We start from the raw sequence: 144,179 nt of genomic DNA on the forward strand, positions 1-144,179 counted from the left end.
AACTGCACATTTTTTGTTCCTTACCTCTAGCCAAATCGATTCTGTCCTCGACCCCTCTGGGACATCCTTTTTCTCCAGCACTGCAATGCTCTACTTCATCAATACCGCCACGCCTCTCCCTTTTTCCACTTTCCTATCTTTCCTGAACACCTTGTATCCAGGAATATTTAACACCCAGTCCTGCCTTTCTTTGATCCAGTTGTCTGTTATAGTCACAACATCATATTTCCACATGTCAATCTGCGCCTGTACCTCACCAGTCTTCTAATCCACACTCCGTGCATTCACATGCATGCACATTAACACTGATTCAGACTTTATTATTTTCCCCCTTATTCTGACCCCGCTTAATAACGTACTATTCTCTACTCTTGTGCTATCTATCTCCCCAGTATTCTGTGCACCTTGGTATTCCTCTCTAACTCCTGGTTCCCACACCCGTGACTAGTTACCAGTTTTGCTTCCCTCCAATCTGAGCTCCCTCTCAGGTTCCCATCCCACTGACAATTTAGTCTAAACCCTCCCCAACAGCACTAGAAAATCTCCCAGAGAGGATATTCATCCCAGTCCTGCTGAGATGCAATCCATCCATCTTGTACAAGTCCCACCCACCCCAGGTCCCAATGTCTTAGAAATCTGATGCCCTCCCTCCTACACCAGTTCTCCAGCCACATGTTCAATCACTCAATTCTCCTCTTCCTATGCTCACTTACATGTGGGACTGGGAGTAAATCTGGAGATTACTGCTTTTGAGGCCCTGCTTTTAAATCTCCTTCCAGCTCTGTAAAATCTGTTTTCAGGACCTCATCCCCCTTCTTACCTATGTCATTGGTATCAATGTGGACCACGACCTCTGGCTTATGGACTATGGAACTATTTGGAGTTGTTTACAGAGTTGTTTACACATGTCTAGATTTATTATGATCAGGAGTTTTGTTTTTGTTTTTTGGATGGTTTGGAGTTCAGCAATTGGCGTCCTGCTAAGAGAGAAGCCACCCAACTCATCCTTTGCCACCTGTGTTGAAAAATCTTCTGAGAATCCAGTGGGATATCAAAATCCACTGATGCAGCAATTCTCTCAAAGAGCCTGCAAGGCTACTCCTCGACATCTCCTGAACAGAACTGCTCCAGAAAGATCCCAGTGACAGCCATCTATGGGTACCCGGATGCCAGACTGAAAGCCATCTAGAACATTTCACATCTTATCCTTTTTTTCTTCAAGAATTAACAAGTATTTGGCCAAAGCATTTTTGTTTTTGTAAAGTTGATCTCTGCAGAGAAAGTTTCTTTATTTTTTCTTTAACCGGTGTGTGTGTGTGCGTGTGCGTTATTTAGAATATATCTATACTTTCGTATTTCAACCTGTGTATTAATAAGCTTTGCATCCTTATTGAATAGACCTTGTTTTATAATAAATTAATAATTTTGTTGTTTATAAAAGAAACCTGGTTGGTGAATTTTTATTCTGAAACTAATATAGATTAACTGTTTAATTGGCCCCATTGGTAACTGGGTAAAACATTTAATTAGATGTTGTGACCAGTGCAGTAGTAGAACTAGAGAAAGACAGTGCATTCCTCCAACCTCAGTCATAACACACCCTCTAGTTTAAAGGCAATGAGCAGCAAGACCTGGACAATATCCAAGCTTGGGCTGATAAGTGGCAAGTAACATTCGTGCCACACAAGTGCCAGGCAATGACCATCTCCAACAAGAGAGAATCTAACCATCTCCCCTTGACATTCAATGGCATTACCATCGCTGAATCCCCCACTATCAACATCATGGGGCTACCATTGACCAGAAACTGAACTGGAGTAGCCATATAAATACCGTGGCTACAAGAGCAGGTCAGAGGCTAGGAATCCTGAGGCGAGTAACTCACCTCCGGACTCCCCAAAGCCTGTCCACCATCTACAAGGCACAAGTCAGGAAAGTGATGGCATACTCTCCACTTGCCTGGATGGGTGCAGCTCCAACAACACGCAAGAAGCTCGACACCATCCAGGACAAAGCAGCCCGCTTTATTGGCACCCCATCTGCAAACATTCACTCCCTCCACCACTGACACACAGTGGCAGCCGTGTGTACCATCTACAAGATGCACTGCAGCAATGCACCAAGGCTCCTTAGACAGCACCTTCCAAACCCGCGACCTCTACCAACAAGAAGGACAAGGGCAGCAAATACATGGGAACACCACCACCTGCAATTTCACAGACCATCCTGACTTGGAACTATATCGCCGTTCCTTCACTGTCGCTGGGTCAAAATCCTGGAACTCCCTTCCTAACAGCACTGTGGGTGTACCTACCCCAAATGGACTGCAGCGGTTCAAGAAGGCAGCTCACCACCATCTCAAGGGAAATTAGGGATGGGCAATAAATGCTGGCCTGGCCAGCGATGCCCACATCTCATGAATGAATAAAAAAAAAATTACTATACCCTTATCATCACCTTGGTGATTGAGCTCTTGTACCATCCCAGTTCATACGGCTCAGTTCCATACGAGAGTGAGTATCTTTAGTCTATTCAACAATGGAGGCCATCAGAGCTGATCCTAACCCTACCCTCAGTCTCACAGCCACACCTGTCCACTTTCCTGCAGGAGTGATAATTAGCAATTGGAGGTGGAGTTTGTGACTGACTCTTTTTCCTTCCCCGGCTGCAAGTGCTCAGGCCAATTATAACATCCTAGTTGCTGATCCACTGAGATCATGCAAAGTTAGCACAGGCCAACTTGTCGAATCAGGGACCTCTCTGATCTGTATCACTCAGTTTCTCACCAGACTATGCTTATCAAGGATGAGAAAGCATCATCTTGCCATGGCATCGTAATAAATATAGCATCTTTTACAGCCTCAGGTTGTCCCAAAGCACTTTACACCAATCAATTGCTTTTGAACTGTAGTCACTGTAATAATGTAGGAAACTCAGCAGCCAATTTGCGCACAGCAAGCTCCCGCAAACAGCAATGACTAGATAATCTACTTTGTTGATGTTAATTGAGAGATAAATATAGGCTTGAACACCTATCAGCACCTGATAAAACAGCTATGTAAGAGCTTTAACTATTGCAGAAGAGATTTACTGGAACGCTACCAGGGATGAGGGACTTCAGTTATGGGGAGAGAAGTGGAGAAGCTGGAATTGTTCTTCTGAGAGCAGAAGAAGGTTAAAGGGGAGATTTAATCGAAGCGTTCAAGATTATTAGTGGTGTTGATACAGTAACTAAGGACAAATTGTTTCCTGTGACCGGGGAGTTAGTAACCAGAGGACACAAATTTAAGGGAATTGGCAAAAGAGCAAGAGGCGAGATGTTGAGCTAGGCCTTGTTGTCTCCCCCGGCATTGGGTTCCGTAGTGGGGGATAGGGGGGGTGCCTGAGGATGGGTCTGGATGAGGCCCACCACAGACCTCAATGCCGGGAGGGCCCGACCAGATCCTTCCGGCGGGAGCGAGGCTCCGTGGTGGCCCCCTCGCCGCAAGGCGACAGGACCTTGATTAAAATATTCAAATGAATAAAATGAATGAATTAACATAGACTTACCTGGAATCTTGAGGGCCCATGGCAACCGGCACTCCCGTGCCTTCGGATCCCCGTCCGGGAAAGGTGGTCCGACGCTGGTGGGGGGGTGGGGGGGAGGAGGTAAGACTTTCATTGCGGGGTGAGGGATGGGGTCAAATGCACGTAATGGGTGTAGGGAATGGTGGGAAGGGTTGAACTTTGTGTAGTTTGTGGGGGGGGAGGTCAAATGTAAAAGGTAAGTGTTTTGGGGGGAAAGGGCAAATAGTTCATGTAATCGTTATTGGGGGAGCTGGAAAGGGGCATAAGAAATTTATTCATTTAATTTTGGCGGGTATGTGTTTAAAAATTTAAATTAGGGGGCAGAGCCAGCTGCCTTTTAAAAATGGTGCCAGCGTCTGCACACAGGCAGCAGACGAACAACCCACCCTCTCCCCGGCTATTTAAATGAGTCGCCGTGCTTGAGATTGCAGTGGCTCTTTGGCGTGCAGCCCGCGTGTGTGTGGACCACCATTTTGTGAGCTCACCACTGAGATCGGGGGTGGGGGGGTGGTGGCTCTTAAAATTCAGCCGGTTATCTGGAATGCACTGCCTGAGAGGATGGAGGAAGCCGATAATAACTTTGAAAAGGGAAGTAGATTGGTATCTGAAAAGTAAAAAAGTACAGGTTATGAGGAAAGAGCAGGGGAGTGGGACTAATTGGATAGCTCTTTCAAAGAGCTGGCACAGGCATGATGGGCCGAATGGCCTCCTTCTGTGCTGTATGATCCATGATTCTATTATTCTATAATTCTACAAGATCAAAAATGTAAAATTGAATATGGTATGTAAATCCCAGCCTTAAAGCTAATGCAAAGAAAGAGTATGAACCTTTCTCTGGGATAATTTGGCGATATAAATCAGTGACTATTTGGCTGTTTCCATCTGTAACCAGGCAGGTTCCTGACATACCTACTAACCTCATGTGTTTACATTCCTAGTGCAGCAGTGAATAGAAATACAGATCCAGTGAAACTATCTGAAAAGGAGTATATAAAATGAGTTGTATAATTTGCTGCCTACAATTTATGTGGGTCTGAAGAGAGCTAACATATACATTAGTCACAGCGTTTTCCCAAAATACCCCAGTTATGTTTCTAAAAGAAATAATCACGGGAGAGTCAATGGAGAAAATCAGCGCTGAAGGCAAAGTTTTCTGCAGAGATTCAGTTTTTCTTTCATGACTTTCTGTAGAGTCTGTTGAGTCCCAAAGTTGATTATTTGTTCTCTGACTAATCACCAAATGTTCCTTGCACTTGCAAATACTTTAGCATAAGATGAACTGCCTCTCGTCAGACCAGCCTTTTTCTTCCCCCCAATAAGCATTTGATTCTTCTCTGAGAAATTCCGTTTGCACTGTGCTTGGCCTTGGCTGCCTGCATTATAATTCAAGTCCCTGAAATGTGCAGCAAGGACTGAGTCATACACGACAAAAGTCCTCTTGTGCCCGTCAAGCGCTTCCCACAGTGTCACGAGTTGACAGTGAGCAGAACTGTCATCAAGAAAGTAAGATGTCAAATAGATATTATATCTAGCAGGTTTCAGAAGTACTGGGTTCTTCAGCTGAGCAGCTTTTGTGAGTAGGAAATATCCGTACAGACAAGGACAAATACGCTTCCACCTGTGGTTACACCGAGTGCGTGCTCCGTGCGTGCATTAGGGGGCACAGTTCTGCACGCACAATCCAAGGTAAGCTCCTTTTCAACTTTAGGTAACTTTTGCTGCAAGTTCAATTTTGTTTTTGTTCTGTGAAGGCATTGTAATTATTAGAATGAAGGCTCTCCACTTGTAATGCTGCTTATTAATGGCAGCAAGCTTTCAAAATGGCACAAACCTAATTTCCAAATGCATATATTCTTTAAACTGAAGCGGGTGAAATTGCTCTCCACCGACAGTGCGAAACGGGCTCACTGCGAAGCTGCAGCTAATTTTTCACCCCGTCCGATCTTTTTTCCACTGAAGTGCACAGAATGATAATTCAAATTATTTTTTTGGAGACTCGTTTCCTAGTCCCACTGTCACATTTACCTGACTTGAAATTAAAATTCCTAGCAATAATTTCCAGTTCAATGAAACATAAAAACTGGAGGGGTGAAAAATCAGCTGCCGATTCGCTACAAGCCCCTTTTGTGCTGCTGGCATAGGTTGGTTTCAAACCTGAAAAGTTTGCTGAGTGTGTTTCAAGTAGTTATACACTTGTTGCAGCTAATTAATTGACACGAACACTTCAAATCAATAAATCTCTGTTGGAGATAATGCAGAATTGCACAAATCGTGAAAGTGGCAGGGCAGGTTGAGAAAGTGGTTAATAAGGCATACGGGATCCTGGGCTTCATAATAGAGGCATAGAGTATTAAAGCAAGGAAGGTATGGTGAACCTGTATAACACATTGGTTCAGCCAGTATTGGGTGGAATTTTATGCTGTCCCCCACAGTGGGTTTGAAGGCGGGGAGAGCATAAAATTGGTTGGGATGGTGGTGGGGCAGGGGCATTGTGGGGAGGGTTGCTGCCACCATCCTGCCTCTGCTGAAATTTAGTCCGGGACAGAAAGGCCTGTGACCAGCCTTCGCACCCTGCTACCAATTGAGGCCCTTAACTGGGCAATTAAACCCCAATTAAGGGCCAATTCGTGCCACAGTCGCAATTACCTGTGCAGTGTTCACTTAGTGCCTGAACAAGGGTCCTGGCATCAGAAGGGGTGAGGGGGAGGCCCTCTGAGGGCCACCCTCCTGCCCTTACTGCCAACACCCCCCCCCCCCGTGACACTCATCCCACGAGAACCCTCCTGCCTTGACCTTATGCCTGTTCCAGTGCCGCTCCTTGGTAAATTGCCACTGCAGTTGCAGCAACAGCCGCTGCCTCCTCGGTAGCTCTGAAGCTGCTGCCCTCTGATTGATCAGCAGCTCTCCAAGGGCGGGACTTCCGGCGAAGGGGTCCTAAATCCTACAGAAGGCCTGCTGCTGTCCACTTAAGTGCCTGATTGGCACTAAATTCGGCGGGCCTTCTGGAAAAGAGGCGACGCCGGGATCTCGGCGTTGGTTTCCCCCGATGTCAAGACCCCCGCCACCGGCATTAAACTCCACCCATTGTTTCCAGTACTGGGTGCCAGACTTTAAGAAGGATGTGAAGGCTTTAGAGAGGATGCAGAAAAGGGTGACGAGAAGGGTTTCAGGGATGAGACACTTCAGTTATGAGAATAAATTTGAGAAGCTGAAGTTGATCTCCTTTGAGAAGAGAAGGTTGAGAGGAGAGTTGATCGAGGCGTTCAAATCATGAGGGTCTAGACAGAGTTGACAGAGAGAAACTGTTCCCATTGGTGAAAGGGTCAAGAACCAGAAGACTGGCTGGGGACTTGCTGCGTCGCTCTTCCAGAGAGATGTCGGGGACATGATGGGCCAAATGGCCTCTCTCTGTGCTGTTACCATTCTTTGATTCTGTGATTTTTTAATTCTTTGCATTGATTACTGATCAGTAGTCCTTGAATAATAACACTGAGATCTGGACTCATCCACAGAAACTATTCTATTAAACTATATATAAGCTAGAAACTATAGCGGTTGTGTTTTAGCTCGGGGTGCAATCAGGAAATTGCACCAAATATACAATAGAGATTGTGCTGGTTAAGTTACAATCAAGCTTCCGCTAAAACTTATTTGCATAATCACAGACGGAAATCTCTCCATGAACCGGCAGAATCGGGCAGCATAATAAAAGATAATCATCTCTTTATTTTCTTTCCATTAAAACGTATTTCTTGATGTATTTAAGAGTGATAACCTTGGTGCAGTTTCATGAATACTGCTAAAAATGGATTTATCACCAATTTTGGAGCATTTTTAATAACAATCCTCCACGCATAAGTGATTGAAAATCACTGAAAATAATTTTAAAAAACAATACTGAACTGTTTAATAGTTTCACTGGCGTACACCAATCAGTCTCTTGGAAGATTAATTATTTCTTGATACGAAAATACTTTCAAATGATGCCTACTAGTGTCTGCTTGGCTCACAAAAATGAAAGTAATTTGAAGAGTCTTCCCTAACCATTGGAATCGAAGGAATCTCGCAATGCCCACCTGGGGCCGCGGCCAGTTTTTTGGGCGGGGTCTGATCCACGTGAATTGAATCTTGGAGCAGAGCATTAGAATCTGGAAAACATGAATGCATGGGGGTTTGGGGCCTAAATTGCTTAACGTTTAAAACTCCCCAATCTTTTGCCAATTCCACACGGATCACACTGATATAACTGGCTGGAAGGAGTGGGAACTCGAGCCCAACTTGCTTAGGGTGTCGTTCTGATGGTCATTTTGTCTAGTGTGGCCAATGGCATAGTTGTAACTTTTCTGAGTTTGTCGCTCCCCACACTGTCAAAGATCTCTCGGAATAACGACCGCATTACTCTCTGAATGGACGATCAAAATTGCATTTTGAGTTTCTGCTCTGTGCCTCATCCTCAACCCAAATACCAAATTCAAAATTTCAAAACCAAACCGAATTGTAGCTCAGACAGTTATATTTTGAGCACAACCCAGCCATTCAACACCGAGCCTCTTCATACAATGACTGAATGCAAGACAGCAGCCGGATTATGTCTTAGGATGTTTTGCCGTTACATTCACCTTAAATTAAGCCTCTTACAGAACAGCATTTTAGCACTACTAATCTGGTCACTTGAACAGGATTTCCAAAGATACAACTCAATAAACTGTTTCGAGCTGTTATGACTGAGGTTGGAGGAATGCACTGTCTTTCCCTGGTTCCACTACTCCACAGGACACAACATATATTTAAATGTTTACCCAGTTACCAATACGGCCAATTATATACTTTTTATCTATCTATTTTAGTTTCAGAATAAAAATCTGCCAACCAAGTTTCTTTAATAAACAACAAAACAAGCCCCATTCAATAAAGATGCAAAGCTTATTAACACACAGTTTGAAATATGAAAGTATAAACATCTACCCTTCTAAAATAACCTAACACACACACACACACAGATACACACACCGGTTCAAGAAAAAAAAATGAAAAAGCTGGCTCTGCAGAGATCAATTAAAAAAAGTACTTTGGCCAACTTATTACCAAGTCTTGAAGAAAAAGGATAAGATATGGAATTTTCCAGATGACCTTTGGTCTGACGTCCTGGTACACGTAGACAGGTGTGACTGGACACATGCGATTGTTACTGGGATCTTTTCAGAAGCAGCTCGTTTAGGAGATGTCAAGAGGAAGTCTTCCAGAAGCTTCTCAGGAAAAATGCTGCATCAGTTTCTCCAGCTCTAACACTGGATTCTCAGGATTTCTTAAGTGGCGGAACAGGATGAGTTGGTTGCTTCTCCCTCTCCCTCTCTCTGCAGACTTCAACCCCAACTGACCTCCAAACAATATTCGAAAACGAAACCAAAACTCCCGACAGCCATAAATCCAGACATGTGACTTCTCTAAATCCAAACAGTTCCATAGCCCATAAGGCTCTGGCTGCTTACTTAGCTTAAGACAAGTGACTCCCAGTAAGTATTTTTTTTAAACAAAGTCCCAGGTGTCCGTCCAGTGACCCTTTAAAAAAAAACAAGTTCAGGCAACTTCTTAGGTATTTTACACAGTCTTTTAAACACAAGTCCTCAAAAGAAAATTAATAATGGAAGCACCTTCATGACAGAAACTAGCTGATTATTTTTTAAGATAATACACAGCTGTCAATGCACTTGCTAATGGAAGTTTGGTGTAAAGCTTTTATTTTGACAGAGAACTGTGTTATTATAGCACTGATAGCTAAAGGAGTAACAGTGTTCACACAATCCATTTCCTATGATCACAGGGCTAAATTTTTGCACCCAAAGATGTGTGGGTTGGGGTTGGGTCAGATGTTAAAACTTTAAAAACCTGAAACCCAACTCTAACTGAACCCATCCACTTCCAGATTTAACAGAGGTGGGACATGGGGCAGGAGGCGGGCTGGCTTTGCAGTGGCCGATTGGGTTTCCCAGACCTGGGGGAACACGACAGTTGAAGGGAGGTGCGGACAAATTCAGGGAGAAGGTATGTGCCTTTACAGCACTGCTTGCGGGCCAGGAGGAGCAGGAATGCTTACTTCTGACTCCCCAAGCTCCCTCCCAGCCATGCGAAGACCCCTGAGGTTAGGAATTGGCCCCCCTTGGGATTAGATCCCCCCGCCCCGCATTTGGGGATCTGACACTACTCCTCCCCTAAGTCCTGAAGCCTGCACTGGAGTCCTCCCGGCCCAACTGGATGCCAAGCCTGTCAATTAGGCTGACTTTTGAGGGAGGAGCTTGTCATGTACAAAAGACACAAGCTGTGGAGTTTTAACTTCCAGGTTTCCCATCTAAAACTCCACTTGCCCGTCTATATAACCTAACCCTGTTAATATCCAGGCTATAGAATCATAGAGTAGCACAGTACAGAAAGAGACTATTTGGCCCATCGAGTCTATGCTAGCTCTTTCAGACAGCAATACAATTAGTCCCACTCTCACTGTTCTTTCCTCATATCCCTGCAATATATTTTTTCTCCTTCAAGTATTTATCCAATTCCCTTTTGAAGGCTACTTTTGAATCTATTTCCACTGCCCTATCAGGCAGTGCATCCCCAATCCTAACCACAATTTGCATAAAAAAGATTTTCCTTATGTCACCTCTGATTCTTTGGCCAATCACTAAAAAGGTGGGGTCCTTTTTTTAGGCTTTCTGGGCAGATGCTTCAAAGAGAAGTGAAGTCCATTGAATATCTAAATTATGTGTCATTTTGATTAGGAATGTCATTACCATCTAGCTAGATCCCACCCTCACTTATCATCTCATGCTTTTCAATGTGCATGACTGGGATTAGAATTCAGGAGCTGGTGATTTTCTTTTTACCCCTGCTCTAGCAAAGGGCCTGTTATGGGCATGTGGTGCAATGTGGGTCATTCCCACTGTTCAACTCCCCACCTGACCGCCACCAGTGTTTTATTATTAGGGTTTGACCCCTTTGTGTTTTATTTTTCAATTTAACAGTGACAAGTTTTCTTGTAGATTTAAAGAAAACCAGAAAATCAATCGTTTACTGATCAATACACTTTATCCTGAAATTGTGGCAACTGCATCCACTCACGCATTCACTTGCACACATACACACAAACATATTCAAAGAGACAGATAGGGAGGGAAAGAAAGGAAAGTGATTTTTTAATTGGGGGAAGGTCACGATAAACTTGTTGAATTCTCTTGGAAATCAAGTTCTCAATGGGTGCAGGCCTGAGATGACTGTAGATTTCTTTCATGATTGGCAGTTCAGTTGAAGACACTGGGGCGCTTTTAGTTCACTGCTGTCTAATGTAGATGTAGGATTCTACAGCAGGGCACGTGCCAACTGGCTTGCTGGAAAACAAGCTGATGGATGTTCCTTCTCTCTCTTTCTCGCTGTCTAGAGACTCTGTCTCCAGGCTGCTTTTTTAAGGTAAAACTGTGTTACTTCTCACCTCCTGGTGGGAGACGCTCTGATCTCTTCTCCATGGCCATCGCACAATGGCCCAGGACGAGGCTACTGAACACCTTCTTTGTTTCAGAAGAAGACATTCAATTCTGGAATGTTTTAGCATGAGTATGGGATGGGTTCAATTGACACCTCCTAGCTTTGAAGATTTGTTCTTTGTCCTTGTCAGACAGTTTGAATACATAAAGGCTGAGTTTTGTCTTTGGCAGTCATTTTGGATGCATTGTTCACTTTTTAAAATAAAGGTTAATTTTTTAAAAGACAAGTCAGTTTTTTTTCATAACTCTTCAGAGTTAGTCCATAATTTGTATCCTCACACTTACAGTGTGCAGGACAGGTTACTGAGAGCAATTGTATCAGCTCTACCCATCAGCTAGTCTAAGGTCAGCTATATAGACCAAAGATTGAATCTGGGACCTTTCTGGACTGTGTTGCATTTACCCAAACACTTTTCCAATTTTAGCACCCAGTCATAGCATCAAGCACCAGGCAGGTCTAGGCCGAAGAGAAGGCAATTGTTCTCTCTACTCTGAGTTAGATTTTCATCCTGTCCCTTGGGTGTGAAACTGCTGTTGGGAATTTGAGAAGCCGCCCATTTGAGAAGCCACACTACTTTAAAAGAAAGCAAACCTTGCATTTCTATAATGTTTTTCCCAACGTCAAAATGTCCAAAGCATTCTACAACAACAATTGGCATTTATATAGCACTTTAAAGTATATAGCACTTATATATTTATATAGCGCTTTAGCAGGGAGGTGGTGGTGTAGTGGTAATGGCACTGGACTAGTAATCAAATGGCCAGACTAATGCGCTGGGGACATGGGTTTGAATCCCACCACGGCAGATGGTGAAATTTGAATTCAATTGATAAATCTGGAATAAAAATTTAGTCTAATGGTGACCATGAAACCATTGTCGATTGTTGTAAAAACTCATCTGGTTCACTAATGTCCTTTAGGGAAGGAAATCTGCCATCCTTACCTGGTCTGGCCTACATGTGACTCCGGACCTACAGTAATGTTATTGACTCTTAAATGCTCTCTGAAATGGCCGAGCAAGCCACTCAGTTCAAGGGCAATTAGGGATGGGCAACAAATGCTGGCCTTGCCAGCGACACCCATATCTCTCAAAAAAAAATAATAAAACCTCCAAAGTGCTTCACAGCAGCATTAGCAAACAAAATTTGACACTGAGCCACATATTCACGCAGATGAATGAGGCAGCTTTAAAGGGAGGCCTTGAAAGACAGCTTTAGGTAGGGAATTCTAGAGCTCAGGAACTTTACAGCAAATGAAAAATTTTTTGAAGTGTAATCACTGTTGTAATGTTGAAAACACAAGGCAGAATTTTACCCCACTGCCACCCTTGGGAGTGGACTGGCAGACAAGGAGGGGGAGAGGGCGTAAAATTGGGAGGGATGGCGAGGGGCACCATGCCCAGCTCCAACCCATCTACGTTGATATGGTACCAGCAGCGGGCTAGGTGTCAGGCACCTTGGGCCAATTGAGGCCATTAAGTGGCCAAGTAATGGACAGTTAAGGACCTTGTCCCTCCGTCGCTGGTAAAATACCTTGCATGGTGAGGCTGCCAGCCAGGTATACGCTGGTGGTCTGATTGCATGCTCAGTGAGTGGGGGGTCCCTCCTGTTTGTGCACCCTGTGTCTCCCAGAGGGCACCCCCCCCCACCCCAGCTGAAATGGCTGCCCCCGTTTGATCCCCCCACCCCCAACCTCCCGATTGTTCCCCACCCTCCTCGCTGGGGCCTATCTGCTTGACAGGCCCCAGTGAGCCTGCCCCACTTACCTGAATTCTCGGCCTCCATCACTGGTCGGATCTGGGGTCGGGTGCAACCCACTGCTGGTGACGTTGCTGTGGCCCTCAGACTGGCTGGCAGTTCTTGGAGACGAGACATCCTACCTCAGGAGGTGGAAGCCACGACCTCAGGCAACCGATTACCTGAGCCACGCAAAATAGTATCCTGGATTCCCAGGTCGGCAGAGGTGGGCTCATCCCCAACTTTCCAGCCGGTGGCTGGGTCCACTCTTTCCGCATTAATTCCCGATCACGACATCCAATTTGTACACAGCAATTTCTGACAAACAAGAATGAAGTAATAATCAGGTACTCTGCTTGTTTTTAGTGATAAATATTAGCCAGGAAGGTTGGAGAGCTCCCCTGCTCTTCATCAGAATAGTGCCACGGGATCATTTACATTCACCTGAGAGGGCAGGCAGGACCTCAATTTAACCATTTATCCAAAGAACAGCATCTCTGACTGTGTGGCACTCCTTCAGTACTACATTGGAGTGTCAATCTAGATTATGTACTCAAGTCTCTGGAGCAGGGCTTGAAATCATTAACTTTGGACTCAGAAGGAAAGGTGAGCCCAGTTATTTGGAAACATATGAACTTATTAGCGAGAGACAGCATGGTTTTGTGAAGGGGAGGTCATGTCTCACTAACTCGATTGAGTTTTTTGAGGAAGTGACAAAGATGATTGATGAAGGAAGGGCAGTGGATGTTATCTATATGGACTTCAGTAAAGACTTTGACAAGGTCCCTCATGGCAGACTGGTACAAAAGGTGAAGTCACATGGGATCAGAGGGGAGCTGGCAAGATGGATACAGAACTGGCTCTGTCATAGAAGGCAGAGGGTTGCAGTGGAAGGCTGCTTTTCTGAATGGAGGGCTGTGACGAGTGGTGTTCCGCAGGGATCAGTGCTGGGACCTTTGCTGTTTGTAGTATCTATAAATGATTTGGAGGAAAATGTAGCTGGTCTGATTAGTAAGTTTGCAGACGACACAAAGGTTGGTGGAGTTGCGGATAGTGATGAGGATTGTCAGAGGATACAGCAGGATATAGATCGGTTGGAGAATGGCAGATGGAGTTTAATCTGGACAAATGTGAGGTAATGCATTTTGGAAGATCTAATACAGGTGGGAAGTATACAGTAAATGGCAGAACCCTTAGGAGTATTGACAGGCAGAGAGATCTGGGGGTGCAGGTCCACAGGTCACTGAAAGTGGCAACACATGTGGATAAGGTAGTCAAGAAGGCATATGGCATGCTTGCCTTCATCGGTTGGGGAATAGAGTATAAAAATTGGCAAGTCATGTTGCAGCTGTACAGAACTTTAGTTAGGCCACACTTGAAATATTGCGTGCAATTCTGGTCGCCACACTACCAGAAGGACGTGGAGGCTTTGGAGAGGGTACAGAAGAGGTTTACCAGGATGTTGCCTGGTCTGGAGGGCATTAGCTATGAGGAGAGGCTGGATAAACTCGGATTGTTTTCACTGGAATGACGTAAGTGGAGGGGCAACATGATAGAGGTTTACAAAGTTATGAGTGGCATGGAGAGAGTGGATAGTCAGAAGCTTTTTCTCAGGGTGGAAGAGTCAGTTACTGGGGGACATAGTTTTAAGGTGCGAGGGGCAAAGTTTAGAGGGGATGTGCGAGGCAAGTTCTTTACACAGAGGGTGGTGAGTGCCTGGAACTTGCTGCCAGGGGAGGTGGTGGAAGCAGGTACAATAGCGACGTTTAAAAGACATCTTGACAAATACATGAATAGGATGGGAATAGAGGGATACGGTCCCCGGAAGTGCAGAAGGTGTTAGTTTAGACAGGCATCAAGATCGGCACAGGCTTGGAGAGCCAAATGGCCTGTTCCTGTGCTGTACTGGTCTTTGTTCTTTGTTCTTTATTGAAAAACATCTTGTCAGAACTTTGTAGTTCAGTTATGTGTTGTGTTTAATCTGGGTTGTATGTGATTAAATTTTTATGATAGCCAAAATAGTTTATCCATATTTTTATCTGAAGCACATCTGAAGCCTTTAAAATCAAGACAAGGACATTGAGCTGCAGGAATGACAGTATTTTTACACAACTTCCATGTTGTTTTTATCTCATATACTGTGAATAATCTCTGACAAAATGCTAATAAAACATTCTCCGTACTTTGGTGTTATGATTACGGTTTCATTTTATTAGAATAAAAGCAAAATATTGCCTTTGCTGGATATCTGAAATCAAAACAGAAAGTGCTGGAAATACTCAGCAGGTCTGGCAGCATCTGTGGAGAGAGAAGCAGAGTTAATGTTTCAGGTCACTGACCTTTCACCCATGAACAAATCAAAAAAAAATCATTAATTGAATGTGGGCGTCGCTGGCCAGGCCAGCATATGTTGCCCATCCCTAATTGCCCTTGAGAAGATGGTGGTGAGTCGCCTTCTTGAACCGCTGCAGTCCATGTGGGGTAGGTGCACCCACAGTGCTGTTAGGAAGGGAGTTCCAGGTATTTGACCCAGCGACAGTGAAGGAATGATGATATAGTTCCAAGTGAGGATGGTGGCTTGGAGGGGAACTGGCAGGTGGTGGTGTTCCCGTGCATCTGCTGCCCTTGTCCTTCTAGGTGGTAGAGGTTGCAGGTTTGGAAGGTGCTGTTGAAGGAGCCTTGGTGCGTTGCTGCAGGTAGTGCACGCTGCAGTCACAGTGGGCCAGTAATGGAAGGAGTGAATGTTGAAGGTGGTGGATCGGGTCCCAGTCAAGCGGGTTGCTTTGTTCTGGATGGTGTCGAGCTTCTTGAATATTGTTGGAGCAACACTCAAACAGGCAATTGGACAGTATTCCATCACACTCCTGTCTTGTGCCTTGTAGATGATGGACAAGCTATAGGGAGTCAGGAGGTGAGTTACCCTGACTTGCTCTTGTAGCCATAGTATTTATGTGGCTGGTCCAATTCAGGTTCTGGTCAATGACCACCCTGGATGTTGATACTGGGTGATTCAGCGATGGTAATGCCGTTGAATGTCAAGGGGAGATGGTTAGATTTTCTCTTGTTGGAGATGGTCATTACCTGGCACTTGTGTGGCGCAAATGCTACTTTCCACTTATCAGCCCAAGCCTTAATGTTGTCCAGGTCTTGCTGCATGCGGGCACATACAACCATATGAATTAGGAGCAGAAGTAGGCCATTCAGCCACTCGAACCTGCTCTGCCGTTCAACAAGATCATGGCTGATATGTTTCTGACTCGAATTCCACCCTCCCACCTACCCCCGATAATCTTTGATTCCCTTGCCTAACAAGAATCTATCTACTGCTGCCTTAAAAATGTTCAATGACCCCTGCCTCCACCACTTCTGAGGCAGAGAATTCCAAAGTCACACAACCCTCTGAGGGAGAAAGATTCTCCTCATCTCTGTCCTAAAAGGATGACCCCTAATTTTAAAACAGTGTCCCCTAATTCTGGACTCACCCACATGAGAAAACATCCTTTCCACATCCACATTGTAAAGACAGTTCAGGATCTTATAAACTTCAATCAAGTCTCCCCTCACTCTTCTGAACTCCAGTGAATACAAGCCCAGTCTGTCCAACCTTTCCTCATAAGACAACATGCCCATTCCAGCTATCAATCTAGTAAACCTCCTCTGAACCGCCTCCAATGCAGTAAAGTCCTTCCTTAAATAAGGAGACCAGAACTGCACACATTATTGGAGATGTGGCCTCACCAATGCCCTGTATAACTGAAGCATAACATCCTTACTTTTATTTTCTATTTCTCGCATAATAAAGGATAGCATTCCATTAGCCTTCTTTATTACTTGCTGTTCCTGCATGCCAACTTTTTGTGACCCATGCATTAGAACATTTAGATCCCTCTGCACCTCGCAACTCTGCAGTCGTTCTCCATTTAAGTAATACTCTGCTTTTTTATTCTTCCTGCCAATGTGAACAACTTCACACTTTCCAACATTACACTCCATCTGCCAGATTTTTGCTCACTCACTCAATCTATCTATATAGGTCTGCAACCTCCTTATGTCCTCTTTACAACATATTTCCTTACCTATCTTTGTGTCACCTGCAAATTTAGCTCCCATGCCATTGCTCCCCTCATCTAAGTCATTGATATAAATTGTAAAAAGTTGAAGCCCCAGCACAGAGCCCTGTGGAACTCCACTTGTCACATCCTGCCAATCAGAAAAGGACCCATTTATGCATACTCTCTGTTTTCTGCCAGCCATCCATCCATGTTAATATGTTATCCCCTACACCATAAGCTCCTACTTTGCACAATAACCTTTTATGTGGCACCTTGTCAAATGCCTTCTGGAAATCCAAATGCAGTACATCAATGGGCTCCCCTTTATCCACAGCGCATGTGACTCCTTCAAAGAACTTCAACAAATTCCATGCTGACTATTCCCTTGAGTTTTTCTAAGTGCCCAGCCCTTAATGATCGATTCTAACACCTTCCCCATGGCAGACATCAAGATAACTGGCCTATCGTTACCTGTTTTCTGCCTCTCCCCCTTCTTGAATAGAGGGATTATATTTGCTACTTTCCAGTCTGATGGAACCTTTCCAGAATCTAGCACATTTTGAAAAATTAACACCAACGCATCTACTACCTCATTAGCCACCTCTTTTAAGACCCTAGGATGAGGTCCATCAGGACCCGAGGACCTGTCAGCCTGCAACTTCATCAGTTTGATCAGTACCGTTTCCCTGGTGATTGTAATTTCATCAAGTCCGTCTCTTCCTTCCACTTCCTGATTTATAGCTATTACTGGAATGTTTTTTGTATCATCTATAGTGAAGACAGAAGCAAAATATTTGCTCATTTCATCTGCCACTTCCTTATTATCTACTATTAACTCCCCATTGTCGCTCTCTAGAGGACCAACACTCACTTTACTTACTCTTTCTACCTGTAGAAACTCTTGCTTTCCGCATAGATTGCTCCAGTATCTGAGGAGTCACCGACAGCACTGAACACTGTGCAATCATCAGGGAGCAACCCCACTTCTGACCTTATGATGGACAGAAGGTCATTGATGAAGCAGCTGAAGATATTTAGACCTTGAACACTGCCTGGAGAAAGTATTGCAGCAATGTCCTGGGCCTGAGATATTTATCCATTTAATTTCAGTTAAATGTTTGGGCCTCCTGCTTTGCTTCATTCTAATGGTGATGTTCTATTTTTGTTATAGGCCAATTATATCAGACTGATTATTTTCAATTTTCTCCGCAGTCAGATTCTAACCACAAATTCTAGCTAATCATGTTGCAGCAAATACACTGACCCTGAGATATTGCCATGGTGACAGCCCTCCACCACCACTATTCTTTGTTTATAATAAAATATAAAACTTAGCAAACTTATCAGAATTCAATGGTCCTGATGAAGAATTGTAAACCTACACATCTTACTGTTCCAATTTGTCCATTCACTGTGTGCTCGGATGGTCTGTCAAAACCGGCCAGGATTGATGTGCATCTACTTATACCTTCCCCAGTCTGATGAGGTGAAGGCCTGGCAGTTCAACCAGCACCCGATTTTCTGAGCCAAGTGACTGCATTGTCTCTCCCACAAGGCAGCGGATGTCTAGCTTCAAAATCTGTGGAAAGAGGTCAACTGTGCTGTGGAATCAATGCAGCGTAATGAAGTAAACATCCTACAACTCCTGGAACCTATCGAGCAGTCCCAAGGTTGAAACGACCCTGACTCACTCCAGGCCCAAACTTCACCCTGACACTCCCTCCAAGCCTTAATCTTCTCTCATTTCCTCCATTAGCCTAATTTACAAATTTACATACTCCGCACAATCCCTTTCTGACATATGACAAATTCCGACTGTGTTCCCTTCTAGGATGAGTCCCCTTCCCACGCTGTTCCTCCGGTTATTTTCTGGTAGTTACAAGGTAAGACTGGAGAAGATGGGATTGTTTTCCTTAGAGCAGAGAAGGTTAAGTGGAGTTTCGATAGAGGTGTTCAAAATCTTGAAGGGTTTTGATAGAGTAACGGTGTGCAGATTGCAAGCTGTGTGTGGAGATTTGAGTTTGGTGAGTTGGGATTTTAAGCGTTGTTATCTTTTATTTATTTATTTATTTATTTAGAGATACAGCACTGAAACAGGCCCTTCGGCCCACCGAGTCTGTGCCGACCAAGAACCACCCATTTATACCAACCCTACAGTAATCCCATATTCCCTACCACCTACCTACACTAGGGGCAATTTACAATGGCCAATTTACCTATTACCTGCAAGTTTTTGGTTGTGGGAGGAAACCGGAGCACCCGGCGACAACCCATGCGGTCACAGGGAGAACTTGCAAACTCCGCACAGGCAGTACCCAAAATTGAACCCGGGTCCCTGGAGCTGTGAGGCTGCTGTGCTAACCACTGCGCCACTGTGCCGCCCCTCTTTGTAAAAGTCCGGTCTGCAGTTGGCATTTAACTGGGATTTACCCTCTAGATAAAGTAGGGTTAAAAAAGTAAAGTAAGGTTAAGAAAGTAAAGTAAGTTTCTTACAGTCTTAGGCAGGGATTAACAGGCTGTACTGCAGAGTAGCTGATTAGTTAAGTAGCTGACAGTCAAATTTGGTTGCTGCAGTTTCAGCTTCAAAAGGTATAAATAGAGGGATACGGTCCCCAGCAGTGCAGAAGGTTTTATTTTAGACAGGCATCAAGATCGGCGCAGGCTTGGAGGGCCAAATGGCCTGTTCCTGTGCTATACTGTTCTTTGTTCTTTGTACACAGGTCTGGGTGTAGCCTACAAACGGTGTTGCAGATTGCAAGCTGAGTGTGGAGATTTAAGTTTACTGACTAGCGAGTTCAATGAAGGGGGAGGGGCTGCTCCATTTTTCTACTTTTTTTTCCTACTTTTTTAACTATCCAGTAAATGGTCCCTACTTCAGTGCAGTGGCAGGAGCTGTTTGGTGAGTACCTGGTAAGCTATTCTACTTATAATAAATAGTCTGTAAAGTTAAGATATGGCAGGGCAGCTCGGCCGAGTGGAATGTACAGTCTGCGGCATGTGGGAAGCCATGGATGCACCATGTGTCCTTGACAAACACATCTGCAGGAAGTGTCACCAGCTGCAGAAGCTTGAGCTCCAGGTTTCGGAACTCGAGCGGTGGCTGGAGTCACTGTTGTGCATCTGCGAGGCAGAGGACTATGTGGATAGCACGTTTAGAGAGGTGGTCACACCACAGGTTAGGAACATGCAGGCAGATAGGGAATGGGTGACCACCAGGCAGGTAGTGTAGGAGTCCCCTGAGAGGGTCTCGCTCGCTAATCGGTTCTCTATTTTGGATACTGGTGAGGGTAATGGTTCCTCACAGGAGTGCAGTCAGAGCCAAGCTTGTGGCATCACAGGTGGCTCAGCTGCATGGGAGGGGAGGAAAAGGAGTGGAAGAGCAGTAGCAATAGGGGATTCATTAGTTAGGGGAACAGACAGGCGTTTCTGCGGCAGTAAACGTGACTCCAGGATGGTGTGTGGCCTCCCTGGTGCCAGGGCCAAGGATATCGCGGAGAGGCTGCAGGACATTCTTCTGGGGGACGGGGAACAGCCAGAGGTCGTGGTCCACATTGATCCCAATGACATGGGGAATGAGATCCTGAAAGCAGATTTTAGGGAGCTAGGAAGGAGATTAAAAAGCAGGACCTCGAAAGCAGTAATCTCAGGATTGCTCCCAGTCCCATGTGCAAGTGAGCATAGGAATAGGAGAAAATTGAGTGATTGAACACGTGACTGGAGACCTGGTGTAGGAGGGGATGACATCAGATTTCTGAGACATTGGGACCAGTTCTGGGGCAGGTGGGACCTGTACAGGATAGACAGATTCCAGCTTAGCAGGACTGTGACGGATATCCTCACAGGAAGATTTTCTAGAGCTGGTAGGGAGGGTTTAAACTAAATTGTCAGGGGGATGGGAATCTGACAGGGAACTTAGATTAGAGGGAAACAAAACTGGTAACTTGTCTAGGGTGTGGGAACCAGGAGCAAGTATTAGAGAGGAATACCAAGGCGCAAAGAATACTGGGGGTGATAGATAGCACTAGAGTAGGGGATAATAAGTTATTAGGTGGGGTCAGAGTAAGGGAGAAAGTAATATAGTCTAAATCAAGGTTAATGTGCATGTATGTGAATGCACGGAGTGTGGTAAATAAGATTGGTGAGGTACAGGCGCAGATTGCCATGTGGAAATATGATGTTGTGGCTTTGAGACCAAGCTCAAAGAAGGGTATGACTGGGTGTTAAATATTGCTAGATACAAGGTGTTGAAAGTTAGGAAAGGGAAAAAAGGGGGAGGGGTGGCAGTATTGATTAAGGAGAGCATTGCAGTGCTGGAGGAAAAGGATGTCCCGGGGGGTGGGGGGAGGGGGGGCGGCGATCGAGGACAGAATCAATTTGGCTAGAGCTAAGGAACAAAAAAGGTGCAGTTACATTGCTCGGTGTTGTCTATAGGCCAGCAACTAGTGGGAAGGACATGGAGGAACAAATTTACAAGGAAATTACAGAGAGGTGCAAAAATTATAGGGTAGGTCTAATGGGGGACTTTAATTATCCAAACATAGACTGGGATAATAGTAGTGTAATGGGCAGTGAGGGGCAAGCTAGTCCAACGAGAAGGGAGGCACTGCTGGAACTGGTTCTTGGGAATGAGGTGGGCCAAGTGCATCAAGTATCAGTAAGAGAGCATTTAGGGGACACTGATCATTGTATCATAAGGTTTTAGCTGACTATGGAAAAGGACAAAGAGCAATCCAGGGTAAGAATAATTAACTGGGGGAAGGTCAACTTCAATGGGATAAGAATGGAGTTGGGGCGAATAAATTGGAGTCTAAAGCTGGCAGGAAAACTAGTAGATGAACAATGGGCTACCTTCAAAGAAGAGATACTTTGGGCACAGTCCTTGAAGGGGAAATGTAGGGAAAACCAATTCAGAGCTCCCTGGATAACAAAAAAGGTAGAGATTAAGATAAAGAAGAAAAAGTGTGCTTATGACAGATGCCAGGTAGAAAATACGATTGAGAACCAGGTTGAATATAAAAGGTCCAGAGGGGATGTGAAAAAGCAAATAAGACAAGCAAACAGAGAGCATCAAAAGCAACTGGCAGCTAGTATTAAAGAAAATCCCAAAGTTTTCTATAGGCATATAAATAGTAAAAGGGTGGTAAAAGGAGAAGTGGGGCCGATTAGAGCCCAGAAAGGGGATTTAACATGGAGGCAGAGGGCACAGCTGAGGTTTAAATGAATATTTTGCATCTGTCTTTACCAACCCAGGCAATGGTGAAAGAGGAGATAAGTCAGGCACTAGAGGGGTTTAAAATTGTTATAGAGGAAGTATTAGATAGGCTGTCTGTACTTAAAGTGGATAAAGCACCAGGGCCGTATGAGATGCATGCAAGGATACTGAGGGAAGTGAAGGTGAAAATTGCAGAGGCACTGGCCATAATCTTTGAGTCTTCCTTAGACTCGGGAGTGGTGCCAGAGGACTGGAGAATTGCAAACGTTACACCCTTGTTCAAAAAGGGGTGTAAAGATAAGCCCAGCAACTACCGGCCAGTCAGTTCAACTTCGGTGGTGGGAAAACTTCTAGAAAAAATAATTCAGGACAAAATCAATAGTCACATGGACAAATGCGAGTTAATTAAGGAAAACCAGTCTGGATTTATTGAGGGAAAATCATGTTTAACTAACTTGCTGGAGTTTTTTGAGGAGGTAACAGAAAGGGTTGATGAGGGCAATTCTGTTGATGTGGTGTACATGGACTTTCAAAAGGCATTTGATACAGTGCCACACAACAGACTTGTGAGCAAACTTGTAGCTCATGGAATAAAAGGGATGGTAGCAACATTGATTCGAAATTGGCTGAGTGACAGGAAACAGAGAGTAGTGGTTAATGGATGTTTTTTGGGCTGGAGGAAGGTTTGTAGTGGAGTTCCCAGGGATCAGTGTTGTGACCCTTGCTTTTCCTGATATACATTAGTGACCTAGATCTTGCATAATTTCAAAGTTTGCAGATGATATGAAACTTGGAAGCATTGTGAACTGTGAGGAGGATAATGTAGAACTTCAAAAGGAAATGGACAAGTTGGTGGAATGAGCAGACAGGTGGCAGATGAAATTCAATGCAGAGAAATGTGAAGTGAATCATTTTGGTAGGAAGAACATGGAGAGACAATATAAAATAAAGGGTACAATTCTAAAACAGGTGCCGGAGCAGAGGGACCTAGGTCTATATGTGCATAAGTCATTGAAGGTGGCAGGACAGGTTGAGAGAGCGGTTAATAAAGTATACAGTATCCTGGGCTTTATTAATAGGGGCATAGAGTACAAGAGCAAGGAAGCTATGTTGAACTTGTATAAGTCACTGGATGGGCCTCAGCTGGAGTATTGTGTCCAGTTCTGGACGCCGCACTTTAGGAAAGCCACGAGGGTATTGGAGAGAGTGCAGAAAACATTCACGAGAATGGTACCAGGGATGAGGAATTTCAGTTATGAAGATAGATTGGAGAAGTTAGGACTGTTTTCCTTGGAGAAGAGAAGACTGAGAGGTGATTTGATAGAGGTATTCAAAATCATAAGGGGTCTGGACAGAGTAGATAGAGAGAAACTGTTCCCACTCGTGAAAGGATCATGAACGAGAGGGCACAGATTTAAAGTATTTGGTAAGTGAAGCAAAAGTGACATGAGGAAAAACTTTTTCACGCAGCGAGTGATTAAGGTCTGGAATGCGCTGCCTGAGAACGTGGTGGAGGCAGGTTCAGTTGAAGCATTCAAAAGGGAATTAGACTATTATATGAAAAGGAAGAATGTGCAGGGTTACAAGGAGAAGGCGGGGGAATGGAACTGAGGGAGTTACTCTTTCAGAGAGCTGGTGCAGACATGATGGGCTGAATGGCCTCCTTCTGCGCTGTAACAATTCTATGATTCTGTGAAATAAGAGAAACTATTTCCAGTGGCAGAAGGCTCAGTAATCAGGGGACACAGATTTAAGGCAATTGACAAAGGACCAGAGGCAACATGAGGAAAAAGCAACTTTGCACGGAGTTGTTCAGCTCAGCAGAGCACCGACTGAAAGGGCGGTAGAAGCAGATTCAACAATAACGTTCAAATCAGCTAAGTACTTCAACGGGAGAAAATTCCAGGGCTTTGGGGAAAGAAAAGGGCAGCAATTGGACAGCTCTTTCAAAGAGCTAGCACACACACGATGGGCTGAACAGCCTCCTTCTGTGCTATACCATTCTATGAATCTATGGTGATACTCTCTGTTCTGGGCCTACTGCTGTCTGTTCTTTAGCATGCCCCTATCAGGGCAAAACCAGTCTCTCAATTCCACGTATAGTTTAGACATCTCATCCCCTCACTGTCTCCTCTACCTTCTTGTTCAAAGAAAAATTTAAATGAATGGATTTAATAAAAGTAAAGCATCAAAGACCAGGAAATTTGGCTGCAGGATACAAGACTACAAATGATTAATATACTCACCTTGATTTCCTCTCTGTTGAAATAGTGCGTTAATGGTCGCATTAGAATAATAGAGAGGAATTTCAAGTGATCACATCATGTATTCATAAAGTAGTGTCCCACAGCATAATGTCAGGCTGAAGAGATTTATGCTCTTCATGAGAAGGGATCTGGTTTAAAAAAAAATACACACAAGTTGTTAAAACCGATGTAAAGTTGCACCAGTATAAATATCGGACAGAAGTAAAAGGAATTACAAAAGGAGGTGATTACATTCAGCGGAAATGTAAATTGAGAATTGCAGGTTCAATATTGATGAGGAAAAATGGAAAAAAAACAAAAAGTAATTTGATGTAGAAAACACAAATAACTGGGGGGAAACAAGCAGGTAATTTTGTAATAGATTATTTAATATATTAAAATTACATTTAGATTTTTTTGTTCATGATTAACATCATGGAGTGTCAACGAGTCTTAATTAAAAAGTCTTTGCGCTGGAGAAAAATAATTAGTGACATTGTTTCATAGCAGTGCCACCAAAGGCTACGTTTTAATAAATTCAGGACATCATCCCTTTCATAAAAACTGAAATAGCAATTTCGGTATGGGAACCACTGAGGGCATCTCTCCCAGAATTAATAAAAATGCCTTTTTTATCACTGAAACCCATATTTCCTCCAGTTTCTGACACACAAATGCTAATAAAAATAATATGAGCTTTTTATGACTTACTGGGTAAATATGCTGATTGTGCTATTGAGAGCACTAGAGTCCTACTGTCCTGAGGTTGCTAGTCTTAGCTGATTTCAATGGATCTATCATAGGCATGAACAGTTAGATTTTCTCTGGTCGGCCAAAAGTTTTGTACCAACTTTGCTGCCCATTTCCTAACTTGCACCATGTCCCGTTCGCCCATCGTCTCCCAGTTTGACAACGCCTCAATTTTTCAAATTCTCAACCTTGTTTTCAAATCCCTCCATGGCCTCACACCTTCTCTATCTCTGTAACCTGTTCCAGTCATACAACTTTCGACATTGCTCCAATTCTGGCCTCAAGCATCCCCGATTTTCATCGCTGCACTATTGGCAGGCGTGTCTTCAATTGTTGAGACCCTAAGCTCTGGTATTCCCTCCCTAAACATCTCTTCCTTTAAGAATCTCCTTCCTCTTTGACCAAACTTTTGGTCGCCTGTCATAATAGCTCCTTATGTATCTCAGTGTCAAATGTTTTGACTGTTAGCACTCCTGTGAAGCACCTTGGGCTGTTGTACTATGTTAAAGGCCAGTTATAAATGCAGGTTGTTTTTGTTGTTGTTCTACCATAATAGGGCTGGTGGGCAACAGATGACATCGGGGGCTAAACTCGGTGTTCCACATAGGTGTTTGCTTTTCTATTATTTAAAAAAAAACCCAAATTAATTTTTATCTCTAATGCTAATTGTGAAGATAATAGTGGTGTGTTAGGAGTGAGGCATGTTACTCCTGGCAGTATTAGCAGTCTCATCCCCTTCTGTCTGGGTGAGCTGCTTTTTGAAGATATATATATATAGTCTGGAATGATTATCCATATTAATTTGCTTTACCAGCTCCAGAAGAGATGAATGCTGTATCCAACATTCCATGTGGATAAAACCATGGCCTGAATTTTACGAGCCCGCTGTCGATCTCAGCGGCGTGCTCAGAAAATGGTGCCCACCCGCATGGGCCGCACGCCAAACAGCCGCCATAATCTCAAGCGCGGTGGCTCATTCAAATAGCCGGGGGCTGCCTGCAGCCCCGGCCCCCACCAATCACATGGAAGGGGCGGACTGCCCATCCCCGGCGATTGTGTCAGTTGCCTTCGCGCAGGAGCTGACGCCATCTTTAAAGGGCAGCCAGCCCTGGCGGGATATTTAGATTTTTAACTATTTGCCCCTCCCCCCCCAAAACACTTACCTTTACCATCTGACTTTTCCCCCAAACTGCACAAAGTTTAAGGTTCAATCCTTCCCACCATCCCCTACACCCTTTATGTGTATTTGACCCCGTTCCCACTGACCCCACCCCCACCAGAAATGCCTCCTCCCTCTTCTCCACCTGTGTCATCACTTGTTTTCCTGAACAGGGATCTGAAGGCGCGGGAATGCTGGCCGCAGAGCCGAAGATCGCGGCAGGCCCTCAAGATCGCGGGTGAGTCTCTCTCTCTCTCGCCTCCTTGTCTCGAGAGACAATGGGTAAGCGCTTGGAGGTGGTCAGTGGTTTGTGAAGCAGCGCCTGGAGTGGCTATAAAGGCCAATTCTAGAGTGACAGACTCTTCCACAGGCGCTGCAGATAAAATTTGTTGTCGGGGCTGTTACACAGTTGGCTTTCTCCTTGCACTTCTGTCTTTTTTCCTGCCAACTGCTAAGTCTCTTCGACTCGCCACTCTTTAGCTCCGCCATTATGGCTGCCGCCAGCTCTGGCGGTCGCTGGCAACTAACTCCCATGACTTGTGGTCAATGTCACAGCACTTCATGTCGCGTTTGCAGACGTCTTTGAAGTGCCGACATGGACGGCCGGTGGGTCTGTTACCAGTGACAAGCTCGCTGTACAATGCTCCCTTGGGGATCCTGCCATCTTCCATGCGGCTCACATGGCCAAGCCATCTCAAGCGCCACTGGCTCATTAGGGTGTATATGCTGGGGATGTTGGCTGCCTCGAGGACTTCTGTGTTGAAGATACGGTCCTGCCACCTGATGCCAAGGATTCTCCGGTGGCAGCGAAGATGGAATGAATTGAGACGTCGCTCTTGGCTGACATACGTTGTCCAGGCCTCGCTGCCGTAGAGCAAGGTACTGAGGACACAGGCTTGAAACACTCGGACTTTTGTGTTCCGTGTCATTGTGTGCCATTTTCCCACACCTTCTTGGCCAGTCTGGACATAGCAGTGGACGCCTGGTGATGTTGAGCCTGGGTCGGTGAACTCTTGAACCACTTCCAGAGTATGGTCACTGATATTGATGGATGGAGCATTTCTGACATCTTGTCCCATGATGTTCATTTTCTTGAGGCTGATGGTTAGGCCAAATTCGTTGCAGGCAGCCGCAATCCTGTCGATGAGGTTCTGCAGACACTCTTCAGTATGAGATGTTAAAGCAGCATCGTCAGCAAAGAGGAGTTCCCTGATGAGGACTTTCCGTTTTTTGGTCTTCGCTCTAAGATGAGTATATTTAAATTATTTGATTGTATTGATTTGAATATTTAAATTGTGTTCCCATCGCCTAGCGACGGGGAGGAGGCCGCCACGGGGCATCACCGCCACTGGGAGGATCGGGCCATACCCTGCGGCGTCGAGGTCCATATCAGGCCTCACCCGGAGCCATCTTCAGGCCCCCGCTGCCATGGAACCTGACGCCTGGGGGAGAACAAAATCCTCCCCAGTGAGTGGGCAAAGCTGTGGCAGATGGAGTTTAACTGGGGAAGGGTGAGGTCATCCACTTTGGACCTAAGAGAGATGGATCAGAGCATTTTCTAACAGGTGAGAGACTAGGAACTTTACAGGAGCAGGGAGATTTAGGGGTCCCTGTACAGGAAACGTTAAAATGGACAAGTAATTTAAAAGGCTAATGGAATGTTAGCCCGGCCCAATCCCCCCGTCAGCAGCAAGGATCTGTGACAACCATCCCCCCGCTGCTGGGCAATGGGACCACAATTAACATATTCAAATCAATAAAATGAATACATTTAAACAGACTTACCCCCGATCTTGAGGGTTCGCTGCGATCTTCGGAGCAGCAGCTGGCACACCCGCGCCTTCAGATCCCCGTCCAGGGAAATTGCAGTGTCACTCTGGTGGGGAGGTGGGAGGAGGTCAGCCTGTCAGTGCGGGGGGTGTGGGGGGGTAATGGGGTCAAATAAACATAATGGGTGTCGGGGATGGTGGGATGGGTTGAACCTTAACCTTTGTTTAGTTTGTGGAAGAAAGGTCAGATGTAAAAGCCAAGTGTTTTGGCGGGAGAAGGGCAAATAGTTATTGTAATTGTTATTGGGGAGGTGGGAAAGGGGCATTATAAATTTATTGAATTAATTTTGGGGGGGTTACATCTTTCACAATTTAAATGTGTCGACAGGACTGGCTGCCCTTTAAAAATAGCCCCAGCACCTGCACACAGGCAGCTGGCACCATTGCCAGGGATGTACATCTCGCCCCCTCCACTTGACTGGGGGCGCCTGGACCGGCCCGGATATTTAAATGAGCCACTACGCATGAGATTGCGTAGGCTCTTTGGCGTGTGGCCCCCCATCTTTTGAGCTTACCGCCTACATTGGCAGCAGGCTCTTAAATCCCAGCCCAATTAAGAAAAATCAATGTCCCTTAGAAAATTTCTGCTCCCATCTCCACTATTTACTGAGCAATGTAACTTGGTGTCATAAGCAAACCTGGATATTACGGCTCTCGATTCCTTCACCTAAGTCATTTATAAATATAGTGAAAAGCTGAGGCCCCAGTACAAATCCCTGAGGGACACCACTAGTTACATCCTGCTGATTTGACTGCATACCCATTATCCTTGTTCTCTGTGTCCGATCGCCTAACCAATTTTTCTACAGTCATGCCAGGGTTATTTTACTGAATGTTCTTTTCCGCACTCAGTAAGTCCATTGTCTAAGATGGATGACATATCGTAACCAATCACCACAGGATATATAAATGATACAAAGTAATTATTCTCACTATTCCCTGTCAAGTCACTTCAAAGAAAGCCTTAAATCTTTCCCACCAGTTACATCAGTGGATCTATATACTGAATCTGTCATTGGGGAAAGGCAATGAAAAATCAACCAACCATCAGAAAATCAGTATCAGATCAGGTGGGGATGGATGGGAGGGAACTTCTAAGGATTAGTGGAGAGAAAGGTACTGAGAAATGCATTTATCAGTTGTGAATGTATCACCTGTCATTCGTAATCCAGCTTCACTAGTTCATAAATCATCAGGTAAAATGAATTTACCAGAGAGTAATCTCTTGTAGGAAGCAGGAAAGGAATGTTTTTTTATTCATTCATGGGATGTGGGCGTCGCTGGCTAGGCCAGCATTTATTGCCCATCTCTAATTGCCCTTGAGAAGGTAGTGGTGAGCTGAAATGGGAAAAGTAAATGGGGAAAATAAAGTAATTGGGACTGGAAATATATGGTCTTCGTAATCTATTCCCCGCTGATTGTATCAGTTGTTGGAGTCCTGCTTGACAATGGCTATTCAGTAACTGTAGAGGACAATCTAAGGCGCTGGTGTCCCACGGTTCTCTTTGCCAATGCCCCACATTGCGCAACCCATGTAGCCACTGCATATTAAGTATATGCAGAGATCTCATTGGGCAAAAGTTGGCATGAGCTTTAGGCTGAACAACATGAGACAGACTGAAACCTCCATCTCAACACGTGGAGCTGTATTTCTTTTTCAGAGGCATGCATGTCAAAATAAATTAGATTTTTTTAAACCAAATGAGTGAGTCTCACTCCATGAGCATTGGCAGGACTGGGATCTCCCTATCTGCTTGCAGTAGAGTTTGGTTTTCCACTAAATAAATAGCCCAATACAGTCTCCCCCTTAATCCATCTTCAGGTTGTGATATTGAAAGCTCAGCCACCGTAACTTTCTTCGATTTAACCAAGATAAATGACCTTATAATCTTCTAAAAAGGCTGTAACAAACAAATTGTTCTCAAGCTCTGTGTAAATCTGTGTCAAAACCATCCTCAGGGATTGCCAGTGGCACCATCCACAGTGAGGAAGCATAGAAAGACAGCGCTGAAAGCGGAACACTACCCGTGAGAGGTCAGAACATCACTCAGTTTAGTTCAAAAGTTAGAAGTAATCTGCCTAAATGTATCTAGGACTAAAACAGGACAAACCTGGATAAAAATAAAAAAATAAAATGCAGACCTCCTTTGGGAACAAGTCACAGGTGTGGCTAACCAGAAAGTTGACGGTCAAGAACAGGCGTCTGAAAAATAAATAGTGCTAAATCATGACAAGGTTGTAGATGTAACAACAACTTGTATTTATATAGTGCCTTTAACATAGTAAAATGTCCCATAGCACTTCACAAGGGTGTTAAGAAACAAAATTCAAACCAAAATTCCACATCGGGGGATATTAGGGCAGATGACAAAAGCTCGGTCAAAGAGGCATGTTTTAAGGAGCTGTAGGTTCTTGGAGACATGGTAGAAGGGGACTTAACTGTCTTTCTTCAAAAGTCACTGCAGAGTTTATTAAATCACAAGCTTAAAAAGAAAAACTTATTTGGGAGTGGAGCTGTACGGTTGGAAATTGGTATGTGGTGTGCCTGTTTTTTGGCCATAAAATGGGCACAAAGCATACCATTGCAGACAAATCTGTGCAGGTGTTGGTCCCATCCCAGAGACTTCAGCGCATAATCTAGGCTGTCACTTCAGGGCAGTACTGCATTGCTGGAAGTGCTACCTTTCAGATGAGACGTAAAAAATGAGACTCCATCTGCATCCCTTGTTGGATCTGTTACTACCAGGTGAGAAATGTGTCCAAAGGTCTTTTGCTGCCTTTATCCGGTCTTAGCGTAGCAGGGTTTAATTTTAAGCACTCTGTGTTTTGAACTCCCCTTTTTGTAAATCCTTGTTCAGAGTTTTCCAAGTATAAGACAAAGAAACCAATTCACACAGGCTTTTTCAGGTTTAAAGAAGAAAGATGAAATGTTATTAAAACTTAAAACTTAAACTCTAATACGGTTGATGCCAATGGATATACGATGCACCCACGCTAGCATGCATATGTGGTATACACATGCAGATAGGAACAGATAAGAGAAGAGGAAAATAGAGTAGGGAAGGGTTTGAGGCAATATCTTGTTACAGTGCTTCGAGCTCACTGTAGTCCTTTTGCAAGTAATCTTGCTTTTCATTGGTGTCCAGTAGTCTTCTTAAAACCTCATTCATGTAGGAAACTTTTCGCTCTGAGTTTTATGTGTTTTCACAAGATTCAGTTCTGTGGGAAGGAGATGGAGCAGGCAAACATGGGAGGCTGTAATTCTTGCATCAGTTCCAGGAGAGATCCTCACTCCATGAGCACTTGGCTTTGTTTAAGTTCAAAATCCTTTGTTGGAAGTTCAACTTCTCTGAAACAGCCATGTGACTAAAACTGGTCTGACCACTTCTTCTGTGTATTGGGGAAGCCACGACTGGGTCCCCATTGTTCCAACACTGCTAGGACTATGCAAATGTCCTTCCAGTCAGGGCTTGTAATTTTAAGTTTTAATGTTCATGTGGTGAAATAATGTGTGCCTCGGTCTTGGTAGTTGTGGGGTGGGGGGGGGGGGGGGTTTGCCTAACAGATCCCATGTATTGAAGAAAAACAAGGGAGTTTTCATGTTTTCATGGCCAATATTTATCCCTCAACCAAGATCGTGAAAACAAATTACCTGATCATTCATCGCATTTCTACTTGTGGGATCTTACTTTGTGCTAATTGGTCGCTGCTCTTCCCTGCAGTGCCTACTCCTCAAAAAAGTACTTAATTCGCTGTTAAAATGCTTTGGGATATCCTGAGGTCATGAAAGGTGCTATTTAAAAACCAGTACATTCTTCCTTTATTATTGCGTGAGACCTGAGCCCAATCTACATGAGAGTAAATCTGCTGGTGTTGTTGATATGTACCATGGACCATCATTAGCCGGGATTTCAGCTCTCTCTTAACAAGTTGAAAGCTTCTCTTGGACGTACCTGCCTGTGAAGAGTCCTATAAACACTCAAGTTTTCTTTTTTTTAATTTGTTTCATGGGATGTGGCTTCGCTGGCTCGGCCAGCATTTATTGCCCATCCCTAATTGCCCATGAGAAGGTGGTGGTGAGCTGCCTTCTTGAACCGCTGCAGTCCATGTGGGATAGGTACACCCACAGTGCTTTTAGGAAGGGAATTCCAGGATTTTGACCCAGCGACAGTGAAAGAATGGTGATATAGATCCAAGTCAGGATGGTGTGTAGTTTGGAGGGGAACTTACAGGTGGTGGTGTTCCCACGTGTCTGCTGCTCTTGTCCTGCTTATTGGTAGATGCTACCTGAGTAGCCTTGGTGCATATCCCATACCTATTCATGGTACTTGTTTCCCAGACACTAATTGCTTACGTCTGCAAGATTTGGAGATAATTTTAAAAGTAGTAGGAAATACCAAAGTTTGTTGGCATTCATAGATTGTTTCTTTGCTGTGATAGTTTGCATCTTTTCTGGATCTAACCTGATACCTCCATGTTGAAGTGCCCTCTTAGTTACTTACCATCCACTGCCGGCTGCTGATCCTGTCAAGCTGGAAGGCATCTGATTGACCTTTGAGACCCTGCCCACCACCATTAATTGGACAAAGAACCAGTCTCCGTGCTAATTAAGGGAGCACCTCCATGAAAATCCCAGATCAATCACTGTTTCCCCAAGGAGGTGGGTTTGGTAACCCGGAAAGGGTCCCGACTCCTGTTTCCTGCCCCATGTGAAAATTCAGCCCCATTATTCAGTCCCTTGAAGTACTTCAGGTACAGGTGCAATTCTGAATTAAAATCACTTGGCACTGTGTTGGACTATTTGGTTAATAAGACAAAATCCATTCATGTCAACTATGATGAAATGTTGGCACCAAAATAGTTGTCCTCTTTTTATTCGTTCATGGGATGTCAGCATGGCTGGCTCGGCCAGCATTTATTGTCCATCCTTATTGCTTTTGAGAAGCTGGTGGTGAGCCGCCTTCTTAAACCACTGCAGACCATGTGGTGTGCGTATTCCCACAGTGCAGTTAGGGAGGGAATCCCAGGATTTTGACCCAGCAACAATGAATGAATGGTGATACATTCTTAAGTCAGAATGATGCGTGATTTGGAAGGGAACTTGCAAAGTGGTGTTCCCATGTGCTTGCTCCCCTTGTTCTTCTACGTGGTAGAGATCGCGGGTTTGGAAGGTGCCGTCGAAGAAGACTTGGTTCATTGCTGCAGTGCACCTTGTAGATGGTACACACTGCTGCCACTGCGCGTCGGTGATGAAGGGAGTGAATGTTTAAGGTGGTGGATGAATATTTGATCTGCTGTAGTCAGTGGGTGGGTTCCTCAACAAAAAGACTAGTGAGAAATAAAGACTTGTCTGTTTTGCTTACGTTTTTTCAGTTGAACGTTCCGTCTTCCTCATTTGCGCACTCTATCCCCATACAGCTCAGTTCACCCTTTGTGTTGGATGCTAATGAGATCTGACTTGAGCTTTTTAGTGTTCTCAGATTCTATTTTCCCTAGGCGTTGAATACTTTGGGAAATTGCTGCTGGTGTTCTGTCTTTCAGAATCCATTGTATTGATTGATTTTGCACAAGACCAAATCCAATCTTATCCATAAGGAGCCACAGTAACACCCTGCTCCAATTTCAACGTTGATGTCTACTGGATAGCTATTAAATAACTAGTTCACTGTCCAAGTTGCCTTGTTTCACCGCTATTTATGACTGCAAAAAAAAAATTGCTTCAAACACGTCTCTCACAGCATAACCTTAATTTGCAAAGGTTTCTGTACTGGCCTTTCTTTGCACATACGGCTGGACTAATTAAGTATTTGTCTCTGAGACAGATAGGCAGTTTTTCACACTGCATAAATAACTTTGTTAAGGAACTTCGAGCTTTGTTCTTGGCTTCATTGTTCGGGGATTTGTCTCCTTCCTCTGAGTTCCATGTTCACATTTGATCCTCTGGAGGGAATCTCTCCTTTGCTTCTTTTTTTGTTGTATCTGATTAATAGCTTTCTCAACATTCAATTCAGAAACTTTCAGAGCCTTTCAGAGACCAACACCCAGATAAATCACTTCTTCTTGAATATTGGTTCATATCGACAAGGATGTGATCAATGAATCAGCTGTTTAAACTTTGCTCGTTGAATATTACGTTTCCATATTACGTTTCTTTACTCAGAGAGTAGTAGGGGCGTGGAACGCCCTGCCTGCAGCAGTAGTAGACTCGCCAACTTTAAGGGCATTTAAGTGGTCATTGGATAGACATATGGATGAAAATGGAATAGTGTAGGTCAGATGGTTTCACAGGTCGGCGCAACATCGAGGGCCGAAGGGCCTGTACTGCGCTGTAATGTTCTAATTCTAATTCATATGCCATGATGTGTTTTTCTAATATCTCTTTTACAACTTTGTATTTTGGCGAATCTGAAGGTATACGTTTATACTTTCTACTTTACATCCCTTTCTTTACTAACTGCAATGTCTGCTTTGAATCTAAGATATCATCCATTTTATCTTTGTGAAATCAATTTTTTTCTGCTCAATTTAATTAATATGCATGCCAGTATTGCATATGTGTAGTTTGACAATATGCTGTATGCAGTATACACACAGCCTATGCATACGGTAATAGCATTATATACAATAACTTTTTCCCCGTATTTCAAAATTCTTCAGTTTTTACTCAAGTGCATTTGCTACCTTGCTACTTTGTGCAGCTTCTCATGGATTTTCTCTTGCTGAACATTCTTTCTCTGTTTTAGTTACTGTTCCTGCAGTGGGAAACCCTTTCACTGATGTCTTTCTTTCACAGAGCCAGTTCTGACACGGGTACATAAAGCAATCCAGAAACAGAAAGTTCATCAAATCTGTCAATAAAATATGCTGAGACAAAGAAATGGAAAAGGCAACAGGCGTGTTTATAAGATGTTGTTTCTCTGTGCGCTATTCAAGAGCAGGAAAGAGAAAAAAAAACTTGCCTTTTACAACCTCAGGATGTCACAAAACATTTTACAGCCAATTAAGTACTTTTAAAGTGTAGTCACTGTGGTAATGTAGGAAGCACAGAAGCTTGCACAGCAAGCTCCCACAAATAGCACAGAGAGGAGTGATCAGGTAATCTGGTGTTTTTTCCAGGCTGTTGATGTGAGGCAGAATGTTGGCCAAGACACCTAATGTTCTGTATTGCCGTGAGTGAGAATGAATCAGCCGCCTGTTTTACATCTCTCCCAATTTTAATTTCCATTGAAGTCCATCGTCCCGTTGTGCAAAGTCAAAGTTACTCCCATTGTGTGAGCTTCTTTGAGATGTGTTAGTGAAATTATAAGGAATGATATATATGCAATTATTTTATAACTGAGATCTTCTGGATCAATTCAAAGATAATTCCCCCAATTTGATAGCTCAGTGAGTGTATTCATTGATTAGCTGAACCAAAGAATTAACAGCACAGAAATACATCACTTAACCCAACTGGTGTCTGTGCTCCACACAGTTTCATCTCACTGTACATACTTGCATGTGTTACCAAGGAACTATTTCGACTATATCCAGGGATCAATAATCATTGTCATCAACACTCCAAATCTTAAGTATTGCTGAAAATAGAGACAGGTTGTCGAAGCTTTACGTCTTGCACTCATCAGGACAATCTGAAAGAATACCAATGTAAGGGAAAACAACAACTTAATAAGTATAAAATTGTTGTTTTCCCTTACATTGGTATTCTTGTGAATTGTCCTGATGAGTGCAAGACGAAAAGCTTCGACAACATGTCGCTATTTTCAGCAATACACGAGCTCTGTACCACCAAACAACTACTCCAAATCTTCATGAATATTTAAACATGGTCCTCTATTATAATATTTATAATAGTAAATATTATAACTGATTTGTTTCAATGTCTCTTTTAGAGTCATAGAGAGATACAGCACTGAAACAGGCCCTTCAGCCCACCGAGTCCATTTTGACCAACGACCACCCATTTATACAAATCCTATATAAATCCCATACCTACACTAGGGGCAATTTACAATGGCCAATTTACCTATCATCCTGCAAGTCTTTGGCTGCGGAATGAAATTGGTGCACCCAGCAGACACCCACACAGTTACAGGGAGAACTTGCAAACTCCGCACGGGCAGTACCCAGATCACTAGAGTTGTGAGGCTGCAGTGCTAACCACTGCGCCACTGTGCTGCCTTTTGGCAATGATATAGTTGGGCTCCTGTCTTTTATTTAGGCGCTTCCAAAATTATCTCCTAGAAATGGACAGTGATTACAATTGTTAGGATAGTTTTATCAGAAGGGTGTTATTCAAAGGGAATGTACATATAAGATAACAGGATTAGAATTGCTTGCTATCCCATCAGCATCATCCTTCCCTCATTCTCACTAACACTCACTATCTGGCTTTATAGATAGAGATTGGCCAGTGATACAGGACCAGGAGATGACCTATCACTGCCTGAGAAACTGTAGCCTGACATTAGTCACCGCCTTCAGAACAGGGAAGATTTATTCTGCAAGAATCGATTTTGCATTTGTCCAAGTTGCACGTGAATACGATTGAATGCATACATCCTATAAAGATTTCCCTTTCTCTTTCTACGTTACAATGGTGACTACATTTCAAAAGTACTTCATTATCCATAAAGCACTTTGGGACATCCTGAGATCATGAAAAGTATGAGATAAAATCAAGTCAGTCAGTCATTCATTCTGTCTGTCTTTCCACGGTTGGACTAGTTCAAATATCGTGGAATACTGTAAAAATACTTAAAATAGGAATGGATGAGGAGAGAGGGGGAGAAAGCTATTGGCTAGCTTTTGTGACCAGTGGCAAATTAACGGCATTCGATGCTGGACTTGAAGAAAGCTCCCCACAAAGATCTAGTGATCTCTGTAGGGTGGATTTCCCCTTTTCTAACGGCACTTTGAATCTTGCGCCAAGTCAAGGGGATCTCCAGCCATCCAACAGCAGTGATGTCAGCAAGCAGGGGAAGCAGCCAATCACACTGAACTATCCTCACAGACGGCAAACCAGGATGTTACAAGCACTGATTATCCTTCACTTTTAATTTAAATTTTCAGATAGCGAAACAAATCATTATGATTGAATTAAAACCAAAGTTTAAAAATTGTAAACAAACTTTTAAAAACATTATTTTAAAAATATATGGAATTCTTGAATCATAAGAGAGAAAGTTGGCATTCCACAAATATAAAATTAGCTTTTCATGGCCAGCGAGGGTATTTAGCAGTAATTATGAAGTTAGTACTCCGTTAAAAGCCCAGTTACACCTCATTCAACAAGGTGTAACTTTTTCAAAGGTTTTTCCAGTGAAACTAACAGGATAAAAGTGGAAGTTCTCACCAATTCACTGATTGCTTTGGGGTAGTACTCTGGGGGGGTCGTCAACAATGCATCCTCTGGAGAAGCGTAGAATTACTGACTGCAACTTCTGGATTTCGTGTTATTCTGCATATGTGCGGACTCCAGAAGTTTCTGTCAGTTTCAGTGGAGTAATGACAGTGAACGCTGTTAGAATCACCATCAATACTGCCATTGTGGCAATTGTTTACCACAAAGTAGCACTCACAGTACAATACCTATTGCTGATATTCTGTGGTGAAGTAATGGGAATAACCACTGCTTATATTACAACATATCTTTCAACATAGATCTACAGATGGGGCAGAAAAGAGGGTACTGCAATCCTAATTGTTTCTCACCAGGTAATAATAGTGAGTGTGACAGCAGCAACGCAACACAGCAGTGCTGTGTGCAGCCCATCACTTTGAGTGCTGCCATTGAAACCAAGCTATTTGCATTCTGAAAGTAAAAGGCTATTTAGAAGCAGGGCTGTGAATCAATTCAATCCTATTTACTTGTGTGGGCTCCATTTAAGTCTATGAGATATTTGCACCATGGGCATTGCTTCTCTAAACGAAAGTGCAGGAGATTACTGCACTGTTTAATAATGCTATTACCATTGCAGCACTGTTTATGATCTAATCTGTATAAACAATCATTAAAAACAAATTGGACATAAAATAAATCTGACTTCCGGAATAATGGCCCCTTTATTTTGTTGTTTTTCATTTGTCGGCTATTCAAGTGCACTCTAACCTTTCTGTCGCAGACTCTGCTTCAGTTCTTGGTTCAGTTTCAAAGGACGGGAGACAGTTAAATGCTATCTCTGAATAAAGATCACAAAACCGCGTGTCAATATTGAGGGATCCCCAACAGTCGCATGCTGGTAACACAAGCATTTATTTACTAGAGGGAAGCTAATGGGAAGGACAGGTGAGAGGGACAGAGGCAGAGGGAAGCGAGACTATAATATTAGATCAGGGGGAAGAATCAGTCCGAGTCGGGTTGCTTTATGTCAGAATGACAGCGTAGTCATTCTAACAATAGAGGAGTCACTCACGCCCAAAGATAATACATTTGAATCCTTTGAAAACCTTTACTCACAAATGGAAAACTTGCACCATCAGTTAAACTGACAGGCAAAGTATCCGGCTGTATCTTTCCCTTGTCTATTTAAAAAAAAACCAGTGAATTGCAAAGGGCACGCAATGAGATGAACCAGTTAATTCTAACTGACTCGAAAGCAGAACAGTGCAGCTTTTTTTTTTATTTTGCTGGGTTATTTCCTTCAATGTTTTGACACTTGGCTTTTAAAGTCAGTCAGATGCCCTGCTGGGAAAGGTGGGAAATGGAGGAGAAAATGTATTCCGTACTCATTCTTTACACAAGCTCAATAGGACCCACCAATGTGCCTCCTATTCTGCAGGCACATCATGCATGCAACCCACTGTCAAACTACATGTATCCAAATAATCATTTTGTTTTTGAGTACATTCAAATTACAGGCGCACCATTTACAGGAAAAAAATATTTATCTACCAGAGGGAAAAAAAATGCTATTTGTTACATTTCTGCCCAGGGAATCTGTCATCAGGCATGTTTTTACCTTTAGATTGGATCCTTTCCAGCTGTTCCTTTGCCTAATGAAATATACATCTTGTCATTATGTGAAATGCATAGCAGGCATTTTATAAAAGAAATTAACACCTTCCTTATCCTTTCTATATTTAAAAAAAAAAATCTGGAATGAAATGCAATTTCTTTAATGAAAGTTGGCATTAAAAAACACCATTTTAATTCAATCCCGAATTGTCAGCAACAGAATTACTACAACCACATATTTGCATAATACCTTTAATGTAGTAAAACATCCCAAGGTGAGAGATTATCTCACAGGAGTGAGATAATATGACCAGTAGAAAACAACAACTGAAAATTTATGACTAATAATGGGTTTCTATTTGGGATAATTGTTTTTTGTTCTTTCTCTGGTGGATACAGATGTTTAATCTGTGCTCCTATGAAAAGATAAACAGCTTAGTTATCAGCTTGCTTTCCTGTTCATGAGGTAGTTTCCTTATCATACTGTCGAGCATTGGGTACACTGATTATCAATGTACCAAATGAAGTTTGCAGGTATCGTCGCATAGTGGTTATGTTACTGGACTGGTAATCCAGAGGCCAGGAACAATAATGCAGAGATGTGAGTTTGAACTACAGTTGAGGAACTTAAAATCAGTTAATTAATTAAATCTGGAAATAAAAAGCTGGTCTCAGTAATGGTGACCCTGAAACTAACAGACGGTCATATAAACCCATCTGCTTCACTAATATCCTTTAGGGAAGGAAATCTGCTGTCCTTATCGGGTCTGGCCTACATGTGGACTCCAGATCCACAGTAATGTGGCTGACTCTCAACTGATCTCTGAAATGGCCTAGCAAGCCACTCAGTCATACCAAAACTGCTGCAGAAAAGCTATAATCAGCACAAGCTGCAGCGGTTCAAGAAGGCAGCTCACCACCAACTTCTCAAGGGCAATTAGGGATGGGCAATAAATGCCAGTGATGCTCACATCCCATGAATGAATAAAAAAAGGAATCACTTTATAACTGGCAGGCTATTGGATAAGGAACATATTTTTGCCTGACAGGCTGAGTGTTTCCAGCATTTTCAGTATTTACTATTTTATATTTTTGCTCTGCGAATGCAGCACCTCTTTTGGACGAGATGTTAAACCAAGACACCATCTCAGTTGCGTGTAAAAGATCCCACAGCTACTATTCCAAAGACAAGCAGGCCAGTTATCCCTGGTGTCCTGACCAATATTTATCCCTCAATCAACAGCACTAAAAACAGATTATCTGCTCATTAACACATGGCTGTTTGTCGGAGCTTGCTGTGTGCAAATTGGCTGCCACGTTTCCTACATTACAATAGTGACTATACTTCAAAAGTACTTCATTGGCTGTCAAACACTTTGGGACTTTCTGTGGTTGTGAAATGTGCTATATAAATGCAAGTTCTTTCTTGAACAGCATATGTTCAGCATAAATGCCAGAAAATTACATAACTCGAATTAACTACCTGTATAACTTTGAAGACTTTGGTTGAACTGAAAGCGAATTGAGCTCGGACACCTCCAGTTCATTCCAAGGCAGGACCCAGCTGTCAGGAGGGAGTGAAGACACTGAACACTATTGGCCTAGGCTGTATCCGTGGTGGAAGAATAGTATAAGAACTGATAGTGGCCAAAGTGTAGAAAACCATTTCAGCTTGTTCATGCACCTAAGATCAAGATGGTGGCGTGATCAAATCTTAAATCAATTGAACGCACATCCCAAACCACATTGTAACACATGTTCTATTTCTAGAAATGAATTAATTTAGTATTAATTTGCTTACTAGATGCATTATGATATATTTTATTATCTTTAGCAGTATTAATATGCAGACTGCTCTGTGTCTGGACAGAAAAGCAAACATTAAAAAGAAAAGCTGGCAAATAGCTGGTTCACAATGGCTCAGAATGTGCAGGAGTCTAGGTCTGGCTTGTATCAAGGCTTCACACACAGCTTGGGACTATCTTGCTCAACATGGAACTAGTGGTCAGCTTCATGATCACAACTATGTTGGAGCCTCTGTTACGAACTCCTATGGCAGCTCACATTGGACTGCCTGGGAATAATTTTAACTCTGGGCAATATCGATTTGATGGAATTGAGGACACTGGGCTGAATTTTACGAGCCCCCCTGACGTTGGGGGTTGTGGCGGGGGGTGGGGCGCGTAAAATTCTTCGGGGAGAGGCACGCCTTGACCCCCTATGTCGAGAAGGCCCCCAACCGTCCCCGAATTGCGCGCCTTCGGAACTCTAAGGCGAGACATTGGTGGGGAGGGCGGAGGAATAAAATTATCAGGGCGGTGGTGGGGAAGCGGGGGAAAAACTCTTTATTGGCTGTGGGGATGGTGGGAAGGGGGTTAAAGGGAAAATGTGAGAAGGTTGTGGGGGGAAGTTCGGGTCAGAAATAAATACGTTTTCAGAATAAAGGGCAATGAACAGACCATTGGGGGGGTGGTGGGAGAGGGCCTCCATCTTCCACTTATTTATTAAAAACAAATGAAATGTAATATACCTTTAAAAATGTAACATTTTTGCTAAGGGCTTGAAGCCCTTTAAAAATGGCAGCACCAGCGGCTGCCCCCTCTACGTCATTGGGGGTCACCGCTCCGCCCCCTTCATTTAAATCAGCCCCCGCGCGTAATATCGCAGGGGCTGTGCGGCGGCACCTCCGTGTCAGAAGGCCGCCGCTTTTACAGTGTGCCACCGCGGAGCGCAGTGCGCTGTTAAAATTCAGCCCACTGATTTAAGATGATTGGAAAAAGAACCAAAGGCAACATGAGCAAACTTTTCTTTTACACAGCGTGTTGTGCACTGCCTGAAAGGGCAGTGGAAGCAGGTTCAATAGTGTCTTTAAAAAGAGAATTGGATATATCCTTGAAGGGATAAAATGCAGGTCTTTGGGTAAAGGAGTGGGCCTAATTGGATAGCTTTACCAAAGAGCCAGCACAGGCACGATGTAACAAAGGGCCTCCTTCTTTACTGGTTCATTTTTTTCTACTATGGAAGCTGTTACCACTCTCCGAGCCAGTGTTGACAGGGCTTTCCAGTGATTCACATCACTCCTGCACTCTGTTCTCACAGTGAGCCAGAGGGTGCTGAGGTTCAGTCGCTGGAGGGTGGCCTTGGCTTCATGGAACATGCACCTACTCTCCTCTCTCAGGACAACAGCTCCCCTGTCAACCACCTACCAATGTCCTTGTTGGTGCTGCCCAGCCAGCTGGGGAAGCTTGGCTGAGAGGCTGCACTTTATTAGAAACGTAGAAGGAGAATTTAATAATAGAAATATAAAAATAAGGACAAAATATAACAGTTTATAATGGAGACTGAATTATGTTCAGCTGCCCTGATGTAATTATTCCTCACTCTCTAACTGTGCTGTGATTTTTATAAAATTAACCTATGAGACAAGGATCAGTGGCCAGCCTTTATTGCCTATCCTTATGCAACTGAGTGGCTTGCTAGGCCATTTCAAAGGGCAGTTAAGAGTCAGGCACATTACTGTGAGTCTAGAGTCACATGTAGGCCAGACCAGGTAAGGATGGCAGATTTCCTTCTGTAAAGGGCATGAGTGAACCAAATGGGTGTTAATGACAATCCAGTCATTTCATGGTCACTGTTACTGATACTAGGATTTATTGAATTAACTGAATTTAAATTCCCCAGCTGCAATGGGGGGGGGGGGGGGGGTGGGGAGGGCGGGGGGAAGATTTGAAATCCCATATTTGTATCACTGCTCCACAATGGCAGTAACATGACCACTATGCTACTGCACCCTCTGACAGCTGTGCTGCCTCTGGATTTCCTGTGGATAATTTTGACTTTGGTCGATAATGGAAATTAAAATCAGGAGAGATTTATAATGGGCATCTAAATAGATATTGCCTGTTTCATAATTGTATTTTCCCTATTGTGTGCAGTGATATTGACTAGAAGCTGAATAACAACTTGTCCATAGATCTCTGAAGGCAGAAGGGCAGGTTAATAGGGTGGTGAGAAAGGCATATGGGACACTTGCCTTTATCAATCGAGGCATAGATTATAAAAGCAGGGAGGTCATGTTGGAGTTGTACAGAACTTTGGTAAGGCCACAGCTGGAGTACTGTGTGCAATTCTGGCCACATTATAGGAAAGATGTGATTGCATTGAAGGGGGTGCGGAGGTGATTCAGCAGGATGTTGCCTGGGATGGAACATTTAAGCTATGAAGCGAGGTTGGATAGGCTTGGGTTGTTTTCACTGGAGCAGAGAAGACTGAGGGGTGACCTGATCGAGGTGTACAAGATTATGAGGGGCATGGACAGGGTGGATAGGGAGCAGCTGTTCCCCTTAGTTGAAGGGTCAGTTACGAGGGGTCACAAGTTTAAGGTGAGGGGCGGGAGGTTTAAGGGGGAGTTGAGGAAGAACTTTTTTACCCAGAGGGTGGTGACGGTCTGGAATGCCCTGCCTGGGAGGGTGGTAGAGGCGGGTTGCCTCTCATCCTTTAAAAAGTACCTGGATGAGCACTTGGCACGTCATAACATTCAAGGCTATGGGCCAAGTGCTGGCAAATGGGATTAGGCTGACAGGTCAGGTGTTTTAATGCATTGGTGCAGACTCGATGGGCCAAAGGACCTCTTCTGCACTGTATTATTCTGTGATTCTGTGAAAAATGTGTAAAAACATGGAGATTTCTCTACCTATGTTTACTGTTCTAACTTATAATCTTAAACCCTGCAACAGTTAAGTTCAGCTAAAAGTCACACCCCCTGTTCTTTACTTCCAGGATGTGAAGAGCTGAACTGATTTTTAGACATCCCTTATAAAATTATTCCTGAGCATCCAAACTATTCAGCATTTTATCAGCATTTTACACATTGCTATTCGGAAACCACTTTCCCTCAAGAAATCTGCCCCGGTAACTCAATTTGCCAGAAGGACTCCCTGACTGCCAGGAATGTTAAGCTGTTATGAGTGGTGGGCTATCCTGATGGGATGTGCTATGGCGGAATATTGCCTGGCAACTGCAGTTCACTCAGAAGGCAATGGATTGGAAAATCAGTTTCCTTCCCATCATCGTGTCAAACGGAAGTGGGTGTGGAACCAGTTCTTTGTATTAGAAGAGCACCTTGGAACAGAACCACTCTACATTGGCAAGGTAGGTCACTGGCTGAAAGAAGTGCAAAGAAAGACATGCATTTATATAGCGCCTTTCATGACCACCGGATATCCCAAAATGCTTTACAACCAATGAAATACTTTTGAAGCATTGTCAGTGACAATGACCAGATAATCTGTTTTCTTTTTATGTTGGTTGAGGGATAGATTTTGTCCAGAACACCAGGGTAACTCTCCTGCTGTACTTCAAAAAGGGCCATGGGATATTTTATGTCCACTTGAGAGGGTAGATGGGGCCTCGGTTTAACATCTCATCTAAAAGACAGCACCTCCAACAGTGTGGCACTCCCTTAGTGATGCACTAGAGCATCAACGTAGATTGTTCCACTCAAGACCAGGCATGGGACTCAAATTCACAACTTTCTAACTCAAAGTGCTATAAACTGAGCCACAGTGCTGTACTATGCCTGCTAGAGTATTAATATCTAATACAGGAAGTAATATCTGCCAAATTGTAATGGACCACTGAACATACATGTAATCACGTTCTGCACAGTCAAACATGATTATTTTAGTGCATTAATTCCCTCCCTAAATTTTTCTGTCACTCTATCCTCTCTCTCCTTATGTAAGACACTCCTTACAATCTAGTTCTTTGACCAAACTTCGGGTCACCTGTCCTAATATTAAATTGCACGACACAGAATGAACAGCACAGAAACAGGCCATTTGGCTCAATTTGTTCACACCAGTGTCCTTGCTCCACACGACCCTCCTTCCAACCCTCTTCATCTAAGACTAACAGCAGAACCTTCTATTCCTTTGCTCCCTCATGTGCTTATCTAGGTTCCCCTTAAATGCATCTCTGCCATTCCTGTTAACTACTCCATGTGGGAGGAGGTTCCACATGTGAACCACACTCTGGGTAAAGAAGTTTCTCCTGAATTCCCAACTGAATTTATTAGCGACTATCTTATGTTTGTGGCCTCTAGTTCGCCCCTTCCACAAGTGGAAACAGCTTCTCTACGTCTATCCTATCAAACCCTTTCATAATCTTAATATCTCCCTGTGTGGCTCAGTGTCAAATTTATAGTCAGTAATATGCCTTGGAGCATTGTACTATGTTAAAGGCGCTATATGAATGCATGTTGCTGTTGAGTTGAAAGAGCAGATAAAGTATTTCATTCTATTCTATGTTGTTGAAGGTTAAGTTCCTGCATGGCATATAATACTGTTGTGTTATTGCCTTTAAGAGTGATGTCCCTTTGTCATGCAGGCCCCCAACTGCCAAGAATGAGGCACATTGGTTTTGTTGTATGAACATTGATGTTTAGCTGTTGCTGGAACGAGGAAATGACATGTTGAATAGACCAGCCGTGGCTGGAAAAAAAACATTTACATGAAGTGATTTATGACTTTAACCCCTTATAGGGACTAAACCAAATCAGGAGTACATCCCTATAAATCTCCTTTAATCTAATTCAAACCAGACAAATTCTCAGACAATTATTTGGGTCCAAAGAATTGTACTAGTTTTCCCTCAAAGAAAGAAAACTAACAGAGAATATTAGCATCTTTCAGATAGCCTATTTTTAATATTTATGGCCATATAATAAATATCCCAAGTATCCTCTCTTCAATACATATCTCTCCACTTAAAGAGACACAGAGAGGGGGTTGGGGTTCTTGTAGTTGTATACAGAATACTACATGAGACGATTTATTAACTTTTATAGATTTATTAAAGAATTTAACATGTAATAAACTTCTTAAGTGGATAGGTATATCACAATATCAAATATTACTGAGAGATGTAACACATATTCTTATTTCTAACATAGAATCCAAAAGTGTAACTTTGCTAATGTTATAGCAAAATTATCCTAGAATATCCAGAATATCCATCAAAATTTAAAGTAAACTTTTACCTTAAACCCCCAAGCAAAGCATGGGATGAGAAGTGTTGTTTGAGGATACAACATCCCTAAATTTTGCTTTCAAAACCTCTCATTTTTATATTATGTCTAAGGTGTCATCTGACTTCCAGCATTTATGTGACCTTCCCATGCTCCTTTTAAAATCCATATTTTTAATTACCATTTCCACTTAATGTTTTACTGGAATTTGAAGTTGTGAGCCTTTATATGGTCAAAATGTTTATAATTGTGTTTACTTCCTGTGAGTCCATTTTCTATAATTGCCTTTTTATGGTACCTTAAAGCAACCTCCAGAGCCAATTTGTCTGCATCAACAACTCCATAAACTAATTAAGTTTATTGCTACCTCTTACTGAGGTCACACAGGATATTTCAATGTGTGTGTTTATCTTTCAATTCCCTGGCAACAGAAATTCTATTCTAACAGGGACCTTTAAATATTTAACTCTACCTTCTTAAAGGGGAATTTCAGTGAGTTCTAAATACTGACCATTCATTTATTCTTTACTTCTAAAAGGCATAATACATTAACTATTTCCAAATTCTACTTAATTAAGCCTATTATACCTATATTCCATCACATTCATACTAAAAGGCATCGAAGGTGAGGAAGCGGGTTCCAGGGCCTGCTAAGGAGGATACAATCCAAAAGGGATTCAACTAGCTGGTCACATGACTAACTGGCTGCTCCAGGGTTTTCTTTTGAACTAGCCACAAAAAGCTTGAAGAAAAAGAAAGACTGTTTGCTCCTGGACTGAGAAGATCTCTCTTGTCTGCTTCCATCTCTTTCTCAAGCCTCTGAATCCACTGAAAACACACATGAACCCCAAGAGGGAAAAGTCTCTGACAGCAAATAAGGTTTAAGAAGAATACTGGGCCCCAACAAAAAGCAAGATCTACCTACAATCAAGGACTCCACAGTGAGCTCGAAGAAATGTTGCAAAACTCTTCAGATACTGCCTCAAACTTCTCCACTTTATTTTTCTTCTGCTCTTCTCTGTCTCTATTTGCATGTGTGTATCGCATATGCGTGCTAGTGTGGGAGTGTTGTCTATCCATAGGCGTCAACCAAATTCGAGTTTAAGTTCAAGTTTCATAAATTTCAACTTTTCTTCTTTAAACCTAAGAAAGCCTGTTTGTGCTGGTTTCTTTGCCTTATAATTGGAAAGCAGTGAACAAGGATTCACCAAGGGGGAGCTAAAAACACAGTGTGTTTAAAATTAAACCCTGTTACGGTAAGACCAGGTGAAGGCTGAGAGGGACTCCCAGACACCTTTCTCACCTGGTCTTAACAGACTTTAAGATCTTAGTATGCTAATGAGCTAAGTGCCAGGATGCAGTCATATGACTAGGAGCCAGAGGCACTCGGTAACTGTAACGCCTAAAGAAAGGTTATGTAAATAGTTAGCTTTGTACTGTGTATAATAGCTTACCTGTTTAATAAACCTGTTTGAGATCTACAACAACCTGGACTCCATGCATCTCATTTATGTCGCATCAGACAACATAAAAGAACTCATTACAAGTACAGTTTCATCTTACAGTTCACATGCCTGGTCAGAGCTTTGGGCCAGCAAAGCAAGTTCCTAACATATATCCTTTTGCACTGAAATAACTTGAGGCCGATTTTTGAATCCTGCCATAGTATCACACTTTGCAATATTCCAGTGCTTACCTAGCCGAGCATTGGCACGAGAGAAATGGGGAGGGTATGTTGCATTGATGACAGATTGTCAACACTGCATGGGTGCACAGCTTAAAAAAGACATTTTGCTTTACCTCTGTGGGCTGGTGATGGCAACAGCCAGGAGACCATCAGATGGTGCAGCTCGAAGGAACGCTATGCAAATTGGTAGGAAGAATAGGAACAAAAGACATATGCCACACACCGTTCCTCAGGAAAGGCCCATGACGCTTGACGGGAATTGCTGGAAATATGGCAACATGATCAGGAGGAATGTAGAAACATTTGGTATTTCCCTGGGTTCCAATCAGGATAATTAGCAGAAAAACCAGAGGGGAGATTTATAAAGCAGCGAATTTATATGATCTGTAATGCACTGACTGAAAGGGTTTGGAAGCATATTCAATAGTCCTGCTCAGAAGATAATTGGAGGGGAGAAAATTGCAGGGCTATGGGAAAAGAGCAGGGGTGTGAGGCTAATTGGACAGCTCTTATAGTTGGCACAGGCACGATGGGCTGAATGGCCTCCTGCGCTGTATGATTCTCTGATTCTTTATAATGTGAGGAGAATGGAGGCACTATTTTGTAGCTAATGAGGTAAAATGCAACTTTGTAGGGGGCACAAAACAGGTGGTAACAGGATGGCTATTATAGATCCCGCCTGACTTTCCTTTCCATTGACCCTCCCCATGTCCCCCAGGAGACAAATTGAGGGTCAGGTCCAGGGCCTGGCGGACAGCATAAGGGCAAGGCAGAGAGGTCAGAGGTCAGCGACTTTTGGACTGGAAGTAGCAACGGTTATACTAAGTATTTAAATTTTATTTATGCGAGGGGTGGTGCTGACTGCCTCGGGATAAACCAATGTTGCAGGAGGTCACTGAAGCAGCCTTTAGGCCCCTTATTTGTATTTGTAAATAGATGAATGCCTGCTTCAAGCCTGGGTTAAGCCTCTTGCTTGCCCTTACCCATGTGACAGGTAGCGCACTTCCAGTCAGAATCATGCACACACATCAAGCCTGCCTTCAGAAGCCTCGTGGCACCTGAAAATCTGACGCTATTTGGCCCACTTTAACCCCCACACCATATTTCAGAGTATAACCCATGGTTAAATCCATGGGAAACACTTTCTTCTATCACAACAAAGATTCCCTGGATCCAGAAACAGCTCCATGAGTTTTGCTGCCGCAGTAGAGAAGGTAGAAAATTCAAATTCAGTTGCAGCAAAGTCGGCACAAACTGGATTTGTTAAATCCCTGTCACTGATTCAAACTCTGTTTATCCTACTTGACTTGAAATATGCTCTGTATTGAGGAGCAAGAGCGAGCTTGGGAGTGATGACTTCCTGTCAATGAACTGGAATAAATGTGCTTCAGAAACGTAATCGCCTATTAAAGGTGCAGTTATGTTGCATTTTCGGATTGATGGAAAGTGATTTTGACTGTGTATCGGCCGATGTGCACCATAGATCAAAATCAACCCCATACTGGATGCTAACTAAGCTCTGTATGACTTCTAGAATAGGCCATCGCACCTTACCGGGGTATGCTGCAATGTAAAATATAATTTGTATTACCAATCCCCCAGGATTGAACTGGAGTCTCCAGGAATTGAAGTGTAATCTCCAGGATATAGCTATGAGCAAATCTTGTAGAAACATCACTGAGGCAGCAAAGAAAAATTGTGGTATTTTTATTTTCTTGGAACGCTTCTATTTATTTGTTTAAATAAAAAGGAAGTGGGAAGAAAAGGCTGTTTGACTGACAGTCAAGAAGCATCCAATCGGGTGATGAAGCATCAGTCTGCTTTCCAATTGGCCAAGGGAACATACAAACATACAAATTCGGAGGAGAAGTAGGGAAGCTGAGGCACTGCGAGGATGGACATACTGATAGACCAATGGCTGGAGTCTGGAGTCATTGTCGGGGTGGAGGGTGGTCAGAAGCAGGAGGTCACGTGATGAAACCTCCAACATTCAACCAGAGTTGCCAACTCTCAGCATAAGCAGCGTTGTTCGGGCATCTTTACAAACTGCCTGCCGAGTCTTTCCTTGATATCTAGAGAAAACACAAATGTTCGTCTTAACGTTTGAAACGTTCATAATCTGTCTGGTGGGTAGCGGAGATCGGCACATGTTTGCAAGTATCTGTGTGCACAGTTCTTCTGGCAGGCACAGCCCATCAAATAGCACGGCTGCACTTTGCAGTGTAGGCCTGAGAGCAGTAGTGTTAGTTTAACCGCAGCGTTACAGTAGAAACAGGAAGCAAACTACGAGTACAAATCTGTTTCTCCTGAAGACCCTCAGCTCCCAAGATGTCTCTCACTCGAGGAAAACCATGAGGAGAAGCTTCGGGATTTGGAGAAGATAAAGAGATAGATAGACTGATGCCACGGTTAAAACTCCAGTGTCTCAAAAATACTGGTCAATATCCCAGTGAACTCTGCCTGCCCATAACCTGCATTGCTGTCCCATGACATACCTGAGCTACTGCATCTCCTCCTGCTATTCTAAATGTAAACAATATAAAATGGAAGGTCTGAATGACTGGTTAAAAAAGAAATAGGCCTAGAAATTCGATGGTCCCGCACGTATTTCTTGGGTGTTAAACGGCTTCCTAAACCTCCAATATGGCGGCCAGGAAGAGCCCACTCATTATGAGCTGAAAATGTGATGCCCATTATATTGATATAGGCACAAACACCAGGCGCCCCAGGACCCCCACCTGAAAAAGGCTTTGGTCCATTTGCATCTCGAACTAAAAGGCCTAACACCTGTTTGAGGTCCTCTCTGCAATATTAGTTTTTCCTGAGGTACAAACACAGCGTGCACAGGAAACGTAGATCTACATTCGACCTAATGGGTGGTCCTTAAAGGAATGCTGCAGCCTGCCACCAAAAAGGTAAGTTTGTTAAAATTATTTACCCGAATGTGGAGGCCAGATCCACATTCAAAACTTGGGCCCATCCATTCAGGCACAAGGATCACTCCCTGTGCATCTGATTTTTGGCTGCACATGACTTTTTACCCCATAGTTCAGAATATCCTTTGACATTTCACTGGCTAAGTTGAAAATGTGATTAGTTTAATGATGTGACAGTCACTGTTAGCATGACAGTGGTTTCCTGCTGATATCAGGTAGCTTGTTGACTATTTAAATGGCATTTGTTTAACTATTTGCAAATTTATATCCACAGCTCCACTCAGATTCGGACAATGGCAATGGTTCTCTGAGATACAACCTGACAGGTGATGGAGCTGGGACTATATTTACCATCGATGAGGATAAGGGGGACATATATCTCATAAAGAAGCTGGACCGAGAGGAAAAGCCCTCTTACACCCTGAGGGCACAAGTGGTAGATAGAGCAACCAATCAGCATGTAGAACCAGAGTCAGAGTTCAATATTAAAGTCCAGGACATCAATGACAATGAACCCCAGTTTCTGGATGAACCATATGTTGCCACGGTTCCTGAATTGTCACCTGATGGTAAGGGAGATAAATTGTCACCTCATGAAGGAAAAGGATGTAGGGGAAGGGGATCAATAGTCACTGCCTGGCCAAGCCCCCATTGTAAATATTCAAGATGCTCTCATGAAAATTTCTATCCTCGTGTAAAATTAAAATTGACCTCTGGGTAGAATTTGGTCTGGGCCTAATTTCTGCACTTCTACCTTTTAGGTGGTAGGCCACATCCAGCCTGACAGACCGACGCCCCACCCTGCTCAGGGTAGCCCAATTTCCCTGAGGGGTCCTAAAACAGTTATTAGGGCCCTTGTTAACATATGCAAGGAAGGCAACAGCTTTATGTGGCCACTTCTGCGGCCTGAAAAAAATGGTCCGACCCAATTTGGATTAGAGGTCTTTTAGGCATCCTTGGAGTGCAAGATGTTGGTCCCTGAAATTGGCTCTCGTTGCACTCATAAAACAGGCATAATAAGGTCCAACTTATAATGAAAACAGCAAATGCTATAAATACTCAGCAGTTAGGTCAGCATCTGTGGAGAGAAAAACAGATCTGGTGAAAGGTCGTCAACCTGAAACTCTAACTCTGTTTCTCTCTCCACTGATACTACCAAACCTGCTGAGTGTTTTTAGCACCCCCAGTATTTTGCTTTCATTGAGGTCAAATTCATACCTCATTATTTCTCTGACTCAGGCTTTCCATCTCCTAACCTTTAGTAATTGTGCTTTCAGCTGCCTAGGTCCCATATTCTATAATTCCTTTCCAAAACCACTCTGCCTCTCCATCTCCCTCTCCTCTGATTGACCAACACATATCCTTCTTTGGCTCAGTGTTCATTATTTTGATTCTGTCTTTGTGAAGCAAGGTGAGATTTTCCTCAGTGTTGAAAGCACAATATAAATGCTAGTTCTTGCAGTTATTCTGCATTATCCCCATTTCTACCTCAGAGTAGATTCAGAGTACCAGAACACAGGCATCAGATTTGTCGAGATGTAATTGTTTATATGCTCCTGTTGCAAAACAGCTATGTCCGAGTATGGTAGCTTAGTGGTTATATTACTGGCCTAGTAAGGCCAGGACTCGTGATTCATTGATATGACTTCAAATTCCACCATGGTAGCTGGGAAATTTCAATTAATTCAATAAATCTGGAATGCTATTTTTAAAAAAGTTAGTCTTAGTTACAATGGCCGTGAAATTACTGGATTGACATAAAAGCCCATCTGCTTCACTCATGTCCTTTTGGGAAGGAAATCTGCTGTCCCTACCCGATCTGGCCGACATGTGACTCTTGTCCCACAGCAATGCGGTTGACTCTTAACTGCCCTCTGAACTGGCCTAGCAAGCCACACAGTTGTACTCAAGAAGGTGGCTCACTGCTTCTCAAGGGCAGTAAGGGAAGGGCAATAAAAGCTGGCCTTGCCAGCGACTTCCTCATCCTGTGAATGAACAAAAAAGAAGGTTGCTCAAATATTGTAATACACTGCTGGTTGCTCGATGCTGGCTGCGTACTTTTCCCAAAGAGCAACGTGACAGATTTGACGTCCACTCCCACTGGCCATTTAAACCAAGTCAACCTGCAATAGGCAGCCTTCAGAGGAGGGGGGAAGCAGTTCTCATGAGAGGCCTATGTACAATATCATTGGGTTATCACGGAATCACAGAATAATACAGTGCAGAGAGGCCCTTCAGCCCATCAAGTCTGCACCGATGCATTAAAATACCTGACCTGTCTACCCAGCACTTGGCCCATAGCCTTGAATGTTATGACATGCCAAGTGCTCATCCAGGTACTTTTTAAAGGATGTGAGACAACCCGCCTCTACCACCCTTCCAGGCAGGGCATTCCAGACCGTCAGCACCCTCTAGGTAAAAAAGTTCTTCCTCAAATGCCCCTTAAACCTCCCGCCCCTCACCTTAAACTTGTGACCCCTCGTAACTGACCCTTCAATTAAGGGGAACAGCTGCTCCCTATCCACCCTGTCCAAGCCCCTCATGATCTTGTAAACCTCGATCAGGTCACCCCTCAGTCTTCTCTGCTCCAGTGAAAACAACCCAAGCCTATTCAACCTCTCTTCATAGCTTAAATGTTCCATCCCAGGCAACATCCTGGTGAATTGCCTCTGCACCCCCTCCAATGCAATCACATCCTTCTGATAATGTGGCGACTAGAATTGCACACAGTACTCCAGCTGTGGCCTTACCAAAGTTCTGTACTACTCCAACATGACCTCCCTGCTCTTATCCTGGCCAGGAGTTTCTATGGAGCTGCTCTTGCTATTTTACCATATTTCTGGGAAATGAAGCAGGATCTTTGTTTACCTCCAAAGCCACGACTGGGACAAAATTGGATATTTGGGATTGTTACAACTGAGGTAGAAGGAGTGCACTGACTTTTCTAGTTCCACCTCTCAAAGGTCACAACATATATTTAAATGTTTACCCAGTTACTGATACAGTCAATCATATGCTCCACTCTTTATCCCAGAATAAAATACACCAACCAGGTTTGTTTAATAAAAAACAACTTTATCAATTTATTATAAAACAAGTCATGACCAGTAATGAAGCAAAGCATTAACACACACAGTGAAATATGAAAGTTCCCTTTTACCTTACACACACACACACACACACACACACACACACACACACACACACACACACACACACACACACACACACACACACACACACTTTCTCTTTGGAGCTCTGTTACAAAAAAAAGACAAAAAGAATACTTTGGCCAAATACAAGTACTTGCAAATTCTTGATGAAAAAAGAGAAGATATGGAAAGATGTCAGTTGTCCCTTTTTGGTTTGGCATCCCAAATACGCGTGACAGCTGTCACTGGGATCTTTCTAGAGCAGTTCTTTTCAAGCGACATTGAAGATTGGTTTGGCAGGCTTTCCAGATGAAATGCGACAACAGGGTTTCTGGCAGGCTTATCAGGAGAAACGCAGTATCAGTTTCACTATTTCTTACATTTGATTCTCAAGAAGTTCTCAAAAGAGATCGACGAGGATGCTGATAGTGATTGCTCTCTTGGCTAGTTTTCTCCAACTGCCTTCATAACAGTTCACACCCCAACGTACTATCCAAAGTGAAACCAAAAACAATATCTCAAGAGTCAAGCCTCCTGACCCCTATAAATCTTGACCTGTCACTTCTCTGTGAACATCTCCCCCAAATCAAAGTATTTATCTGAAGATAGGTGACTTCCATTAAATGTTGTTTTCAAACAAGACCTCTCAGTGTCATTTCAATGACCCCAGTGAAAAAAAAATCCATGGAATCCTTTTCAGTTTCCCCCAAAAAAGCAATATCCATAATTCTAAAATACGAGTCTTCAAAAATACTTAAAAAAATATAGAAGCACGTCATAACAGGATACTGAACTATTTCAATGGTTTCCAAACTAACCTCCAACCGACCACAACCCGCGTAAACCTGAGCTCATCCAAAGCTCTGCCTCTCATCTCCCACCCCATTCTTTGACCAATGCTCCTAATATATCCTTCTCAGCGTTCATTATTTTGATTCTGCCTCTCAAAGCATCTCAACAGAACTAATAAAAATGCTTTTTTTCCCACTGTAGCCTATATTTCTATCAGTATCTGACTCACCAAAAGAAATAATTTATCAGGGTGAGCTTTTTATAATTTATGGTGTAAATATGCTAATTGTGCAAATTAAATCTTATATTCCATCTCTGGTTTGTTCTGTACTGAGTTTGCTGATCTTAGCTGACTTAAATGGATCTGCCATAGGCAGGAACATTTGAATTTTCTCTGTTCTGCCAAAGGTTTTCTACCAAATCTGCTGCCTGGATTCTAACTCGCATTAAGACCTGTTCACCCATCACACCTGTGATCGTTGATCTACATTGGCTCCCGGTTCAGCAACCTTTCAATTAAAAAATTCTCATTCTTGTCGTCAATTCCTCCATGACCTCGCCCCTCCCCACGCCTATAGCCTCTTCCAGCCCTACAACCCTATGAGAACTCTGAACTCCTCCAGTTTTGATCTGTTGCATAATCCTAACTTCCTTTGTTCCGCCATTGGCAACCTTGCCTTCAGCCATTCAAAATTTGGAATTCCATCCTTAAACCTTTCCGTTTCTCCACCCCTCTCTCCTCCTTTACATCGCTCCTTAAAACCTACCTCTTTGGCCAAGCTTTTGGTCACCTGCTGTAGTATCTCCTCATGTGGCTCATTGTCAAATTTTTTTAATAACGCTCCTGCGAAACACCTTGAGATATTTTACGAAAGGCCAAGTCAATCATCCAATAAAGAGCAAGACAGCACTTAATTTACACCAATACCTTAAACTTGTTTCTAAAGCTCAAAGCATTAGTAGAATCACACAGAGCCAATGAGCCAAGGCTCACACTTAAAGCCAGCATTGGGTATCTCAATGTTTGCCTGACTCCAGCCTTGTATCGGGGGCAGTACTGGCTTTGGACGATGGATGGGCTAAGGTTGGAGGACCCAGGGCCTGGCAGAACCTGCCTCCTGCATTTGCCCAGTGGGCTCCATTAGAAGGTGGAAAGTGGACTGGAGGAAATTCAGTGCAGGTATACCTGCATAAATGTAAGTTTTTGTTATTGTAACAAGTCTTTGCTGGGTATATACATTTTATTGTTCTGCCTATTTAGACTTCATCCCTTCCTATTTCTAAAATTCTCTGCAAGGCACATCTTTGTGCAGAATCACACGTTCTGTTTAACTGAACAGCAAAGAGTTGAATACCTTGCAGCATGTAAAGAAGAAAATGGTTTAATGACCTTATTGCTATACTCTGTGCAGGAACCTTCGTTACTCAAGTGACAGCAACAGATGCTGATGATCCTTCCTATGGCAGCCATGCCAGGATAGTGTACCACATCCTGCAAGGACAACCATACTTTTTGGTGGAGCCAACAACAGGTAGGATAAGTGTCTTTGATTGCTCAGTAAGACAGACTTGATAGGCTAGCTTGAGTATTAAGTGGCATTGAACACTGAAGATATGCAGGAGACATACACTGGTGACCAGATTAGTATGAAACTTAAATTGGATGTCATTAGTTGTGCCAGATAAAAAAAAGAGAGAAACGCAGGACCAGGAGGAGGCCATTCAGTACTTGTTCTGTAGCTCAATTAGATGATGGCTGATCTAAATCTTAATTCCAGCCACACGGTTAAGTTCAACATCCCTTAATACCCTTGGCTAGCAAAAAAATCTATCGATCTCAGATTGAAAATTATTAATTGAACTGCTTTTTGTGGGATAGATTCCACACTCCTACCACCCTTCGCGAGAAGCTACATTTCCTAGCTTGTCTCCTCAATGGCCTGGCTCTAATTTTAAGGTTATGTCCCCTTGTTCTAGACTTCCCCACCAGTGGAAATGGTTTCTTTCTACATACCCTACCAAATTCCTTTCAAAATCTTAAAACCCTCAATCAAATCACCCCTTAACCTTATATAACCTAGGGAATACAGGCCTGGTTTATACAATTTCTCCTCAGAACTTAAGCTTTGGTTAAGAAAGAAAAGATTAGAAATAAATCAGTGTTTTTCAAGCTTTGTTTTGCAAGATCTACCTAACCATCATAAGGCTTTGAAATGTCTTTGCAAATAACAAAATTAACAAGTCAGAAATTTTCTACCGTAAATTTCAAATTTGTCGGCCCAGAAAAATGAAAGTTTAAGAGAAGGCTGCTTGGTATCTGGAAGAGAAAATAAAGTTTGAATTTAGGTTTAACTTTTATGGTAAAACACATTTCACTGGACTAGTAATCCAGAGACCCAGATATTGCCACGGGGACATGGGTTCGAATCCCACCACAGCAGAAGGTGGAATTTGAATTCAATTAATAAATCTGGAATTAAAAGCTAGTCTAATGATGGCCATGAAACCATTTTCGATTGTTGTAAAAACCCATAGGGTTCACTAATGTCCTTTAGGGAAGGAAATCTGCTGTCCTTACCTGGTCTGGCCTACATGTGACTCCAGACCGACAGCAATGTGGTTGACTCTTGACTGCCCTCTGAAATGGCCTAGCAAGCCACTCAGTTCAAGGGCAATTAGGGATGGGCAATAAATGCTGGCCTGGCCTGCGACGCCCACATCCCATGAATGAATAAAAAAAACACAAGCTTTCTGCTTTATCTCAAGTGTCTCCCAGAAACATTCTACATGAGCTCTAAACACAAACTTAACTCTACATGCGAAGTGAATGAATAGCTTTCTTCCTGGAGATTGACCTGGGGGTTTTGCAGTGCAGGTATGGAGGCTTGCTCACAATGGGAGAAATCTTGTGCACATTAAAGGAAAGTTGAGGCATTGAATTTAAAAACAAGAAAGTTATGCTAAACCTTTATAAATCATTGGTTAGGGCTTAGCTGGAGTATCGTGGCCAATCCTCGACACTTTATATCGAATGCCAAGGCCTTAAAGACGGTATAAAGGAGATTTACCAAAATGGTATCATAGATGAAGGAATTCAGTTATGTGGACAGACAGGGAAAGCTGAGTTGTTATTCTTAGAGCAAAGAAAGTTAAGGGGTGATTTAATAGAGGCATTCAAATTATGCAGGGTTTTGATAGAGTAGATAAGAAGAAACTGTTTTCCCGGGCAGGAGGGACAGGAACAGAGAACACGGATTAAAGATGATTGGCCAAAGGACCAGAGGTGAGGTGAGGAGAGTTTTTCAACACAGCAAGTTGTTGTGATCTGGAATGCGCTGCCTGAAAGGGCAGTGGAAGCAGATTCACCAACTTTCAAAAGGGAATTGGATATATATTTGAAAAGGGAAAAAATTGCAGGACTATGGGAAAGAGTAGGGGAGTGGGACTAGTTGAATAACTCTTGGAAAGAGCTGGCACAGGCATGATGGGCCAAATGGCCTCCTTCTATGCTGTAAGATCCTATGATAGTAAGATGTAAAAGCTAACAAGGAGACTGGAAATAACTTGTGCTGTGCTTTTGCACGTGTGATGCTGTCAAAGGCTGATTTGTGAAGGTGCCCATCAATCTCCAATCAGCAGGGACCATTGCACCAGCTGTCTGAAGCCTTCCTGATGCCAACCCCAACTGCGCATCAATTCCAGACATGTTATATTCCGTATTCCCAAAGCCTCGTCGGTGAGACATTTCTTAAAAGATGGCCCAATAGCGTTTGCTGTCTTTCCCTGGCAGATACTATGGATGTTACTTGCTGGCCAATAGCAGCCTGCAGAGCAGGCAACTGTTACTCCTCCAACTGTGCCGAACTGGTTGGCAGAATTGGCAACACTATCCTGAGCACCTTGCATCAAATTGTGCAGTGAGACAAGTAACTGGTTCACTTATTTTTGCTTATTAAATGCCCTCTACTTCATGGCCGGCCATGAATTGCTATGGCCACAATGAGTTGTTATGATCTGGGATGCTCTGCCTGAAAGAACGGAGGAAGCCGATTCAATAGTAACTTGCAACAGGGAATTTGATAAATATGTGAAAAGGAAAAAAAATGCAAGGTTGTATGGAAAGAGCAGGGGAGTGGAATTAATTATACGGTTCTTTCAAAGAGCTGGCACAGGCACGATGGGCTGAATGGCCTCTCTCCATGCTGTATCATTCTACGATTTGATGACCCCATGACCATTAGAAGCAAGGAGTGGATCTAACGATTGTCTGTCAAGCTTGCGAGCTTTCAAATCTGTCCTTTCCTCAACTATGATCAGCACCTCACGCCTGCATGCCCTTCTCTAACTCACTGATATCCTCAGGAGTGTGTATCTCTGAACTGGTGCCAGCTTCACGTATGTGAGTTTGGCGGAAGGCAAAGTTGGGAGACTGCGGTTGCAAGGGAAGTGATTCCTTTTCTTTGGTTAGTGAGTTATGGGAAATGAGGAGATGGCATGTGATGAGGACGATTTTACCGGTTGCTGATGTGGATACTTACCTGCTGGCAGTGCCTATTGGAAATTTGGGCCCAAATTCTTTCAGCCATTAACTTTAATGTTTGAAAAATCAAACACCTGCCCTGCATGTGCTGTTACTGAATGATCCATTGACAGTGCAGATGTGCATAATTACTGCTGATTTGCTGTATTCCCTGATGAAGTAGGATCATAAGTGTCACGATTGTATTTATGGGCTGGAGTATTAGAGACTATATGGTACTTGGAAGAGAAACTGAAAGCAACTTCCTGTACTTTGGGAAAATCACCTGACCTGGGGGTTGTTGTAAGGTCAGATAGCATATGTAGCAGCAGTAAGCAGGAGCTTTCAATAAAAGCTTGTTAAATCTTTGTTAAGGTTAAATCTGTGACTTTGAATGTGATTCTTTCAGCCTGAGATGTGACAGTAAGTGCCTGCAAGGGCGATTCCAGGGATGAGATGGTTGTCCTATGAGGAGAGTTTGAGTAGAATGGGTCTTTATGCTGGAATTTGGAAGAATTAAAGGTGATCTCATTGAAATATCTGAAATTCTTAGAGTGCTTGACAGGGTTGATGCTGAGAGGCTGTTTCCCTGGCTGGAAAGTCTGGAACTAGGGGTCGTAGTCTCGGGATAAGGGGTCGGCCATTTCAGACTAAGATGCGGAGAAACGTCTTCACTCAGAGGGTTGTGAATCATTGAAATTCTCTACCTCAGTTGGCCATGGATGCTTAGTCGCAGAGTATATTCAAGACAGAGATTAATAGAATCAAGGGATATGGGGAGCAGGTGAAAAAGTGAAATTGAGGTAGAAAATCAGCTAGGATCTTACAGAATGGCAGAGCAGGCTTGAGGGTCTGTATGGCCAACTCCGGCTCCTATTTCTTATGTTCTTGTGCTCTTATAAGGGCACTTAAGAAGGGCACAAAAATTTGCACTATAGCTTGACTCGGTGTGATTCTGTAAAATGCATCAGGAGAGATGTATAATGGGCTGCTGACCCGATGTAACCTGTTTTACACCATCGCAGAGAGTCTAGATCTATCCTTCCTAAGGGAAAATTCCTAAAGATTCCTGTGTCAGTCACCTACCTGCATGGACAAAAGAATGGGGAGGAGGATGGGAGCACATTTTGCCCATGAAGCATTCTCTTACCTTCGCAATATAACAGGGCAAAAGGGGCACGATGCAGAAGCCTACTCACTGGGACATTGGTTTTCACTATGGCAGGGGTTTGAGGAATTGCTTTGAGGAGGAAAGGAGTCAGAATGGTTTTACTGTGTTCCCTCAAGAAAAGAATTTGTGGGTTTCTTCAAACAGTTTCTTTCCATTTCCAGAACGAGCAGTCAGATATTCCGGCAAAATGTGAACTGATACAATGCGTGAGAAGAAATGTGGTGAATAATAATGACAGGAGCATCTGTACATGTTCTAAAGACATTAATCTTTTCCTGACGCTCCGAATTTAAAATGCTAATTTTCTTTCGAATGTCATAAACTCTGATTTTTTTTTCTTTTGGTTTCATCTTGCAATAAGCCATCCCTGGGCAATTTGAAGAGATTCTCTAAAAAATCTATTACAAAGTGTTTTATTTCTCCCATTTGATTTGCTGTGACTTTTTTTTTAAATCAGGATTTCTTTTCTTTTCAAAAGTATCACTTTAACGCAGCGGCTTTCCTCGCCTCATCTGTAGGATCTGGAATTTTCTGCGTGCTCGCGCCCAGCGACATGCTTGACCCGGAACACCAAGCAAGCTCACGACCTATAACCTTGCAGAATTTTGGGTGTAAGTGAGTTGCGCACTTCAGTGCAATGCACCCGAGTCCCCTCGATCTTTTACATTCATCTATCAATCCCTCTGCCCAATCTCATCTCTGCCTGTCAAACTAGCTCCACAAAGCCCCACCTTTCCTCCAACTTACTAAATACGTGCGTTAGAAAGCATTTCTTATGCAAAGGGTGGTAGAGGTTTGGAACTCTCTCTGCAAGTGCCAAATCAATTATTAATTTTAAATCTGAGATTGATAGATTTTTTTGTTATCTAAAGGTATTAAGGAATACGGGGCAAAAGTGAATATATGAAGTTAGGTTGCTGATCAGCCATGATCTCATTGAATGGAGGAACAGGCTCGAGGGGATAAATGACCTCCTCCTGTTTCTATGTTCCTGTGCTCCTGCTCAGCCTTTCACAACCTAAGGACATCCTTCACAGACAAAAATGTACTTCTAAAGTGTAATCACTGTTGTAATGTAGAAAACATAGCAACCCAATTATGCAAACAAAATCCCGCAAACAGCAATGTAATTCATGAATAGAGAGCTTTAATGGTGTTGGTTGAGGGTTAACTGTTGACCAAGATAACAGGAAGATCTCCCCTGCTCTTCTTCAAATTGTGTCACGGTATCTTTACCATTGAGCTGAGAGGGTGGACGGGGTCTCTGTTTAACATCTCAACTGAAAAACGGCACCTCCAACAGTGCAGCACTCCTGCAGTGGAGCACCAGCCTGGATTATGTGCTCAGTCCTCTGGAGTGAGACTCTGAACTCAAACCTTCCTGACTCAGAGGTGATAATGCTTTCCACTGAGTCACGGCTAAGGGTCCCTTCAAAACGAATACGAAGCAGGTGCAAATTGGCTGCTGCAGGAAGTTTTGAAGTTGTTCCCACTCTGTTACTGCAGATGGCCAATTTACAGTCAAATTTAGAAATAAAAAAGTCCCTTTTGCTGGCCCTACCCACTGCTGTATGTTATAGAGGGGGATGAGGATCAAAAGAGAGCCCCCACCAGAGTCAGCACCACACACACAAGTTCCTGACAGTGTGTGGATCTCAACTGCTGCGCAAGAAGATAGCCGAGGAGCTGAGCGTGTGACGACTCCTATCCAGAATGAAGGCCATCGACTGAATCAAATTCCGTAATCTTTCAGGCCGCCAGCCTGCTTTGCACCTGCTTTGTGTCTCGGAGTGCAAGCACGCAGGAAATCCAAAGCATGTGCGGAGCCTAAACTTTAGAAATGTAAGCCATTATGGCCCTCAACTGGTATGGGTCTGGATCCATCCAGGCAGCCACGGGCAGCCTTCACCTCTGAGAGATTAACCAAGAGGGCAGCGAGGGCCTGTGGCTGATAGGGAACCAACAGCGTGTTACGCAGGACTAGGGAGTTCACAATCTGTGGCATGCCTGGGCTGGCGCAAAGGCAGATGGCATTGTCTCTACAGGATGGCTGACTTCCCAAGACAGCTGGCACTTTGATTGATAGAACACACATTTTTCAGAACCTGTGCAGCTAGAAGAAGAGAGAGCGACCACTCCCTCAGTGTTGAGATGCTCTGTGATGCCTGCCGGCATGTCTTGTATCTGGCTGTCTGCCACGGTACATCAAGAATGTTTTGACTGCCAGTGGTAGCACGTCAAAAACAAGGCTGTTATCGAACTAGCAGGACATTTCAGGACACTCTCAGTCTTCCAGACAGGCAGTTCTTCCCATTTCCTGACAAAGGAAAAGAAAGAGGAGATAGTAGAAACAGGAATTAAATACCTCCTGCAGCCCGAGCGTCAGGCGAGCTTCAAACCTGCCAAGAATGAGGAAAATTAATTTTGCCACATGAACATTGATTTTAAACTATTGTTGATAAAGAAAGAACTTGCTTTAAAAAAACAATTGGAGACTTTGGCTGGAGAGAGACATTAGCATATCAACAGACAAGTACTTCAAAGGACAAACGAGCCATTCCTGCTCCAATTTAATCAAAATGGACTTTTAATTACCAGACATTAAAGCTTTCCAGGTTAACTGCTAAGATGGCCGAATACACAAACGGACATGGTCAGACCAGTTTGGTCACATGACTGGCTGACTGCTGGAGTTTTTTGGATTTGAACTTCCAACAGGAATTTTGAACTCAGAAAGCTGTTTTCTCCTGGACTGAGAACACTTCTCTCCTGTCTGCTCTCATCTCACTCTCACCTGCTTCGGAAACCATTGAAGACACATGAACCCTAAGAGAAAAAAGTCTCCTACAGTAAACAAGGTTTAAGAAGAATACTGGGCCGCAACGAAAAGCAAGACTACTTACAAAAGGACTACAGTGAGCTTGAAGCACAGTAAACAAGAAACTCTTCTGATATTGCCTCAAACCTCTCCATTTTATTTTTCTTCTGCTCTTTGCATGTATGTATCGCATGTGCATGCTAACGTGAGTGCATCGGATATCCATAGGCGTTAACTGTATTCGGGTTTAAGTTTAAGGTTCATTAAATTTCACTTTTCTTCTTTAAACCTAAGAAAGTCTGTTTATGCTCATTTTTGCTTTATAATTGGAAAGCTGTGAACAAAGATTCACCAAAGGGGGAGCTCAAAACACAGTGTATTTAAAAATTAAACCCTGTTATTATAAGGTAAAGACAGTAAAAGACCCCTAGACACCTTTCTCACCTGGTCATAACACCGAGGCACTCCACCAGGCCCCGGCAGCGAGACAATCCGACATCTTCCTTCAGCCGTCTCCCAGTTAACTCGACCGGAGAGGTGTGGTGCCTTGGGAAGCATGGTAGGCTGTTGAGTCATGGGCCTGTGGTGAGTCCATATGAGGCCTGTGAGCTCTTGGAGCAGGGGCAGCTAGCTATATACTGAGAAGGTGTTCCTAAACTGCCTCATGCAGCCTTTCGTGTGTGGGTGGCAGCATGCCCACTGTTGGTTGGCTGGACCCTGGGCTGGTGCCTGATGGGGTGACAGCAGCAGGTTCTTGAACCACACTGCGGACCACACTGTCCACTGCGTACTTGATTGCAATCCTGGTCACCAGCCTGATGGTTGGCACAATGCTAGTCATTAGATCAGCAAGGACTGGATACCCTCCAATCTGCAAGAGTCTGAGCTTCCATCAAGTTGGAATCTCCGACTGCCCCCTCGCCATCAATTACTGGGGGGACCTATTGGGTGTCTCAATGCAGAAACTACCTGAGCACTGGTATTCCAGCTCTTACATGGTCTGTTGGTGCAGAATATTATAGGAGGTCAAATCCGCAGGAGGTCCCATGTTACTGCTGATGGATCCTGGAGTCCTCATGCTCCTCTGATGCTTTTTCAGGCTGTAGTCATTGAATCACTCTCCACTGACTCACCAATCTCTAGCTCCCTTCTAGGCATCAGGGGCTGTGTCAGCTGTGCTTCAGTTGTGTGTCTGAGTAAGGAAGTTGTGGCTGAATACAGGCTACTCTCCAGTGGAGTACTGAGGGAACCCTTCACTGTTGGACGTTCTGGCTTTCAGATGAGAGATTAAACTGAGGCTCCATCTGCCCCCTCAGGTGGACCCACCGGCACTATTTAGAAGAAGAGCAGAGGGCTTTATCCTGCTCATTCTTTATCCCTCAACCAACATCAATAAAACAGATTATCTGATCAATATTACATTGCTGTTTGTGGGATCTTGCTGTGCACAAACAGTGATTACACTTCAAAGGTATTGCAATGGCTGTAAAGCACTTTGGGACATATGTTGCTTGCGATATATAGCCAATGTTGTTCCTTTTTTAAGAAGGGTAGCAAGGATAATCCAGGAAATTATAGGCCGGTGAGCCTTACATCAGTGGTAGGGAAATTATTAGAGAGGATTCTTCGGGACAGGATTTACTCCCATTTGGAAACAAATGAACTTATTAGCAAGAGGCAGCATGGTTTTGTGAAGGGGAGGTCGTGTCTCACTAACTTGATTGAGTTTTTTGAGGAAATGACGAAGATGATTGATGAAGGAAGGACAGTGGATGTTGTCTATATGGACTTCAGTAAAGCCTTTGACAAGGTCCCTCATGGCAGACTGATACAAAAGGTGAAGTCACATGGGATCAGAGGTGAGCTGGCAAGATGGATACAGAACTGGCTCAGTCATAGAAGACAGAGGGTAGCAGTGGAAGGGTGCTTTTCTGAATGGAGGGCTATGACTAGTGGTGTTCCGCAGGGATCAGTGCTGGGACCTTTGCTGTTTGTATTATATATAAATGATTTGGAGGAAAATGTAGCTGGTCTGATTAGTAAGTTTGCAGACGACACAAAGGTTGGTGGAGTTGCGGATAGTGATGAGGATTGTCAGAGGATACAGCAGGATATAGATCGGTTGGAGACTTGGTGGAGAAATGGCAGATGGAGTTTAATCTGGACAAATGTGAGGTAATGCATTTTGGAAGATCTAATACAGGTGGGAAGTATACAGTCAATGGCAGAACCCTTAGGAGTATTGACAGGCAGAGAGATCTGGGCGTACAGGTCCACAGGTCACTGAAAGTGGCAATGCAGGTGGATAAGGTAGCTCAGAAGGCATACGGCATGCTTGCCTTCATCGGTCGGGGCATAGAGTATAAAAATTAGCAAGTCATGTTGCAGCTGTACAGAACTTTAGTTAGGCCACACTTAGACTATTGCGTGCAATTCTGGTCACCACACTACCAGAAGGACGTGGAGGCTTTGGAGAGGGTACAGAAGAGGTTTAGCAGGATGTTGCCTGGTCTGGAGGGCATTAGCTATGAGGAGAGGTTAGATAAACTCGGATTGTTTTCACTGGAACGACGGAGGTGGAGGGGCGACATGATAGAGGTTTACTAAGTTATGAGCGGCATGGACAGAGTGGATAGTCAGAAGCTGTTTCCCAGGGTGGAAGAGTCAGCTACGAGGGGACATAGGTTTAAGGTGCGAGGGGCAAAGTTTAGAGGGGATGTGCGAGGCAAGTTTTTTACACAGAGGATGGTGAGTGCCTGGAACTTGCTGCCAGGGGAGGTGGTGGAAGCAGGTACGATAGCGACGTTTCAGAGGCATCTTGACATATACATGAATAGGAAGGGAATAGAGGGATATGGGCCCCGGAAGTGCAGAAGGTTTTAGTTTAGACAGGCATCAAGAGCGGCACAGGCTTGGAGGTCCGAATGGCCTGTTCCTGTGCTGTACTGTTCTTTGTTCTTTTGTTCTTTTACATCCTGAAGTCGCGGAAGACGCTATATAAAAATGCTGAGGAGGGCCTACAGATCATCACCCATAAAATTGAGAGTGCTCTTCCTCTTCCCCTCCGAATCAGTCATCTGTGAGAAATAAGAGGCTTGAGACAATGGAGACCTCTATTAATGGATTAATTTTAAAAGCTTTGCATTGGTGAACTGTGTCCTGCTTACCTTGCACTCTCCAGCCTCAAGCGAAAGGAAATATTCTTTTTTCTCCCATTTTTTGAATCCTACACCATAGCACCTGTTTCATTTCACTTACGTTCAAACCGCATGGACGATTACGCAGATTTATGTCCAGTTTATGTTCAGCCGTGTTCAAATTCGGGCAATTTTGAGCATAATGTGAACTTGGGAGAATGGGCGCGGGAATGGGCGCTGTTTTGGGTCTAACGATTGGTTTGCACTATTACAGGAAATACCAGGGCTAGGTTTGTAATTGTTTGCTCTCACAGCCATTTGCTAAGTCAACCCAACCGCATATCAGAAAGTAAGTGATCATCCAACTTATATTTCATGAAATAGGCCTGAAATGAACAAGTACCTCAGTGGAAAAGGAAATATTTAACCTGTGCACTAAAAAAGGATGCTCATATTTCAGCTGCAACTGGCATACATTTCCCCACATTTTACATGCCCTAGATCGAAGTTTACATCGAACAAGTCTGGCCTGATTTAGAAAGCTGAAATGTCATTTTGTGGAAAAGAATGAACCTTAAATTACTTACACCAGCAGAAATTGCCTTTTAGTAATTCTCACACATTATCCCATGGGGAAATCCTTCTGAATTGTGACTGTGGCTTTATTGGAGCTAATAGAACCAATTGGAAATTTTTCTCGTTTGTTGTTAAGTGACTTCTTATCTGACTTGTTGTACAGCAACGTTGTTTTTTTAACCAAGTGGGGAATATATTCCACAGGAGTTATTCGCGTTGCTTTACCTAATACGGACAGGGAAGCCAAAGAACAGCATGTTGTTATTATAGAGGCTAAGGACATGGCTGGACTAAAGGGAGGCCTCTCAGCCACAACGACCGTGACCATCACCTTGTCTGATGTTAATGACAACAGACCAAAATTTCAGCACAGTAAGTAACTTGCAGCTCAACAGGAATTCTCATTATCATAAAAGTTATAAATATTGAAGACGAGGCATAATGTCTTCCTGGAACTATTAGCATATACTTGCAAACATAACTGCTTTTTCAAACATTCTGTGAAACTTGTTCTCAAAGGCCACCTGGAGTTGCAATCTGTCAGCCTAAGAAAACAAAATAAATAATTCAGGGATGTGGAGACCATCCCAGAGTCCTCTCAGTCCTGACTATGATATACAGATCCTCTTGTATCTCTAACACAAGAGTCGAAGGTTCTGCTTTTATTCTTCAATGAATAATGAGATTTGGTCAACATTGATTGATTGGTAAATCCTCATTCTGGACCTAAGTCACCCACACCCACAACATTCCTGCTTCTCATCCCCCATTCTGCACTGAGTTTCTTTTTATTGTTGCTGGCCAGGCCAGCATTTATTGCCCATCCCTAATTGCCCTTGAGAAGGTGGTGGTGAGCTGCCTTCTTGAGCAACTACAGTGGTGTAGGTCCACCTACAGTGCTGTTAGGGAGGGTGTTCCAGGATTTTGACCCAGCAACAGTGAAGAAAAGACAATAAATCTGGATGGTGTGTGGATAGTGTCTTGTCAATGGTATACACTGCAGCCATGGTGCACCAGTTGTGGAGGGAGTGAATATTTAAGGTGGCGGATGGGGTACCGATCAAGCGGGCAGTTTTGTCCTGGATGGTGTCGAGCTTCTTGAGTGTTGTTGGAGCTGCACCCATCCAGGCAAGTGGAGAGTATTCCAACACACTCCTGACTTGTGCCTTGTAGATGATGGACAGGCTTTGGGGAGTCAGGAGGTGAATTACTCACTGTAGATCCTTATTATCATCTATCAAAGCATTAAAACCCCCTTGCCTGAGTCCATCCAATCTTCCAAGCCAACGGGTTAAATTTTCCTCTGTGGTACTCCCTTCCCTTGATGTCATTCATCCCCAAGCCACTGTTAATAGCTGCTCTGCTTCCAGCCACTGGCTGTATCATCAGTATTGCAATCTCAAAACATCTGTTTTGAGGTGCCGTCCACACCCAGTGCCACATAAATGTTTCGCCTTCATCCGAAAAACAATCAGGAAAAGCTGGTTCCCCCTGTCTAAACTCAGTATTATTTTTTCCCCTCAGCTTGCACCAGATGGCACTCCACAGCAAGTGAATAAAGAATAATAAATAAAATGGATAATGTGGTGGGTTGACAGAAACAGAGTGATAATCACACTGAGGACAGGTAACACAGGAAACCTGGCATATAAAGGGAATATAAACACTCATAAATCCGTTAAATGTTCAATACACAAGATGAATACCGAATGGCTCACTTGTTTTGTAGGGTTTTGTTGAGCATCAGTGTGGCACCAAATATGCATCTATTGCTGGGGAGGAAAGGTTGCTGATCTGAAAGCATATAGACATGGACAAAGAGAGTGCGATTGCTTCAAACCCCATTTCTTGAGCTTCACTCTGGCTTCAGTATAACTGCAACTTTAAGTATCTTGTTGGACCATTTTTCCATTGTTAGATATCGAAGGACAGTTACATAAATTACGTAGAAAGTACAGCACAGAAACAGGCCATTCAGCCCAACAGGTACATGCTGATATTTATGCTCCACACAAGTCTCCGCCCACTCCTCTTCATCTAACCCTATCAGCATATCTTTCTATTCTTTTCATGTGTTTAACTAGCTTTCCCTTAAATGCATCGATGATATTCACCTCAACCACTCCCTTGGTAGCGAGTTCCACATTCTCACCACTCTCTTGGTAACGGGATTTCTCCTGAATTCCCTATTGGATTGATTAGTGACTATCTTATATTGATGGGCTCTAGTCTGGTCTCACCTGCAAGTGGAAACATCTCTACATCTACCTTATCATAGGACAGAACTTTTACTGTCGGGGGGGGGGGAAACAGGTCCAGGTGTGGGCGGGAGTTGGGGTTAAAGCACCAAAATGTGTTGGTGGGTCGGGAACCCGACACGATTCTGCCAGCTCTGAGTTTAACCAGGGTGCATTTGAAGTCAAGTGGGAAATCCCCATGGAGCTGTCAGTTAAATAATTTAAATATTCAAATAGTCAATTAATTATGACTTTAACCCTTGACCTGAATGGCCAGTGCATGGGTTTCCCGAGCTGTGTGAATCTCACCAGGATTAACAAGGTGAGAACACAGCGGGGAGTCATTGATCAATGAAACTGACAGGCTGGAAAGCCTTTAAACAGTGAAATTGCATAGCTGCTGCCATGCCTATGTGAAAAGCCTGGTTCACAGTGCTTTTTCTGAGAGCAGATTTCACTGTTTAGCACATCATTTCCAACCTTTGGAAGTCATTTCACATATCTTGGATTTTACTCACCTTGATCTGATCTTTCCTGCTAACAGCCTTCACTGCAGCATGGGAGCAGCTTATGCAGCTCTACCTTGGACCTCTGATGAGGAGCAAGAGAAGCAGCACCAGCAACGCAAACACCAGCAGGATCAACACCAAGCTGCCTTCTTCTCAGCCACATGCCACTCCACAGGGCAGAGAGGATGGACACCGAGATCCAGCTTGAAGGAGGCGAAACCCTTAATACAATGTTTACAGGCAGACGATCATCTCTCTCGACATGTCTAAGCACCAGTGCCTCAGGAGGCTCAGGCTTTCATGGCAGGTCACTGCTGACATCCTGAAACAAGGACTCCTTCACTGTGGATCTGGTGGGTCAGTGGATGAGAAGTGGCTATCACCAGATGGTCACTCCCAGTTTTCTGCCTCCCTGGAGTTGTGTGCTCATTTTGCAAGGAAGGAAAACAGGGAGTTATGCATGTGTGACATGGATTGTGTGGACGAAAGGAAATGACACCATTGGGCTGAATTTTACCATGGGCTCCGGGACACCACCGTCAGGGCAAAAAGTGGGTCCACAGCTTACACTTGTCGGCAGTGAGACTGACTTGTACATTTTACTGCAGGCAGCCTCCTAATTGGCACCAACGGGGCCCACCGTCCAATTAAGGATGGCAGGCGGGCTCCTGATGCAGCTGGCCCAAAGGGCAGCTCTGAAGCCTCAGTAGTCCCACAGGGAGAGGTAGTCGCTGCTGAGGCAACTAGGAGATCTCGGGACCCTCCAGGTAAGTCCATTTAAAAAACAAAATTCAGGGCACCAAGGTTTGGAGGGGAAGGCCCACAGAGGAGATCTTTGGGGCCTAGGGGGCTGTCTTTCCTGCCTATGGCTGCAGGGAGGCCGACTCCATTAAGCTGGTGGCCTCCTCACATGGCAAGGGGCGCGGGCGAGGGTGGCGCCTTTCCGCCGCTGGCAAAATGGCAGTGGCCCCGCTTAATAGCCCCCAACAGGATCCTTTTTGATGTAAATCAGCTGCCTGACTTCATAGAGCAGACAGCCAATCCACCTTGCAGGCCGCCACTGAGAAACTTCCCCAGTGGTGGGATAACATTGAGAACAACACGGCTCCCCACTATTTTACCGCCTTTCTCCCCCCTCTCCCCGCAACTCCCCCCACCCCACCACCTCCCCCTCTGTTCCTGCCACCCAGTAAAATTCTGTCCCATTTGTGGAGGGTGAGTGTGAGGCAGGGTGTGAGAGAGCAATAGGATGAGGGCGAGTGTGAGCATTGGCTGCTCAGATGGGGGTGTGAGGCGCCTGGAAAGAGCGGAATGAGTGGAGCTGCAAAGTGTGTTGTCCTGAGGAGGGTTGTGCAGGAGAGCGCTGGGGAATGTAGAGTGAGAGGGTCGGTACCTGTTACGCCACCCATCTTTCCCGCCCTCCTGTGGTCCTTGGATCTCTTGGGCACTATCTCCAGGTTCCAGGGAACACAGGTTTGCCAATTATCTGAAATTGGTGTCCTCTGGTTACTGACCCTCTCTCCAGTGAAAATAGCTTCTCCCTTGGCACTCTAGCAGAATCCCTTATAATTAACTATATCACATTTCAACTGATCATTCATTCCATAGTTATTACTTCTGAAGTGTCTTGCAGAGCAGCTCGACCAAAAACCGGTCAGATTTGGTGCATTTGCGAGCAATTGAATCATGTATCAACATTGCTGGCACATAAACCCTTGCTTACAGCGAAGTAATGCAAACTGAAGTATTATATCTCCATCTCACTGGAACTAATCATATAAGTAAATTACAGACAGTCTTAAAAGAGCATCCAATTGATAGGCTGTCGTATAAAACTCATGGTAATGACTGCTGGAGCTCAACAATTGGCTTCAGCTGGCTGGAGCAGGGAGTGGGAAGGGATGAAAAGTGCTCGTGTTCCCACTCGATGTTGTTACTGGAATGTGTATGTGCCTGGGTGTTCAATGGCTCATCTGTAACGGCCCTGGTGATCAAATAAGCTGTCAGCCATCAAATAGCTGTCAAGTCTCATGCATGAGGAATTGGGTGAGGTATTGAAAGTACTGCAGGCAATCTGTGGTGCTTGCATCTCCTGTGTCAGACAGCACTTTCAAGAGTGAAGGGGAAGAGAAACCTACATCATTCTTGCTCCGCCTCAGAACTATTTACTGGCTTTTGCAGCGGAGGTCAGGGAGATCAAGGAACATCCTGGAGAAAGATGTCATAATGTGTTCAATAAGTAAATATTGGGGGGGGGGTGGTCAGGATTCTGCTTGTTTCCTTTCCTTATATTAGCGCAGTCGACTAAAGTAGCGCATAAGATTGCGGAATTTTATACATTCGGTGAGTTGCACCCAAAACCACTTACACTCGTGTTTTATGTGAACTTTTACGCTGGTTTAGCATGCAATTCACCCGATTAGCCCACAAAGCTGGCAATACCCCCGGGATGAACTTTGCTGGATGCCAGTAGTCATGGTTTAAAAAGATTTTTTTATCTCAAAAAAATGTTTAATTTACTAAGAAACTGACTCGTTTGCACCAATGACGATTAAAGGGTTCAACATAGTTATGTAAGATCATTTTCAGCGATTATAGATCAGGTTGCAGGTAACATTCGCACCACACAAGTGCCAGGCAATGACCATCTCCAACAAGAGAGAATCTAATCATCTCCCCTTGATGTTCAACAGCATTACAATCACTGAATTCCCCCATCATCAACATCCTGGGGGTTATCATTGAGCAAAGACTTAAATGGACCAGCCACATAAATACTGTGGCTACAAAAGCAGGTCAGAGGCTGGGTATTCTGTGGCAAGTAACTCACCTCCTGTCTTCCAGTGTCTGTCTACTATCTACAAGGCACAAGTCAGGAGTGTGATGGAATACTCTCCACTTGCCTTGATGAGTGCAGCTCCATCAACACTCAAGAAGCTCGACACCAGTGGCAGCAGTGTGTACCATCTACAAGATGCACTGCAGCAACTCACCAAGCCTCCTTCAACAGCACCTTCCAAAACCGTGACCTGTACCGCCTAGAAGGACAAGGGCATCAGACACATCGGAATACCAGAGAAGTCCCAGCCTCTGACATGCTTTTGTAGCCACAGTATTAATAAACTGCTTCAGGATACCACTCTTAAATACATCAAGGAATAGTTTTTAAAAAAAGAAAAAAATGATCATGTTCAATTGCACTGATTCATGGAAGATTTTGCATTTATGATAATGCAAACATATTTAGCAGCAACTTGAAGTGTCATCTAACCAGCACAATTTCTGATGTATTTTGGGTGCAAAGCAGATATTGTCAAATAGAGTGCTGCTCGCTGTCTTTATTTATGCTGGGAGCAGTTTGATCAGTCGTGCTCCATGGCTATCATTCGTGTCCTAAAACAGATTCTAATCTACAATTTGACTACTTTCTCCTTATTGCTTAATTAGTGCATGCTAAGAGGCTAATTAAGTTTAATTTTCTTGTGTTTGCTTATTGGTCTGATACATAATACATTCCTCGTAGCTTGCACTGCTGAATATGGATCTCTGAGACTGATGGAGTCACACTTCTCTTAATTGCCTTTCCTTTCAGAGCTGTACCACTTCTCTGTGCCAGAATCAGCCAGTATTGAGTCCACTGTCGGGAGGATAATGGCGACAGATGTCGATACTGGGCAAAATGCAGAAATGAAGTACACGGTTGGAGCTGGTGATGGTTCAGATTCATTTGGCATATTTACAGACAGTGAGACCCAGGAAGGTGTCATCATATTGAAGAAGGTCAGGTTTTATAGGTTTATTGAGGGATTTTTTTTTTTTGAAATCCTTTCTTTCACGACTAAGAGCTTCAGAATTTCAACTTCTTTCTTTGCCTTGAATTAAATGTGTTAGGTGTCATTGATGTCATAATCTGTGGTATATCCGATAAATCCTGATAACCTAAACTTAAACCAAAGCAGCCTAATAGCTCAACCATTGGCCAGTGGGCTTGAGTTCATGCCAAAAGGCTTTATCTCACTCAAGCAATTGAATAAAGTTAATATAAAGTAGGAAAAAAATAATCTGATTTCGGTCAAGTCTAATTTGGCCAGCCAGGGGACATCCGCTCACTGGTTCATATGTTTTTGATGCATTATATATTTCCAGGAAGCCAGTGATTTAAGAAAAACTGGGTGATCAATAGATTTTTGGATACTCAGGGACAGGGGGACACTGCAGGATGGTGGAGTTGATGTAGAAGTTAAGCCACGATCTTAGTGAATGGAAGAGTGGGCTCGAAAGTCCAAATGACCGATTTTTGATTCTATTTCTTATGTTCTAATGTTTTCAACATTGAATCATAAAATCATAGAATTGTACAGCACAGAAGGAAGCCATTTATCCCATTCTTCCTGTGCTGGCTCTTTAAAAGGGCTCTTCAATCCAACACACTTTACTCTTTCCCCATAGCCCTCCTTTCCAAGTTTTTAAAAATTTATTTCATGGGATGTGAGCATCACTGGCAACGCCAGCATTTGTTGCCCATCCTAATTGCCCTTGAGAAGCTGGCGATGAGCCACCCGCTGCCTTGAACCGCTGCAGTCCATGTGGTGCAGATCCAGCGACAGTGAAGGAACGGCGATATAGTTCCAAGTCAGGATGGTATGTGGCTTGTAAGGGAACTTGCAGGTGGTGGTGCTCCCATGCATCTGCTGCCCTTGTCGTTCTAGGTGGAAATGTTTGTGGGTTTGGAAGTTGCTGTCTAAGGAGGCGTGGTGAGTTGCTGCAGTGCATCATGTATATGGTACACACTGCTGCCACTGTGCATTGGTGATGAAGGGAGTAAATGTTGAAGATGGTGGATGGTGTGCCGATCAAGCAATTGAGCTTCTTGAGTGTTGTTAAAGTTGCTGTCCTCCAGGCAAGTGGAGAGTATTCCATCACACTCCTGACTTGTGCCATGTAGATGGTAGACAGGCTTTGGGGAGACAGGAGGTGAGCTACTTGCAACAGAATTCCCAGCATCTGATCTGCTTTGTAGCCGCAGTATTTATGTGGCTGATCCAGTTCAGCTTCTGGTCAATGGTAACCCCCAGGATGTTGATAGTGGGAGATTCAGTGATAGTAATGCCATTGAATGTCAGGGAGAGATGGTTAGATTGTGTCTTGTTTGTGATAGTCATTGCCTGGCACTGGCATGGCATGAATGTTACTTGTTACTTATCAGCCCAAGACTGGATGTTGTCCCGGCCTTGCTGTGTATGGACACAGACTGCATCAATATCGGAGGAGTCGTGAATGGTGCTGAAAACTGCACAGTCATTTGTGAATATCCCCACTTCTGACCTCATGATGGAGGGACAATCATTGATGAAGCAGCTGAAGATGGTTGGGCCTCGGACACTACCCTGAGGAACACCTGCAGCAATGTCATGGGATTGAGATGATTGGCCTCCAACAACCACAACCATCTCCCTTTGTGCTAGGTATGACTCCAACCAGCGGAGAGTTTTCCTTCTGATTCTCATTGACTTCAGTTTTGCTAGGACTCCTTGATGCCACACTCGGTCAAATGCTGCCTTGATGTCAAGGGCAGTCATTCTCACCTCACTGTGCTGTGGAGGCAAAGCCTGAGGGTGGAGGGGATAAGGAGTTCTATAGTTATGAAGTCATGGAAATGTATGAGGCTGTTTGCTTGAGTACGACTATGTCAGGCTGTTGCTTGACTAGTCTGGGACAGCTCTCCCAATTTTGGCACAAGCCCCCAGATATTAATAAGGAGGACTTTGCAGGGTTGACAAGGCTGGGTTTGCCGTTATCATTTCCTGTTGATGATGGGTGTTCCATCCAGTTTTATTCCTTTCCAACTTTTGTGTCGCAGTTTTGTATAACTGAGTGGTTTGCTAGGCCATTTCAGAGGGCAGTCAAGAGTCAACCATATTGCTGTGGGACTGGAGTCACATGTAGGCCAGACCAGGTAAGGATGGCAGATTTCCTTCTCTGAAGGACATTAGTCAACCAGATTGATTTTTACCACAATTGATGGTAGTTTCACGGTCACCATTTCATGGTCACTAGCTATCAATTCCAAATTTTTATTAATTAATCGAATTTATTAAATTAATTGAATTTAAATTCCACCAGCTGCCGTGGTGGGATTTGAACCAATTCCCTTTTGAAAGTTACTATTGAATCTGCTTCTACCACCCTTTCAGTTAGTGCCTTCCAGATGATAATAACTTCCTGCATTACAAATAATGTTTCTTCATCTCATCCCCTGGTGAATTTGCCAATTATCTTAAATCTGTGTGCTCTGGTTACTGACCCTCCTGCCACTGGAAACAGTTTCTCCCTATGAATTATATCAAGTAATCACATATTCCATGGAGTAGCTGATCTCCAGAACTCATCTTTAAAAGCTTCAAACACATTCTTGACCAGATATTTAGCTGGCTACTGTAAAGAATTTAATCAACACAGCAACAATGCATGTGCTACAGATGTGGCTCAGTTGGTTATATGTCTTTGACCAGTGTAATTAAATTGAGTGCATATGCAAGTAGGGAGAGGCAAGAATTCATTACCTATTTGCGTATGCATTGGGCACGGGCACAGCCAGAAGCTGATCTGTCATCTGTCGTCCCCCACTGTACTGGCACCTCCTCCGACCTGATATTCATCAAGCAGAAAATTAATATTAATCCTGATTAAAAACTGATATGTGAGAGAATGCAACAAGAGGGTGGGTTAAGAAAAAAGAACACGATTCAGTCTAGTAGTCCAACAATTTTCTGCCTGACTTCCTAGTATGAGATGCCTGTCGCTCAAATCTGCCGAGCATTGTTGAGATGGATTTGATCCTTTTTCAACTGTACCGTGAGGTGGAACAGTCAGCAATTTGAATTCAGTATTTGATAATGAAAAGCTTATATCAGGGAATGTGACCACGGGGCTGTTGGATTAATGTAAAAACCCAACAGGTTCACTAATGCCCTTTCGGGAAGGAAATCTGCCTTCCATACCCAGTCTGGGCTTATGGGCTGGATTTTAAGAGCCCATTGACGCACTTGGCGGTGGGCGAAAAGAACCTCGCAGAGCTGCCGTGATCTCCCGCGCGGCTGCTCATTCAAATAGCCGGGATGGCCCGCCCCCCCAAACTTAAATCGCGTGGAAAGGGCGGTCTGTCTGATGCTGGCAATGATGTCAGCTGCCTGTGCGCAGGCGCTGGTGCCATTTTCAAAGGGCAACCAGCCATGCCAGCAATTTTAAACCCCACCCCCCTCCAAAATTTATCAAATAAAATTCTAACGCCTCTTTCCCACCCCCCCAATAACAATTACATTATCTATTCGCCCTCCCCCCCAAAACACTTATCTTTTAAATCTGACCTTCCTCCCCCCCAGACTGCACAAAGTTTAAAGTTCACTCCTTCCCGCCATCGCCCGACACTCATGACCTGCATTTGACGCCATTCCCCCCTCCCGTACTGAAAACCTTAGCCCCTCCCCCCCCCCCCCCCCCCCACCAGTGTCACGCCTGCTTTCCCGAGACAGGGAATTGAAGGTGTGGGAGTGCCGGCCGCTGCACTGAGGATCGCGGCGGGCTCGGAAGATTGAGGGTAAGTATATTTAAATGTATTAATTTTACTGATTTAGATAGTGAAACTGTGGGTGATGGGACCGCCACAGAGCCTCACCGCCGCCAGGATGCTCGGGCCGGGCTCTCCCGGCATCGGGATCTGTGGCGAGCCTCTGCCAGAACGATCTTCTAGGCCCCCAGCCCTTCCCCCGCCACGGAGCCCTATGTCGGGGGCCCAGTAAAATGCAGCCCGATCTGTGACTCCAGACTTGCGAGTGCACAGACTAGTGCATTGACTCTCAACTGCCTCCTGAACTAGCCTAGCAAGCCAGTCAGTTGTATCAAATTAAAGGCAACTCGGGAAAATCAATTGTTGCCAGCCTTACCAGCGATACCCACATCATGAGAATGAATTTAAAAAAAGGACAAAACTAGTTAAAAGTCTGAACATGCGGTAACTGATTAATCAGCTTATTGGCAAGTGATCTGTCTTGGAGAATAAGGCTGATCAATAACCTCATGTTTTTTTGAACCAGTAATGAATAATGGATAGCAGAACTGTGTCTGTGCTTTGCTGCAGCTATTGGACTATGAGAGCAAGAGGCGATTTAGCATCCGAGTGGAGGCAATCAACAAATACATTGATCCCCAACTCCTCTACCTTGGGCCATTTAAAGATGTCACAAATGTCAAAATCAATGTGCATGATGACGATGAACCACCGCTCTTTATCTCTCCTGAATACACTTTGAAGATCCAAGAAAACGGAGAAGCTGGTGCTTTTGTTGGGGAGGTGATGGCCAGGGACCCAGATGCAGCAAACAATCCAATCAGGTAGGTGACGTTTCAACTGCAAAGTTGATTGCCAATTCTGCCAAACAGTGTGAAAACTTTTCCTTCGCCCAGTACTGATTGCAATACCCTGCTGCCGTGAGAGAACAGCAAGAAAATTGCACACTTAAACCATGCTATTAGGTTCCTTTAAACAAGATTAAAAAATTCAAGCCGGTGGAAATGGCTGGTAAGGACTGCTGAACGGTTAAAGTGGGGAACCATTATTAGTTTTCACGTTATGTTTAATGAGCTTTCAAAATTTTCACTAAAAATGATTGACTTCCAAGTGTCTCATTACTTATTCATTACTGACATGATTGCACTGATGTTTCCCCTCATATTTCACTCCTTCTGGCATTATCTGCTGCTTCTGTGAGCATATTCAGATGTAATGTGTCAAATCTTCTCAAGGGCAATTAGGGATGGGCAACAAATGCTGGCCTTGCCAGCGATGCCCACATCCTATGAAAGAATAAACCTCACTCTCCAAAATCAATAGAATTCTGGTGTCACTATTACATCAAACAAGAGGTGTTTTTTTTCCCTGAGGGTGCACCAGCTTTCTGGTGATTCCTGGAAGCATGTCAAATCCGAGCCAAATAGACATCACTTTTGTCTCCTACAATTTCCTGCTGCTGGGAAGTTAAGTGACCAGTGATCCAACAGGTAGAAATGCCACACGTGATTGACGAATAAGCTACTGCTTAAGCAGTATATGAAATATATTAAGTATATTAAGCAGGGTATGACAGAGGGAACAATAGCCCAGAGTAAAGAGCATTGGCCTGGATTTTGCCATAGTAATGATGGCAAAACCGTTCAGCGTTCACCGTCATTACTCTTCTGAAACTGACAGTAACGTCTGGAGTCCGCACATGCGCAGTTAACTGCGGAAATCCATTAATTGGCCACTTAAGGACTTCAATTGGCCTGCAGCGGGAAGGCCTAAAATGACTAAAATAGAAAGCATCAGAAAGATGACAGGTACTCTGCTTCCCACTTTTCCAAGCAATTTTATGGCACACTGCCTCCGTTCCAATCCTGAGGGGGTGGGGGGGGGGGTGGGGAAAGGGCATAAAATTCAGCCCATAGCAACAACAAGAAGAAATCAACCAGAAACTAACCTGTAAGTCATTAATGATCCCTTTAAATAGCATTCTTGCTGGGGGTGGGGTGGGGGGGAGGTTGGGGGTCGGTGGTCGCGGGTGGGGAGGGCGGGCCTTCCCACTGCTGAACAAATGTGATTAAAGGAGCGTTAGCTGGCGTGTTGAGCTCCAAAATGGCAGCACACGTGTCCAATCAGCATGGTACACTGATTGATATCATGGTCTTCACACTTCCAGCAGGCATTCACTGAACGCTCACTAACGCTGTCACCAGTATGGCATTGAGTGCGACACACCTCAGCAGTGTGTACACACACCTCAAACACAATTTGGCAGCCGAAACAGCACTGGTAGCGCCCAAGAATAGGGCGCTATCCATCCAGGTTTTGCACCACAGAACTGTGCCACAGGGTTCTGTGCTGCGGCCTCAACTTTTAACAACTTATATAAATGGCTTAACAAAGAACAAAGAACAGTACAGCACAGGAACAAGGCCATTCAGCCCTCCAAGCCTGCGCCAATCTTGATGCCTGCCTAAACTAACGCCTTCTGCACTTCCGGGGCCCATATCCCTCCATTCCCTTCCTATTCATGTATTTGTCAAGATGTCTCTTAAACGTCGCTATCGTATCTGCTTCCACTACCTCCCCTGGCAGCAAGTTCCAGGCACTCACCACCCTCTGTCTTAGCTGAAGGGACCAAAGGTATGGTGGCTAAATTTGCTGATGGCACAAAGATAGGTAGGAAATTAACTTTGAAGATGACATAAGGGGTCTACAAAGGGATATAGATAGGTTAAGTGAGTGGGCAAAGACCTGGCAAATGGAGTATAATGTGGGAATGTGTGTAATTGTCCACTTTGGCAGGAAGAATAAAAAAGAAGCAAGTTATCTAAATGGTGAGAGATTGCAGAGTTCTGAGATGCAGAGTGATCTGGATGTCCGAGTGTATGAAACGCAAAAGGTTAGTATGCAGGTACAGCATGTAGTTAGGAAAGTTAACAGAATGTTATCGTTTATCATGAGGGGAATTGAATACAAAAGTAGGGAGTTTATGCTTCAGTTATACAGGGTATTGGTGGGACCACATCTGGAGTACTGTGTACAGTACCGGTCTCCTTATTTAAGGAAGGATGTAAATGCTTTGGAGGCAGTACAGAGAAGGTTTACAAGGCTAATAGCTGGAATGGGTAGGCTGTCTTACGAGGAAAGATTGGACAGGCTAGATTTGTATCCACTTGAATTTAGAAGAGTAAGAGGTGACTTGATTGAAGCATATAAGATCCTGAGGGCTCTTGACAGGGTGGATGTGGAAAGGATGTTTCCCCTTGTGGGAGGATCTAGAACTAGTCGGCACAGTGGCGCAGTGGTTAGCACCGCAGCCTCACAGCTCCAGCGACCCGGGTTCAATTCTGGGGACTGCCTGTGTGGAGTTTGCAAGTTCTCCCTGTGTCTGTGTGGGTTTCCTCAGGGTGCTCCGGTTTCCTCCCACATGCCAAAGACTTGCAGGTTGATAGGTTAATTGGCCATTATAAATTGCTCCTAGTATAGGTAGGTGGTAGGGAAATATAGGGACAGATGGGGATGTGGTAGGAATATGGGATTAGTGTAGGATTAGTATAAATGGGTGGTTGATGGTCGGCACAGACTTGGTGGGCCGAAGGGCCTGTTTCAGTGCTGTATCTCTAAACTAAACTGTTTAAAAATAAGCGGTTGCCCATTTAAGGCAGAGATGAGGAGAAATCTTTTCTCTCAGAGGGTTGCGAGTCTTTGGAATTCTCTTCCTCAAAAGGCAGTGGAAGCAGAGTCTTTGAATATTTTTAAGGCAGAGGTAGATAGATTCTTGATAAACAAGGGGGCGGAAGGTTATCGGGGGTAGGTGGAAATGTGGACTAATCAGTTCAGCCATGAACTTATTGAATGGCGGTGCAGGCTTGAAGGGCCGAGTGGCCTACTCCTGCTCCTAATTTGTATGTTCGTATACAATACTGCAAGTGTGGTCGAACCAAGATTCTATACATATATATAAAACAGGTCTCCCTGCTTTTGAATTCCTTTTCTCTAGTGGTAAATCACAGTACTTCATTTGCAATCTTTATGGCCCAATCCAGTTGTGTCACTAGTTTTAATGGCTTATGTATCTGTATTCCCAGAGTTCTTTGTTCCTCTATCCCATTTAGTTTCTCATCAATCAAGGATTAAGTGAACTCCTTATTTTTCCTACTAGAAAGCACTAACAATTTGCTATATTAAATTTTATTTCCCATTTATCTTCTCACTGTCCAAGCCTGTTAATATCTTCCTTTATTAGGACACACTCCTGCACATTAATAGACAAACCTACATCTGCAAATGTTAATTTGGTTTCGTTTATGAGCAGCCAGCTTTGGAATTTCACTAAGCTTCATTCGTCAATAAACCAGCAAATCTCACTCTGTGACCAGAGCTTACAATTGTTGGGATGTTTTATTCTTAACAAAGTACCAGTGCACTCGGAAAAGGATTATGGGGTTGAACTTGAACACTTCAATCTATGAATAATTTAGTCAAACGCATAATTTGTATCTAGGAGTGTTCAGGGGTTGTATCAATCAGAAAACCTGTGTATGATTCAATCCTGTTCCATATTGTTATGGACAGGAGTTAGATGTAGAGATGGCTCCCCCTTTTCACCTCTCGACTGACTGAAGACAGCGTGTTTAACTTTTAAAAATTCGTTCCTGGGATATGAGCGTCGCTGGCGATGCCAAGGGATAAATATTGGTCAGGATGCTGGGACGAGCTCCCCTACTCTTCTGCAAAAATAGTGTCATGGGATCATTTATGTCCACCTGAGAGAGCAGGCCAGGTCGTGTTTAACATCTCAACCAAACAATGGCACCTCCAACAGTGCAGCCCTCCCTCAGGATTGCACTGGTGTCAGCCTGGATGATGTGCTCAAGTCTCTGGAGTGGGAATTGAACTCACAACCTTCTGACTCAAAGGTGAGAGTGCCAACCATTGAATCACAGCCAACCAACATCAGAGAGAGAAAAAAGATGATCTGGTCATTATTACATTGCTGTCTGTGGGACGTTGTTGCAAAGCCTGGCTCGGGGATAAAATTAAAACCCGACCCGGGCCCAACCCAACCACAGCCAACCCAAACCCGATCCAGGCCCGAGTCCTTTCATTTGTTTTCGCGCCCGACCCAACCCGACCCGACACAAGTATCGTTCATCCATTCCGGCAGCAGGCTATTCCTGCAGATGGAGTTGTGGGGAATCATGGGTAGGCCTGATCCCATGATTTCCGGGAAGCAGCAGTGTCCAGCCCGACCCAACCCGAGCCCGAATGCTGGACTCGGAATATAGACCCGACCCGACCCGAACCCGACACATGTAGTCCGGTCTCGTCGGGTTCGGGTCGGGTTGCCAGGCTTTACCTTGCTGTAAAGCGCTTTGGGACATCCTGGGGTCAGGAAAAGCAGTGTACAAATGCAAGTCCTTTTTTAACGCATGGAAGTGGGGCCATTTAAAGAATTTGTTGTGGGACAGCGTGCTTCATCTGTCCTATTAACAAGGTGAAGTTGCTTGAGTAAGATTTTGCCTGTCTTGTCAGTTGAACTCTCTGTATTAATGGGGGAAAGGTCACTTGAATCTGGTCTAGAGTCATTTAATGGGCTCTGCTGCACAGCAGGGAATGAAAAGGGTTGGAAGAACTATAGTGATAGGGGATTCTATCGTAAGGGGTGCAGATAGGCATCTCTGAGGCCACAAACGAGACTCCAGATGGTATGTTGCCTCCCTCGTGCTAGGGTCAAGGATGTCTCGGAGCGGCTGCAGGACATTCTGAAAGGGGAGGGTGAGCAGCCAGAGGTCGTGGTCTATATTGGTACGAATGACATCGGCAGGAAGAGAGATGAGGTCCTGCAAAGTGAATATAGGGAGTTAGGCAGAAGGTTAAAAAGCAGAACCTCTAGGGTTGTAATCTCAGGATTACTCCCTGTGCCACGTGCTAGTGAGGGTGGGAATAGGAGGATTAGGCAAATGAATGCGTGGCTGAAGAGCTGGTGTAGGCGGGAGGGCTTCAGCTACTTGGATCATTGGGATCTCTTCTGGTGCAGAGATGACCTGTACAAGAAGGATGGGTTGCATCTAAACTGGAGGGGGACCAATATCCTTGCGAGTACTACTCGGGAGGGTTTAAAATAGTCTTTCAGTGTGGTGGGACCCAAAGTAGTTGTCTCTCAGATGAGATAGTTGAGGCAAATGTAGAGGTTAAAGCAAGCAAGTCCAGTAGGCAGGCCGGGGAGGGACAGGGGCAGGACAGGGAGCGTGGACGGTCTGGTAGGCTAAACTGCATTTACTTTAATGCAAGAAGCCTTACAGGTAAGGCAGATGAACTCAGAGCATGGATCGGTACATGGGATTGTGATATTATAGCTATTACGGAAACGTGGTTGAGGGATGGGCAGGACTGGCAGCTCAATGTTCCAGGGTATCGATCCTTCCGGTGTGACAGAGGTGGAGGTAAGAGAAGATGGGGAGTTGCACTTATTGATTAGGGAGGACATCACGGCAGTACTTAGAGAGGATATCCCGGGGGGAATGTCCAGCGAGGCCATATGTGTAGAACTTAGAAATAAGAAAGGGGTGATCACTTTGATGGGATTATACTATAGGCCCCCCAATAGTCAGAGGGAAGTGGAGGAGCATATATCTAGGGAAATCACAGATAGGTGTGGGAATTATAGGGGTGTAATAGTAGGTGATTTTAACTTCCCTAATATTGATTGGGACTGCCTTTGTGCTCAGGGATCAGATGGGGAAGAATTTGTTAAATGTGTCCAGGATAGTTTTCTGAAGCAGTATGTGGATGGCCCTACTAGAGAAGGGACTACACGTGACCTCCTCTTAGGAAATGAGGATGGACAGGTGGTTGATGTGTCAGTGGGGGAGCACTTTGAGACCAGTGACCATAACTCTATTAGCTTCAAGATAGTTATGGAAAAGGATAGGACTGGTCCTCAGGTTGAAGTCCTAAATTGGGGGAAGGTTAATTTTGATGGCATCAAACAGGAACTCTCAAAAGTTGAATGGGAGAGGCTGTTTACAGGTAAAGGGATGTCTGGCAAGTGGGAGGCTTTTAAAAATAAGATAGGAAGAGTTCAGAGCCGGCATGTTCCTGTTGGATGGAAGGGCAAGGCTGGCAAGTTTAGGGAACATTGGTTGATAAGGGATATTGAGGGTCTGGTCAGGACAAAGAAGGAAGCATATGTCAGGTATAGGCAGCTGGGATCGAGCAAGTCCCTCGAGGAGTATAGGGGATGTAGGACTACACTTAAGAAGGAAATTAGGAGGGAGAAAAGGGGCCATGAGATTTCCCTGGCAGATAAGATAAAGGAGAATCCTAAAAGATTCTATAAGTATATTAAGAGTAAAAGGGTAGCTAGGGAGAGAGTAGGTCCCCTTAAGGATCAGTGTGGCAATCTATGTGTGGAGCCATGGGAAATGGGCGAAGTCTTAAATGAATATTTCTCATCCGTATTTACCATGGAGAAGGTCATGGAAGCCAATGAGTTCAAGGGAAGGAACATCGATATCTTGGAGCATATCAACATTACAAAGGAGGTGTTGTTGGAGGTTTTGAAGCACATTAAGGTGGATAAATCCCCAGGGCCTGACCAGGTGTATCCTCGGATGCTATGGGAAGCAAGGGAGGAGATTGCTGGGGCCCTTGCAGAGATTTTGTATCATCGTTAGCCACGAGTGAGGTACTGGAAGACTGGAGGATATCTAATGTTGTGCCTTTATTTAAGAAGTGCTGCAGGGATAAGCCAGGGAACTACAGGCCGGTGAGCCTTACATCAGTGGTGGGAAAGTTATTGGAAGGGATTCTGAGAGACAGGATTTATATGCATCGGGAAAGGCATGGTCTGATTAGGGATAGTCAGCATGGCTTTGTGCGTGGGAAATCATGTCTCACAAATTTGATTGAGTTTTTCGAGGAGCTAACCAAGAGGATTGACGAGGGCAGGGTGATGGATGTTGTCTACATGGACTTTAGCAAGGCCTTTGACAAGGTCCCGCATGGTAGGCTGGTCCAATAGGTTCGAACACATGGGATCCAGGGTGAGCTCGCAAATTGGATACAAAATTGGCTTGGTGATAGGAGGCAGAGGGTGGTAGTGGAGGGTTGTTTTTTAGATTGGAGGCCGGTGACCAGTTGTGTGCCGCAGGGATCGGTGCTGGGCCCTCTGTTGTTTGTCATATATATTAATGACTTGGATGTGAATGTAAGGGGCATGATTAGTAAATTTGCAGATGATACCAAAATTGGTGGTATAGTGGATAGTGAAGAAGGTTGCCTCAGGTTACAACAGGATATCGATCAACTGGGAAAGTGGGCAAGGGAGTGGCAAATGGAATTTAACGCAGACAAGTGTGAAGTGATGCATTTTGGGAGGTTAAACCAGGGCAGGGCATATACAGTGAATGGCAGGGCCCTGGGGAGCGTTGTTGAGCAGAGAGACCTTGGGGTGCAAGTACATAGTTCCCTGGAAGTGGCAACACAGGCAGACAGGGTGGTGAAGAAGGTATATGGCATGCTTGCCTTCATCGGCCGAGGCATTGAGTACAAAAATTGGGATGTCATGTTACAATTGTACGTAACGTTGGTTAGGCCGCATTTGGAGTACTGTGTGCAGTTCTGGTCGCCGCACTACAGGAAAGATGTGATTAAGCTAGAGAGGATGCAGAAAAGATTCACAAGGATGTTGCCTGGTTTGGAGGGCTTGAGTTATAAAGAGAGATTGGATTGGCTGGGTGTGTTTTCCCTGGAGCGAAGGAGGCTGAGAGGGGACATGATAGAGGTATATAAAATTATGAGAGGCATAGATAGGGTAGATAGCCAGAGCCTGTTTCCCGTGGTAGGGGTGACTAAAACTAGAGGGCATAGATTTAAGGTGAGAGGGAGGAGGTTTAAAGGGGATCAAAGGGGTAAATTTTTCACACAAATAATAGTGGGTATCTGGAATGAGCTGCCAGGAGGTGGTGGAGGCAGGAACAGTAGCAACATTTAAGAGGCATCTGGACAGGTACTTGAATGAGCAAGGCATAGAGGGATATGGAATTAATGGAGGCGGTGAGATTAGTATAGACAGGCATTATGGTCGGCATGGACGCGGTGGGCTGAAGGGCCTGTTTCTATGCTGTACGACTCTATGACTATAAAGCTTGGGATACTCTTCTAAGTAGGTGCAAAATGGGAAATATCAGGGGGATTCTGCTCAGGAAATCTGAAAATTACAACATTTCAAAAATAGCTTATGCTATTGAAACATTCATCTAAAGGAAGAGATTTGATGGACTCGTGTGAATCAAAGGTCTCTGGGCAAATTAATTTTGCAGAAAATTTCTTCCAGGTTGGGGCTGCATATAATATCCTCCGTACCAGCACTTATCCATTTGTAGGTCAATGTGACAGCTTTCTGGTTTCATATCATGGAACTCAAAAGTTTTACATAATAAAAATCAAATTTGAATGCTTCTGTGTAAATTATGCAGGTACTCCATTGACCATCATACTGACTTGGATAGAATTTTCGACATTGATGCAAATAATGGAACCATAACAACATCCCAATCCCTTGACCGCGAGGAAGTCCCTTGGTACAATGTATCAATCTTAGCATCAGAAGCAAGTAAGTTCTTTCTTAATGTTGAAGTCTTTGTGCTGGGCAAAATCTCTGAATCCAGCTGAATTTCATCAAATATGTTTATTTTTTCATTTTCCTAGAAACCTATTAAATAGCTTTTCTCGTAACATTTCTTGTGTCGGTCACATACTTCAAGTCTGTTGTCACTGTTGAGTCTGTCATCTGCATTGGGCACTCAATCAATTCTCTCCTTCCTGACCGGCAAGGATATCAAGGCTTAAGCAACCAAGATGTGTAAATGGAGTTAAGATAGAGATCAGCCGAAATCTATTTGAATGATAGAACGGACTCAAGGGGCTGAATGGGCTCCTCCTATTCCTATATTCCAACATCAGGCATTTAAGTCTCCATTTCTTTGTTCTTTTTGGCAAATTGCAGCAGTAGAAAATAAACAATTTATGTAAAATTTTAATTTCTCCAATTTCAGTTTTCTTCATAACTATGATGGTGAGCTCCCTTCTTGAACCGCTGTAGTCTATATGGTATAGCTATACCAACAGTGTTATTAGGAAGAGAGTTCCAAGTTTTTGATCCAGCGACAGTGAAGAACATGATATAGTTTGAAAACAAGGAGAATTTTAAAATCAAGGCGTTGCTTAACTGGGAGCCAATCTAGATCAGCGACCACAGGGGTGGTGGGGAAATGGGATTTGATGGGAGTTAGGATACAGGCAGCAGGGTTTTGGATGACCTCAAATTTACGGAGGGTGGAATGTGGGAGGCCGGTCAGGAGTATGCTGCAGTAGTCAAGGCTGGAGGCAACAAGGGAGCAGATGAGGGTTTCAGCAGCAGATGAACTGAGGCCAGTAGGGAGTCAGGCGATGTTATGGAGTTGGAAATAGGCAATTATACAAATCAACAAGGTGTGTCATAGCTCCGCGATGGAGTGCTGAGGAGGAATTGTAAACTAGAGTCAATATCAGAGAGATAGAAAAGTGGGGAATACAGAATAAGGCCACAGAAGAAGATGAAGGGCTGGATTTTAAAGCCCCTTCACTGCCGGGAACGGCGGCGGGGGTCAATGAAGATCGGTATGGTGGAGACCCTACCACCAACCCTGATGGTGGCAGGCCCCAAAGGGACCCACATTAAAATATGTTAATGCCTACTTACCTTGCAGGCCGCAGCGATTCTAGCACCGCCTTCCAATCTTTATTCGGGCGGCCGAAAATGCCACGCCTTCGAATCCCCGTTCAGGGAAACGTGGCGTGACACCAGTGGGGAGGGGGGAGGAGGTTTTTTTCTCTGTGAGGGAGGGAGCAAGGTGACAACACTGCGGATTGGTCGGGGGTGGGGGGGGCGCGGTGATGGGAAGGGGTAAAGGATAAGGGTGCCAAAGTTTGGGATGGGGGGGGAAGGTAAAATTTTCAATATAGGAATTTGGTGGAGGGAAAGGGTAGGAATGTTGTGAAATGCCATTGTGGGGGTTGGGGGGGGGTGGTTGTGAAAATGCATGGAAAGGTCATTTCATTACTTTTTTGTGAAACTTTAACTTACCTGGCCCTTTAAATTTTAAATGTACATTCAGGGGCTGTAAGCCCTTTAAAAATGGCGGCAGTGCCTGCACATTGGCACTGGACGCCATTGCCAGCGATGGCTCACCCACCCCTACAACGTCATTGGGGGGCGGGCGCCGCAACCATACAAATAAGCCGTCGCATTTGGAATCGTGGTGGCTCCATGATGTGGTACCCGTGCGCATGGGCCGCATTTATTTTACCTCCGCCACCTACTTGGGCGGCGGAGTCTTAAAATGCAGCCCAATCTGTACAGGTAGAGGAATTGACATAAGAGCAAAAGAGCTTGTCATCACAATGCCCTGAGTATTGCCCATTAGCAATGGTAGCAGCAGAGAGAGAGAGAGAGAGAGAGCAGACTCAATTCATATAAATCCATGCACAATTACAGGGATGATCAACTATTTACAAATAATAGTCCTTACCCTCAGATGTGACAGAATGTTTGTATTGAATCAGGACCAAGGTGTCACGATAGGTCGAAGGGCCTGTTTCTGTGCTGTATAACTCTATGACTCTATTACCATCTTCCCTCTTCCTACATGAGAGTGTGGAATATTTCTCGAGTACCATTTCTGAATGACTTAGTTAACACATTCAGATAAAAGTCCCAAGTTTACTATTTTAAAAGCAACACCATCACCATTTATACAATGCCTTTAACATAAGAAAAACGTCCCGTGGCGCATCACAGAAGTGTAATCAGACAAACAGTGACACCAGGCCAAAGAAATAGACATTAGGAGTGGTAACTGAAACCTTGGCAGAAGGAGGTAGGTTTTAAGGAAGGTTTTGCTCAGGATACATGTTAACTAGATACAGCAAGTTGCATGATAGTTCACCTCAGGCAGAATTTAATCTTAGTGCCATTGCTGTCAGCTGTGGCTTGGTTGGTAACACTCTCAGGAGGTGATAGGTTCAAGCCCTACTCCCGGACTTGAGCACAGAGTTCAAATCTCAAATTGCCTTTTGGATGCAGCGTTAAGAACATAAGTAATAGCAGCAGGAGTAGGCCATTCAGCCCCTCAAGCCTGCCCCGCCATTCAATAAGATCAAGGCTGATCTGTCCCAGGCCTCAACTCCTCTTTCGGGCCTGCTCCGCATAACCCTCGACTCCCAAGATTTCAAAAATCTATCTACCTCCTCCTTTAATACATTTAGTGACCTAGCCTCCACAACTCTCTGAGGCAGAGAATTCCAGAGATTCACCACCCTCAGGGGCGGCACAGTGGCGCAGTGGTTAGCACCGCAGCCTCACAGCTCCAGCGACCCGGGTTCAATTCTGGGTACTGCCTGTGTGGAGTTTGCAAGTTCTCCCTGTGTCTCAGTGGGTTTTCTCCGGGTGCTCTGGTTTCCTCCCACAAGCCAAAAGACTTGCAGGTTGGTAGGTAAATTGGCCATTATAAAAATTGCCACTAGTTTAGGCAGGTGGTAGGGAAATATAGGGACAGGTGGAGATGTGGTAGGAATATGGGATTAGTGTAGGATTAGTATAAATGGGTGGTTGATGGTCGGCACAGACTCGGTGGGCCGAAGGGCCTGTTTCAGTGCTGTATCTCTAAACACAGAAGAAATTCCTTCGCATCTCAGTTTTAAATGTGTGCCCCCTTATTCTTGAACTATGTCCCCTAGTTCGAGATTCCCCCACCAGTGGAAACATATTCTCAACATCGACCCTGTCAAGCCCCCTTAAAATCTTATATGTTTCAATAAGATCACCTCTCATTCTTCTAAACTCCAATAAATAAAGGCCTAACTTGTTTAGCCGTTCTTGATAAGACAACCCCTTCATCCCAGGAATCAGCCTAGTGAACCTTTTCTGAACTGCCTCCAATGCTAGTATATCCTTCTGTAAATATGGGGACCAAAACTGTACACAGTATTCCAGGTGTGGCCTCACCAACATTTTTCCACCAATATTTTAAAACTCTAACCCCCTAGCAATAAACAGCAAAATTCCATTCGCCTTCCTAATTACTTGCTGCACCTGCATGCTAACATTTTGTGTTTCATGTCCAAGAACACCAAGATCCTTCTGCACTGCAGTATTTTGTAGTCTTTCTCCATCTAAATAAAATAATCTGCCTTCTTATTCTTCCTACCAAAGTGGATGACCTCACATTTTCTTACATTGAACTCCATCTGCCAAGTTTTTGCCCACTCACTTAACCTATCTATATACCTTTGCAGATTCTTTGTGTCCTCATCACTACATGCCTTCCCACCTATTTTTGTATTTGTCAGCAAATTTGGATATACTACACTTTGTCCCTTCCTCCAAGTAATTAATATCGATAGTAAATAGTTGAGGCCCCAAGACTAATCCTTGTGGCACCCCACTAGTTACTGCTTTCCAACCTGAAAAAGACCCATTAATCCCGACTCTCTGCCTTCTGTGTGTTAGCCAATCCTCAATCCACGCCAACACATTGGGCGGCACGGTGGCACAGTGGTTAGTACCGCAGCCTCACAGCTCCAGCGACCCGGGTTCAATTCTGGGTACTGCCTGTGTGGAGTTTGCAAGTTCTCCCTGTGTCTGCGTGGGTTTCCTCCGGGTGCTCCGGTTTCCTCCCACATGCCAAAAACTTGCAGGTTGATAGGTAAATTGGCCATTAGCAATTGCCCCTAGTATAGGTAGGTGGTAGGGAAATATAGGGACAGGTGGGAATGTGGTAGGAATATAGAATTAGTGTAGGATTAGTATAAATGAGTGGTTGATGGTCGGCACAGACTCGGTGGGCTGAAGGGCCTGTTTCAGTGCTGTATTTCTAGACTAGACTAGACATTACCCCCAATACCTTTTAACCTTTTATGTGACACCTTATCGATCACCTTCTGAAAATCCAAATACACTATATCTACTGGTTCCCCTTTATCTACTCTGCTTATTATATCCTCAAAGAACTCTAACAAATTTGTCAAACATGATTTCCCTTTCATATAACATGTTGACTCTGTTTGATTGCATTATGTTTTACTAAATGTCCTGCTATTTCTTCCTTAATAATGGACTCGTGCATTTTCCCAATGACTGATGTTAAGCTAACTGGTCTGTAGTTTCCTGCTTCTGTCTCCTTCCTTTCTTGAATAGGGGTGTCACATTAGCGGTTTTCCAATTTGCTTGCACCCTACCGGAATCCAGTGAGTTTTGGTATAATATGACCAATGCCTCCACTATCTCTGCAGTTACTTCTTTTAAAATCCTTCGATGCAGGCCATCAGGTCCCGGCGACATGTCTGCCTTTAGTCCCATCACTTTGTCCAGCACCTTTTCCCTCATGATAGAGATTGTTACAAGTTCCTTCCTCCCATTTACACCTTGCTCATCTATTATTGTTGGGATGTTTATAGTGTCCTCCACCATGAAGACCGATGCAAAATATTGGTTTAAATTATCTGCCATTTCCCTGTTCCCTGTTATTAATTACCCAGTCTCATCCTTGAAGGGTCTCACACTTACTTTAGCTACTATCTTCCTTTTTATGTACTCTTAGAAGCTTTTACTGTTTGTTTTACTGTTTGCGTGAAACAGGGCTGTGTTCTTGCACCTACACTGTTTGGAATATTCTTCTCCTTGCTACTCTCACATGTGTTCAAGTCTTCAGAAGAAGGAATTTTCCTCCACACAAGATCAGATGGCAGGTTGTTCAACCTTGCCCGTCTTAGAGCGAAAACCAAAGTATGGAAAGTCCTCATCAGGGAACTCCTCTTTGCTGACGATGCTGCATTAACATCCCACACAGAAGAGTGTCTGCAGAGTCTCATCGACAGGATTGCGGCTGCCTGCAACGAATTTGACCTAACCATCAGCCTCAAGAAAACAAACATCATGGGACAGGACATCAGAAATGCTCCATCCATCAATATCGGCGACCACGCTCTGGAAGTGGTTCAAGAGTTGACCTACCTAGGCTCAACTGTCACCAGTAACCTGTCTCTCGATGCAGAAATCAACAAGTGCATGGGAAAGGCATCCACTGCTATGTCCAGACTGGCCAAGAGAGTGTGGGAAAATGGCGCACAGACACAGAACACAAAAGTCCGAGTGTTTCAAGCCTGTGTCCTCAGTACCTTGCTCTACGGCAGCGAGGCCTGGACAATGTATGTCAGCCAAGAGCAACGGCTCAACTCATTCCATCTTCGCTGCCTCTGGAGAATACTTGGCATCAGGTGGCAGGACCGTATCTCCAACACAGAAGTTCTCGAGGCGTCCAACATCCCCAGCATATACACCCTACTGAGCCAGTGGTGCTTGAGATGGCTTGGCCCTGTGAGCCGCATGGAAGATGGCAAGATCCACAAGGAAGCATTGTACAGCGAGCTTGTCACTGGTATCAGACCAACTGGCCATCCATGTCTCCACTTCAAAGACGTCTGCAAACGCGACATGAAGTCCTGTGACATTGACCACAAGTCGTGGGAGTCAGTTGCCAGTGATCGCCAGAGCTGGTGGACAGCCATAAAGGCGGGGCTAAAGAGTGGCGAGTCGAAGAGACTTAGCAGTTGGCAGGAAAAAGACAGAAGTGCAAGGAGAGAGCCAACTGTGTAACAGCCCCGACAACCAATTTTATCTGCAGCGCCTGTGGAAGAGTCTGTCACTCTGGAATTGGCCTTTCTCGCCACTCCAGACGCTGGTCCACAAACCACTGACCACCTCTCGACGCTTACCCATTGTCTCTCGAGACAAGGAGGCCAAAGAAGAAGCTTTTACTGTTTGTTTTTATATTTCTTGCCAATTTACTCTCATAATCAATTTTCTCCCTCTTTATTAGTTTTTTAGTCATCCGCTGCTAGTTTCTAAAATATTCCCAATCCTCTGGCCTACTGCTAGCTTTCGCCTCTTTTTACGCCTTTGCTTTTGATTTGATACTCTCCTTAACTTCCCTTGTTATCCACGGGTGGTTCATCGTTCTCATCGAGTCCTTCCTTCTGACTGGAATAAATGTTTGCTGAGTGTTTTGAAATATCCACTTAAAAGTCTGCCACTGCTCATCTACTGACTTCCCCTGTAGTCTATCTTCCCAGCCTGCTTTAGACAACTCTTTCTTCATACCTTTGTAATTGCCCTTGTTTAAGTTGAAGACACTGGTTTGAGACCCAAGTTGCTCACCGTCAAACTGAATTTGAAATTCTACCATGTTATGATCGCTTCCCCCTAAAGGATCCTTAACTATGAGATCTCTTATTAATCCTACCTCATTATACAATACCAAATCTAAAATTGCCCATTCCCGGCTAGGTTCTGCAACGTATTGTTCTAAGAAACAATCCCTGATGCACTCTACAAATTCGTCTTCCACGTTACCCTTGCCAATTTGATTTGTCCATTAAACGAGGCCCCAACTGCCTTCTCGGGTGATTGTAAAAGATCCCATGGCACTATTTTGAAGAAGTGCAGGGGAGTTCTCCCTAGTGTCCTGGCCAATATTTAGCTCTCAATCAACATCACTAGAACAGATTATCTGGTCATTATCACACTGTTGTTTATCATACCCTGCTGTGCACAAATTGGCTGCTGTGTTTCCGACATTACAACAGTGACTACACTTCAAAAGTACTTCATTGGCTGTCAAGTGTTTTGAGATGTTGTGAAAGTTGCTATGTAAATACAGATTTTTTTTCAATATCTTCAATGTGTTTGAGTGTAATTCCTGATTGCTAGTTGAAGCAAGTTGTAAAACCATTCAAAATAGATTTTTGTATAGCATGCCATTAAAAGTAATGTTCAGAATAATTTCCCACATAAGAGATTAGCATGTAAAATTAAAGTGCATGGACTTGGGGGTAGTGTATTGCAATGGATAGAAAATTGGCTGGTAGACAGGAACAAAGAGTAGGGATAGATTCATAGAGATACAGCACTGAAACAGGCCCTTCAGCCCACCAACTCTGTGCCGACCAACAACCACCCATTTATACTAATCCTACATTAATCCCATATTCCCTACCACATCCCCACCACCTTCCTACACTAGGGGCAATTTACAATGGCCAATTTACCGATCAACCTTCAAGTCTTTGGCTGTGGGAGGAAACCGGAGCACCCAGCAGAAACCCAAACCGTCACAGGGAGAACTTGCAAACTCCACACAGGCAGTACCCTGGAGCTGTGAGGCTGCGGTGCTAACCACTGCGCCACTGTGCTGGATCTTTTCCCAACTGGCAGGCACTGACTAAGTGGAGTGCTGCAGAGATCGCTGCTAGGATCCCAGTTATTCACAATATATATTCATGATTTAGATGAGGGAACTAAATGTAATATTTACAAATTTGCAGATGACACAAAACTGGGTGGGAGGGTGAGTTGTGAGAGGCTTCAGGGTGATTTGGACAAGTTGAGTGAATGGGCAAATGCATGGCAGATATAGTATAATGTGGATAAATGTGAAGTTATCCATTTTGGTAGAAAAAACAGGAAGGCAGATTATTATCTGAATGGCAATAAACTGAGAGAGGGGAATATGCAATGAGACCTGGATGTTCTCGTACACCAGTTGTTGAAGGTAAGCATGCTGGTGCAACAGACAGTAAAAAAGGCAAATGGTATGTTGGCCTTCATAGCGAGAGGATGCGAGTACAGGAGAAGGGATGTCTTGCTGCAATTATACAGGGCCTTGGTGAGGCCACACCTGGAATATTGTGTGCAATTTTGGTCTCCTTATCTGAGGAAGGATGTTCTTGCTATCGAGGGAGTGCAACAAAGGTTTACCAGACTGATTCCTGGGATGGGGTGTCTGACATATGAGGAGAGATTGAGTTGGTTGGGATTATATTCGCTGGTGTTCAGAAGAGTGAGGGGGGATCTCATAGAAACTTATAAAATTCTAACCGGACTTGACAGGGTAGATGCAGGAAGGATGTTCCCAATGGTGGGGGATTCCAGAACCAGGGGTCATAGTCTAAGGATACGGGGTAAACCTTTCAGGACTGAGATGAGGAGAAATTTCTTCACCCAGAGAGTGGTGAGCCTGTGGAATTCGCTACCACCGAAAGCAGTTGAGGCCAAAACAATGTATGTTTTCAAGAAGGAGTTAGATATAGCTCTTGGGTCTAAAGGGATCAAAGGGTATGGGGGCGAAAGCGGGAACAGGTTACTGAGTTGGTTGGTCAGCCATGATCATAATGAATGGTGGAGCAGGCTCGAAGAGCCGAATGGCCTACTCCTGCTCCTATTGTCTATGTTTCTATGACCTGCTCCATTGTCCATACCTGGCAAGCCAGTTAACTAATACATTTGTCTTGAAGAAGATAAAACCCATCTTCTTTCTTGGTGTTTGCTCGGAAGTCCTGGCAAAAATGTAAAACCCCAAACTTAGTTTGAAACATTGTTCAGGATTATATTTATGAAGATACCTGAATCTTGCCCTTAACTGTAAAGGCCAACAAGTATCATGTCATTTGACAAGAATGTAGTTATTACCAGATTATTCAACAGCCCATTTTATCGCAAGTTTTGACTCAAACATGCACAATCGCACAAAGTATAAATTGAGAACAGTCCACCTCATCAGCTCATTCAAATACACCTTGCATAACCTGCACTCTCATTCGCAATTTGTCAAGTTAATTTTTTGAAATGCTGAAACTAACATTTGAGTGGCTTTATGATAATAGTTCTATGTTTTGATTTTGCAGTCATATTAAACTATTACAGCCTGTTTTCATCTTGAAAGCCCCAAATGATGTCCCCTGAATCGCTCCTTCTCTCCAGTGAAAACAAGTTCAATTCTGCAGCCCTCTCTTTGTAACAGCTGGAAAATAGTGTCCACTTTTTAAACTTAATGACAATCAGCGTTAGTTTTCAGTAAGTGATGCCAGCAAGTAACAGAGAATGTGCAAGGCCGTAAAATTAAATGGTTTCACTTAACAAGAAGAAACCTGCAGACCTAAGTAAACCCACAACTGACCCACATCCTGTCGTCTATTGGCTGTTTCAACCAGGTAACCCAAAGAAAGTTACTTCGATGTCGGTGCATATTCAAGTTCTCGATGACAATGATCACGCTCCTGTATTCCCAGTTTCCTACGAAACATTTGTGTGTGAAAACGCAAAGCACGGACAGGTACGAATTCCTCGGAAATATGTCTCACTTGTAATTTTAGTACATCGCGGCTTGTGTGCTAGCCAGGGGTTCAGTTATTGCTTTGATGCATGCAACTCCTGAAACAATTGTTATTTGAAATGAAATAGCCAGTGGTTTACCAATAGCAGGTCCAACACTGGAACTGTGATTCAATTTTGCTCTATTGCTTTACGAGGTATGATATGGGATTATCGAAAAGAAACCACAAAAGTGACAAAAGGCCGTATAAACCCACCAACTGAAATGCAGCAGTAGTGTTGAAGTAAAATTCCAATTTATAGCTTGAGCTGACATGACTATCCGTAAAACTTTTGCAGCTCGTCTGTCTCTGTCACACTTCAGATGCTATGCTTTCAATCTTTTATAAAAAGCGTTCCAAAAAATGTGAAAAAAGAAAAATGTCAGGGGACAAATGAGATTTTTTTTGTATAGGCAGTGAGTTGTTATTGCTGTGGAAACTGACTGAAAGGCAACAGATTCAATAGGAACTATTCAGAAGGAAATGGGATAAGTACTACAGAAAAAATAGGAAACATTTTCAGGACTATGGGGAGCGAATGGGGGAGTGGGACTAATTGGATAGAGAGCCGACACAGGTCTGATGGGCTGAACAACCTCCTTTCTGTATTGTAAGATTCGATGGGAGAGAAATTGGAGAAGGCCCGAAAACAGGCCCAGGGATCACGGTGCACGATTAATCTGCTCCCGTTTTGTTGTTTTTGCAGGCAGCACGCAGACATTATACTCATTCAAATGACAGTGACATGCAGCGCTAAGAGCACTATTCAGTGGCTGCATACCTCAGCAGGGAACCCAAGTTCGGGTGAGGCTAGTCTGCACTATTTAAAGCCAGCCCGCACCTTTTGAGGGGGGAGGTGCATTCTGGCTGCAGCAGGCACTGGAAGTGGCTGGGGAAGTGTCTCTGAGCAAGAAGGTGAGTGAAAATGGTGCAACAGGGCAGAGGGTGCACTCCGAGGTTCTGTGGTGCAGCACTGGAGAACTTGGTGCAGGAGAAGAGAGGCCGTCTACCACAGAGAGGTAGGAGGCCCTTCAGACAGGCATTGAGATGGCAGTGGAAGCAGATCACTGTCCATGCAAACCATGTAGCCTTGAGGACCTGGATCAGTACAGGAAGAAGTTTAATGACCTCATGCGAGTTATCAAGAGTAGCAAATGCATCTTCAAATGCCATATTCCTACAACCACTAACCTCATCCCCCACCCTTCACTCACCTACCAACATTCTCTATCAAGCACAACTCATGCCTAACATTCATATGCTTCACCTCATCCTCACACACTTAGCACACTGCTGCAAGCCTCATACCCATATCTCACAGTTTACCAGCTATTCAACCATGACAGCCACATTACCCAAACACATTGCACTACACTCACTGACACACTTCCCTTTCTCTTGGAGGACAAGGCGGTGCATAACCGGATGCAGCAGGAACTAACCGACAGGGGATAAGCATGTCCCCACCCCAATGGAGCAGGCGGTGTTCACCATCATTGGTGTGGTCATGACTGAGGCAGGGGCCAGCCACGGGGCTGAAACCAGAGAGGGTGACGGTATTTTCCTACCTAAATCCTCCTTCTCACATCCCATTTCCCTCTCATCCCACAATGTTTTCCGAGTTACAAACTGCAGAATGTGTAAGCATGCATCTCTTGCTTTGCACCACTTCCATCACTGCAACCCTACCCTTCCTCCTTGACCCTTTCAGATACCCAAGAGCTGTCACCTGGTCAAGCACTAATGCAGGAACATGACATCCAAGAGGATCAGGAGACTGATGATGACGAAACACTGTCACTCGATCTCACACTCGCAGCCACCAGCTCAGATGCCAATGCTGTGCCTACTTTAGAGGGTGGCAGAGAAGCAGAATCTGCATCTGGCGAGTCACTGGGCGCCAGTGGCCTGCTGCCAGGGCAAGGGGCAAGGATAGCGCTGGGCGAGGTCACACACGAGTTCTGCTGCAGAGGACCCGGATGCGAATGTTGATGGGGCGGTGTACAGAAAAAGGCTGATGGGCATGTGCACTGAAATGCTTGGTGCATTGGCAGGCCTGTCAGAAAGCCAGCTGCCAGTGTCAAGGAGCATGGAGGTGTCCAGCATCAAACTGGCACAGTGCTTCGCACAAAGCTTGGAGTCCAACCTCTCCAATGTGGAAGTGGTAGCTTACTCCATGAGAATACTTGCAGACCCGACCATGATGCAATGTTGCAGCTTCCACTGCAGCAGAAGCAGAAGCCACCTAACATCTGAGTGGAAGCTCAGACTGAACTTGTGAAACCCATGCTTGTTGCCATGTAAGCGCAGTTTGTTGCCTTGCAGGCTCAGACTGCTGCCATCATGGCTGCAGATATCAGTTCTCAAATGGGCTTACAGGGTCTCACAGCAGTCCAGCAATCTGTCTTCCAGTAGTTTACTCTGTTTGCTGAGTTGCTGCCCCGGGGGAAGTGGCAGTGGCTCCAGGGAGCACGAAGCTGCTGCCCTCTCTCAGGATGACAGAATTTGTCCTCCCACCCCTGCAACTCCGCCAGTGCCCCTGATGTAGCCTGCCAGCCAGACCAGACCAGACCGCTGCCGCCCATGCCAAGATGGTGCGTTCCAAAGCTGGGCATTCTGGGCAAAGAGCTCATTGAGGTCATCGTGGAAGGCCATCTGCAGTCTCCCCCATTGAAAATCAGCAACCTTCTACCAGCCGTGCTGCAGGCAATGTAGCACTCTGCAGGAACACTAGGGCAGGCAAAGGCACACGCAAGACAGGCACTAAGCAAACGATCCAGGGTGATCTAGGGCAGCACAGTGGCGCAGTGGTTAGCACCACAGCCTCACAGCTCCAGCGACCCGGGTTCAATTCTAGGTACTGCCTGTGTGGAGTTTGCAAGTTCTCCCTGTGTCTGCGTGGGTTTCCTCCGGGTGCTCCGGTTTCCTCCCACATGCCAAAGACTTGCAGGTTGATAGGTAAATTGGCCATTAGAAATTGCCCCTAGTATAGGTAGGTGGTCGGGGAATATAGGGACAGGTGGGGATGTTTGGTAGGAATATGGGGTTAGTGTAGGATTAGAATAAATGGGTGGTTGATGGTCGGCACAGACTCGGTGGGCCGAAGGGCCTGTTTCAGTGCTGTATCTCTAAAAAAAAAAGTTGACCTTTGCATGGAATATTGGATGGTTTGTTTGAGAAAGTTGCTTCGGAATATTTGTTTTGTGATGGTTTTTATTTCAGCATTGTGGCCAAGAGCACACTGTGATTGTCAGTGACAGAAGGAAGGTAAGGTGAGGGATTGTCAGAGATTGGGGAATTGGGGTTGTGTTCATTGGAGCTGTAGTCAGATGAGCTGATCACGGTCAGCCCAGTGAGAAAGGGGATGTGTTGGTTGCCTCCTTCTCTCCCTCCTCCTCCTCATCTTCCTCCTCCTCCTGCTCCTGAGCTGCTCACCATTTCCCTGATGGCAAAGGCTGTACCCTCATGATGGCAAGGTTGTGCAGGATACAGCAGACCATGATGAATTGTAGCACATGCTCTAACACATGCAGGGCTCTTCCAGAGTCATTCAGGCACTCCAATGGTCTGCTCATTGATGTTTGTGTGGCGGTATAGCTCTCATTCTATGCTTGCTGGCCATGTGTGGTTGGGTTCAACACCAGAGTCATGAGCCAGGTGTTGCCCAGCAGTCACCCTCTGGCTTGATGTGATGACTCAAATACTGAGGGAACAGCAGGCAGGCACAGATTGAAGGCATCTTGCTAGGGCAGGATGGTGGTGTTCACCTGCATTATGTGCTAAGCATGGTTGAACATCACCTGCACATTCAGGGAGTGGAACCCTTTATGGTTTCAGTTCATCTCTGCACTTAGATGCGGAGTCCACAAAGCCACGTGAGTGCAGTCGATGGCACCCTGCAGCATGGGGAAATTCTCTATCCTGACAAAGCCACTGACCTACCCAAAATGTTGTCCGGTGCATGCTGCACTGCAAGTGTATGCGTATGGTGCAAACACCATTTTGGAACCAAAATGGCACCCATTGCACCAGAACTACTGGTGCCATGGAGCCAAATTTTGCGGACTATGATTCTAAAGCCAGTCAATTGCTGATCTTGGTAACCTGCCATCCTCCAAGGTATGAGCAACTGCAAGTAACTACCAACCTCCCAAAAGTTTCCCTGGCAACTAGAGCTTCGAATTGATTTCAGGATGTGCTTATTTACATCATTACTGAGAGGGAGTGTTTGAGCAGTGGCTTTAAAAGAGACACTGAAGCGCAGTTCCATCCTAGCAGCTAAACATCAGAGCCTTGTTGCAGACCCCAGCCTGCCAATCAACGAATCTTATAATAAAGGACAAGGCGAGATCTGTGAGTTCTATTTTTGACTGATCTCTAATCTTTCCTACTTTAGCTCATTCAAACCATCAGCGCAGTGGACGAGGATGAGCCATCGGAGGGACATCACTTTTACTTTACCCTGGTGTCAGATGCTGCCAGTAATCCCAATTTTACTGTTAGAGATAATCAAGGTAGGACACTAAGGGTGTGCCACAGTGAATGGGCTTTCTTATATCTCAGGTCTTCTCTGATGATCGCTGCTGTGTGTGAGATTGTACATCAAATGTTAAATGGATTTTGCACCTTATTGACACGTAGTCTGGTGTGTGATAGACAATAATTGTGAAGGATGCAACAACCACAGCAGCAACAGAAGATCTCATTACTACAGAAGTAGCAGTTGGGTTTCCACTTGCAGCTGTTGTCTGTTCACCAATCAAAAAGATAAATCTATTTCCACCCCCGGAACACTATGCTGGAGGCTCCAGAAAAGTTCCTGGCTCTCTTTTTCTAGAACGGCCTTTTTGAGTTTTGCTTTTCAAGTGTGGCCAATCCAACCGATTGTCAGTTGGGACAAGTTTAAATTTGCTGTGCACATGTTCTGATGTGTTTCGGTTCAGCTCCTCCGAAAAATTGCACTGTTCAGTCTCAATTCATCAGATGATGTTAGACTTTGAGTACTCTTTCTGCCTGTTTCTCATTTTCTTTCCTTCCTTCTCTCATTTTCTCTCTCTTATTTCTGGAGAAGCAGTTGTAGAGTAAGTGAGTCAAACCCTCTGCTTCATCCTCAAAAGGTCCACTGTTAATCTGTGTCCCTTGTACAGTGCAACAATTCAGGTTAGCCCGTTCCATAATTGGTTAAACGATGTTGAAAGCCTTGATTGTTTAGATTGGCTGAAATATATTCAAAATATACCGCACCTTGGGTGCCTAGTTTTATTTAACTATAGAATTATCACCCATTAATAATCAATGGATAAAAAACTTGCTCTCAAATGTTTCATGTAAGATGGACTACTTGACGGATCATTTCACTAAATTACTCATGAACTGTGTAAAAATATACTCAAAATAAATCCACATCTCTTTATCCTTACCTGCCATGTAAAATATCAGAGTCCACAATAAATGAGATATTTGTGTGCTTAATACAATGAAAGCAAAACCACTCAGAACCAGAAAGAACCACTGATTCCCTTAAGCCTGCCCCTTTGTTTTATATCATATTTAGATTCAGCACTAAGGAAACTGTTTCTGTAATGCAAAAAGAAAGATGGATAATTTGGCACATTGAGATTCATACACGATCCTAGCAGGAGATGATGACATATCTCCTGACCAATTGGAATGTTTGAACTGTAAAATCTATCCATTGATGTAAATGGAATTACTTCTTTGGAGGAAGCTATAGCCACATTAATTCGTCTTCTTAAATGATTGATATATCTGGATTGATCAAAAAATGTAATTCAAATCCTTTTTTTTCATCTTTCTGCAATCTCCTGTTTTACACACAAACCCTTCTCTGGGGTCACCCTCACAGAGACCACATTTAATTTTGATCCATTCAACCAAAATAGCTCTTCCTTACTTTTCTCTCTGCTCTTGACTCCCCTCTAAATATCAATTCAAACTTGAAGTAATCGAATTTCCTACTGGAATCATCAAGGAATTTACATAATGGGACAAAGACTGCCAAAAGCCTCTCTGCTCTCCCACCATAACTTCAATGAAAACCTCTGAGAAATCAGGGCGAGAGAACTGAGAATCATTGCAGGCACATACATGTTTTTCTTAGTCCAAGAAAATCTGCATAGCATGCCCCAACAAATCCCACATTGTATGAAAAGTTCTCCTGTAAACAGTTCGATTCAGATAACAAAAAATGGTTTGCAATTACAAATCCATTTATTGTGTTTGACCAAGTTCAGATAAACACAATATCTTTAAGCAGTAGACATACAGGGAAATAATGCAATTACCCCATTCATTTTTCCCGGGTTGTTGTTCCTTTTTGAATCCAACTCTTTCTATAACTTGTTAAAGAAAATCTTAGGATGTTTATAGTCTCCCACAAACTTTGTCAGTGCTAATTAATTATGGCATGAAAAGTGTTATTATTTTTCAGCGTATCTCCATTGTTCCATTTTTTTAATCTCATGACAGTCTTGGCTGTTTCCCAAAGTGACCATGCAATTACACAAATCCTGGAGTTTCATCAAATACCTAAACAACAATATCAGTTAAACCCGAAACACACTAAACTCTAAAACATCTTGGGAGTGAAGAACTTCTTCACCATTTCATTAATTCAAAAGAAAACTAAAAGCTTTAATCGTTAAAGATTAAACCAAATCCTAATCCTACATATATATGTATAGGGTTACTTATACTCTGCAGGTGCTGCTTGACCAGCTGAGGGGCTTCCAGCATTTTCTCTTTTAATTGCAGAGCTAATGTTCATGCTGAATACATGTAACTGAGCTCTGCAGTGACTTCAAATATGTTTCTTATGCAGGCCTCCAGCCAAAGAATGAACATATCTCTATTAAACCAAATGGAGCTTTTGATAGTTCCATGGGGACAGATAACTCATCCAAATGGTCAGTCTTCATGAGTGGGACTAGATAGAGATAGTCAGAATCACAACCAAGCTTGACCTTGACCTAATACAACATTCGCTTTGTGTTAAGAGCCACTGGATAGCAATCAACAGAGGGCACACTGACTGTGTTTTTAGTCTCTCCTCCTTAACCGAAGAGCACTAAAGGCAATTGTAACATCCCTATCAATAACTTGGCTATACTCAGCAGAAACAGTGCACCATTGGAGATTAAACCTGGTTCTTTGCGGGATCCTTATAACTCATTTCCACCTTTGCCTTTTCACTTTACAACCAACCTGTCAATTTATTTTATCATTATCTTTTAGATAACACCGCTGTGATTCTGACTCGGAGAGCTGGTTTTAGTCGTGGAGAAAAGGCCATTCACTTCTTGCCCATCCTGATTGTGGACAACGGGACTCCCTCGCTCAGCAGCACCAATACCCTCACTATTCGAGTGTGTAGGTGCAATAACAATGACATAGGCCAATTATGCAATACTGATGCCTTTTTTCTGCCTGCTGGTCTCAGCACGGGAGCTCTCATTGCCATTCTAGTCTGTGTCCTGATGATATTTGGTGAGTAATCTCACAGCGTGTTCGTTGGTGCAACTGAGTGAGCCGATGATTTGGAGGCTGGGCTGGACTTAGAGCAGAACTCTTGCGCATCCCTGATTTCCTTTGCTCCGCCAATGTGCCTTCAGCTGCCGAGGCCCTAAACCTCCCTCCCTCTACATCTCCGCCTTTCTATGACTCTCTCTCCTCCTTTTAGACATTCCTTAGAACCAACTTCTTTGACCAAGCTTTTGGTTCGCTCTGCAAATATCCTTATTTGGCTTGGTGTCAAATTTTGTTCGATAGTGTTCCTGAGAAGCTCCTTGGGATATTTTACAAATTAAAGGCACTATATAAGTGCAGGGTTTTGTTGTCCTGGTATGATGCCTGGGTCACTGATGATCTGTTTCCTTATTATTGGACTTTGCACATATCACCAGCTATCACTGAAAACGGGGGGCGCAGGTTATCGGCTTTGGGCACAACTGATGACCAGGACACCAATTGCGCCCAAAAAATGCACTGGTTTTCAGAAGTGTTTCTTTTTCTCAAGTTTCTGCTCAAACTCACTTGCATATCGTCAAATGCAAAATCTGCCAGGAACAATCGGGCAGCATTTTAAAATACAATTATTTTAAAACTGTGTCTTCAAAAATATAACTATTCATTGATATATTTAAGAATGCTAATAGTGCAGTTTGATCAATACAGTGGAAAAAAAATCACAAGAAATAATCATTTTTATTCACAGTGTCAATCCACCACCTGTGAATAACCCGATTTTAAATCACTGAAAATTACCTGTCAAAGAATATTCAGAACTATTTGCTCGTTATATTGGTGTACAGTAATCAGTTTCTTAGTAAATTGTTTTTACAAATTGCATTCAAAAACTTTTAAAACTTGCCTGTTAGTGTCCTTGTGTCCAAAAAAAATTGGTTTAATTTTTGGAGCCACCTCAAAGGCCTGCAAATGAGAGCAATGAACCAATACTTCCATTGGTGATTAATTCATTCAAGGGTGTGGCCACTTTTACGGGCAGGGTTTGTTTCTAGTGCAATTTTTTATAACTAGCGCAAAAGGTGGTGGAAACTTGATTCGTGCTGCATGTAACTTATGCTTAAATTTCCGCAATCTTTTGCACCCGTTATGCTGATTTCAGGCAAATTGCAGTGAAAGAAACAATGCAACTGGGTGGGAACTCCAGGCCAGGGAGTTTAATTTGCATTAAACAAATTTGTCAAAGTTGTGATATTCAACGACGTATTTTTTTTTTGCTCATTTTGCTTGGTACAAGTATAGAGAGTGAGGGGCATTGTAGTAAATGTAACTACAGGTTTGTAGATTTGCTGAAGGAGTTTCACCTGAGAGGAATGTGCAAGTGCAGATGCAGCAGCAAATCTGAAATCAGTATAGCAGCTCGGGGGAAAATCTTGAATTAATATAAAGTGGTGATGACTTTGAAGATTCTGAGCAAGGAAAGTCAGGTGGCCCACATTAAATCCTGGCTTCTCATCATTGCACAGAATTTGTTGTATATATCTCCATACTATTTGCATATTTCTCTGCTTAAAACTGCAATGGTATTACACATTATCTACTGGCAATACAGTATGTCTTATATGCAGATGTGAAGATTGTACGAAGAAAACACATTGGCCCATCGCTGTAGCAATTGTCTTTAGAAACCATACAACAAGCATGTTATAGTAAGCAGTGCTTAGAAAGGCTTGAATCCTCTACCAACCTTGTTGGCGAACTCCATTGCAGTGTTCTGTGCACAGGATTAATCAATCCCTACACAGTGGATATAAGCAACAACAATTAGGCTTCTAAGATGCTTTTCCAACCATGTGGAAGCTTCAAACACAATAGAGATAAGTTTCGCCTTCATTATTTAGGTGATTAAACTGGCCAAGTGGATTGAAAATCGGACAGGTTTTTTATCAGACAGTCGATCGTCTAAGCCAGTTCGTAACCCGAATGGTTAAAACTGAAAGTTAACCCCTGTTGCTTTTAAAAGTAGTGGGCACTTATAGAAGCACACTTCTTGTTTTGTTGCTAACTGACCAGACTTTTCATAGCACCTCAGAGCAACATTTTCTTCTATTAAAACTTGATTGATTGGATCTTGAGCTGTGACATGCAAAAGGCCAGAGGAGTATGAATTGGACAATTATTATGTTTTCAGGAGTCTTCAGAAAAAAACAATGTGTTAACTTAAAGTTAAGGCCTGTGTTGCAAAAAAAAGGTTCAGTTTTGTTACTTTCAAATCACCTTTAGCCACTATATAACGTGGGCTAATTTACAGTCCATCCAAGAGACTGGTTAGCAGTCATGGTATCATCAGACTGTGACAGGCCATCCTGAGCATTTTCTTTTTTGTTTCCTCTTTAGCACTCCTCTTGCTTCTTCTGGTACTCAGACAGCACAGGAAAGACCCGCCGTTTGCTAAAGAAGATGACGACATCCGAGAAAACATAGTCAGATACGATGATGAAGGGGGAGGCGAAGAGGACACAGAAGCTTTCAACATGGCCACCTTGAGGAGCTCTCGAGTTGGGCGCAAGGCCAAGGCACGAAAAGACGTAACGTCTGAAATTCCATCCCTGTACAGGCAGTCATTCAGAATGATGCCAGATAATGCTGTTTTTAGAGAGTTTATCAGGGAAAGACTGAATGAAGCCGACACCGATCCCTCTGCTCCCCCGTTTGATTCCCTGCAGACATACGCATTTGAGGGGACTGGCTCAGTCGCTGGGTCCTTGAGTTCTTCGGCTTCATTTGCCTCAGACTCAGATGAGCATTACGATTACCTGAGTGACTGGGGGCCACGCTTCAGAAAGTTGGCAGACATGTATGGGACTTGTGGAAGTCGCCCGGCTTCATGAGGCGAGAGAGGGAGAAGGACATTTAAATATCACAGCTACGGAGATGCTTCTGAATTTGTGCTTCTGATGTCAAGTCTCACTTTCCCACAGTGCATATTGGAAGTTCAGCCACCCGCCAGCTGTGAGTTTCTGACCATTTCTTTTAAAGACCAGAAAATCATTTATGGCACACCTGAATTTCCAATACGCACATCCGGCAATGACCCTCAGCCATTGGAACTTCAACATCAGAAAGTTACCCGGAATCAGATGTTCTGCACCTAGAATTGTCATCCAAATATTTAGAAGATAGCGGGAAACTTCTCAGGAGCAATCTGAATAACAAATGGATTTCAGCAGGAATCTGTTGAGAAAACCCTTGTAGTCCCACTTCATTTCTATTCCAGCATCTGACACAGACTTGGGACTTCTGGTACTAAAGATACAATGAAGTGAAATATTTATTTTGCTGACCAATACGATCATCTAATTAATGAATGTGAAGTCATGAGTACAAATAAGAGACGCATCGCTTCACTCTCCAAAGTTATTCTGTTTCTACAAGCTATAGATTTAGGGGTCAGGTATGGCTCTGGGGAAGCATTCCTCTCTCTGAGACTAGAAGTTGTGGGTTCAAGTTTCACTCTAAAGACTTGAGCACATCATTCAGGCTGACACAGCTCCTGGATTGCTGTGCTGTTAAAGGTGCTGTCTTTCTGATGAGATGTTATACTAACTCTCAGGTGGATGTCCCATGGCACGATTTCAAAAAAGAGCTGAAGGGTTCTCCCTGCTGTCCTGTTCATTCTCTCAATTGATGCTACTAAAAACAGATTATTTGGTCATTATTGTGTTGCTGTGTACAATTTGGCTGCAATGTTTATTAAATTACAACAGTGATGACACTTCAAAAAGTATCTAATTGACTGTAAAGAGCTTTGGGACATACGGAGATCATGAAAGGTGCTATATAAATGCAAGTTCTTTGAATCTGGAAGTTGCTGTTTTATGTGCAATCAGTATACTAGTATTGGATTCCATTCTCAGCTAGTTTGTTAAAATGGGTTAATGCCTTTTTAAAATTATTTCATGGGATGTGAGAACCGCTGGTAAGGACAGCATTTGTTGCCCATCCCTATTTGCCCTTGAGGAGATGGTGGTGAGCTGCCTTCTTGAACTGCTGCAGTCCATGTGGGGTAGGTGCACCCACAGTGCTGTCAGCAACAGCAAAGGAACTGCGATATAGTTCCAAGTCAGGATGATGTGTGGCTTGGAGGAGAACTTGCAGGTGGTAGTGTTCCCATGCGTCTGCTGCCCTTGTTCTTCTAGGTCGCGGGTTTGAAAGGTGCTATCGAAGGAAAAAGGATGGAACAGCAGACGGAGGAATGATAGGATTCCTATAGCATCATTCGCAGTATTTTCTAACCTTTGATACATGTTTCCTTATAAAATATTCCAATGTGTTTTTCCTTGTTGGGAAACTAGAATGGGCATCTGTAAATTGTAAGCTCTTATTGTGATGTTCAGTGGGATTTTGGGGCCATATTTTGAGTAAAGGATACCAGAAGGAGAATATTTCTTTCCTTTTTAATATTTGCTTTTCATGTTTTTGGAGAACTTTTACGCTTATTCAGAAGAGGGATGTTAGTGCAGGAGAACTGAATATTTCTTATTCTTGTCATGCCAGATCCGCTCTGCACACTCTGTAACAAAACTTGCTTGACTTTAACCCAATCTCTGAAGGACATTCATCTCTGCTTCACTGTGTCAATAACAATTCAGTGTTGATTCGTACCATATTAGAGCTGGTTACATGACTTATCAATGCCTGGATAGGAAATATCATTGATACTGCACAGTCATTTTAAATACAACCCTTACAGGTAACAAAAAAAAAAATCCATCTCATTGCCCTGAGTTTGAATCACCAAAATCCCCTTTAGTTCTTTCTGTGACTGTTTTAATTTTATACTCTCTTTGTACTCTCTTGCCAAGTATTAAACAATCTATCACTATATATATTAGAATTATGTAGAATTTACTGCACAGAAACAGGCTATTTGACCAGACAGATCTATGCTGGTGTTTGTACTCCATACAAGCCTCCTCCCATCTTACTTCATTCATCTCACTCCATCAATATATTCTCCTGTTCCTTTTTTCCCCCATGTGTTTATCCAGCTTCTCCTTAAATGTATTTATACTCTTCTTAACCACTACTTATGGGAGCGTGTTCCACATTCTCACCACTCTCTCGGTAAAGAAGTTTCTCCTGAGTTCCGTATTGAATTGATTAGTGACCTTTTAGTGACTATTATATATTTATGGTCTCTAGTTTTGGAAACATCTTCTCTGCCTCTTTCTATCCGAGTATAAATCCCTCAATTTTTGAAGAACTCTTGTCAAGTTACTCAGCAATAGTGGGAAAAAAACCCTTAACTTATTAAATCTCTCTTGAAATAATGGTTCTTTGAAGAGCTGTCCAATTAGTTTTACTCCAGTCTTCTTTCCCATAGGCGTGTAATTTTTTTCTTTTTCAAGTATTTATCCACTTCCCTTTTGAGAGTTATTATTGAAACTGCTTCTGCAACCCTTTCAGGCAGTGCATTCCAGATCATAGCAACTTGCTGCATAAAAAAAAATTCCTCCATCTCCCCATCATGCCAACCTCACCCCCAGCTTTTTGCCAATTATCTTGAATCTGTGACCTCTGGTTACCAATCCTCCTGCCAGTGGAAACAGACATTCCTCTAGCTCCTATTTTAACTCATTTAAAATACTGGATTTGTGTCATAGAGTTGGAGAGTGCCTGTGAAGGTGTTCAGTTTCTGTATGCTAATATTACACAAAGTCACCTCTAGGCTATCTATCTTATCCCTACAACTCTGGGCATTATTCGTGTTCCAATAATTCACTCCTTGTCAGTACAAGAAGGATATCTAAATGTAAACATAATGTTGAATCTACCTTCGTTTTATCCATATCACAGATCAGTGTTGCTGGGGAATCGGTATGAATTTAAACATACCATTTAAGCCGACAGTTCCTGATTTTATTAAGCTGTCGCTTTAAAGCTGTCATATTCATTGAGAGCGCCTCTGGGCAAACAGTTCCTAAACCAACCTTTGCAAAGGCTGTCAGTGGAAATATTTCCTACAATCGTTTTAATATCTGCAGAAATGGAACTAATGGGTGAAAAGAGAGAAAAAAACCAGTGTAGCTATTTCTGTAACCATTGACATGGGTGGATAGAGTTTTTATGTAGACTGGGATTCTGTTATATGCAGTAGTTTGGGATGATGGACAGTAACTGCTTATAGCAGGCACGTACTCAACATGTCTGACATTAGCAAGCACCATATTTTGTTGCCAAAATGCACATTTTGGAATCTTTATCAGGAATTTGTTTAGATCCAGTCATATTTCTGTGCATTTAATTATATTTTGAATTTACATTGGGATTGTACTGAATTGAATAGAGTCCTGGACCATTCTGGTGAAAAAGATTATTTGTCCTTTTTGCATTATATTGTTGTAATACATGTCAGTAAGTTAGCAGGCTGATAAAAACAGACATGGATAAGAATTTGATGCAGTGATCTTGGGTATTGACGAGGTAAGGAGGAATTGGGACAGCCCAGGTAGATCTATTCAATGTTTTAACTAAGAAAAAAACTTCTTCATCTCTTCAGCAACTTGCATTTATATAGAGCCTTTAATGCAATACAACATCCCACTGCTCTCAACGGGAGAGTTATACAAAAAAAGACAATGGCGCACGTAAGGTGACCAAAAGCTTGGGCAAAGAGATAGTTTTTAAGGAGGAAAGAGAGGTAGAGAAGAGACAGGGAAATGTATTAAGATAAAGATTTTTTTTTAAATGATATACTAATCAAACATATTATTATAAGTATCTGGCTCTGCATTTATTGGCGATCTCTCGATGGGCAGTAGAGTTCCAATTTAAACTTGAGCCACAAATCTGATGAAAAATGGATAAAACGTGAACATCTATTTAGAAATTGGGGGCCAAACTGTTACCACTCGGACCGCGACGTTTAAGCTCTTTGACCAGTTTCTCTGACGATTTGTAAACTGGAGGTAAATTTTCAACTTAAAAGTAAAATGCTGGAAATCGGAAATGGGGAACAAAAAATGCTGGAACCCACTCAGCAGGTCAGTTTAGCACCTGTGCAGAGAGGAAAATTGGGTTAACATGTCAGGTCGTGGACCTATCAGCAGAACCTGACAGGTGTAAAACTGACAGTTGTGGATTGTCCGTCCGTTACCAAAAACCTACCATTGCTGCAGCCAGTCGGCAATGCCTAGTAATTTACCGCCAATGAAATTTGGAAACCTATTCATTTATTTAACGCTTTCTATATGAATTCTTTAGATTACCAACATTTGTGCTTTGAACTTAGTTCACACCGCAAAATCACTGATAAAAATGTTTGGTTGCCTCTGGAACTTCTTTGCTGCCTATTAGTTTGAAATGTATGTTACCACTTTTCTATTTATATACATATAAAAATAAAATATTTTGCCTGCAATGATAAGGTCAGGATATTGTACTTCTTACAAGCAAATAAGAAGCTGAAAGCATGCATGAGAATAAGGAAGCAGACGGGGTAACTTGGTGATCTGGTATTGCTAATGGGGTGTCACATAGAGTCTACAGCACAGAAACAGGCCATTTGGCCCAACAGCTCTATGCTGGTGGTTATGCACCACACGAGTCTCCTTCCACCCTACTTCATCTAACCCTATCAGCACTTCCTCTGATTCCTTTCTCCCTCATGCACTTATCTAGCTTCCCTTGAAATACAGAGTTGTGTTCGCTGGGAGGCAGCTCAGAAAATTCTGGGCAAATAGCCCGTGATTTTCCATCTGGTGATGCGCTTCTTGTGGGTGCCACTCCTCCCTGGTAGCACAGTATCGCGGAGTCACCCCTTCTGCGTGTTGGCAAAATGCCCCAATGATTAAGTGGTTTATAGACAGGCACAGTTGGCTAAATCCAGTTCTTCATTTTTTTTAGGTAAATTTTCCAGATGAAATGGGGTTTTTCTAGTGCGACTTCATAGATTCACACAGCAGAGAAAGAGGCCATTTGGCCCGTTGTGTCTGCGCAAGGAAAAGGTGCCAATGTGAAATTTCAGCTTGGGTTCTCTGGATTACTAAGCCGATAGAAAATAGGAAAATAGGAGCAGGAGTAGGCCATTCAACCCTTCAGGGGCCATTCAAAAAAGATCATGGCTGATCATCTAATTCAATATCCTGTTCCCGCTTTCTCCCCATATCCCTTGAATATATTTAATGACTTAGCCTCCACTGCCTTCTGCAGTAGAGAATTCCATAGGTTCACCACCCTCTGAGTGAAGAAATTTCTCCTAATCTCGGTTCTAAATGGCATACCCTGTATCCTGATACAGTGACCCCTGGTTCTGGACTCCCCAGTCATCAGGAACATCCTCTCTGCATCTAGCCTGTCTAGTCCTGTTAGAATTTTATAGGTTTCTATGAGATCCCCTCTCATTCTTCTAAACTCTTGTGAATATAGGCCTAGTCGACCCAATCTCTCCTCATACGTCAATTCTGCCATCCAAGGAATCAGCCTAGTAAATTTCCTTTGTATTCCCTCCATGGCAAGAACATCTTTCCTCAGATAAGGAAACCAAAACTGCACACAATTCTCCAGATGTGGTCTCACCAAGGCCTTGTATAATTGCAGCAAGACATCCTTGCTCCTGCACTCAAATCCTCTTGCAATGAAGGCCAACATGCCATTCGCCTTCCTAACTTCTTGCTGCACCTGAATGCTTGCTTTCAGCGACTGGTGTATAAGGACACCCATGTCTCGTTGTCCCCTTTCCCAATCTATCACCATTCAGATAATAATCTGCCTTTCTGTTTTTACAAACAAAGTGGATAACCTCACATTTATCCACATTATACTGCATCTGACATGCATTTGCCCACTCATCCAACTTGTCCAAATCACACTGGAGCCTCTTTGCATCCTCCTCACAGCTCACACTCCCACCCAGCTTTGTGTCATCTGCAAATTTGGAAATGTTGCATTTAGTTCCCTCACCCAAGTCATTAATACATATTGTGAATAGCTGGGGCCCAAGCACTGATCCCTGAGGTACCCCACTAGTCACTGCCTGCCAAACAGAAAAAGACATGTTTATTCCTGCGCTCTGTTTCCTGTCTGTCAACTAACTCTCAATCCATGCCAGGATATTACCCCCAATCCCATGTACTTTAATTTTGCACACTAACCTCTTATGTGGGACCTTATCAAAAGCCTTCTCAAAATCCAAATACACCACATCCACTGGTTCTCCCTTATCTCTTCTACTAGTTACATCCTCAAAAAATTCCAAAACAATGACTGATGCTCCATTGATTTAATTTTACAGAAACTTTTTATTCCCTGCTATAGTACAATTCTACATGGATTGGCAGCCCTCCATTATCTCAGTCAACTCTTCATGTACGAGCTAGGCAATGGGTGTCAACAGGATATTCCACTGTGGGGGCAGATACTGCTTCCAACATGATTTAATACACACATATACACATACATACAAATTTGCAGTGGAAATCACTGAATTATGATTTGGATCACCAATACTGGCTGATTCGTCCCCCATCTGACTCTTGCACCCTGTCATACTCCTAACTAAGGTCACAAACCCAGAACTGGCTGAAGAGTTGGATCTTGAAACTACCACTTTCAAAAGAACCAGTTGGTCTTCAGATCCCCATTTCTCATTACATAAGCACATAATAAATAGGATCAGGAGGAGGCCATTCGGCTCTTCGGCCCTGCTCCACCATTCAATAAGATCAAGACTGCAATTTTACTTCAACTCCACCTTCCCTTCTGATCCCCATATCCCTTGATTCCCTTAGATTCCAAAAATCTATTGATCTAAATCTTGAATATACCCAACAGCTGAGTGTCCACAGCTCTCTGGGGTAGAGATTCACCACCATCTGAGTGAAGAAATTCCTCCTCATCCCAGTCCTAAATGGACAATCTGTTATCCTGAGGCTGTGCCCCATGTGTTCTGGACGTTTCAGCCAGGGGAAACAGCCTGGCAACATCTACGCTTTTAAGCTCACGAAGAATTTTACGCATTTCAATGAGATCACCTCTCATTCTTCTAAACTCCAGAGAAAATATGCCCATTCTATTCAATTTCTCCGCATACAACAACCCTCTCATCCTCGGAATCAATTTAGATCAATCACACCATCCATAGGGTATATGCTCCTCTGAAAACACTTTAAGCAAGTACCAAACGCCAATGTACATTTTTAATACAGAGCTTGATAAAGGATAGATTCAGATTTACCCAGCAGCTTAACTCCTGCGTTCAACATGTGCACAGAGGGATTTAGTACATGCCTATTAAAATACTCATGCAACAACAGTAGCAGTCAAAAAATATCAACTCTGATGAAAAGATAGCAGTCACCTGTTCCAAGGTTTCTATCTAGCTACCAGGAGTTGGATATAATTTCCTCTTGCTGCGGTATCTGCCTGTAGTGATACCCAGTAAAGTTACTGTCAGATTGATGCTCTCTCCACTGTGGTTTTGCCTGCCCTCTTTTGGTTTTGTGTTAAGCATTGTTACGTTGCTCTTACCACTGATCATGCTGATAATCAAAGTTGCATACTGCTACATACAAAATAGGCATAATGTGAGAAATCAGTACCTTAATTGACCAGCAAGCAAGTTAAGCAGTAAACCTATACTTCAATGATCATAACTCACAATGGCATATCAATCAATAGCTATCTACAGAAAAAAAGTAAATGACCAGAGAATAATCACAAAGATCAGCTGATAAGAGTTTTGAAGAATAGATTGCTATTTTTTTAGGACTCCACCAGACTTTGCTCTTGTGTTCCGAGTTACAGATCACTCCATAAGAAAACCCGTATTCCCAATGGACTCAGTGTAGCTATATTTATAATATCTGGCTGCAAAGCATTGTTAAAGCTCACTGAATTGACAGGAATCTCTTAGTGTTGGAGTGGTGAAAGAATAAAAACTCCATCAGAGTGTTCAATGCATGGAATCGACATGCAAGCAAAGGCAACCTTTTCATTGCAAGTCACACAAGGTCAGAAATAATCAGACTGCTGGCACGACCCAGAAGAAGCTATAGCACAGTTGTTCGGCAACACTTTCAGGCTGGACCCGACCATTTCAACTAGATCCTGCAAAATGTTTTTAAAACCTATACCTCTCTTGTAAAGTACATTGGCATTGCGTTTTGTGGATATAACGGCCTGGGCACTGCTGGAACATTAATGACACATTCACGGCACCCACCATTAATAGTGTGCGTAAGAGCCCAAGCAATTTGTGGTGAGAAAATGATATTCCGTGGATTTCAACTTGCCACAAATTGCTGGGCGATTTGTACCACTCTGCCTTTCGCCTCACCAAAACCAATAAAATTACCATGACCCTTGCCATTGTATATCATGATATTGATATTGTTCATATGAACTAATCCAGTCGCAGCCATTTAGGGCTGGTAATACATGTCGTAAGAACCCCGTTAATGTTTGATTCATGGTCCTGCAATGCAATTCAACCTTGGAGACTCAGAAATGGAGTCTCACTTCAGCCATTAATGAATTATTGCTCGAGGTTTTAAAATGCAAATTCACACTTTTACTTTCTGTCTCTTTTCTCTCTCTCTCTCTCTTAATCCAATCCTCTTTCCCTTCTTTGAGCTGGATTTTCATTATGGAGGAGGGAAATAGGAACCAAATTAGGTTTTGGGTCAGAAACTTGCCTCCTGTGGGAAGCGGATTCAAATTGCAATTTTCACCTGGGTAAGCCCTTAACTGGTATGGAGACGGGTTTCCTGTTCTCGTAGAGCCAGTGAGATTAAATATAGCAGTGGGCCAGATCAATTGTGGGGTTCCTGTAGACTCCTACGGCAGCCATTACTGAGCCTGCTGGTTGTCCTGAGGGAGAGATCTGCGGTTTGTGCCAAAACATTTCACTCCACCAGAGGGAAGTGAGATGTCACAAGGGAGCAGGAGGCCTGGCACTAGGGTTGGACAGACCCTCGCTTTATCGATGCCAACCTGGATCTAATAGTGGAGGCCATGAAGGAGAGGAGGGAGGTCCTCTTCCCAGACGGTGGCAGGAGGAGGCCACCTCCTCGTGCAGCAGGATCACCTCACTGTTCAATGTCATCTCCCTCTGCCCCCTCTTCCTCCTCCTCCTCCTCTCTTACGTCCTGCTCCTCCCCAATGAGCTGTCTCATTCCAGGGCTTCACTATCATCAAGGTCCACACCTCTTTGGAGGCCATGTTATGGAGAGCACAGCACACCGCCACATTGACCGAGACCCTTGCAGGAAGGTATTGGAGGGTGCCACCCAACTAATCCAGGCACTGGAATTGCACCTACAGAACCCTGATGACCTGCTCAATGGTTGGCCTGCTGAGCAAGTGGCATTGATTTCACCTCTGTGCCTCTGTCTGGGGTACCTGCAGAGGTGACAGTAGCCAACTCTTGAAGGAATTTCCCTTGTCCCCTTGGATCCATCCATGCACTTTGGGGGTTGGAGTTGTCATGCCCTGTAAAGACATAACATATTCCTACTTTTAAGATACAAACTTTATTCAATGTGGAATCTTTGAAATTGACTTCTCCTTTAAAAAGTGGACAACTGTTGCAAAAATAGCGCTGAAGGTCAAATGACCTGGCCTGAGTATTCAAGCATTGGTTCACTGTCTCGAAAGGACAAAAAGATACATTCCAGACTAAGAGGTGTCAACTACACCCACCTGGACCATCAAGAAACATTTCTGAATTGAATGGATTTCTTCCGAGACAAAGAAGATGTAAAATAGACACATCATAACAGAATGATGCGCATTTGGACTGTGCCACTCAGTTCCTGACCTCGTTACAGCCTTGGCCCAAACTTGGACAAAACAGCTGAACCTAGAGGTGAGGTGAGAGTGATTGCCATTGACACATCAAGGCAGCATTTGACCAAGTATGGCATCAAGGAGCCCTAGCAAAATTGAAGTCAATTGGAATTAGGGGAAAACTCTCGACTGGTTGGAGTCATACTTAGCACAAAGGGAGATGGTTGTGGTTGTTGAAAGTCAATTATCTCAGTCCCAGGACATTACTGCAGGAGTTCCTCAGGGTAGTGTCCTAGGCCCAACCATCTTCAGCTGCTTCATCAATGACCTTCCTTCAGTCATAAGGTCAGAAGTGGGGATGTTCGCTGATGACTGCATAATGTTCAGAACCATTTGCAACTCTTCAGATACTGAAGCAGCCCGTGTCCAAATCCAGCAAGACCTGGACAACATTCAGGCTTGGGCAGATAAGTGGCAAGTAACATTCACACAAGGACCAGACAATAACCATCGCAAAAAAGAGAGAATCTATCCAACTCCCCTTGACGTTCAATGGCATTACCATCGCTGAATTCCCCCATTATCAACATCCTGGGTGTCACCATTGACCAGAAACTGAATTGGGTCAGCCACATAAATGCTACAAGAGCAGATCAGAGGCTGAGAATTCTGCTGCAAGTAACTCACCCCCTGACTCCCCAATGCCTGTCCACCATCTACAAGACACAAGTGTGATGGAATACTCTCCACTTGCCTGGATGGGTGCAGCTCCAACAACACTCAAGAAACTTAACACCATTCAGGACAAAGCAGCCCGCTTGATTGGCACTGCATCCATCACATTCAACATTCACCCCCTTCACCACTGAGGCAGATTGGTAGCAGTGTGTACCATCTACAAGATGCACTGCAGCAACTCAGTAAGGCTCCTTCATTAGCACCTTCCAAAGCCACGACCTTGACCACCTCGAAGGACAAGGGCAGCAAATGCATGGGAACACCATCACCTGCAAGCTGCCCTCCAAGTCAGGCATCATCCTGACTTGGAACTATATCACTGGTCCTTCATTGTTGCTGGGTCAACTCCCTTCCTATTAGCACTGTTGGTGCACCTACACCCTAAGGACTGCAGTGGTTCAAGAAGGCAGCTCAGCACTACCTTCTCAAGGACAATTAGGGATGGGCAATAAATGCTGCCATTGCCAGAGATGCCCAAACGACAAATGAATAAAAAGGTATATAGCTATGGACTCCACATCCTGGTCCATTGTGCGGTTACATCAGGGGAAAAAGCCATGTGCCAAGTACAAGGAATGCTAATATGATGAATTGTGGCCTTAAAATGTAACCCTCTGGAGTGAGAGAGGGAGATCACTGCCACATCATCGAAGACAGGCCAGCCAAGGGCTGTGAAAAGATCCAGCCTAAACAAGATGAAACCCTGCTGCTAATTCTACACTTCAACTTGGTGCAGCAGAGAACTGAAAGTAACTGCCACCTCCAGTCTGAAATCTTGACTGCCAGAAATCTACATCACCTCAACAAGTTCAAGACCACGAACATCAGGCATGGACTTGATGGGCTGAATGGCTTCCTTCTGTGCCGTAAATGACTCTATGACCCAGACCTGCAAATTTAAAAGAGACTTTTCTACTTATAAGATTCAACAGGTTTACCGTAAACCATGAACACCTACCACACCTTGAACTCTTACCCTTTACCTTCTGTATATCTTTTCTGGAGAATGCATGTGAGAGTGAATGCATGTGTGAGTGGTGTGGGGAATATTTCAGGGAGTGAATGTTGTTCAATTTAGAGGTAATCTTCTGTTTTAAACCTACAAGAAAACCTGTCACTGTTTGTATATTTGGCAAGTAAAAGACTCAGGAGATAACTCATCATGTTAAACAAAACATGATTGCGGTCAGTTGGGAGGTGAACGGTGGGAACCACTCACACCCCTTACCACCTGTCATAACAGAGTGAAGATCCGAGGCAGCCTGGACTGGCGGAGGATGAAGGAGTCATGGCAGTTGCCAGGAAAGTGAGCAAAGATGTGGAGAAAACTCTTGTTGTGGTCATGGACGAGTTGGACGTTGAGGGAGTGAAATCCCTTCCAGTTAATGAAGGCCACAGGCTGGTCTGTGGGTGCTTTGATTGCCACATGAGTGCATCAAACACCTCCTGTACCTGGGGCAATCCTGTGATGGCCCCAAATCCTATAGTCCTCTCATCTTTAGTGTATGGATTGGTGAGGAAGTGGGCATAGTCACCTGCCCTCCTGAACATGGTATTGGTGACCTCCTTGATGCAGCAATGAGCAATGTGCCGCAGACTGGGAGATTCCGCACATATCTCCAGTGGACCCCTGGAATGATCTGGTGGTCAAGAAGTTCAAAGCCAGGGCGACCTTCAGCACCACTGGCATTGGGTGCCCACCAAGTACCAGGATCCTCAGCTTATCCTGCATTCTGGCACATAGATCATTCATGGCTTCACTGGAGAGCCACTCAGACCTCTGCAGGTAGTTGAACCTTGACCGGTATACCCTCCCCAGAGGATAGCTTCTTCTTTGCACCGGGAGTTGTTGCTGTGCCCCTCTCCAGCCTCCTCTGCCCTGGACTGACCCCCCTTTATGCTCCCAATATGCCCATTCCTGAAACTCCCTCCCCCTCTGCTCCTCCTCGAAGGGGGCATCGAAGCCAGGGGGAATGAGGCCCATGAGAGGTTACCTCTCCCTGAGCTCAAGGCCTTCAGTCCACATTAACATTCCCACCCGCACCCCACCCCCCAACCCCAATGTGTGCCCTTCAGGGAGATGGCATAGACCCGATGCCACCTTGTTGTGGGTGCCCAGTAGTGCTCCATGTTGACCACCGACAGGAAAATCTGGAAGGGTCATCAAAACGTCGGACTTCCTGTCCGCTCTTTTCCGTCCCAATTTGATACCCTTTGGTGTCTCAAATGGGCCCATAAAATTCAGCCCTTTATCTCTCTTTCTGTCTCTAATTTGAGTCTAATTCACCTTATTTCTTTCTCCATCACTTCGCTGTTTCTTTCTCTATCCTCAGATTTCATTGGTTAAGGAGTTAAACCATTGGACCTGATGTCCATGAGATCACCTACAGGAACTATAGATCTCCAGGCTAATGATTCTCTCTGTTTTGGGCCTCTGCTCGAGGATATCTTTCACTCTTCATTATAATCTTATTGATTATAATTTCATTCCTCACATTGCTCTTGGGTGTTGCATTCCCTTTAATATGGTTAGCATCAGCCATTTCCCTGGTTACTGCAAAGGACTAAAGGGCTGTTCTCCATGCATGTATAAACAATTAAAGGAGTTTTCACAGTTGAAAGAACAAACCAGGTGGAACAATTCAAACTAAAACAATGTGCCACACACAGTACGCAGTTAGGGTTGTCAACTCTGGGTGGACATATTCCAGGAGGTTTTATCACATGATCTCCCGCCCAATGAAACAGCTTTCTCCCCCCACCTCCAATAGTTTTACAACTAAAAAATTAAAGTGCTCCAAGGCAATGAATCTCACACAGAATTTCTTTTAAAGGTTCTTCTGATCTTTCTCTGGGATTGTTCACAGCAGATTCCTGCAAATTGTTCTTTAATTCCCAGAGACTCCAGTGCAATCCTGGAGGGTTGACAATCCCATGCACAGTAGTAAAATCCGAAAGATGGGAATCTCAATATGCATTTTTAAATTTACTGGTGTCAGGAATTTCCTCGGAGCTAACAACACCTCTGTTGACGTAACTTTGTGGAAATGGGATTTCTGCTGCATTTTCACTGAAGTTTTCAAAGTGAGAGCGTGAACAGTGCCCAAAAGAAAAGACATTCCTTTGGAGACTTTCACAACTTCAGGATGTACCATCAGGTTTAACTGCCAATGTCACACTTTTAAAGTGTAGTCGCTGTTGGAAACGTGGCTGTCAGTTTCTGCACAGCAAGCTCCCACAGTCCACAGTCAACAATATGATAATGACCAGATAATCTGTTTTTAGTGATATTCATTGAAGTATAAATATTGGCCATAACACTGGGAATAATTCCCCTGCTCTTCTTCAAAATAGTAGCATGGGATTTTTTATGTCCACCTGAGGGAGCAGACGGGGCCTTGGTTTAACATCTCATCCAAAAATAGCACCTCTGACAGTGCAGCACTCCCTCAGTACTGCACTAGGGTGTCTGCCTAGATATTTGTGCTTAAGTTTCTGCAATGGGACTATGAACTCATAACTTTCTGACTCAGAGACAGGAGTGCTACACACTGAGCCATGCCAGACACAACTTGCCCAAGGGAGTTATGGGCCGAAAACTTCTCACCTGCTTCAACCCTACCCCTTAATTTATTTCCAAATCCTGGTAACTCCATAAAGTAGCGAGAGACAGGAATGCTCAAATAAGCCCATTTATTGCTTTCACACCGGGGAAATTTGGTTCCTACACTTCAAGAGTATTTCATTGGCTGTAAAGTACTTTGGGATGTTGTTATGATCACCTGGTTTATGGTTTGTATTAATTTTCTAGAGATAACTTTTAGAACAAAGAACAAAGAACAAAGAAAATTACAGCACAGGAACAGGCCCTTCGGCCCTCCAAGCCTGCGCCGATCCAGATCCTCTATTTAATTTGGAAATTGATTTTTTTTTAATGCAAGACAAATTAAAACACCTGGTTTGAGAAGCTGACAAACAAACCTTTGGATGGTTACAAATCAAAGGGTAGTCCATGCTTATTTAGTAAAGTCATAATGGGAAGTGTGGAGACGATGTGTCTGCAGCTATCTCAGTCAGGGTTTTAAATTATTCACATGATCTCCCAGAACAAAGAGAAGATTTGGAATTGGAAATAATTAGCTTAAATTGCTATTTGGGACATTCCACGTGTACCACATGCTATGGAGATAGATGCTATCAGCTTTTAGAGAGTCAGTTGGCTTTCGGAAAGCTGGTGGCTTCAGATAAGCATTTGGATTTTGGAAAAAGCAGATTGGCTTTTGGAAAGCTGTTGGCTTTGGGAGCAGCTGGACTCAGGAGAAAAGAGGCCATTCGGAATCAGGGGTGTATCTATCTTGAGTCAGGCCCATGCTCAAGCTGGGAAATCCAGATTCATGAGGTGTTGAAGGTGAACTGGAGAATTTGCCTCGCCAAAGCTAGAGGGAGAATTCCCAGCACATTGCAAACCTCTGAAGACAGCTGAGAAACTAAGGAAATCAAAGTGAATTCCGAAGAGCTATGGTAAGCTTTGGATTGCCCCAGGAGAAGTGAACAAACCACAAATATTCTGTAGCGTATAAGGAAATTTTGGGGGTGGAAGTAAAAGTTAAACAGGAGTTTTCTGTAAGATATTTAAGTTTAAGATATAAATGTCTCAAGTTGTATTGTTGTTAGTAATGTTTTGCTTTGTTTAACTCTTGTATAGTAACATTTTTGTTTAAAATGTGAAATCTTTTGGTGTAATTCTTTCAGTAATAACTGGGAATTCAACTTTCTCTTTTTAAAAGGTTAACAGTCCCTAATAGGATTGTAACAATGTCTTGAGGTTGTGAAAGGTGCTGTATAAATGCAAATCTTTCTTTATTACTGATGCCAAAACAATAGCTGCAACTAAATTTGAAGAAAATAAATGTTCTCCTCGCCAGGGTAGCCCTGCAGGAGGAGCACACTATGCCTGCTGGTATGCTTGAGGACCTCCGTCAACAGTGAACAACGTTAGGATGGAAGGGCATAGTAGAGACTCAGCACCTGACCTCATTACAGCCTTGGGCCAAACCTGGACAAAAGAGTTGAACTCAAGTGGTGAGGTGAGAGTGATTGCCCTGGATATCAAGGCAGCAATTGACTGAGTGTGGCATCAAGGAGCCCTAGCCAAGCTGAAGTCCATGAGAATCAAGAAGGAATCTCTCCACTGGTTGGAGTCATTCCTCGCATAAAGGAAGATGGTTGTGATGTTGTTGGAGGCCAATCTTCTCAGTCCCAGGACATCTCTGCAGGTATTGAAGAAGTCTGTGTCCATATGAGCAACATTCATGCTTGGGCATACAAGTGGCAAGTATGTTTTGTGCCACACAAATGCCAGGCAATGACCATCTCAAACACGAAAGAATCTAATCATCTCCCCTTGATGTTCAATGGCATTACCATTGCTCAATCCCCCACTATCAACATCCTGGGGGTTACTATTGAGCAGAAACTGAACTGGAGCAGCCACATAAATACTGTGGCTACAAGAGCAGGTCAGAGGCTGGGAATTCTGCAGTGAGTAACTCACCTCCTGACTCCACCATCTACAAGGCACTAGTCAGGAGTATGATGGAAGACTCTCCACTTGCCTGGATGGGTGCAGCTCCAACAGCACTCAAGAAGCTCGACACCATCCAGGACAAAGCAGCCCACTTGATTGGCACTCCATCTACCACCTTCAGCATTCACTGCCTCTACCACTGACGTACAATGGTAGCAATGTGTACTATCGACAAGATGCACTGCAGCAACTCACCAAGGCTTCTTTGACAGTACCTTCCAAACCAACGACCTCTACCACCTAGAAGGACAAGAGCAGAAGCTGCATGGGAACACCACCACCTGCAAGTTCCCCTCCAAGTCACACATCATCCTGACTTGGATCCGTATTGCTGTTCCCTCACTGTCGCTGGATCAAAATCCTGGAACTCCCTTCCTCACAGCACTATGGGTGTACCAATATCACATGGACTGCAGCGGTTCAAGAAGGCCGCTCACCACCACCTTCTCAAGGGCAATTAGGGTTGGGCAATAAATGCTCTCCTAGCCAGCGATGCTCACAACACATGAGAGAATAAAAAAAGTAAAAGATCCCATGGCTCCATTTCAAAGAAGAGCAGGGAGGTCTCCCTGGTGTCCTGGCCAATATTTTTGCCTCAATAAACATCACATTTTCATGCACACCAGAAGCACGAAGATACAAATTATGGACTAACTCTAAAGAGGTATGAAAAACTGACTTTGTCTTTTAAAAATGAACCTTTATTTTAAAAAGTTAACAATGGTCCAAAATGGCAACCAAAGAAAAAGAGATTGGCCTTTTATGTATTCAAACTGTCTGGCAAAGACAAAGGACAAATATTCAAAGCTAAGCAGTCTCACTTGCACCCCATCCGAAAATATTCCAAAATTGAATGTCTTCTTCTGAAACAAAGAAGGTGTGAACTAGCCACGTCCTGGGCCATTGTGTGTTCACCATGGGGAAGAGATCAGCACGTCTCCCACCAGGAGGTGAGTAGTAACACAGCTTTATCTTAAAAAAGGAAAACCTAGAGAGAGACTCCAGAGAGAAAGAGAGCGAAGCAACATCCAGCAACTTGTTTTCCAGCAAGCCAGACAGCAAGTTCCCTGCTGTAGAATCCTACACCTACATTAGACAGCAGCGAACTAGACATGATCCAACATCTTCAAATGATCTTTCAATCAAGAGAGAAATCTACAGTCATCTCGGGCCTGCACCCATCGAGAACTTGATTTCCAAGAGGATTCAACAGATTTATCGTGACCTCCCCCCCACCTCCCCCCCCACACACACACACACACATTAAACAATCACATTCCCTTTATCCACTCTGTCTGTCTCTTCTTGTTCGTGTGCGCGCGCATGCGAGTAAATACGTAAATGGATGCAGTTGTGACAATTTCAGAATAAGGCGCATCGATCAATAAACAATTGATTTTCTGTTTTTTAAACCTACAATAAAACCTGTCACTGTCTGTTTATTTGAAAACTAAAGCACCAAGGGGTTAAACCCTAATAACAAAAAACTTGCTGCAGTCAGGTGGGGAGCTGAACAGTGGGAACCACCCAAATCGCTCCATGTGGCCGTAACAACATAAACAGATTATCAGGTCATTATCACATTGCTGTTTGTGGGAGCTTGATATGCATAAATTGCCTGCTGTGTTTCCTATATTACAATAGTGACTGCAATTCAAAAGACCTTCACTGGCTGTAAAGCGCATTGGGATGTCCTGTGTCGTGAAGGGTGCTATATAAGTGCAAGTCTTTCATTCTCGTTAGAGAATGGAAGTGCCTTGTCATAACTTGAGGTGAATAACATAGATGCCTTGAAGGGGAAGCCAGGTAAACATATGAGAGAGAATGGAATAGAAAGGTATGTTGAGTGTTTAGACGAAGAGGGGAAGGAAGAGGTTTGTATGGTGCATCAACACTGGCATGGACCTATTACTGCTCAGTAAATACTAAATAAAATAAAAGGCAACAACTGAGCCTGTCCAAAAAAGTTCTTTAAGAAAAATTTTAAGCTTTTATAGTTTATTTCTTATGGAAACATGGAGAATTTACAGCACAGAAATAGGCCATTCAGCACATTTTGTTTGTGCCACCCAAGAAATAACTCACATTAATCAATAAAAAGTTACAATAATCCCAATCAACGTGTGAATTTTACATTCACTAGCTCCCTATTCTGGGAATTGTAGCATAGTGGTTATCTTACAGGATTAGTAAGCCAGAGACCTAGACTAATGATTGGGAGTTTTCTTGCAAAGTTTTACCAGCCCCTCGCCATTGGGGTTCGTGGGGGTGGGGTGGGGAGCCTTAAAATACCTGCGGGAGAGGCCCGCCACGACCGAGAAGGCCCTGGCGCATTTTATCGGTGGTGGCGATGCCTCGATGTGGCCCCTCGCACCCATCCGCCGCCAAATGGTGGGCCTTCATTTAAATATTAAAATTAATTAAGATAAGATGCTAATCAACTTGCCTTGTCCCGGCGGCCGTCCCACGCTGATTTCACGGCCGCCAGCCACAACTCACGTGCCTTCGGAACTCCGTGCAGAGTTCCGAGGCAAGACACTGGTGGGGGGCGGGGGTGGGAGGACTGAAATTATCATGAGGGTGGGGAGTGGGGAAAACCTTTTTTATTGACTGTGGAGTCGATGGGAAGGAATTGAAGGACAAATGTTACGAAGTTCGTGGAGGGGGGGACGATCGGGGTGGGAATAAATTCATTGTTTGTCATGTTAAGGGTTTGGGAAAGGGCCTCCAGCTTTTGATTATTTTGATTTAGAACAAATAACAATCCTTTCTCCTTAAAAATTCAAATTGCTAACGGCTTGAAGCCTTTTAAAAATGGCGGGCACCTGCGCGGTGTGACCGGATGCCATTGCCGGGGATGGAGCGGCCCCTCTATGTCAGTTTCAGAAGGCTGCTGACTTAAAAAATAAAGTTTAGCCCATGAGCTCAAATCCCTGCACGACAGCTGGGAAATTTAAACTCACTTCTTTAAATAAATCTTGAATATAATGCTCGTAGCAGTAATTGTGACCACTTATTTATAATGAATACTTATCTGGTTCACTAATGCCCTTCAGGGAAGGAAATCTGCAATCCTTACCTGGTCTGGCCTACATATAACTCCAGACCCACAGCAATGTGGTTGCCCCCTGAAATGGCCGAGCGAGCAGTTGTCAAAAAGGTTGCGTGCCATTGTCTTCTCAAGAGCAATTAGGGATGGCCAATAAATACAGGCCTTGCCAGTAATGCTCACCTCTTATGAATATAAAAAATAAAACAACACTTCTATCCCTGTCCTAATCCCCAGAGAGCCCATGTCTGGACTGAAGATGATAATGAAGATTATGATGATAATAGCTATTTTCGCTCTACACTCTGGCGTAGTGTTCTCCACTCAAAACTGGAGGAGGCAGTTATGAAGTTTTGAGCATTTTTTTACCCCCCACCTGACCCGTTCTTGGGGGTTAAAATTACACCCCTCGTATCTTTGAAAATACGCCAACGATTAAATATTTCTACGTAACTACAGTGTCAGCAAGCTGTACTCACCTTGAAGATCTGAATTAACAGTTGGTAACCTTTAAAAAGGCAATAGAATTTAAATACTAGGAACATTCTCTATTTCTGATAAAGGCTGGCATTTATATAGAACCTTTTCACTTCACTCAGAGACTCTCTCACAGAAAATAAGTAGTTGAAGCACAATTACAGCTATCATGTAAAAATGTGGCAGCCAATTTGGCAGATGGAATTTAATACTGACAAGTGTGAGATTATGCATTTTGGCAGAAGGGATAGGGAGAGGCAATATAAACTAAATGACACAGGTCTAAAGGGACAGGGACAGAGGGACGTGAGGGTTCACGTGCATTGATCTTTGAAGGTGAAAGGCCATTTTGAAGGGGTGGTTAACAAAGCATATGGGATCTTTGGCTTTATAAATAGAGGCATTGCGTACAAAAGTGGGGAATAGTCCTTGAGTAGTACAGAACTTGAGTATTGCTGAACATAATGACATGTTGTCGAAGCTTTTCGTCGTGCACTCAATCATAAGAATAACCAATGTAAGGGAAAACAACTACTTATACTGCATGAGAAGAGATTGGTTGGCCAGTGAATTCTGATAGGTAGAGGCATTGCCGTGGCAAATGCACCAGCTTGTGGTGACTGAGAGTTAACTGCCAAGTTTTGTTTAAAATTTAAACCAGGCAGCTTGACTCTGATTGGTCAAGGCATTGCCCTGAGAAATGAACCAGTGAATGGCTATCACTTACTTTGTTCAGCTGAAACAGGCACAATGTTTGTACATATTCTTTCTGTCTGCAAAGAACAGGGCCCTGTGTATTAATATATGTAGCTTCCAATAGACGCAAATGCACCACACTGCGAGTCCTACTGACAATCTTAAATTGGTTGTCAGCATAATTCTTATCACTCTGTGGATTGTTTAGCAAATGTTGTCCAATCACAGAATCACACCTAACGTTGCTCACTGTGTTTTGAGTTTTGTAAGCACGGGCTAGTTGGGTACGGCCTGTACCTTGCCAGTTGTGAACAGCAGAAGGAACATGTTGTTTGATAAGATTCACCAGTCTTTGGGATGTATGGCGTATATGCTAAACAGGCAGATGTCCCGTCACAAAAATGAGGAAGCCAATGACAGTCTCTGATCCACAACTATTTTATTGGAAATTGATAGTTCAGTCCAAACATCAGTTCCCACTCTTCCCTTCTGGACTAATTCTCTGTCCAGAGGCAACTCCCCAACTGGGCAAAAACCCAGCCCTTAAATACAAAACTATAATGGACATCACCTACTCTCTATTAACACTGAAATGAGTCCCGTTAAATTAAAGGGACCAGCATGTTCAATATTGTCAGATTCCCTTTCTTTTAAGAAAAAAACATATGTACAGATAAGTATATATGCAAAAATTTTACATTCCCAAACGTTACATAGTGAGATATCCTCCTTCTAGAACCGTCAACAACTTTTCAGTCGAGGCAGTCCTGTTAGTGAAACAGTCTGATAGTTGATGACTAGAATCCACCCATCCCAGCTTAGAGATTTCCTTCCTTTCCAACATTTGCTTTAAACTGGCTATGTCGATCCTCAGCCTTTTCTCATTTACATTTTTGGTCGAATGTATGTTATCCCACAGAGATCGATTTTCTATGTAACATTCAATTGGTATTGTCCTTTCAGCCTCTCTTTTATATAACATTTCTTCCAAGATCTTGGTCAAATATAACACCATATCAATAGCATCCAAGAGTGCAAGAGTTTCAGCAGCTAATATGCTCTTTACCACTCTTCTTATTTTCTTGGCCTCCCATGCCAATGGGCAACTTTTCCCATTCTCTCCCACAAGGAATATCACAAACCCTCCTGCACTGGAAAATCCATCACCAAGGTTTGCATGCCTGGCATCACTAAAAACGATTAATTTCATATTTTTGGGATCACCCAAAGCGGGAAACTTCAGCATACACTTCTCTAATTTAATTTTTTTTTTACTATTTGTTCACCCCCAGGATGTCTTCAACCTTAGGATGTTTCATCACAAGACTAATTTCGAGCACATCAAAACTTGCATCTGGTCTTCTCTGTGAGGCTAACCAATTGAGCTGTCCGATGAGACTCCTCAACTGTTCCATTTCATCCTTGGACACAGCTACGTCTTTCTGTCCTGATCTGGTGTGACCAAATGTGATGGGAGTGACATTTTCCAAGTAAGAACGTTGATGTAAAACTACATTCGACTCACCCTGTTTTATCTCCAAACCCACACATTTAAAAGCCCCAGAAGCTTGACTTCCAATTTTAAATTCCTCCAGAATTTGATGAATAACATTCTTTTCAAACTCATTAGTACCACCCCACAAAAAAGCATCCACATGCATCATAAAGATACCTGAAAGTTTTCCATTATAGTACCAGAGGCCTGGACAACGTATGCCAGCCAAGAGCGACGTCTCAATTCATTCCATCTTCGCTGCCTTCGGAGAATACTTGGCATCAGGTGGCAGGACTATATCTCCAACACAGAAGTCCTTGAAGCGGCCAACACCCCCAGCTTATACACACTACTGAGTCAGCGGCGCTTGAGATGGCTTGGCCATGTGAGCCGCATGGAAGATGGCAGGATCCCCAAAGACACATTGTACAGCGAGCTCGCCATTGGTATCAGACCCACCGGCCGTCCATGTCTCCGCTAAAAAGACATCTGCAAACGCGACATGAAATCCTGTGACATTGATCACAAGTCGTGGGAGTCAGTTGCCAGCATTCGCCAGAGCTGGCGGGCAGCCATAAAGACAGGGCTAAATTGTGGCGAGTCGAAGAGACTTAGTAGTTGGCAGGAAAAAAGACAGAGGCGCAAGGGGAGAGCCAACTGTGCAACAGCCCCGACAAACAAATTTCTCTGCAGCACCTGTGGAAGAGCCTGTCACTCCAGAATTGGCCTTTATAGCCACTCCAGGCGCTGCTTCACAAACCACTGACCACCTCCAGGCGCGTATCCATTGTCTCTCGAGATAAGGAGGCCCAAAAGAATAGTACCAATAAAACATCGCAGAGTCCGCCTTCAGTTGTGAACACCCTCACTGTAACAGAACTGCCCTCACCAAAAAATACCATACTCAGGAAGCATCACTCAACCCATAAACACATCTATTCAACTTCCAGAGCTTCCCTTCTATGTCTGATGCTTCCTTTGGAGGCTGGAGAAACACTTTCCTCTGAAGCAGGTCACCATAAAGGAAAGCTGCATTGATATCAATGGACTTGCACCTCCAAGAATAGGTTGCTAAAATGGCCAAGAAGACTCTCAAAATCACCTTTCCAGCTGTGGGAGAGTCTACCCTGATATCTTTATCCCCCAAGCACTCCTCAAAACCTCTGGCCACCAGCCGAGCCTTGGCCTTGTAAGTCCCATTTGGTAGGATTTTTTCTGTACAGATCCATCTGTGTGATACAGCAGTTGGCCCCCATCCACAACCTCTGAATATACCCCAAATTCTCTCCAACTATTTAACTCTCTCAGTTTAGCCTCTCTCATCGCCCTATCTTCTAATCTATTAGCGGCTACAAACACTTCACGATCACGGGGATTTCTGCTTCTGACCTTTTCCAGAGAAGGTTCTCCACTATTTGGGCTACACCGTCACCTCATCAGACTGTGGCCTCCCTCAAACTGAGATCTCTCTGGACTACCCCCGTCAAAATGTCTACGAGAGGTCCTTTCAACTGTACACAACCTTTTTCTCCTCCCAGATGTATCTCCTGAATCATCATCTGAACTCGAGCTACGTTTTCTCGTTCTCCATTCTTGTACCCCTGTTTGGCAATCCATGGTCTTCACTTCTTGTCCCTCTTCTTGGACATTTAACCAATTTTTGTATTTTCCTGTAGACTTCCCTGCTCGTCCAACTATCGTAACCTCCCTCCAATTATCGGAGCCTGCTGGCCAGTACAGCAGGCGGGAACCTATTTTGGCCAACTGATCCCGGATGAGATGGCTTCTTTTTGTTCTTCCTGAACAGTACGGGTATCAGTATCTATTTCTTGATCTCTCAGATCCCGCCCCTCTGGCTCAAAACTCTGGCTCTGTGATTATTGGAAGTCAATCATCTGAGCTCCAGGACATGACTGCAGGAGTTCCTCAGGGTAGTGCTCTAGGCCCAACCATCTTCAGCTGCTTCATCAATGACCTTCCTTCAATCTTAAGGTCAGAAGTGGGGATGTTCGCTGATGATTGCACAATGTTCAGTACCATTCGCAACTCCTCAGATACTGAAGCAGTCCATGTAGAAATGCAGCAAGACTTGGACAATATCCAGGCTCGGGCTGATAAGTGGCAATAACATTCGCGCCACACAAGTGCCAGGCAATCATCAAAAGAGAATCGAACCATCTCCCCTTGACATTCAATGGCATTACCATCACTGAATCCCCCACTATCAACATCCTAGGGACTACCATTGACCAGAAACTGAACTGGAGTAGCCATAACCTTTTATTCATATATAAGGAGAAAGAGGGTAACTAGAGAAAGGATTGGCCCACTAAAGGACAAAGGAGGAATGTTATGCTTGGACTCAGAGAAAATGGGTGAGATTCTAAACGAGTACTTTGCATCGGTATTCACCGAGGAGAGGGACATGACGGATGTTGAGGTTAGGAACAGATGTTTGATTACTCTAGGTCAAGTCGGGATAAGGAGGGAGGAAGTGTTGGGTATTCTAAAAGGCATTAAGGTGGACAAGTCCCCAGGTCCGGATGGGATCTATCCCAGGTTACTGAGGGAAGCGAGAGAGGAAATAGCTGGGGCCTTAACAGATATCTTTGCAGCATCCTTAAACACGGGTGAGGTCCCGGAGGACTGGAGAATTGCTAATGTTGTCCCCTTGTTTAAGAAGGGTAGCAGGGATAATCCAGGTAATTATAGACCGGTGAGCCTGACGTCAGTGGTAGGGAAGCTGCTGGAGAAGATACTGAGGGATAGGATCTATTCCCATTTGGAAGAAAATGGGCTCATCAGTGATAGGCAACATGGTTTTGTGCAGGGAAGGTCATGTCTTACCAACTTAATAGAATTCTTTGAGGAAGTGACAGAGTTGATTGATGAGGGAAGGGCTGTCGATGTCATATACATGGACTTCAGTAAGGCATTTGATAAGGTTCCCCATGGCAGGCTGATGGAGAAAGTGAAGGCGCTTGGGGTCCAAGGTGTACTAGCTAGATGGATAAAGAACTGGCTGGGCAACAGGAGACAGAGAGTAGCAGTAGAAGGGAGTTTCTCAAAATGGAGACGTGTGACCAGTGGTGTTCCACAGGGATCCGTGCTGGGACCACTGTTGTTTGTGATATACATTAATGATTTGGAGGAAAGTATAGGTGGACTGATTAGCAAGTTTGCAGACGACACTAAGATTGGTGGAGTAGCAGATAGTGAAGGGGACTGTCAGAGAATACAGCAGAATATAGATAGATTGGAGAGTTGGGCAGAGAAATGGCAGATGGAGTTCAATCAGGGCAAATGCGAGGTGATGCATTTTGGAAGATCCAATTCAAGAGTGAACTATACAGTAAATGGAAAAGTCTTGGGGAAAATTGATGTCCAGAGAGATTTGGGTGTTCAGGTCCACTGTTCCCTGAAGGTGGCAACGCAGGTAAATAGAGTGGTCAAGAAGGCATACGGCATGCTTTCCTTCATCGGACGGGGCATTGAGTACAAGAGTTGGCAGGTCATGTTACAGTTGTATAGGACTTTGGTTCGGCCACATTTGGAATACTGCATACAGTTCTGGTCGCCACATTATCAAAAGGATGTGGATGCTTTGGAGAGGGTGCAGAGGAGGTTCACCAGGATGTTGCCTGGTATGGAGGGCGCTAGCTATGAAGAGAGGTTGAGTAGATTAGGATTATTTTCATTAGAAGGACGGAGGTTGAGGGGGGACCTGATTGAGGTGTACAAAATCATGAGAGGTATAGACAGGGTGGATAGCAAGAGGCTTTTTCCCAGAGTGGGGGTTTCAATTACTAGAGGACACGAGTTCAAAGTGAAAGGGGAAAAGTTTAGGGGGAATATGCGTGGAAAGTTCTTTACGCAGAGGGTGGTGGGCACCTGGAACGCATTGCCAGCGGAGATGGTAGATGCGGGCACGATGGAGTCTTTTAAGATGTATCTAGACAGATACATGAATGGGCAGGAAGAAAAGAGATACAGAACCTTAGAAAATAGGCGACATGTTTAGAGAGAGGATCTGGATCGGCGCAGGCTTGGAGGGCCGAAGGGCCTGTTCCTGTGCTGTAATTATCTTTGTTCTTTGTTCTTTGTATATAAATACTGTGGCTACAAGAGCCGGTCAGAGGCGAGGAATCCTGCGGCGAGTAACTTACCTTCTGACTCCCCAATGGCTGGCCAACAATTACAAGGCACTAGTCAGGAGTGTGATGGAATACTCTCCACTTGCCTGGATGGGTGCAGCTCCCACAACACTCAAGAAGCTCCATGCCATCCAGGACAAAGCAGCCCGCTTGATTGGCACCCCATCCACAAGCATTCAGTCCCTCCACCTCCGACGCACAATGGCAGCAGTGTGTACCATCTACAAGATGCACTGCAGCAACGCACCAAGGCTCCTTTGGCAGCACCTTCCAAACCCGCATCCTCTACCAACTAGAAGGACAAGGGCAGCAAATGCATGGGAACACCATCACCTGCAAGTTCCCATCAAAGTCACACACCATCCTGACTTGGAACTATATCACTATTCCTTCACTGTCGTTGGGACAAAATTCTGGAACTCCCTTCCTAACAGCACTGTGGGTGTACCTACCTCCCATGGACTGCAGCGGTTCAAGATGGCAGCTCACCACCACCTTCTCAAGGGCAATTAGGGATGGGCAATAAATGCTGGCATAGCCAGCGATGCCCACATCCCATGAATGAATAAAAAAAATCGCAGAATGCATGGGTATGCGATGTAGATGCTGCCTCATGATCAAGACCTTTTCCCATGTTCTAGGTGTTCGAAAATTCATAATGCATCCATAGTACCCGCGAACAATGTGCTTTTATAGTTTGATTCCCATGTTGTATTACTGAAATTTTCCCGTCACGTCCGATAACTTTGCCCGGACCTTTCCATTCCCTATGCCCTGTGCTGGGACTAGGGAGCAGTACCTCAGGACATGCGCGATGCCAATATCATCACCCTCTATAAAAACAAAGGTGACCGTGGTAACTGCAACAACTACCGTGGAATCTCCCTGCTCAGCATAGTGAGGAAAGTCTTTGCTCGAGTCGCTCTAAACAGGCTCCAGTAGCTGGCCGAGCGCATGTACCCTGAGGCACAGTGTGGCTTTCATGCAGAGAGATCGACCGCTGATATGCTGTTCTCCCTTCGTCAGATACAGGAGAAATGCCGCGAACAACAGATGCCCCTCGACATTGCTTTCATTGATCTCACCAAAGCCTTTGACCTCGTCAGCAGATGTGGTCTCTTCAGACTACTAGAAAAGACTGGATGTCCTCCAAAGCTACTAAGTATCATTACCTCATTCCATGACAATATGAAAGGCACAATTCAACATGGCGGCACCTCATCAGACCCCTTTCCTAGCCTGAGTGGCGTGAAACAGGGCTGTGTTCTCGCACCCACACTTTTTGGGATTTTCATCTCCCTGCTGTTTTCACATGCGTTCAAGTCTTCTGAAGAAGGAATTTTCCTCCACACAAGATCAGGGGGCAGGTTGTTCAACCTTGCCCGTCTAAGAGCGAAGTCCAAAGTACGGAAAGTCCTCATCAGGGAACTCCTCTTTGCTGACGATGCTGCTTTAACATCTCATACTGAAGAGTGCCTGCAGAGTCTCATTGGCAGGTTTGCGGCTGCCTGCAATGAATTTGGCCTAACCATCAGCCTCAAGAAAACGAACATCATGGGGCAGGATGTCAGAAATGCTCCATCCATCAATATTGGCGACCACACTCTGGAGGTGGCTCAAGAGTTCACCTACCTAGGCTCAATTATCACCAGTAACCTGTCTCTAGATGTTGAAATCAACAAGCGCATGGGAAAGGCTTCCACTGCTATGTCCAGACTGGCCAAGAGAGTGTGGGAAAATGGTGCACTGACACGGAACACAAAAGTCCGAGTGTATCAAGCCTGTGTCCTCAGTACCTTGCTCTATGGCAGCGAGGCCTGTACAACGTATGTCAGCCAAGAGCGACGTCTCAATTCATTCCATCTTCGCTGCCTCTGGAGAATCCTTGGCATCAGGTGGCTGGACCGTATCTCCAACACAGAAGTCCTCGAGGCGGCCAACATCCCCAGCTTATACACGCTACTGAGTCAGCGGCGCTTGAGATGGCTTGGCCATGTGAGCTCCATGGAAGATGGCAGGATCCCCAAAGACACATTGTACAGTGAGCTCGCCACTGGTATCAGACCTACCGGCCGTCCATGTCTCCGCTTTAAAGACGTCTGCAAACGCGACATAAAGTCCTGTGACATTGATCACAAGTCGTGGGAGTCAGTTGCCAGCGTTCGCCAGAGCTGGCGGGCAGCCATAAAGGCAGGGCCATAGTGTGGTGAGTCGAAGAGACTTAGCAGTTGGCAGGAAAATAGACAGAAGCGCAAGGGGAGAGCCAACTGTGTAACAGCCCCGAAAAACAAATTTTTCTGCAGCACCTGTGGAAGAGCCTGTCACTCTAGAATTGGCCTTTATAGCCACTCCAGGCGCTGCTCCACACACCACTGACCACGTCCAAGTGCTTACCCATTGTCTCTCGAGATAAGGAGGCCAAAGAAAAAAAAATGCCCTTCTCTCTTATAATAAACAAGATCGCCTGAACTAAAGTCTTCCCCAGACCATCTTATGCCCATGTATTAATGTTCTCTGAATTTTTTCTGATGCTTCAGCTTGGATAAACACTCTCCTGCCAGCATGTAGCACATTTAGGTGAGCAGAGAAAGTACAGTTAATAGTCGTTCCCTCCAGGGCCAGAGGATCATACATAGTATGGAAGACAATTTTGGATTCCAGCCCTCTACCAATTGGTATGGGCTATACCCTCCCACCATTTGTAAAGAATCATTTGCATGTACTGTCCATGCCAGAGCAGTTTGTAACTTGCAGTTCAGTTCATCTGCCAGTATTTTGTGTAACATGTCATCGATTATCCCATGATTTCTCTCACACAATCTATTGCTGAATGGACTTTCTGCAGCAGTGTTCAGAACTACAATATTTAAGTTCTCACACAGGTCCCTGAACTCATCATTTGCAAATTCCCCTCCATTATCTGTCAGAAATTTTGCCAGCGTTCCAAGACCCGTACCAACCCACTTTTCCATAACTTTATCCACTATTGTCCATTTTTCCTTGTTGTTTATTACCGTCGATATGCTGAACCTAGTTACCATATCGACAAAATACAACAGATAAATACCATGATCTCTGTCCCACACTCGCAAGACCATAGCCACCACTTCATTAAATTCCTGAGTTAACGGGACACTCACAACCGGGCACTGTGGTGTCTTCCAATATTTAATACATATGTCACATTGAGATGTAATTTGTTCAACAAGAGAGTCGTATTCTTAATCCACAACTCAATTCAGTTGTAGCTTTAACTTCTGCGATGAAGGATGGACAAATTGTCTGTGCAACTTCCAAATAATCCTCCTCTTGTTAGCCAGACTCTTGTCTCCAGACATCAATAATACACTCTGTTTCCTCAACAGTTTCCTTTACCAAAGTCAAACGCTTTGTCATTTTCCATGTCTAATCTCATCGTCACTTTTTTCATCAAAGATTTATTCAACAGTGGTATGTCACTCTGGACCACATCAGTGCTGATGAAAGGACGCATTCTTGCTATTTCACATGGGAGGACCACTCTCTTTAAAGACGTTAATGTATTGTCGTTTTCAAACCTAAAGCAAGTAGCACTTTCATTTTCTCTAACTTTACTTCCATTTGCCTTGTCAAGGGATTCCAAGTAACAGTTCAACCAATCGACTCCACACACCGGTGAGGTACAGCCACTATCTAATATCGCACAATTGAATGAATCGGCAACCAAAATGCTCATGGCCCGACTCAAGTTTTTGGTCACCAATATGATATTGTCATGTCGTTCATCATTATCATATTTATCAGCAGAACCGTCTGTCTCATGAGTCACTTCAAATACTCGATTCCTGGTTCTAGGACAATTCCTTGCATAGTGATACTTAGACTCACACCGAAAACACTTATTAACCCCTCCCAGTGGCGCTGCTGGGACTAAGAGCTGCTGGCCCGCTGATTGGCCGGCAGCTCTATTAGGTGGGACTTCCTACCTCAAGTGGGTGGAAGTCCCGCCTCATACCAATTGAAGCCCGGGGACCCGTAAAATACGGGTCAGGTCCCCGGGCAAGGCTGATGCGGGTTCATTCGATGGCCAGCTCCTGTCTGCCCACCATCAAATTCCAGCCCTGGAGAGAGTTTGGAGTATATTCTGAGGTACCAGATGGGGAACAGCCGGCCTTGTCACATAGATGGATTTGTACTGATAAAGTCCTTCCCGATGGAACTTATAAGGCTAAAGCGAGGTTAGTTGCGAGGTGTTTTGAAGAGTGACTGGGGGATACCGATGTTAGTGTGGACTCTTACACAGCTGGAAAAGTAATCTTGAAAATCTTGTTGACTCTTTTTGCCACATATTCATGGGAATGTAGATCCATTGAGATAAAAGCTGCATTTTTGCAAGGTGATATTTTTCAGAGAGAAGTGTATCTGAAACCATCTAAAGAGGCAGCAGATACAGAAGGAAAATTATGGAAACTGAACAAATGCGTCTATGGCCTTAATGATGCTTCCGGAGTGTGGTAGTTTTTGGTGAGATTTGTTTTGTTGAAAATTGGTTGTGTTCAAGTAAAAGCAGATCCTGCAATGTTTTGTTGGTATCATAAAGAGAAACTTTCAGGCATCTCCATGATGCATGTCGATGATGTCTAATGGGGTGGTACTGTGGATTTTGAGAAATATGTTATTAATAAGATTAAGGCAGAATTTAAGATTGGGAGTCAGGCTTGTGGTCCTTTAAACATATTGGCTTAGATATTAAGCAGAATAAGTCTGGAATAACTTTAAATCAACAATCCTATTTAGAGAGTGTTACTCCCATCCTAAAGCAGAAATTGAGCAATTGTGAAGCCTGGTGCATCAATTAAACTGGTTGGGCTCTCAGACTGGGCCCAATGTTGGCTTTGATGTGCTGGAGTTAAGCACAATGATGAAACATCCAAAAGTTGAGAATGCTTAAGGGCAAATAAAACATTAAAAAAGCTAAATCTGGAGAAATGTATACTGAAGTTCCCATCCTTAGGTGACCCAAAGAACATGAAGCTCATAATTTTTAGTGATGCTTCACATGCTAATCTTCCTGATGGGTATTTGATGCTTCATAATATTTCTGATGGGTGAAAATGGGAAATGTCCTTTAGCTTGGGAGACTAAAAAAATAAAATGGGTTGTTAAATGCACGTTAGCTGCAGAAACACTGGGTCTTGTGGAGGCAGAGGACAAGGGGTTCTATTTGTCAAATATTTTAGCTGAAATTCTGAACAAGGGACATCCTGAAGATAGGATACCCATTGAAAGTGATGTGGGTAATCGTTCTTTGTGGGACAATGTATACTCTACAAAAGGTGTGAGTAAGAATAGGCCACGCATTGATCTTGTAGGATTGAAACAAATGCTGGAGAGAAAGGAAATCTCCAAACTTAAATGGGTAGATGCAAGTAATCAGCTATCTGATTGTTTCACAAAGAGAAATGCGAATGCAAAGAGATTATTAGAGGTACTGGATGAGGGGCATCTCACAATGTAAAAACTTTGTGCCCAATTTGGAATTTATTTTTGATTTATTTTAAAATATTCTTTGGGCATGTTAATAGTTTATGCATAATATGGAATTTATTTTGAAATGTTGTTTGAGCATGTTAATAGAAATTGTATTGTAAATGCAAGAAGGGAATCTGTTAATTGTGTGTCAATGGTTTGATAATATGCAGGTGAAGGGTATTAATTGGGGTTTTAGTTGAACACTTATCAGCAGACACTCATTGGGACTGGGTGAAGGTTTTGAGTGAGGGGCTACGTGTTTGTAATGCTTTTATTCTGCACAATAAATGTGAAACTGTGTAAATATAGGCTCCAGCATTATCCTTCCATGACAAGCTTTCTGGAGTTTAACATAGGGGACACAGATTGAAGGTTTTGGGCAAGAGATGCAGAGGGAATATGAGGAAGAACATTTTTACGCAGCAGGTGGTGATGACCTGGAACTCGCTGCCCACGAAGCAGAGACAATCAATGACTTCAAAAGGAAATTGGATGGCCATTGGGAGGAAATAAACTTGCAGGGCTACGGGGATCAAGCAGGGGTGTGGGACTGACTGGATTGCTCTGTGGAGAGCAGGAATGGACTTGATGGGCCGAATGGCCTCTTTCTGTGCTGTAAATTACTCTATGACTCTATGCTAGCATGGTTCCATAAACTGTAAAGGTGGGAATCAGCAGCTAATCTGTTTTAGTATTGGATGAGTTAGGAATGTTGGCCATGGCGAGTGAAGAACTCACTCCTCTTCCGCTCTTCTACATTGCTTCTCAGCTTCATTTGTGTCCAATGCTCCCATAAGTGATTTGAGCCACTTATTTTAATGAGAATTAACTCACACTGTCATACACCTGCTGGTACAGTAACATAAACCCGTGATGTAGCAATATTGCATTTCTTCAATCTTCTCAAAGATGGACTGAGGAATAACTTGGTGAGACAAGGCAGATATGAATTATTAAGTTACTTTATTACACAGTTAGGTAAACAGGCAGCAGTTGTGATTGGATTCACCTAATTAAGAAAATATTGTTACAACCAGATGAGAAAGGTCTCCAGCGGACCCTCTCAGCCTTCACCTCGTCTTACCGTAACAGGGTTTAATTTTAATTTTCCGTTTTCAGCTCCCCCTTGGTGATTCCTTTTTCACCACTTTCTAATGACAAGGTAAAGAACCCAGCGCAACAGGTTTTCTCGCTTTTAAAGAAGAAAAGTGAAATTTTGCTAAACTTAAACTCTAATTCAATTAACGTCTACGGATACATGATGTGGCCACGCTACCATGCATACGTGATACAAACATGCAGATAGAGACAGAAAGAAAACAGAAGAAATAAAGTGGAAAAGTTTGAGGCAATATCTGAGGAGGTTTTTTCTGTTACAGTTCTTAGAGCTCACTGTAGTGTCCTTCATTGTAGGATGATCTTTCTTTTCGGTGGGGCCCAGTATTCTTCTTAAACCTTGTTTGTTGGAGGAGACTTTACTCCCTTGGGGCTCATGTGTCTTCAGTGGATTTGGGTTTAAGAAATAGATGGGAGCAGGCAGGCAGGAGAGACTGGCGAGCTAGCCAGGAGAGATCTTCTCAGTCCAGGAGCATTCTGTTTTCTGCCTAAACTGTTTGTACAAATTGAAAAAAACTCATGTAGCCCAGCAGGTTAGTCATGTAACTAGCTGGTTTGACCATGTCCGTTTGTGTATTCGGCCATCTTAGCAGTCAACCTGGAATGCAAGCTCCCCCACCTTCAACATCTGGTGGTCAAAAGTCCATTGTCCTTTCCAAGCACTGTCTGTTAATATGCAACTGTACTTCCAGCGAAAGCTCCATTGTGGGTTGAATGTGTCAGGAAGTGGCTGCTTTGTCCTTCCAAACACTGCCTGTTAATATGCAAATGTCTTTCCAGCCAAGATCTGGCATTTTTTTTTAAAGCAAGTCCTTTCATCACTTTAACAACAGTTTGAAATGTAAAGTCCATGTAGCGAAATTACTTGGCAAGTGGGGAACTGCATGACACCTCTAAACCCAGTGGAATGAAATGCAATTTGAGAAAAGTGCATTTCATTAAAAGGGTCGAGAGAAAATGTAAGATACTGAAAAAAAACATGCATTTCCCTCGTTCATTCAAAAATCCTAAATCTTATTAAAATTGCCCCTTTTTTGGCATCCCAACAAACATGTGGTTCTTGGGGAAGTTTCTCTTCCGTTTGCCCATTTCCTAGCTACCGAGGGTTAGGTTTATTTGGCCCTGAGTTGGAAAATTTTTTCGGGAGAGTCAGTACTGGGTGAGTCTATCTTGAACTCTCTTTCAGTGCTTTGCTGAGTCATGCAAAGGCTTTTGACTTTAGGGGGATGGGAAGTTATTTTTCCGATTGCGGGGGAGGATTATTTGCTACTCTCCCCTTTGTCCTCTGGGACACGCCTGCCTGCGGGTATTTGTGCAGACTCTACTGCACTCCCATGTGGCACTTCAACTAGGTTAAGCATCACCCTCATGGTTTCTCTGCCACCTAAAGATCTTTCTTTGTCTCTGCAGGTTCCTGTAAATGCTGTTAGCAACTCTGGTGGGGAGCATCTAGAGTCTGCATTTACGTAGGAGGATGTGGGGTCTAACTTTTCACATTTTCCAGGGTTGGCTGACTGGACCGTAAGGGTTTTCATCCGGGATTCCTCCAAGACTTCTTTTAACCTGCCCTCTTGGTCACTTTTTCCCTTCTCTTTCTAAACTATTTCCAGCCTTGTGCCAGCCTGTCCCCTTTTGTTCTCGGTGGGGGCCCCTTACAGTTCACCAGCCCTCTGCTGGAAGGTCCTCCTGATACCGGTACTGGATTCAGGGGTGCAGGTTTCAGTGTAGGTTGGGGTTTCCCCTCAACCTGGCTCATGTGGCAACTCCTGCAGTACTCCACCACAGATTTGGCCAGTCAAACAGCTGTTTTATGCGGGCTTTGGTCTTTCACATACCGGCATGCACAGCTACTGTACTCTCGTGGGCCCTTCTTACTATTTCTCTCTGGTACCTCTGCGGCACCACTAACTGGTGAACAACTGCTCACTCATTGCTCTCAGGTCTGTAAGGAGAACTCAATTTCCTCATCAAAGAACAAAGAAAACAAAGAAAATTACAGCACAGGAACAGGCTCTTCGGCCCTCCAAGCCTGCGCCGATCCAGATCCTCTATCTAAACATGTCGCCTATTTTCTAACGGTCTGTATCCTTTTGCTTCCTGCCCATTCATGTGTCTGTCTAGATACATCTTAAAAGACGGTATCGTGCCTGCGTCTACCACCTCTGCTGGCAACGCGTTCCAGTCACCCACCACCCTCTGCGTAAAGAACTTTCCACGCATATCCCCCCTAAACATTTCCCCTCTCACTTTGAACTCGTGACCCCTAGTAATTGAATCCCCCACTCTGGGAAAGAGCTTCTTGCTATCCACCCTGTCTATACCTCTCATGATTTTGTACGCCTCAATCAGGTCCCCCTTCAACCTCCGTCTTTCTAATGAAAATAATCCTAATCTACTCAACCTCTCTTCATAGCTAGCGCCCTCCATACCAGGCAACATCCTGGTGAACCTCCTCTGCACCTTCTCCAAAGCATCTACATCCTTTTGGTAATGTGGCGACCAGAACTGCACGCAGTATTCCAAATGTGGCCGAACCAAAGTCCGATACAACTGTAACATGACCTGCCAACTCTTGTACTCAATACCCCGTCCGATGAAGGAAAGCATGCCATATGCCTTCTTGACCACTCTATTGACCTGCGTTGCCACCTTCAGGGAACAGTAGACCTGAACTCCCAAATCTCTCTGTACATCAATTTTCCCCAGGACTTTTCCATTTACTGCATAGTTCACTCTTGAATTGGATCTTCCAAAATGCATCACCTCGCATTTGCCCTGATTGAACTCCATCTGCCATTTCTCTGCCCAACTCTCCAATCTATCTATATTCTGCTGTATTCTCTGACAGTCCCCTTCACTATCTGCTACTCCACCAATCTTAGTGTCGTCTGCAAACTTGCTAATCAGACCATCTATACTTTCCTCCAAATCATTTATGTATATCACAAACAACAATGGTCCCAGCACGGATCCCTGTGGAACACCACTGGTCACACGTCTCCATTTTGAGAAACTCCCTTCCACTGCTACTCTCTGTCTCCTGTTGCCCAGCCAGTTCTTTATCCATCTAGCTAGTACACCCTGGACCCCATGCGACTTCACTTTCTCCATCAGCCTACCATGGGGAACCTTATTAAACGCCTTACTGAAGTCCATGTATATGACATCTCCAGCCCTTCCCTCATCAATCAACTGTTTCACTTCCTCAAAGAATTCTATTAAGTTGGTAAGACATGACCTTCCCTGCACAAAACCATGTTGCCTATCACTGATAAGCCCATTTTCTTCCAAATGGGAATAGATCCTATCCCTCAGTATCTTCTCCAGCAGCTTCCCTACCACTGACGTCAGGCTCACCGGTCTATAATTACCTGGATTATCCCTGCTACCCTTCTTAAACAAGGGGACAACATTAGCAATTCTCCAGTCCTCCGGGACCTCACCCGTGTTTAAGGATGCTGCAAAGATATCTGTTAAGGCCCCAGCTATTTCCTCTCTCGCTTCCCTCAGTAACCTGGGATAGATCCCATCCGGACCTCGGGACCTGTCCACCTTAATGTCATTTAGAATACCCAACACTTCCTCCCTCCTTATGCCGACTTGACCTAGAGTAATCAAACATCTGTCCCTAACCTCAACATCCTTCATGTCCCTCTCCTTGTTGAATACCGATGCAAAGTACTCGTTTAGAATCTCACCCATTTTCTCTGACTCCACACATAACTTTCCACCTTTGTCCTTGAGTGGGCCAATCCTTTCTCTAGTTACCCTCTTGCTCCTTATATATGAATAAAAGGCTTTGGGATTTTCCTTAACCCTGTTTGCTAAAGATATTTCATGACGCCTTTTAGCCCTCTTAATTCCTCATTTCAGATTGGTCCTAAATTCCCGATATTCTTTCAAAGCTTCGTCTTTCTTCAGCCTCCTTGACCTTATTTATGCTTCCTTTTTCCTCTTAGCTCGTCTCACAATTTCACCTGTCATCCATGGTTCCCTAATCTTGCCATTTCTATCCCTCATTTTCACAGGAACATGTCTCTCCTGCATGCTAATCAACCTCTCTTTAAAAGCCTCCCACATATCAAATGTGGATTTACCTTCAAACAGATGCTCCCAATCTACATTCCCCAGCTCCTGCCGAATTTTGGTATAGTTGGCCTTCCCCCAATTTAGGGGGAAGGCCAACTATCAGTACCTCATTCTTTAAATAGTAGCAATCAGAGACTTCCTCTGCATCACTTTCAGACTGGGCAGTCTGTGCAAACTCTTGAAATACTGGGTCGGCTCGCTGAGCCTCACCTAGGGAAAATCCATTTAATTCATTCTCTGGGTTTCCTAACTTTCCAAAGAAAGTCCCAGAAAGACAGACCTGGTCACCTCCCTGCAGTATCAATCCAGTCTCCTCTGGGGGAGCTGGTTTGATCATGGGCTGATCCACGACACATTCAGGGAAACTGCAGGGGTTTTCCTCCTGCCACAGCCCTGTCTCTCTGACCTCCTGCTGTCTTTCTTGGACTACTGGGGGCTACCGCATTCATCCCCACCAGATCATTACCTAGGAGCAGGTCAACCCCATCCACAGGCAAACTGGGGACAATCCCTGTGGTCACCAGTCCCGAAACTTGGTCTCACTCCAGGTGCACCCGGTGTACAGGTACAGGCATACAC

General features: G+C 43.9%; 1 protein-coding gene across 3 annotated transcripts; it reads left to right on the plus strand.

The window, feature by feature from the left end:
* The first annotated feature begins 4,963 nt into the window (after positions 1-4,963).
* Positions 4,964-111,311, plus strand: LOC137369763 (cadherin-7-like). Of its 3 annotated transcripts, XM_068031179.1 has the most exons (12): positions 4,964-5,253; positions 43,821-44,192; positions 50,966-51,260; positions 56,048-56,167; positions 67,061-67,228; positions 73,195-73,382; positions 77,740-77,993; positions 86,646-86,782; positions 96,256-96,377; positions 100,814-100,931; positions 103,672-103,923; positions 106,297-111,311. In XM_068031179.1, exons 2-12 carry the CDS (start codon positions 43,992-43,994, stop codon positions 106,788-106,790), a joined length of 2,349 nt encoding a protein of 782 aa, XP_067887280.1. In that variant the 5' UTR covers positions 4,964-5,253; positions 43,821-43,991; the 3' UTR covers positions 106,791-111,311. The 3 variants fall into 3 exon arrangements, with proteins under 3 accessions (XP_067887280.1, XP_067887282.1, XP_067887283.1); XM_068031181.1 differs by lacking the exon at positions 103,672-103,923; XM_068031182.1 differs by lacking the exons at positions 100,814-100,931; positions 103,672-103,923 and having other exon boundaries at positions 106,297-106,484.
* Positions 111,312-144,179: the final 32,868 nt, after the last annotated feature.

Source organism: Heterodontus francisci, chromosome 5, assembly GCF_036365525.1.
Source record: "Heterodontus francisci isolate sHetFra1 chromosome 5, sHetFra1.hap1, whole genome shotgun sequence".
Classification (NCBI taxonomy): Eukaryota; Metazoa; Chordata; class Chondrichthyes; order Heterodontiformes; family Heterodontidae; genus Heterodontus; species Heterodontus francisci.

Coding starts and splice junctions, on each gene's coding strand:
- LOC137369763 (XM_068031179.1), top strand. CDS start 43,992: ATGTTAAGCTGTTATGAGTGGTGGGCTATCCTGATGGGATGTGCTATG. Junction 86,783..96,255: donor AATCTTAGCATCAGAAGCAA/GTAAGTTCTTTC, acceptor TGTTTCAACCAG/GTAACCCAAAGAAAGTTACT. Junction 103,924..106,296: donor CTGTGTCCTGATGATATTTG/GTGAGTAATCTC, acceptor TTTCCTCTTTAG/CACTCCTCTTGCTTCTTCTG.